This window comes from Medicago sativa, chromosome 1 (assembly GCF_051527215.1).
Source record: "Medicago sativa cultivar Bolivia chromosome 1, Bolivia_mono, whole genome shotgun sequence".
Lineage (NCBI taxonomy): Eukaryota > Viridiplantae > Streptophyta > Magnoliopsida > Fabales > Fabaceae > Medicago > Medicago sativa.
The window spans coordinates 32755082-32897730 of record NC_140749.1 but is presented as its reverse complement, the minus strand read 5'-3'; the positions used below and the strand labels follow the sequence as shown (position 1 = coordinate 32897730).

At 34.6% G+C, this 142649-nt stretch overlaps 6 protein-coding genes, 1 long non-coding RNA gene and 4 pseudogenes across 8 annotated transcripts; 4 read left to right on the top strand and 7 right to left on the bottom strand.

Moving 5' to 3' along the window:
* Positions 1-32960: 32960 nt before the first annotated feature.
* Positions 32961-39211, top strand: KAB1 (potassium channel beta subunit 1). The gene is made up of 4 exons (XM_085716224.1): positions 32961-33591; positions 36666-36809; positions 37368-37532; positions 38858-39211. The coding sequence occupies exons 1-4, from the start codon at positions 33028-33030 to the stop codon at positions 38969-38971; spliced, it is 987 nt and encodes a 328-aa protein (XP_085572350.1). The 5' UTR covers positions 32961-33027; the 3' UTR covers positions 38972-39211.
* A 2096-nt stretch (positions 39212-41307) lies between these two features.
* Positions 41308-47294, bottom strand: LOC146954416 (uncharacterized; annotated as a pseudogene).
* Positions 47295-56777: 9483 nt separating this feature from the next.
* On the top strand, positions 56778-62104 carry PKT4 (peroxisomal 3-ketoacyl-CoA thiolase 4). Its single transcript, XM_085716254.1, has 14 exons — positions 56778-56923; positions 57674-57750; positions 57896-57980; positions 58081-58207; positions 58290-58388; positions 58474-58541; positions 58677-58784; positions 58888-58965; positions 59048-59180; positions 59273-59369; positions 60791-60914; positions 60999-61107; positions 61538-61621; positions 61718-62104. Exons 1-14 carry the CDS (start codon positions 56831-56833, stop codon positions 61822-61824), a joined length of 1389 nt encoding a protein of 462 aa, XP_085572380.1. The 5' UTR covers positions 56778-56830; the 3' UTR covers positions 61825-62104.
* A 1210-nt stretch (positions 62105-63314) lies between these two features.
* Positions 63315-66446, bottom strand: LOC146954414 (transcription initiation factor TFIID subunit 11-like). Its single transcript, XM_085716246.1, has 4 exons — positions 66095-66446; positions 65892-65979; positions 63898-63997; positions 63315-63728 (listed from the first exon to the last, which is right to left on the bottom strand). Exons 1-4 carry the CDS (start codon positions 66388-66390, stop codon positions 63601-63603), a joined length of 612 nt encoding a protein of 203 aa, XP_085572372.1. The 5' UTR covers positions 66391-66446; the 3' UTR covers positions 63315-63600.
* A 3390-nt stretch (positions 66447-69836) lies between these two features.
* Positions 69837-71311, bottom strand: LOC146954413 (uncharacterized). The gene is made up of 5 exons (XR_015013209.1): positions 71232-71311; positions 70901-71163; positions 70666-70742; positions 70309-70574; positions 69837-70154 (listed from the first exon to the last, which is right to left on the bottom strand). It is a non-coding gene; the product is annotated as an uncharacterized LOC146954413 (long non-coding RNA).
* A 2419-nt stretch (positions 71312-73730) lies between these two features.
* On the bottom strand, positions 73731-78883 carry LOC146954412 (uncharacterized; annotated as a pseudogene).
* A 5360-nt stretch (positions 78884-84243) lies between these two features.
* LOC146954411 (receptor-like protein EIX2) lies at positions 84244-88356 on the top strand. The gene is made up of 3 exons (XM_085716216.1): positions 84244-85546; positions 86082-87967; positions 88121-88356. The coding sequence occupies exons 1-2, from the start codon at positions 84399-84401 to the stop codon at positions 87925-87927; spliced, it is 2994 nt and encodes a 997-aa protein (XP_085572342.1). The 5' UTR covers positions 84244-84398; the 3' UTR covers positions 87928-87967; positions 88121-88356.
* A 2014-nt stretch (positions 88357-90370) lies between these two features.
* On the bottom strand, positions 90371-98257 carry LOC146954410 (RING/U-box superfamily protein). Of its 2 annotated transcripts, none has more exons than XM_085716200.1 (9): positions 98060-98257; positions 95243-96168; positions 93460-94060; positions 93276-93359; positions 92564-92779; positions 92306-92403; positions 91243-91342; positions 90998-91096; positions 90371-90889 (listed from the first exon to the last, which is right to left on the bottom strand). In XM_085716200.1, exons 2-9 carry the CDS (start codon positions 96163-96165, stop codon positions 90827-90829), a joined length of 2184 nt encoding a protein of 727 aa, XP_085572326.1. In that variant the 5' UTR covers positions 96166-96168; positions 98060-98257; the 3' UTR covers positions 90371-90826. The 2 variants fall into 2 exon arrangements, with proteins under 2 accessions (XP_085572326.1, XP_085572333.1); XM_085716207.1 differs by having other exon boundaries at positions 93460-94057.
* Positions 98258-101540: 3283 nt separating this feature from the next.
* LOC146954409 (KOW domain-containing protein) lies at positions 101541-107001 on the bottom strand. Its single transcript, XM_085716231.1, has 6 exons — positions 106832-107001; positions 104218-104296; positions 104035-104130; positions 103503-103606; positions 103283-103419; positions 101541-101926 (listed from the first exon to the last, which is right to left on the bottom strand). Exons 2-6 carry the CDS (start codon positions 104275-104277, stop codon positions 101844-101846), a joined length of 480 nt encoding a protein of 159 aa, XP_085572357.1. The 5' UTR covers positions 104278-104296; positions 106832-107001; the 3' UTR covers positions 101541-101843.
* Positions 107002-110561: 3560 nt separating this feature from the next.
* LOC146954408 (uncharacterized) lies at positions 110562-127882 on the bottom strand (annotated as a pseudogene).
* Positions 127883-130408: 2526 nt separating this feature from the next.
* LOC146954407 (putative calcium-binding protein CML26 pseudogene) lies at positions 130409-130966 on the top strand (annotated as a pseudogene).
* Positions 130967-142649: the final 11683 nt, after the last annotated feature.

Here is a 142649-nt window from a genome sequence, read left to right as displayed (position 1 = left end):
TTTATACTCCAACTGCAACAGTGATCTCAAACATAGAGAACTAAATGGTTACTTTTGTGGATAAAACATCTGTTTTTGGTCTTAATTTTGATGGTGTAGAGGAAAAGACTAATGAAGATTTTGGATGGAGAAAATATGTTCATGACCATAAGTCTTTTCCTTCTGACGTTACCGTTAATTTTCCTCCATACCCTCAAAATTAAGACTAGAACCAGACACATTACTCCCCCTATCTCGTGACCGTCTTTCCACCCACATTTGACAACTCACCACTCTTCCTTTCATCAACATTTACTTCACCACTATGCTTAACCTTAAATTTACCATCCTCATCAAAATTTCCATCAATTTTAAAGATGGAATGTTTGATAATTGTTGTTATATACGTAATATATTACATATAAAAGATTCACAACCACCTGGGCTATGTTGTATTGATGCTCTAATGAAGAAATAGAATTATACTCATTTTCAAATGCAAAACTGGAATTCTCCTCATTCTCCTTTGAATATCTTCCTTCGGACCAATTCTCTTTCCTTTCATCAGACCAATTTTCATTCCTTCTCTCTGACCAGTTTTCATTTCTTCCTTCCGACCAATTGTCATTCATTCCTTTCAACAAATTCTCATTTGGATAAGAAGTATCGTTTACATTGTTTTGCCAAGATAAATTTTGATTTTCATCAACAACAATCAATTCCTTTAGTTTCATCTATATACCCGTCTCAATTTGTGTAGCTTCCTCATTATCAGTTGAATGGCTGTTAAATGGATGAAATCATTCATCTCACACAACACTCTTGTTGGAAATTGATTTTACACTTGAGTGGGAAGAACGATGATCCTCTATCTTTGATTCATGCCTCTTAAATGTTTTATCTTTTCAAGAAGGATCATGTCATTGAAGAGATTGGGATTCAATTGTCTGATTCATCATATTCTGTGGGAAAAACTTAGCACGACAATTGTCGTATTTTGTGGGACAGAAATAGTAGGGGTGTATTTCAAAGGTGTCAGTAAAGCCATCAATCGGTTTGTTTGTCCATGGTCGAACTCAACCCCTAAATGGTTATGAACATAATAGTTGTCAGCAACATAGTTTTAAAAACCAGACTGGTTGTTGACTAGATGAGGTCACTTGGTCATTGAGTCCATGGTTCAACCACTAGGTCAGTTGAACCGCATGACTGAATCAGATTAAACCGGATAACTTGGATTTATAACTCGGCCTTTATAAAAAAAAGTGTTCTTTAGATTACTCAATCACAAAAAATAAAAATAAAAGCCTAACAAAACCTACCAATTGTCAAAACTCATCAATATTTGCAGTTGTTCTTTAGTTAAATTTCTACCAAATGATGGACTTGGACTAGCAGAGTAATATTTATTCCCACTTGAAGAACCAAAATTTGTCTTCTTCCAATGCCTCATCCTAGCATAAGAAACAAAATAGTTAGTATTTCACTTGAAACTGGGTGGTGTTATATTGAGACCGAGAACTATCAACTCTTTGGTAAGTTGGTTGCAGCTGAAAATAGCGGCACAAAATTCAATCATCGTAAGAAGGACCATTGATGCTACGGAGGTTTGTGACAATGCAGTAACCCCTGTCATATTTCTTCTTTCTCTTCATTTATTCCTCTCATTAGAGAAGAAGGAGAATCTCAATTCTCCATTAGAGGATGTGGAGAATATCAGTTCTCCATTAGAGCATCAATACAACATAGCACAGGTGGTTGGAATGTTTGATAGTTGTTATATATGTAATATATCAACTTGTTTTACAAATAACTAACCACTCTCGTTGGAAACTGATTACATAATTGAGTGGGAAGAACCATGCTCCTCAATCTCTGGTTCTTTTTATAGAGGTCGAAATAAAAAGTTGAGTTATCCGATATAATCTGGTTCAGTCATGCAGTTCAACCAATGACCTAGTGGTTGAACCATCGACTCAGTATCCCAGTGACCTCACCAAGTCGATGACCGGTCCAGTTTTTAAAACTATCTTGCTGACAACTATTATGTTCATAATCGATTATGGTTTGAGCCCGACCATGGACAAACAAACTGATATATTACTTTACTTACACCTTTTGCGTACGCCCCTACTATTTATGTCCCACAAAATACGACAATTGTCCAAGCTAAGTTTGTCCCACATAATATGAATCTGACAACTGTATCCCTATCTTTTCTATGACGTGATCCTTCTTGTAAAGATAAAACAGTTGAGAGGCACGAATCAGAGATAGACGAGCATCGTTCTTCCCACTCAAGTATAAAATCAGTTTCCAACAAGAATGATTTGTTAGATGAATGATTTCAGCCATTGGATACCCATTCAACTGATAGGGAGGAAGTTACACATAATAAAAAGGGTGTGTAGATGACACTAAATGAATTGATTGTTGCTCGTGAAAATCGAAATCTATGTTGGCAAAACAATGTAAACGATACTTCTTATGCAAATTGGAATTGGTCGAAAGCAAAGAATATGAGAATTGGTCAGAATGAAGAAATGAGAATTGGGTTGAAGGAAGGAATGAGAATCAGTCCGATGGAAGGAATGAAAATTGGTCAAACGGAAAACATTCAGAGGAGAAGGAGGAGAATCCCAATTCTCCATTAGAGGAGGAGGAGAATTCTAGTTTTGTATTTTAGAAGGAGAAGAATACCAGTTTTCCATTAAAGCATCAATACAACATAGCTTAGGTGGTTGAGAATATTTGATAACTGTTGTTACATATGTAATATGTTAACTTTTCTTTTTTTACAAATAACAGTTATTACAAGTTAGTTATATCTAAAAAAGTTAATAAATTACATATATATCAACTGTTATCAAAGATCCCCAACCATCTGAGCTATGTTGTATTGATGCTCTAATGGAGAACTAAGTATTCTACTCTTTTTCAAATGCAAAACTGGAATTCACGTCCTCCTGTTTTGGAGAATTGGGATTCTCCTCCTTCTCTCCTCTGAGAGTCTTCCTTCGAACCAATTTTCTTTCCTTTCATCGGACCAATTCTCATTCCTTCCTTCAGACCAGTTCTCATTCCTTCCTTCCGACCAATTCTCATTTCTTCCTTCCGAGCAATTCTCATTTGCATAAGGAGTATCATTTACATTGTTTTGCCAAGATAGATTTTGATTTTCATCAGCAACAATCAATTCCTTTAGTTTTATATATACACCCTTCTGATTCTGTGTAGCTTCCTCAGAATAAGTTGAATGGGTATCCAATGGCTGAAATCATTCATCTAACAAATCGCTTTTGTTGGAAACTTATTTTATACTTGAGTGGGAAGATTGATGCTCCTATATCTATAATTCATACCTCTTAAATTTTTTATCTTTTCATGAAGGATCATGTCATAGAAGAGATCGGGATTCAATTGTCTGATTCATCATATTCTGTGGGAAAAACTTAGCACGAGAAATTGTTGTATTTTGTGGGACAGAAATAGTAGGGGTGTATTTCAAAGGTGTCAGTAAAGCTATCAATCGGTTTGTTTGTCCATGGTCGAGCTCAAACCCTAAATGGTTATGAAGATAATAGTTGTCAGCAACATATTTTAAAAATCAGAACGGTTTTCGACTCGATGAGGTCACTAGGTCATTGAGTCAATGGTTCATCCATTGGGTCATTAGTTGCACCGCATGACTGAATCAGATTAAACCGGATAACTCGGATTTATAACTCGGCCTCTATAAAGAAAAATGTGCACTTATGTTGAACCGAGTTGGATCATTAATCTGGATCACTCAATCACAATAAAATAAAAATAAAAAACTAATAAAACCTACCAATTATCAAAACTCATCAAAATTAGCAGTTGTTCTTTAGTCAAATTTCTACCAAATGATGGACTTGGACTAGCAGAGTAATATTGATTCCCACTTGAAGAACCAAAATTTGTCTTCTTCCAATGCATCATCCTAGCATAAGAAACAAAATAGTTAGTATTTCACTTGAAACTGGGTGGTCTTATATTGAGACCGAGAACTATCAACTCTTTGGTAAGTTGGTTGCAGCTGAAAATAGCGGCACAAAATTCAATCATCGTAAGAAGGACCATTGATGCTACGGAGGTTTGTGACAATGCAGTAACCCCTGTCATATTTCTTCTTTCTCTTCATTTATTCCTCTCATTAGAGGAGAAGGAGAATCTCAATTCTCCATTAGAGGATGTGGAGAATATCATTTCTCCATTAGAGCATCAATACAACATAGCACAGGTGGTTGGAATGTTTGATAGTTGTTATATATGTAATATATCAACTTGTTTTACAAATAACTAACCACTCTCGTTGGAAACTGATTACATAATTGAGTGGGAAGAACCATGCTCCTCAATCTCTGGTTCTTTTTTATAGAGGTCGAAATAAAAAGTTGAGTTATCCGATATAATCTGGTTGAGTCATGCAGTTCAACCAATGACCTAGTGGTTGAACCATCGACTCAGTATCCCAGTGACCTCACCAAGTCGATGACCGGTCCAGTTTTTAAAACTATCTCGCTGACAACTATTATGTTCATAATCGATTATGGTTTGAGCCCGACCATGGACAAACAAACTGATATATTACTTTACTTACACCTTTTGCGTACGCCCCTACTATTTATGTCCCACAAAATACGACAATTGTCCAAGCTAAGTTTGTCCCACATAATATGAATCTGACAACTGTATCCTTATCTTTTCTATGACATGATCCTTCTTGTAAAGATAAAACAGTTGAGAGGCATGAATCAGAGATAGAGGAGCATCGTTCTTCCCACTCAAGTATAAAATCAGTTTCCAACAAGAATGATTTGTTAGATGAATGATTTCAGCCATTGGATACCCATTCAACTGATAGGGAGGAAGTTACACATAATAAAAAGGGTGTGTAGATGACACTAAATGAATTGATTGTTTCTCGTGAAAATCAAAATCTATGTTGGCAAAACAATGTAAACGATACTTCTTATGCAAATTAGAATTGGTCGAAAGGAAAGAATATGAGAATTGGTCAGAATGAAGAAATGAGAATTGGGTTGAAGGAAGGAATGAGAATTAGTCCGATGGAAGGAATGAAAATTGGTCAAACGGAAAACATTCAGAGGAGAAGGAGGAGAATCCCAATTCTCCGTTAGAGGAGGGGAAGAATTCTAGTTTTGTATTTTAGAAGGAGAAGAATACCAGTTTTCCATTAGAGCATCAATACAACATAGCTTAGGTGGTTGAGAATATTTGATAACTGTTGTTACATATGTAATATGTTAACTTCTTTTTTTTTTTTTACAAATAACAGTTATTACAAGATAGTTATATGTAAAAAAGTTAATAAATTACATATATATCAACTGTTATCAAAGATTCTCAACCATCTGAGCTATGTTTTATTAATGCTCTAATGGAGAACTAAGTATTCTACTCTTTTTCAAATGCAAAACTGGAATTCACGTCCTCCTGTTTTGGAGAATTGGGATTCTCCTCCTTCTCTCCTCTGAGAGTCTTCCTTCGAACCAATTTTCTTTCCTTTCATCGGACCAATTCTCATTCCTTCCTTCAGACCAGTTCTCATTCCTTCCTTCCGACCAATTCTCATTTCTTCCTTCCGAGCAATTCTCATTTGCATAAGGAGTATCATTTACATTGTTTTGCCAAGATAGATTTTGATTTTCATCAGCAACAATCAATTCCTTTAGTTTTATATATACACCCTTCTGATTCTGTGTAGCTTCCTCAGAATAAGTTGAATGGGTATCCAATGGCTGAAATCATTCATCTAACAAATCGCTTTTGTTGGAAACTTATTTTATACTTGAGTGGGAAGATTGATGCTCCTATATCTATAATTCATACCTCTTAAATTTTTTATCTTTTCATGAAGGATCATGTCATAGAAGAGATCGGGATTCAATTGTCTGATTCATCATATTCTGTGGGAAAAACTTAGCACGAGAAATTGTTGTATTTTGTGGGACAGAAATAGTAGGGGTGTATTTCAAAGGTGTCAGTAAAGCTATCAATCGGTTTGTTTGTCCATGGTCGAGCTCAAACCCTAAATGGTTATGAAGATAATAGTTGTCAGCAACATATTTTAAAAATCAGAACGGTTTTCGACTCGATGAGGTCACTAGGTCATTGAGTCAATGGTTCATCCATTGGGTCATTAGTTGCACCGCATGACTGAATCAGATTAAACCGGATAACTCGGATTTATAACTCGGCCTCTATAAAGAAAAATGTGCACTTATGTTGAACCGAGTTGGATCATTAATCTGGATCACTCAATCACAATAAAATAAAAATAAAAAACTAATAAAACCTACCAATTATCAAAACTCATCAAAATTAGCAGTTGTTCTTTAGTCAAATTTCTACCAAATGATGGACTTGGACTAGCAGAGTAATATTGATTCCCACTTGAAGAACCAAAATTTGTCTTCTTCCAATGCATCATCCTAGCATAAGAAACAAAATAGTTAGTATTTCACTTGAAACTGGGTGGTCTTATATTGAGACCGAGAACTATCAACTCTTTGGTAAGTTGGTTGCAGCTGAAAATAGCGGCACAAAATTCAATCATCGTAAGAAGGACCATTGATGCTACGGAGGTTTGTGACAATGCAGTAACCCCTGTCATATTTCTTCTTTCTCTTCATTTATTCCTCTCATTAGAGGAGAAGGAGAATCTCAATTCTCCATTAGAGGATGTGGAGAATATCATTTCTCCATTAGAGCATCAATACAACATAGCACAGGTGGTTGGAATGTTTGATAGTTGTTATATATGTAATATATCAACTTGTTTTACAAATAACTAACCACTCTCGTTGGAAACTGATTACATAATTGAGTGGGAAGAACCATGCTCCTCAATCTCTGGTTCTTTTTTATAGAGGTCGAAATAAAAAGTTGAGTTATCCGATATAATCTGGTTGAGTCATGCAGTTCAACCAATGACCTAGTGGTTGAACCATCGACTCAGTATCCCAGTGACCTCACCAAGTCGATGACCGGTCCAGTTTTTAAAACTATCTCGCTGACAACTATTATGTTCATAATCGATTATGGTTTGAGCCCGACCATGGACAAACAAACTGATATATTACTTTACTTACACCTTTTGCGTACGCCCCTACTATTTATGTCCCACAAAATACGACAATTGTCCAAGCTAAGTTTGTCCCACATAATATGAATCTGACAACTGTATCCTTATCTTTTCTATGACATGATCCTTCTTGTAAAGATAAAACAGTTGAGAGGCATGAATCAGAGATAGAGGAGCATCGTTCTTCCCACTCAAGTATAAAATCAGTTTCCAACAAGAATGATTTGTTAGATGAATGATTTCAGCCATTGGATACCCATTCAACTGATAGGGAGGAAGTTACACATAATAAAAAGGGTGTGTAGATGACACTAAATGAATTGATTGTTTCTCGTGAAAATCAAAATCTATGTTGGCAAAACAATGTAAACGATACTTCTTATGCAAATTAGAATTGGTCGAAAGGAAAGAATATGAGAATTGGTCAGAATGAAGAAATGAGAATTGGGTTGAAGGAAGGAATGAGAATTAGTCCGATGGAAGGAATGAAAATTGGTCAAACGGAAAACATTCAGAGGAGAAGGAGGAGAATCCCAATTCTCCGTTAGAGGAGGGGAAGAATTCTAGTTTTGTATTTTAGAAGGAGAAGAATACCAGTTTTCCATTAGAGCATCAATACAACATAGCTTAGGTGGTTGAGAATATTTGATAACTGTTGTTACATATGTAATATGTTAACTTCTTTTTTTTTTTTTACAAATAACAGTTATTACAAGATAGTTATATGTAAAAAAGTTAATAAATTACATATATATCAACTGTTATCAAAGATTCTCAACCATCTGAGCTATGTTTTATTAATGCTCTAATGGAGAACTAAGTATTCTACTCTTTTTCAAATGCAAAACTGGAATTCACGTCCTCCTGTTTTGGAGAATTGGGATTCTCCTCCTTCTCTCCTCTGAGAGTCTTCCTTCGAACCAATTTTCTTTCCTTTCATCGGACCAATTCTCATTCCTTCCTTCAGACCAGTTCTCATTCCTTCCTTCCGACCAATTCTCATTTCTTCCTTCCGAGCAATTCTCATTTGCATAAGGAGTATCATTTACATTGTTTTGCCAAGATAGATTTTGATTTTCATCAGCAACAATCAATTCCTTTAGTTTTATATATACACCCTTCTGATTCTGTGTAGCTTCCTCAGAATAAGTTGAATGGGTATCCAATGGCTGAAATCATTCATCTAACAAATCGCTTTTGTTGGAAACTTATTTTATACTTGAGTGGGAAGATTGATGCTCCTATATCTATAATTCATACCTCTTAAATTTTTTATCTTTTCATGAAGGATCATGTCATAGAAGAGATCGGGATTCAATTGTCTGATTCATCATATTCTGTGGGAAAAACTTAGCACGAGAAATTGTTGTATTTTGTGGGACAGAAATAGTAGGGGTGTATTTCAAAGGTGTCAGTAAAGCTATCAATCGGTTTGTTTGTCCATGGTCGAGCTCAAACCCTAAATGGTTATGAAGATAATAGTTGTCAGCAACATATTTAAAAAATCAGAACGGTTTTCGACTCGATGAGGTCACTAGGTCATTGAGTCAATGGTTCATCCATTGGGTCATTAGTTGCACCGCATGACTGAATCAGATTAAACCGGATAACTCGGATTTATAACTCGGCCTCTATAAAGAAAAATGTGCACTTATGTTGAACCGAGTTGGATCATTAATCTGGATCACTCAATCACAATAAAATAAAAATAAAAAACTAATAAAACCTACCAATTATCAAAACTCATCAAAATTAGCAGTTGTTCTTTAGTCAAATTTCTACCAAATGATGGACTTGGACTAGCAGAGTAATATTGATTCCCACTTGAAGAACCAAAATTTGTCTTCTTCCAATGCATCATCCTAGCATAAGAAACAAAATAGTTAGTATTTCACTTGAAACTGGGTGGTCTTATATTGAGACCGAGAACTATCAACTCTTTGGTAAGTTGGTTGCAGCTGAAAATAGCGGCACAAAATTCAATCATCGTAAGAAGGACCATTGATGCTACGGAGGTTTGTGACAATGCAGTAACCCCTGTCATATTTCTTCTTTCTCTTCATTTATTCCTCTCATTAGAGGAGAAGGAGAATCTCAATTCTCCATTAGAGGATGTGGAGAATATCATTTCTCCATTAGAGCATCAATACAACATAGCACAGGTGGTTGGAATGTTTGATAGTTGTTATATATGTAATATATCAACTTGTTTTACAAATAACTAACCACTCTCGTTGGAAACTGATTACATAATTGAGTGGGAAGAACCATGCTCCTCAATCTCTGGTTCTTTTTTATAGAGGTCGAAATAAAAAGTTGAGTTATCCGATATAATCTGGTTGAGTCATGCAGTTCAACCAATGACCTAGTGGTTGAACCATCGACTCAGTATCCCAGTGACCTCACCAAGTCGATGACCGGTCCAGTTTTTAAAACTATCTCGCTGACAACTATTATGTTCATAATCGATTATGGTTTGAGCCCGACCATGGACAAACAAACTGATATATTACTTTACTTACACCTTTTGCGTACGCCCCTACTATTTATGTCCCACAAAATACGACAATTGTCCAAGCTAAGTTTGTCCCACATAATATGAATCTGACAACTGTATCCTTATCTTTTCTATGACGTGATCCTTCTTGTAAAGATAAAACAGTTGAGAGGCATGAATCAGAGATAGAGGAGCATCGTTCTTCCCACTCAAGTATAAAATCAGTTTCCAACAAGAATGATTTGTTAGATGAATGATTTCAGCCATTGGATACCCATTCAACTGATAGGGAGGAAGTTACACATAATAAAAAGGGTGTGTAGATGACACTAAATGAATTGATTGTTTCTCGTGAAAATCAAAATCTATGTTGGCAAAACAATGTAAACGATACTTCTTATGCAAATTAGAATTGGTCGAAAGGAAAGAATATGAGAATTGGTCAGAATGAAGAAATGAGAATTGGGTTGAAGGAAGGAATGAGAATTAGTCCGATGGAAGGAATGAAAATTGGTCAAACGGAAAACATTCAGAGGAGAAGGAGGAGAATCCCAATTCTCCGTTAGAGGAGGGGAAGAATTCTAGTTTTGTATTTTAGAAGGAGAAGAATACCAGTTTTCCATTAGAGCATCAATACAACATAGCTTAGGTGGTTGAGAATATTTGATAACTGTTGTTACATATGTAATATGTTAACTTCTTTTTTTTTTTTTTTACAAATAACAGTTATTACAAGATAGTTATATGTAAAAAAGTTAATAAATTACATATATATCAACTGTTATCAAAGATTCTCAACCATCTGAGCTATGTTTTATTAATGCTCTAATGGAGAACTAAGTATTCTACTCTTTTTCAAATGCAAAACTGGAATTCACGTCCTCCTGTTTTGGAGAATTGGGATTCTCCTCCTTCTCTCCTCTGAGAGTCTTCCTTCGAACCAATTTTCTTTCCTTTCATCGGACCAATTCTCATTCCTTCCTTCAGACCAGTTCTCATTCCTTCCTTCCGACCAATTCTCATTTCTTCCTTCCGAGCAATTCTCATTTGCATAAGGAGTATCATTTACATTGTTTTGCCAAGATAGATTTTGATTTTCATCAGCAACAATCAATTCCTTTAGTTTTATATATACACCCTTCTGATTCTGTGTAGCTTCCTCATAATAAGTTGAATGGGTATCCAATGGCTGAAATCATTCATCTAACAAATCGCTTTTGTTGGAAACTTATTTTATACTTGAGTGGGAAGATTGATGCTCCTATATCTATAATTCATACCTCTTAAATTTTTTATCTTTTCATGAAGGATCATGTCATAGAAGAGATCGGGATTCAATTGTCTGATTCATCATATTCTGTGGGAAAAACTTAGCACGAGAAATTGTTGTATTTTGTGGGACAGAAATAGTAGGGGTGTATTTCAAAGGTGTCAGTAAAGCTATCAATCGGTTTGTTTGTCCATGGTCGAGCTCAAACCCTAAATGGTTATGAAGATAATAGTTGTCAGCAACATATTTAAAAAATCAGAACGGTTTTCGACTCGATGAGGTCACTAGGTCATTGAGTCAATGGTTCATCCATTGGGTCATTAGTTGCACCGCATGACTGAATCAGATTAAACCGGATAACTCGGATTTATAACTCGGCCTCTATAAAGAAAAATGTGCACTTATGTTGAACCGAGTTGGATCATTAATCTGGATCACTCAATCACAATAAAATAAAAATAAAAAACTAATAAAACCTACCAATTATCAAAACTCATCAAAATTAGCAGTTGTTCTTTAGTCAAATTTCTACCAAATGATGGACTTGGACTAGCAGAGTAATATTGATTCCCACTTGAAGAACCAAAATTTGTCTTCTTCCAATGCATCATCCTAGCATAAGAAACAAAATAGTTAGTATTTCACTTGAAACTGGGTGGTCTTATATTGAGACCGAGAACTATCAACTCTTTGGTAAGTTGGTTGCAGCTGAAAATAGCGGCACAAAATTCAATCATCGTAAGAAGGACCATTGATGCTACGGAGGTTTGTGACAATGCAGTAACCCCTGTCATATTTCTTCTTTCTCTTCATTTATTCCTCTCATTAGAGGAGAAGGAGAATCTCAATTCTCCATTAGAGGATGTGGAGAATATCATTTCTCCATTAGAGCATCAATACAACATAGCACAGGTGGTTGGAATGTTTGATAGTTGTTATATATGTAATATATCAACTTGTTTTACAAATAACTAACCACTCTCGTTGGAAACTGATTACATAATTGAGTGGGAAGAACCATGCTCCTCAATCTCTGGTTCTTTTTTATAGAGGTCGAAATAAAAAGTTGAGTTATCCGATATAATCTGGTTGAGTCATGCAGTTCAACCAATGACCTAGTGGTTGAACCATCGACTCAGTATCCCAGTGACCTCACCAAGTCGATGACCGGTCCAGTTTTTAAAACTATCTCGCTGACAACTATTATGTTCATAATCGATTATGGTTTGAGCCCGACCATGGACAAACAAACTGATATATTACTTTACTTACACCTTTTGCGTACGCCCCTACTATTTATGTCCCACAAAATACGACAATTGTCCAAGCTAAGTTTGTCCCACATAATATGAATCTGACAACTGTATCCTTATCTTTTCTATGACGTGATCCTTCTTGTAAAGATAAAACAGTTGAGAGGCATGAATCAGAGATAGAGGAGCATCGTTCTTCCCACTCAAGTATAAAATCAGTTTCCAACAAGAATGATTTGTTAGATGAATGATTTCAGCCATTGGATACCCATTCAACTGATAGGGAGGAAGTTACACATAATAAAAAGGGTGTGTAGATGACACTAAATGAATTGATTGTTTCTCGTGAAAATCAAAATCTATGTTGGCAAAACAATGTAAACGATACTTCTTATGCAAATTAGAATTGGTCGAAAGGAAAGAATATGAGAATTGGTCAGAATGAAGAAATGAGAATTGGGTTGAAGGAAGGAATGAGAATTAGTCCGATGGAAGGAATGAAAATTGGTCAAACGGAAAACATTCAGAGGAGAAGGAGGAGAATCCCAATTCTCCGTTAGAGGAGGGGAAGAATTCTAGTTTTGTATTTTAGAAGGAGAAGAATACCAGTTTTCCATTAGAGCATCAATACAACATAGCTTAGGTGGTTGAGAATATTTGATAACTGTTGTTACATATGTAATATGTTAACTTCTTTTTTTTTTTTTTACAAATAACAGTTATTACAAGATAGTTATATGTAAAAAAGTTAATAAATTACATATATATCAACTGTTATCAAAGATTCTCAACCATCTGAGCTATGTTTTATTAATGCTCTAATGGAGAACTAAGTATTCTACTCTTTTTCAAATGCAAAACTGGAATTCACGTCCTCCTGTTTTGGAGAATTGGGATTCTCCTCCTTCTCTCCTCTGAGAGTCTTCCTTCGAACCAATTTTCTTTCCTTTCATCGGACCAATTCTCATTCCTTCCTTCAGACCAGTTCTCATTCCTTCCTTCCGACCAATTCTCATTTCTTCCTTCCGAGCAATTCTCATTTGCATAAGGAGTATCATTTACATTGTTTTGCCAAGATAGATTTTGATTTTCATCAGCAACAATCAATTCCTTTAGTTTTATATATACACCCTTCTGATTCTGTGTAGCTTCCTCAGAATAAGTTGAATGGGTATCCAATGGCTGAAATCATTCATCTAACAAATCGCTTTTGTTGGAAACTTATTTTATACTTGAGTGGGAAGATCGATGCTCCTATATCTATAATTCATACCTCTTAAATTTTTTATCTTTTCATGAAGGATCATGTCATAGAAGAGATCGGGATTCAATTGTCTGATTCATCATATTCTGTGGGAAAAACTTAGCACGAGAAATTGTTGTATTTTGTGGGACAGAAATAGTAGGGGTGTATTTCAAAGGTGTCAGTAAAGCTATCAATCGGTTTGTTTGTCCATGGTCGAGCTCAAACCCTAAATGGTTATGAAGATAATAGTTGTCAGCAACATATTTTAAAAATCAGAACGGTTTTCGACTCGATGAGGTCACTAGGTCATTGAGTCAATGGTTCATCCATTGGGTCATTAGTTGCACCGCATGACTGAATCAGATTAAACCGGATAACTCGGATTTATAACTCGGCCTCTATAAAGAAAAATGTGCACTTATGTTGAACCGAGTTGGATCATTAATCTGGATCACTCAATCACAATAAAATAAAAATAAAAAACTAATAAAACCTACCAATTATCAAAACTCATCAAAATTAGCAGTTGTTCTTTAGTCAAATTTCTACCAAATGATGGACTTGGACTAGCAGAGTAATATTGATTCCCACTTGAAGAACCAAAATTTGTCTTCTTCCAATGCATCATCCTAGCATAAGAAACAAAATAGTTAGTATTTCACTTGAAACTGGGTGGTCTTATATTGAGACCGAGAACTATCAACTCTTTGGTAAGTTGGTTGCAGCTGAAAATAGCGGCACAAAATTCAATCATCGTAAGAAGGACCATTGATGCTACGGAGGTTTGTGACAATGCAGTAACCCCTGTCATATTTCTTCTTTCTCTTCATTTATTCCTCTCATTAGAGGAGAAGGAGAATCTCAATTCTCCATTAGAGGATGTGGAGAATATCATTTCTCCATTAGAGCATCAATACAACATAGCACAGGTGGTTGGAATGTTTGATAGTTGTTATATATGTAATATATCAACTTGTTTTACAAATAACTAACCACTCTCGTTGGAAACTGATTACATAATTGAGTGGGAAGAACCATGCTCCTCAATCTCTGGTTCTTTTTTATAGAGGTCGAAATAAAAAGTTGAGTTATCCGATATAATCTGGTTGAGTCATGCAGTTCAACCAATGACCTAGTGGTTGAACCATCGACTCAGTATCCCAGTGACCTCACCAAGTCGATGACCGGTCCAGTTTTTAAAACTATCTCGCTGACAACTATTATGTTCATAATCGATTATGGTTTGAGCCCGACCATGGACAAACAAACTGATATATTACTTTACTTACACCTTTTGCGTACGCCCCTACTATTTATGTCCCACAAAATACGACAATTGTCCAAGCTAAGTTTGTCCCACATAATATGAATCTGACAACTGTATCCTTATCTTTTCTATGACGTGATCCTTCTTGTAAAGATAAAACAGTTGAGAGGCATGAATCAGAGATAGAGGAGCATCGTTCTTCCCACTCAAGTATAAAATCAGTTTCCAACAAGAATGATTTGTTAGATGAATGATTTCAGCCATTGGATACCCATTCAACTGATAGGGAGGAAGTTACACATAATAAAAAGGGTGTGTAGATGACACTAAATGAATTGATTGTTTCTCGTGAAAATCAAAATCTATGTTGGCAAAACAATGTAAACGATACTTCTTATGCAAATTAGAATTGGTCGAAAGGAAAGAATATGAGAATTGGTCAGAATGAAGAAATGAGAATTGGGTTGAAGGAAGGAATGAGAATTAGTCCGATGGAAGGAATGAAAATTGGTCAAACGGAAAACATTCAGAGGAGAAGGAGGAGAATCCCAATTCTCCGTTAGAGGAGGGGAAGAATTCTAGTTTTGTATTTTAGAAGGAGAAGAATACCAGTTTTCCATTAGAGCATCAATACAACATAGCTTAGGTGGTTGAGAATATTTGATAACTGTTGTTACATATGTAATATGTTAACTTCTTTTTTTTTTTTTTACAAATAACAGTTATTACAAGATAGTTATATGTAAAAAAGTTAATAAATTACATATATATCAACTGTTATCAAAGATTCTCAACCATCTGAGCTATGTTTTATTAATGCTCTAATGGAGAACTAAGTATTCTACTCTTTTTCAAATGCAAAACTGGAATTCACGTCCTCCTGTTTTGGAGAATTGGGATTCTCCTCCTTCTCTCCTCTGAGAGTCTTCCTTCGAACCAATTTTCTTTCCTTTCATCGGACCAATTCTCATTCCTTCCTTCAGACCAGTTCTCATTCCTTCCTTCCGACCAATTCTCATTTCTTCCTTCCGAGCAATTCTCATTTGCATAAGGAGTATCATTTACATTGTTTTGCCAAGATAGATTTTGATTTTCATCAGCAACAATCAATTCCTTTAGTTTTATATATACACCCTTCTGATTCTGTGTAGCTTCCTCAGAATAAGTTGAATGGGTATCCAATGGCTGAAATCATTCATCTAACAAATCGCTTTTGTTGGAAACTTATTTTATACTTGAGTGGGAAGATCGATGCTCCTATATCTATAATTCATACCTCTTAAATTTTTTATCTTTTCATGAAGGATCATGTCATAGAAGAGATCGGGATTCAATTGTCTGATTCATCATATTCTGTGGGAAAAACTTAGCACGAGAAATTGTTGTATTTTGTGGGACAGAAATAGTAGGGGTGTATTTCAAAGGTGTCAGTAAAGCTATCAATCGGTTTGTTTGTCCATGGTCGAGCTCAAACCCTAAATGGTTATGAAGATAATAGTTGTCAGCAACATATTTTAAAAATCAGAACGGTTTTCGACTCGATGAGGTCACTAGGTCATTGAGTCAATGGTTCATCCATTGGGTCATTAGTTGCACCGCATGACTGAATCAGATTAAACCGGATAACTCGGATTTATAACTCGGCCTCTATAAAGAAAAATGTGCACTTATGTTGAACCGAGTTGGATCATTAATCTGGATCACTCAATCACAATAAAATAAAAATAAAAAACTAATAAAACCTACCAATTATCAAAACTCATCAAAATTAGCAGTTGTTCTTTAGTCAAATTTCTACCAAATGATGGACTTGGACTAGCAGAGTAATATTGATTCCCACTTGAAGAACCAAAATTTGTCTTCTTCCAATGCATCATCCTAGCATAAGAAACAAAATAGTTAGTATTTCACTTGAAACTGGGTGGTCTTATATTGAGACCGAGAACTATCAACTCTTTGGTAAGTTGGTTGCAGCTGAAAATAGCGGCACAAAATTCAATCATCGTAAGAAGGACCATTGATGCTACGGAGGTTTGTGACAATGCAGTAACCCCTGTCATATTTCTTCTTTCTCTTCATTTATTCCTCTCATTAGAGGAGAAGGAGAATCTCAATTCTCCATTAGAGGATGTGGAGAATATCATTTCTCCATTAGAGCATCAATACAACATAGCACAGGTGGTTGGAATGTTTGATAGTTGTTATATATGTAATATATCAACTTGTTTTACAAATAACTAACCACTCTCGTTGGAAACTGATTACATAATTGAGTGGGAAGAACCATGCTCCTCAATCTCTGGTTCTTTTTTATAGAGGTCGAAATAAAAAGTTGAGTTATCCGATATAATCTGGTTGAGTCATGCAGTTCAACCAATGACCTAGTGGTTGAACCATCGACTCAGTATCCCAGTGACCTCACCAAGTCGATGACCGGTCCAGTTTTTAAAACTATCTCGCTGACAACTATTATGTTCATAATCGATTATGGTTTGAGCCCGACCATGGACAAACAAACTGATATATTACTTTACTTACACCTTTTGCGTACGCCCCTACTATTTATGTCCCACAAAATACGACAATTGTCCAAGCTAAGTTTGTCCCACATAATATGAATCTGACAACTGTATCCTTATCTTTTCTATGACGTGATCCTTCTTGTAAAGATAAAACAGTTGAGAGGCATGAATCAGAGATAGAGGAGCATCGTTCTTCCCACTCAAGTATAAAATCAGTTTCCAACAAGAATGATTTGTTAGATGAATGATTTCAGCCATTGGATACCCATTCAACTGATAGGGAGGAAGTTACACATAATAAAAAGGGTGTGTAGATGACACTAAATGAATTGATTGTTTCTCGTGAAAATCAAAATCTATGTTGGCAAAACAATGTAAACGATACTTCTTATGCAAATTAGAATTGGTCGAAAGGAAAGAATATGAGAATTGGTCAGAATGAAGAAATGAGAATTGGGTTGAAGGAAGGAATGAGAATTAGTCCGATGGAAGGAATGAAAATTGGTCAAACGGAAAACATTCAGAGGAGAAGGAGGAGAATCCCAATTCTCCGTTAGAGGAGGGGAAGAATTCTAGTTTTGTATTTTAGAAGGAGAAGAATACCAGTTTTCCATTAGAGCATCAATACAACATAGCTTAGGTGGTTGAGAATATTTGATAACTGTTGTTACATATGTAATATGTTAACTTCTTTTTTTTTTTTTTACAAATAACAGTTATTACAAGATAGTTATATGTAAAAAAGTTAATAAATTACATATATATCAACTGTTATCAAAGATTCTCAACCATCTGAGCTATGTTTTATTAATGCTCTAATGGAGAACTAAGTATTCTACTCTTTTTCAAATGCAAAACTGGAATTCACGTCCTCCTGTTTTGGAGAATTGGGATTCTCCTCCTTCTCTCCTCTGAGAGTCTTCCTTCGAACCAATTTTCTTTCCTTTCATCGGACCAATTCTCATTCCTTCCTTCAGACCAGTTCTCATTCCTTCCTTCCGACCAATTCTCATTTCTTCCTTCCGAGCAATTCTCATTTGCATAAGGAGTATCATTTACATTGTTTTGCCAAGATAGATTTTGATTTTCATCAGCAACAATCAATTCCTTTAGTTTTATATATACACCCTTCTGATTCTGTGTAGCTTCCTCAGAATAAGTTGAATGGGTATCCAATGGCTGAAATCATTCATCTAACAAATCGCTTTTGTTGGAAACTTATTTTATACTTGAGTGGGAAGATCGATGCTCCTATATCTATAATTCATACCTCTTAAATTTTTTATCTTTTCATGAAGGATCATGTCATAGAAGAGATCGGGATTCAATTGTCTGATTCATCATATTCTGTGGGAAAAACTTAGCACGAGAAATTGTTGTATTTTGTGGGACAGAAATAGTAGGGGTGTATTTCAAAGGTGTCAGTAAAGCTATCAATCGGTTTGTTTGTCCATGGTCGAGCTCAAACCCTAAATGGTTATGAAGATAATAGTTGTCAGCAACATATTTTAAAAATCAGAACGGTTTTCGACTCGATGAGGTCACTAGGTCATTGAGTCAATGGTTCATCCATTGGGTCATTAGTTGCACCGCATGACTGAATCAGATTAAACCGGATAACTCGGATTTATAACTCGGCCTCTATAAAGAAAAATGTGCACTTATGTTGAACCGAGTTGGATCATTAATCTGGATCACTCAATCACAATAAAATAAAAATAAAAAACTAATAAAACCTACCAATTATCAAAACTCATCAAAATTAGCAGTTGTTCTTTAGTCAAATTTCTACCAAATGATGGACTTGGACTAGCAGAGTAATATTGATTCCCACTTGAAGAACCAAAATTTGTCTTCTTCCAATGCATCATCCTAGCATAAGAAACAAAATAGTTAGTATTTCACTTGAAACTGGGTGGTCTTATATTGAGACCGAGAACTATCAACTCTTTGGTAAGTTGGTTGCAGCTGAAAATAGCGGCACAAAATTCAATCATCGTAAGAAGGACCATTGATGCTACGGAGGTTTGTGACAATGCAGTAACCCCTGTCATATTTCTTCTTTCTCTTCATTTATTCCTCTCATTAGAGGAGAAGGAGAATCTCAATTCTCCATTAGAGGATGTGGAGAATATCATTTCTCCATTAGAGCATCAATACAACATAGCACAGGTGGTTGGAATGTTTGATAGTTGTTATATATGTAATATATCAACTTGTTTTACAAATAACTAACCACTCTCGTTGGAAACTGATTACATAATTGAGTGGGAAGAACCATGCTCCTCAATCTCTGGTTCTTTTTTATAGAGGTCGAAATAAAAAGTTGAGTTATCCGATATAATCTGGTTGAGTCATGCAGTTCAACCAATGACCTAGTGGTTGAACCATCGACTCAGTATCCCAGTGACCTCACCAAGTCGATGACCGGTCCAGTTTTTAAAACTATCTCGCTGACAACTATTATGTTCATAATCGATTATGGTTTGAGCCCGACCATGGACAAACAAACTGATATATTACTTTACTTACACCTTTTGCGTACGCCCCTACTATTTATGTCCCACAAAATACGACAATTGTCCAAGCTAAGTTTGTCCCACATAATATGAATCTGACAACTGTATCCTTATCTTTTCTATGACGTGATCCTTCTTGTAAAGATAAAACAGTTGAGAGGCATGAATCAGAGATAGAGGAGCATCGTTCTTCCCACTCAAGTATAAAATCAGTTTCCAACAAGAATGATTTGTTAGATGAATGATTTCAGCCATTGGATACCCATTCAACTGATAGGGAGGAAGTTACACATAATAAAAAGGGTGTGTAGATGACACTAAATGAATTGATTGTTTCTCGTGAAAATCAAAATCTATGTTGGCAAAACAATGTAAACGATACTTCTTATGCAAATTAGAATTGGTCGAAAGGAAAGAATATGAGAATTGGTCAGAATGAAGAAATGAGAATTGGGTTGAAGGAAGGAATGAGAATTAGTCCGATGGAAGGAATGAAAATTGGTCAAACGGAAAACATTCAGAGGAGAAGGAGGAGAATCCCAATTCTCCGTTAGAGGAGGGGAAGAATTCTAGTTTTGTATTTTAGAAGGAGAAGAATACCAGTTTTCCATTAGAGCATCAATACAACATAGCTTAGGTGGTTGAGAATATTTGATAACTGTTGTTACATATGTAATATGTTAACTTCTTTTTTTTTTTTTTACAAATAACAGTTATTACAAGATAGTTATATGTAAAAAAGTTAATAAATTACATATATATCAACTGTTATCAAAGATTCTCAACCATCTGAGCTATGTTTTATTAATGCTCTAATGGAGAACTAAGTATTCTACTCTTTTTCAAATGCAAAACTGGAATTCACGTCCTCCTGTTTTGGAGAATTGGGATTCTCCTCCTTCTCTCCTCTGAGAGTCTTCCTTCGAACCAATTTTCTTTCCTTTCATCGGACCAATTCTCATTCCTTCCTTCAGACCAGTTCTCATTCCTTCCTTCCGACCAATTCTCATTTCTTCCTTCCGAGCAATTCTCATTTGCATAAGGAGTATCATTTACATTGTTTTGCCAAGATAGATTTTGATTTTCATCAGCAACAATCAATTCCTTTAGTTTTATATATACACCCTTCTGATTCTGTGTAGCTTCCTCAGAATAAGTTGAATGGGTATCCAATGGCTGAAATCATTCATCTAACAAATCGCTTTTGTTGGAAACTTATTTTATACTTGAGTGGGAAGATCGATGCTCCTATATCTATAATTCATACCTCTTAAATTTTTTATCTTTTCATGAAGGATCATGTCATAGAAGAGATCGGGATTCAATTGTCTGATTCATCATATTCTGTGGGAAAAACTTAGCACGAGAAATTGTTGTATTTTGTGGGACAGAAATAGTAGGGGTGTATTTCAAAGGTGTCAGTAAAGCTATCAATCGGTTTGTTTGTCCATGGTCGAGCTCAAACCCTAAATGGTTATGAAGATAATAGTTGTCAGCAACATATTTTAAAAATCAGAACGGTTTTCGACTCGATGAGGTCACTAGGTCATTGAGTCAATGGTTCATCCATTGGGTCATTAGTTGCACCGCATGACTGAATCAGATTAAACCGGATAACTCGGATTTATAACTCGGCCTCTATAAAGAAAAATGTGCACTTATGTTGAACCGAGTTGGATCATTAATCTGGATCACTCAATCACAATAAAATAAAAATAAAAAACTAATAAAACCTACCAATTATCAAAACTCATCAAAATTAGCAGTTGTTCTTTAGTCAAATTTCTACCAAATGATGGACTTGGACTAGCAGAGTAATATTGATTCCCACTTGAAGAACCAAAATTTGTCTTCTTCCAATGCATCATCCTAGCATAAGAAACAAAATAGTTAGTATTTCACTTGAAACTGGGTGGTCTTATATTGAGACCGAGAACTATCAACTCTTTGGTAAGTAGGTTGCAGCTGAAAATAGCGGCACAAAATTCAATCATCGTAAGAAGGACCATTGATGCTACGGAGGTTTGTGACAATGCAGTAACCCCTGTCATATTTCTTCTTTCTCTTCATTTATTCCTCTCATTAGAGGAGAAGGAGAATCTCAATTCTCCATTAGAGGATGTGGAGAATATCATTTCTCCATTAGAGCATCAATACAACATAGCACAGGTGGTTGGAATGTTTGATAGTTGTTATATATGTAATATATCAACTTGTTTTACAAATAACTAACCACTCTCGTTGGAAACTGATTACATAATTGAGTGGGAAGAACCATGCTCCTCAATCTCTGGTTCTTTTTTATAGAGGTCGAAATAAAAAGTTGAGTTATCCGATATAATCTGGTTGAGTCATGCAGTTCAACCAATGACCTAGTGGTTGAACCATCGACTCAGTATCCCAGTGACCTCACCAAGTCGATGACCGGTCCAGTTTTTAAAACTATCTCGCTGACAACTATTATGTTCATAATCGATTATGGTTTGAGCCCGACCATGGACAAACAAACTGATATATTACTTTACTTACACCTTTTGCGTACGCCCCTACTATTTATGTCCCACAAAATACGACAATTGTCCAAGCTAAGTTTGTCCCACATAATATGAATCTGACAACTGTATCCTTATCTTTTCTATGACGTGATCCTTCTTGTAAAGATAAAACAGTTGAGAGGCATGAATCAGAGATAGAGGAGCATCGTTCTTCCCACTCAAGTATAAAATCAGTTTCCAACAAGAATGATTTGTTAGATGAATGATTTCAGCCATTGGATACCCATTCAACTGATAGGGAGGAAGTTACACATAATAAAAAGGGTGTGTAGATGACACTAAATGAATTGATTGTTTCTCGTGAAAATCAAAATCTATGTTGGCAAAACAATGTAAACGATACTTCTTATGCAAATTAAAATTGGTCGAAAGGAAAGAATATGAGAATTGGTCAGAATGAAGAAATGAGAATTGGGTTGAAGGAAGGAATGAGAATTAGTCCGATGGAAGGAATGAAAATTGGTCAAACGGAAAACATTCAGAGGAGAAGGAGGAGAATCCCAATTCTCCGTTAGAGGAGGGGAAGAATTCTAGTTTTGTATTTTAGAAGGAGAAGAATACCAGTTTTCCATTAGAGCATGAATACAACATAGCTTAGGTGGTTGAGAATATTTGATAACTGTTGTTACATATGTAATATGTTAACTTCTTTTTTTTTTTTTACAAATAACAGTTATTACAAGATAGTTATATGTAAAAAAGTTAATAAATTACATATATATCAACTGTTATCAAAGATTCTCAACCATCTGAGCTATGTTTTATTAATGCTCTAATGGAGAACTAAGTATTCTACTCTTTTTCAAATGCAAAACTGGAATTCACGTCCTCCTGTTTTGGAGAATTGGGATTCTCCTCCTTCTCTCCTCTGAGAGTCTTCCTTCGAACCAATTTTCTTTCCTTTCATCGGACCAATTCTCATTCCTTCCTTCAGACCAGTTCTCATTCCTTCCTTCCGACCAATTCTCATTTCTTCCTTCCGAGCAATTCTCATTTGCATAAGGAGTATCATTTACATTGTTTTGCCAAGATAGATTTTGATTTTCATCAGCAACAATCAATTCCTTTAGTTTTATATATACACCCTTCTGATTCTGTGTAGCTTCCTCAGAATAAGTTGAATGGGTATCCAATGGCTGAAATCATTCATCTAACAAATCGCTTTTGTTGGAAACTTATTTTATACTTGAGTGGGAAGATCGATGCTCCTATATCTATAATTCATACCTCTTAAATTTTTTATCTTTTCATGAAGGATCATGTCATAGAAGAGATCGGGATTCAATTGTCTGATTCATCATATTCTGTGGGAAAAACTTAGCACGAGAAATTGTTGTATTTTGTGGGACAGAAATAGTAGGGGTGTATTTCAAAGGTGTCAGTAAAGCTATCAATCGGTTTGTTTGTCCATGGTCGAGCTCAAACCCTAAATGGTTATGAAGATAATAGTTGTCAGCAACATATTTTAAAAATCAGAACGGTTTTCGACTCGATGAGGTCACTAGGTCATTGAGTCAATGGTTCATCCATTGGGTCATTAGTTGCACCGCATGACTGAATCAGATTAAACCGGATAACTCGGATTTATAACTCGGCCTCTATAAAGAAAAATGTGCACTTATGTTGAACCGAGTTGGATCATTAATCTGGATCACTCAATCACAATAAAATAAAAATAAAAAACTAATAAAACCTACCAATTATCAAAACTCATCAAAATTAGCAGTTGTTCTTTAGTCAAATTTCTACCAAATGATGGACTTGGACTAGCAGAGTAATATTGATTCCCACTTGAAGAACCAAAATTTGTCTTCTTCCAATGCATCATCCTAGCATAAGAAACAAAATAGTTAGTATTTCACTTGAAACTGGGTGGTCTTATATTGAGACCGAGAACTATCAACTCTTTGGTAAGTTGGTTGCAGCTGAAAATAGCGGCACAAAATTCAATCATCGTAAGAAGGACCATTGATGCTACGGAGGTTTGTGACAATGCAGTAACCCCTGTCATATTTCTTCTTTCTCTTCATTTATTCCTCTCATTAGAGGAGAAGGAGAATCTCAATTCTCCATTAGAGGATGTGGAGAATATCATTTCTCCATTAGAGCATCAATACAACATAGCACAGGTGGTTGGAATGTTTGATAGTTGTTATATATGTAATATATCAACTTGTTTTACAAATAACTAACCACTCTCGTTGGAAACTGATTACATAATTGAGTGGGAAGAACCATGCTCCTCAATCTCTGGTTCTTTTTTATAGAGGTCGAAATAAAAAGTTGAGTTATCCGATATAATCTGGTTGAGTCATGCAGTTCAACCAATGACCTAGTGGTTGAACCATCGACTCAGTATCCCAGTGACCTCACCAAGTCGATGACCGGTCCAGTTTTTAAAACTATCTCGCTGACAACTATTATGTTCATAATCGATTATGGTTTGAGCCCGACCATGGACAAACAAACCGATATATTACTTTACTTACACCTTTTGCGTACGCCCCTACTATTTATGTCGTCCAAGCTAAGTTTGTCCCACATAATATGAATCTGACAACTGTATCCTTATCTTTTCTATGACGTGATCCTTCTTGTAAAGATAAAACAGTTGAGAGGCATGAATCAGAGATAGAGGAGCATCGTTCTTCCCACTCAAGTATAAAATCAGTTTCCAACAAGAATGATTTGTTAGATGAATGATTTCAGCCATTGGATACCCATTCAACTGATAGGGAGGAAGTTACACATAATAAAAAGGGTGTGTAGATGACACTAAATGAATTGATTGTTTCTCGTGAAAATCAAAATCTATGTTGGCAAAACAATGTAAACGATACTTCTTATGCAAATTAGAATTGGTCGAAAGGAAAGAATATGAGAATTGGTCAGAATGAAGAAATGAGAATTGGATTGAAGGAAGGAATGAGAATTAGTCTGATGGAAGGAACGAAAATTGGTCAAACGGAAAACATTCAGAGGAGAAGGAGGAGAATCCCAATTCTCCATTAGAGGAGGAGAAGAATTCTAGTTTTGTATTTTAGAAGGAGAAGAATACCAGTTTTCCATTAGAGCATCAATACAACATAGCTCAGGTGGTTGAGAATATTTGATAACTGTTGTGACATATGTAATATGTTAACTTCTACTTCTTTTACAAATAACAGTTATTACAAGTTAGTTATATGTAAAAAAGTTAATAAATTACATATATATCAACTGTTATTAAAGATTCCCAACCATCTGAGCTATGTTGTATTGATGCTCTAATGAAGAACTAAGTATTCTACTCTTTTTCAAATGCAAAACTGGAATTCTTGTCCTCCTGTTTTGGAGAATTGGGATTCTCCTCCTTCTTTCCTCTGAGAGTCTTCCTTCGGACCAATTGTCTTTCCTTTCATCGGACCAATTCTCATTCCTTCCTTCAGACCAGTTCTCATTCCTTCCTTCCGATCAATTCTCATTTGCATAAGAAGTATCATTTACATTGTTTTGCCAAGATAGATTTTGATTTTCATCAGCAACAATCAATTACTTTAGTTTTATGTATACACCCTTCTGATTCTGTGTAGCTTCCTCATTATCAGTTGAATGGGTATCTAATGGCTGAAATCATTCATCTAACAAATCACTTTTGTTGGAAACTTATTTTATACTTGAGTGGGAAGATCGATGCTCCTATATCTATGATTCATACCTCTTAAATGTTTTATCTTTTCAAGAAGGATCATGCCATAGAATAGATCGGAATTCAATTGTCTGATTCATCATATTCTGTGGGAAAAACGTAGCACGGGCAATTGTTGTATTTTGTGGGACAGAAATAGTAGGGGTGTATTTCAAAGGTGTCTGTAAAGCTATCAATCGGTTTGTTTGTCTATGGTTGAGCTCAAACCCTAAATGGTTATGGACATAATAGTTGTCAGCAACATAGTTTTAAAAACCAGATCGGTTGTCGACTCGATGAGGTCACTTGGTCATTGAGTCAATGGTTCATCCATTGGGTCATTAGTTGAACTGCATGACTGAATCAGATTAACCCGGATAACTCAGATTTATAACTGGACCTCTCTAAAGAAAAATGTGCACTTATGTTGAACCGAGTTGGATCAGATTAATCTAGATCACTCAATCACAAAAAATAAAAATAAAAAACTAATAAAACCTACCAATTGTCGAAACTCATCAAAATTTGCAATTGTTCTTTAGCCAAATTTCTACCAAATGACGGACTTGGACTAGCAGAGTAATATTGATTCCCACTTGAAGAACCAAAATTTGTCTTCTTCCAATGCCTCATCCTAGCATAAGAAACAAAATAGTTAGTATTTCACTTGAAACTAGGTGGTCTTATATTGAGACCGAGAACTCTACTATCAAATAGTGTTTAACAAATCAACTCTTTGGTAAGTTGGTTGCATCTGAAAATAGCGGCATAAAATTCAATCATCGTAGGAAGGACCGTTGATGCTACAGAGGTTTGTGACAATGCAGTAACCCCTGTAATATTTCTTCTTTCTCTTCATTTATTCCTCTCCTTAGAGGAGAAGGAGAATCTCAATTCTCCATTAGAGGATGTGGAGAATACCAGTTCTCCATTAGAGCATCAATACAACATAGCACAGGTGGTTGGAACATTTGATAGTTGTTGTTATATATGTAATCTATCAACTTGTTTTACAAATAACTAATCATTCTCGTTGGAAACTAATTACATAATTGAGTGGGAAGAACCATGCTACTCAATCTCTGGTTCTTTTTTATAGAGGTCGAAATAAAAAGTTGAGTTATCCGATATAATCTGGTTCAGTCATGCAATTCAACCAATGACCTAGTGGTTGAACCATCGACTGAGTATCCCAGTGACCTCACCAAGTCGATGATCGGTCCAGTTTTTAAAACTATCTTGCTAAAAACTATTATGTTCATAATCGATTGTAGTTTGAGCCCTACCATGGACAAACAAACCGATATATTACTTTACTGACACCTTTTGCGTACGCCCCTACTGATTATGTCCCACAAAATACGACAATTGTCCAAGCTAAGTTTGTCCCACATAATATGAATCTGACAACTGTATCCCTATCTTTTCTATGACGTGATTCTTCTTGAAAAGATAAAACAATTGAGAGGCATGAATCAGAGATAGAGGATCATCGTTCTTCCTACTCAAGTATGAAATCAGTTTCCAACAAGAATGATTTGTTAGATGAATGATTTCAACCATTGGATACCCATTCAACTGATAGGGAGGAAGTTACACATAATAAAAAGGGTGTGTATATAACAATAAATGAATTGATTGTTGCTCGTGAAAATCAAAATCTATCTTGGCAAAACAATGTAAACGATACTTCTTATGCAAATGAGAATTGGTCGAAAGGAAAGAATATGAGAATTGGTCAGAATGAAGAAATGAGAATTGGATTGAAGGAAGGAATGAGAATTAGTCTGATGGAAGGAACGAAAATTGGTCAAACGGAAAACATTCAGAGGAGAAGGAGGAGAATCCCAATTCTCCATTAGAGGAGGAGAAGAATTCTAGTTTTGTATTTTAGAAGGAGAAGAATACCAGTTTTCCATTAGAGCATCAATACAACATAGCTCAGGTGGTTGAGAATATTTGATAACTGTTGTGACATATGTAATATGTTAACTTCTACTTCTTTTACAAATAACAGTTATTACAAGTTAGTTATATGTAAAAAAAGTTAATAAATTACATATATATATCAACTGTTATTAAAGATTCCCAACCATCTGAGCTATGTTGTATTGATGCTCTAATGAAGAACTAAGTATTCTACTCTTTTTCAAATGCAAAACTGGAATTCTTGTCCTCCTGTTTTGGAGAATTGGGATTCTCCTCCTTCTCTCCTCTGAGAGTCTTCCTTCGGACCAATTGTCTTTCCTTTCATCGGACCAATTCTCATTCCTTCCTTCAGACCAGTTCTCATTCCTTCCTTCAGACCAATTCTCATTTCTTCCTTCCGATCAATTCTCATTTGCATAAGAAGTATCATTTACATTGTTTTGCCAAGATAGATTTTGATTTTCATCAGCAACAATCAATTACTTTAGTTTTATGTATACACCCTTCTGATTCTGTGTAGCTTCCTCATTATCAGTTGAATGGGTATCCAATGGCTGAAATCATTCATCTAACAAATCACTTTCTTTGGAAACTTATTTTATACTTGAGTGGGAAGATCAATGCTCCTATATCTATGATTCATACCTCTTAAATGTTTTATCTTTTCAAGAAGGATCATGCCATAGAATAGATCGGAATTCAATTGTCTGATTCATCATATTCTGTGGGAAAAACGTAGCACGGGCAATTGTTGTATTTTGTGGGACAGAAATAATAGGGGTGTATTTCAAAGGTGTCTTCAATGTTCATTTAAGACTTATCAACGATTGAAGTACAAAACATTAGAAATATTCCTTTAAGAATATCATCCAAGATGTTATACATACTGCACTTCATTGATGTTTCACTATTATGATTTAATTACATTAAATTAAAGTCTTACAAATCAGCCTAAGTGAAACAAAAGAACATTCTGAAGTTCAGAAAGTTCGTTTCCAACACATGCTTTAATCTGACAGACAAGTACAGTTGGTGAAAAGCAAAAATAAAATAAAAAAAACTAACTCAAGTTTCATTCAATTAGAATTATACACATATGGGAGTCGGTACAGTAAAAGACCAGCAAAATCCCCTAAAGCATGAGCATTGATGACAGACCATCTTACGTTATTCTTAGCATGTTTTTTAGTCAATTTCAGTAGGTTTTACAAGCAGAAAAAGGAGTATTAGAAAAATTGCTTATGAGTTTATAATTCTATTCGTCTTGAAACATAGAAATTTTAGGATGTTTTGTTGTAAATTCACTAAGAAATCATGCATATCGACAAAGCAAGACATCTGAAGATTTTTGAAGACCTTGGGAAGATGAAGAATGAAGATTCAAGAGGCCTCAGAAGAAGTTACAGAGGAAGGAGTTTTGTTCCCATGTTCCAAGACATCTTACATAAAGGCAAACACCCGAAAAGGCAAAAAAACAGACGATTTCAGCACAGATGACACTCACATGCGTCCAGATGGGGGCGCTAGGCGCCCATGAATTTACAATGGGGTGCATGGCACATGAAAGCAGGTGCATGGAGAATGTTCTATCACTCACATGCGCCTGGCGCCTGTTCCTTGCGGCCCAAGGCCTTGTTTTGAGCTTTTTGGTGAAAACAGGTCGCGTTTTTATCCCAAGTTCAGGTGGAAAATCTCCCTATAAATACCGCATTCCTCATTCACAATTTCTCATTCAAAACGAACAGGTTCTAGAAGAAGGCATGCACTAGGAGCTTCAAGGGAGGAGTCTCTCTCCTCACTTCAGGTTTTTCTAGGGTATGTTTTATTTCTTTTGTAATTTGTTTTTGGTTACCATAGGTAACTAAATATTTTTAGGCTAGGGTTCTAAGATGAACCTCTATTTTGTTTTTAGGATAATTATTTAATTTAAAGTCTTTTATTCAATTATTTTTTGTTCGCTATTTATTTTTATTGTAGTGCGTAAGATTTGTCTCCTCTGAAGCATCATCCTGATTTAGGCTCTTAGGTAGTGACAAAGCCTAATATTTATATTCATATCTTGATATATATATATATATATATATATATATATATATATATATATAACTGTCTAACCGGGAAGTAATTAGTTAATAAGTAGCGAAACAAACCGAAAGCGAGCGTACCCTGATAGTAAGTACTTAGAGAGGTGACATACCTAATATTGATGAACATATGCTGAAATCAGGTAGTAACTAGTTAGTAATTAAGGAAACAAGTGACTTCACGACTTAAATCAGACCAGTAACTCCATTCTCCTTGCACCTTGATAAGGTAGACGCTGATAGGGCTATCTGTTTGTAGAGCTACCGAGCGGGAGAGTGTTTTATGTACTTGACAAATTAATTAGGTTATCATGTCCCGACGAACTCATCAGTTAGATAGTCTACTTAAAATAATTGAACTTGACTTGTCTGTTAATTAATTCCAACAAATGAATAAAGGGGATTCAAAGAATCCTAAGCGCCACTAACACTCTGCAATCAAACATGTAACTTTGCCCTCTTGCAAACAGATTAAATTGCAAAACTCTAAGCCCTTATCTCTTTATTTTATTTTGTTCCCAAATAAGTAACGTGAATTGGATACGATACTCTACTTATAACTTTATTACTTGGTAAACAATTTGGTACACTTGCCTAATTCGACCATCAAGCATGAAGTGACAGTTCCATTTTCCTCTCTCATGCACAAGTTCCAAGACAAATCTGAAAAAGGCATGGGTCCAAGAACTTTCAAAAGTTTATACGAAGAACAAAAGTCATGGACAAAACCCATAAATTCATTTGACATTCATATGATTTAATTCGTTCATGTGCTTAATGCTTTTTCAATTGAGGATCTGTACGGGTAATCTTGAAAATTGATCTGTAGAGAATTAGTAGGACTGACAACCCGAATTTACTTTGTTCATGGCAGCTCTAATTGCTTATTTCTCATTTATATTTAGTGAACTTAAGTATGAAACATCATAATTTCTAAATCTTCCTTCTGGTAACGACGTAATTATAACTAGGTTATCTTCTCGAACATGTCGTTGTTAGGGTTAATAAAGATTTCTAAATTTAGTTTCTTAGATCATGAGTAGACACCACCTAGTTGATTGTTTTTCGAGTTAATTCCAACAAAGACGGAGCGGGGATTCAAGGATTCCCTAATCACGGTTAATAATCTGAATCGCAAACCTAATCTCGCATTGGGCAGGGCAATTAAACCCTACAACTTTATTCAATTCTCTTTACTTTCAATCTTTGAAATAAGTTTTACTAATAGCTAAGTTGAACGGCAATCCCTGTGGAGAACGATAAACTTACTACTTTATTACTCTTACGATTTGGTGCACTTGCCAATTTCATCCATCGGTGGAAATGCGCGCCGGTTGAACTTTTGGGCTCATTTTCTAGATCTTTTTAGGACTAGATTGTCAGGTTGGAAGAGTATATTTTTTTTTTATCTTTGGGAGGTCGTTTGATTCCCGTGACGTCTGTCATGTCCTCTCTCTCGGTCTACTTTCTTTCCTTCTTCAAGGCTCCCACATGTATAATCTCCTCTATTGAATCTTTTTTTTGGGGCGGGGGGGTATGAGGAAAATCTCTTGGGTTGATTGGAATTCAATTTGTTTGGATAAGGAGTTTGGGAGTTTTGGGGTTAGACGGATGATGGAATTTAATTTTGCTTTGTTAGGGAAATGATGTTGCAGGATGTTAGTAGACAGGGAAGATTTCTGGTATAGAGTGTTGTTAGCAAGGTAAGGGGGAGGGAGGGATATTGAAGGAGAGTGATAGGGATGGTTCTGATTGGTGGAAGGAGACAGTGAAGGTTAGAGATGGGGTCAGTCTAGAAGTTGGAAGTTGGTGTCAAAATAATATTCGAAGGGAGGTAAGGAATAGGGTTATCTACATTTTTTTACAGGTCATTGGTTAGGTAGGTTGACGTGTAGGGATAGTTTAGGAGGTTTTTAATTTAACCTTAAATCGTTCGATTTCAATGGCATATATGTTTTGTTTGGGGTGAGATAATGGTGGTGAGGCGTGGAAGTAGAGGAGAAGGTTGCTTGCCTGGGAGGAAGAGTTTGTGGATGAGTGTCGAGTGTTACTTGTGGATATTTCTATGCAGGGTGATTTATCAGATAAGTGAATTTGGAGGCTGGATCCGGTTGGTGGATATTATGTTCGTGGTGTGTATCATCATTTGACATCTGCCGAAGATACTACTAGTCCTATTGTTTTTGTTTTTCTTTGGTATAAAGCGGTTCCTTTGAAGGTATCTTTATTGGCTTTACGTCTTTTTAGTAACTGGTCTCCAACAAAAGATAATCTAAAGGTTGCGGTCAATTTGAATTGGTTTACCAATTATTTTTTGGTTGTGAATTTTCTGCTTTGTTGTAGATTTTATTTCAGCAGTGGATCAGTTTTGAGTTTGTAACTCCCTCTCAAGTTTTGGATCATTTCATTTAGTTTGGTCACACAATTGATTTTTCTAAAGTGTGACGCTCATTTTTGCATTTAGTATGGTTTTCTGCTACTATACTAAGGTCATATGGAAAGAGAGAAATAACATGATTTTTAATAAGAAGTATGAAACAATTAATCAACTTCTTGATAGCATTAAGTGCCTTTCCTATTGGTGGTTGAAGCTCGATACTATTTGTTTAGACGTGAGTTATCTCAATTGGTGGTGTGTAATCCGTTATTAGGTTTGACCCTTTCTCAATAGTTCCTTTATTATGACTTTTCAATTTCAATTTTTAAATTATTTTGTAAAACTTCAATGGTTTACTTTAGCACATTAAGTAAATCACTTATTGAATTGGTTAGTAATATATTTCATTTTAATTTCTTACAAAAATTAAAGTTAATAAGATGGTTATAGATAATTAAAATGCAATAAATAAAGTGTTATATAGGCAAAGGGCAACTACATCACGGAATCGGATTCCTTTCCTATTATTTCCTTCTGACACGTGAAAATCTTTATTATTTTCCATTTTGTATATATTCCTTTATTTATAAAGTACACACATCTAGTAGCTTTAATTAATTACTTCTAGATCCATCAAGTACACACACAAACGTTGTAATCCTCACCAAAAACACAAACAAACTCAACACTCTCATAACTCTTTCATCCTCTCATCACCCACTTCATCAAGATGCAATACAACAACTTAGGCCGTTCAGGTCTAAAAGTCAGCCAACTCTCCTACGGAGCATGGGTAAGTTTTGGCAACCAGCTCGACGTCAAAGAAGCAAAATCCCTTCTCCAATGCTGCCGCGACCACGGCGTAAACTTCTTTGACAACGCAGAAGTCTACGCCAACGGTCGCGCAGAGGAGATCATGGGACAAGCAATCAAAAGCCTTGACTGGAAACGCTCAGACATCGTTGTTTCGACAAAGATCTTCTGGGGAGGACAGGGTCCGAATGATAAGGGGCTGTCAAGGAAGCATATTGTGGAAGGGACGAAAGCGTCGTTGAAGAGGCTGGGGATGGAGTATGTGGATGTTGTGTATTGTCATAGGCCGGATGTTTGTACGCCGATTGAGGAGACTGTAAGAGCAATGAATTTTGTTATTGATCAAGGTTGGGCTTTTTATTGGGGGACTAGTGAGTGGTCTAGTCAGCAGATTACTGAAGCTTGGGCTGTTGCTAATAGGTTGGATTTGGTTGGACCGGTTGTTGAACAGCCTGAGTATAACCTCTTGAACAGGCACAAGGTAAATTCAAACCATTTTTGTTGAGATTTGTTGAATATATATGTTGAATTTGTTTATTATGACCATAATAATGTTGGATTTAGGACCTGTTTGGATTGGCTTGTTTCTGAGGTTATGTAAATAAACTAATTATTCATTAGTTTGTCAATACAGATAGTTGATGAAAAAAACAGCTTATGAAGATGCAGTTTTCGTTAGTGAGATCATAAGAATTAAAATAAAAACTTATTTATTTGGTTGACTTATTTGAGCTTATCTACTATGAAAATTACCAAAGCCACTTTTTCCCTTATGGATGATAAATTGGTACTTAGTTTTGCAGCATCTTCCATTGTAGGATGTCCTTCCTATTAACACTGCCAGCCAACTTGAAACTATGATGCCCATATTTGATATGTTGTGTACTGTTGGTGTTAATTTTGTTTATATCATTGATTTGTGTTAGGGTAAAATTGAATCTGTGATGCTCAGATTCTGTGTACGGTTAGTGTTAATTTGATGGCGGCCACCTCAAACTTTTTTCTCTAGCTCTGCTCTGCCACTGGTTTTCACAAGTTTTTTTTTGGAATATTTTACTACTTTCTCCAATATATATATGGTTCTGTTTGGATAAACTATTTTTACAACAAAAGAATTTTTTTATAGCATATACAAAAACAGTTTAACCTCTATTTAACCTTTTTATATAAAAATAGCTTATGTAAGCTTATGCATAAACACTTATCATGATAAGTGCTTGTGCTATAAGCTGCATACAAGTTTATAAAAAAACATAATTTAGTTTGCTTGTTTTTTGTTGATAAATTTAATCTTCTTGTTTTAGTTTAGTGGTTGGTATGTAATGTATTTTTTACTCCCTCCGGTCCTTAATATAAGAAGAAAAACCAAAAAACATCAAAACCAATGCAATTATTTATTAGTGTAACTTTTTGAATATTTTTACAAATATACCCTCATAAAAAATTATGAAGCATTAAATACACCTACTAATATTAAAAACACAAACAATAAATAAAGGGTAGAAAAGTCTTTTAAACAATAACTACTAGTTAAAACTTGTGATATTTTCTTATAATTTGGACCAAATTTTTTTTTGAAAATTTTCTTATATATATGACCGGAGGGAGTACTTTTTGTTGGAAATTGGGTATCCTCCACATGCAAGTCAACTGCAGAGTCTAATCCCTCGAGTCAATGTACGACTAAAATGTTTGGCAAACTCCCCAACAATTTTAACATGTTATATTGTATGTTCGAGTTTGAGACATGAGACTTTGGGTTCGAACTTGAGACTTTGATTCTATTGACATGTTTAGTGGTTAGTGTGCAATGTATATGACTATTGGTGTGCAATGTATAAGCGTGGAGATTAGATTTCGGCTAGAAGAGTTTAGCGGTTGGTGTGCTGTATATGACTATTGTAAACCTTTACACTATTGATAAAAAAAAGTTTTCCAAATTTAAATTGCTGATGTATGTTTTAAAAAAAATTAAATTTAAAAAGGAACGATTGTTAAGGGTAAAATTGTATAGGAAAAAGTTCAATCAAAGTTGTTAGTTCTTTTGGTTACATCTTATATGTACGAAGTTTCCACCGCCGTTTAGTGTTGATTAATCTTTATCAGAGAACCTGTTGGGCACACATGGTGGGTTCTCCCCTTGTTGAGGGATGACTCAAAATTTGGTGTTTGGAAAATGTTGGAATCGTGACACAATTTTGGTATCGTGGCACGATTTTCAAGGCCGTGAATGGGTGTGTTCTGGAAGCCAAATTGTGACACGATTTGGGAAAACGTGACACGATTTGTGGATAAGATTTGTGTATTTTGGGTCGTACGCAAGGAATCGTGACACGATTTTGGCAACCGTGACACGATTTTGCCCGAATCTGAACACTATACAAGCATTTTTTGACCCATTTGTTGGGTAAGCTTGGTGAATCTCATGGAAACCAAAGGAGGGAACTTTTAGGGTTTTAGATACTAAAGGTTGAGGGTCTTTGGGTGAGGTTCAAAGCTTCAAGATGTGAATCTTGGAGAACCAAAAGAGGGGGTTCTTGGGAAAAGGGTTGGTGCCTTTTGGGGAAGATTCATGGGGTTGGGAAACACATGAGTGGAGAGTCTTTTGTGAGCAACTTGGGTGAGTCTTGGGAAACCAAAAGAGAAGATTCTTAGTGAAATCAAAGGCTAAGGGTTGGTTCTCTTGGGGGTTAGATTCTAGAGTTGGGAAACAATTGTAAACACCTTGGGAGAGTGAAAATTCATTAGTGTCTTGTTCATTGGTGAGATTGGGAAAATGGGTAGAAATTAGGGTTGTTCTTTGTGAGCTTGTTGAAGCTAATTTCTTGTAACCCATTTGTATCTCTTTGTAAGAACTCATTGATAGTGGATTGGAGAGATCAATCTCTCCCCCAGAGTAGGTCAAGTTGGACCGAACTGGGTGAACATTTCTTGGTGTTGTTATCTTTTCTTTACTCTCTTTATCTTGTTTATTCTTTAGTTGGATTGTGGTTTTGCTATGAACTTGGTTTCTAGATTAGATCTAGATTGTTGTTATTGCTTGTGGTTAATTTGGTTGTTGGTTGCCATTGATACTTGCTCCACGAATCTAAATTTCATTGATGTGAAGTTTGGAATTGACCGAATTCACAACACCCCTCCCAACCGATATTTTTGCATACGCAAGCGTTAGAGAACTAACCCCTGATCACTTGCTTAAGGGATCCCTTACCGCTTGGATAAATCCATTGTTGGTGGTGCAAAGTGCTAGCTACTTTTTAGTTTCCACTATATGATGGTATGGATAATGTTGCGATATCTTATATTTTCCTTTTTGTTTTAACCCTCTGACTATGATGGAAAAGAAGCCGATAATTTGGAGTTCGGCTGGAGGTAAGTAAAGTTTGGCCAATGATTGTTTCAGCCAAAATTTATCCTTCACTAAATCTCATTATCCGGTTGAGCCAATTGGTTACTGTATGCTTATATGATATGATTGATATAAATGTATGTGTCATTTCATTTTAATTGGATATTTGTGTTGATTTGATTTGAGTGTGTAAATGTGTGTTGCAGGTTGAGTCTGAGTATCTTCCCCTGTATTCTAGTTATGGAATTGGTCTCACCACTTGGAGTCCACTTGCGTCTGGAGTCCTTACTGGAAAATACAAGAAAGGAGTTATTCCCCCAGACAGCCGTTTTGCTTTGGAAAATTACAAGGTAATAAAAAATTTAAGGCCTTTTGTAGTTTTCTTTTTAAATAAACTTCCGTGTCTTTCTTCACTGTTTCTTATGATGGCGTTTTGTAATTTAAAATGAATTGTGTCACCAAATTTAAATGTAGTTTATGAGAGCATGATAGAAGATGGAATGATTTGGGTTTATGAAGAGTTAGGTCAATTTCGGTCTTTTTTGACGACTAGAACAATGAATAAATTCAAAGAGATGAATAACATAGAAACTATTTTGGATCGTCAACTAGGATAGAGATCATAATATGTGAGGGGTACTAATTAGCGTTTATCGAGTTGGTGAACAATTTGAGTTTTGTTTTTTAGTATGAACAAATTCGAAGTGTTGAAGATGAATACATGAACTAATTTAGCCGAAAATTTACACATATCAGCACCGTAACTGTAATGATTGATTGCCTTCTAAATTGACATATAGGTTCTGGCACCATTGTTGTATGATGGATAGAAATGGAATTGTTTTGGCCTCTTTTGTTTAGATTACTGAGCTATTATTTCTTTTCTCACTTTTCCTTGTGCGTTGTAGAATCTTGCATCTCGATCACTAGTTGATGATGTGCTCAAAAAGGTTGATGGTCTGAAGCCAATAGCTGATGAACTGGGTGTGCCATTAGCACAACTCTCAATTGCATGGTGTGCTGCTAATCCTAATGTTTCGTCAGTTATCTGTGGCGCTACAAAAGAGTCTCAGGTTAGTTTTCACATTATCAAGAAATTTTTTACAAGGACATCATTTAGGTATTGAAAGCAATCTGTGTGTCTATTTTTTACATCATACATTCTTGATACTATATGCATTTAGCAAGAAATACCTGTAGCAGCTGGAGAATGTTAAGTTAATTATCTCTAGCATTAGCATGAGATAACTCGAACTTTCTGTTACATGTGGCATTAATATAGAAACTACTATTCACATATTACCAAGTGTGCAGTATTTGGAAATGTTCATTGTTTTCCTTATGGCATGAAAACTTGTCAAATAGAAGTGAATCCTGAGAATTAGGGGCCTTTTTGGTTTTTGTTTCCATTTTCTGGTTTCATTGTTTCTTGTATAAATCTTTGACAACAAGAAATAAAATGAAAACAAAGTGACGTTTTCGTTATTAAAGGTACGAACAAGAAATTAAAACAAAGAATGGAAACAAAAATTAGACAAACTCTGTATAAGGGTACTGACCGCTTGTAGAATGTGAGGCAAAATACTGATATGTAGTATTGTAGTCATTGGAACAGTACAATCGAAACTTACAACCAATTATGGATGGAGACCCATTTAAGGAATTTAACAAATATTAAAAAGATTGAAAATTGCAGCAAAATAGAAGACAAAGGACATGCACTTGAGTGCTAAAGAGAGAAAGGGATTGAACCAGTAATTCCTACTTTCATCCTTATATCACATACTTTCTGTTACCTTTCTTCTCTACCATATTCTTCCGTGGTTCTTGAGTTCATGGATTGAAAGTAACCTGTTCCAGTCTGCCACTTGATTCTGTTAGGCCACTTGGTTCAATCATTCAAAGAAGCATTGTCAATAGCTAAACAGTCGTCCAATTGAAGGGATTGAACCAATATATGTTGGTTTAGGTGGCAAGTCTGAATTTTCCTTAAGTCTCGAGTTTGAAGTCAAGTTTTGTTAATAAAAAGTTAATCCCCGGGAGAGTTTTTCCCCCTTATATTGGTTATTCGATTCAGCTCAGATTATGCCAAGGTTAGACCAAAGAATACAGAAAGAAAAAAAAGCTCAGATATACATGTCCATATATATGTAACTTTTATCTTAATTTGTGGAATAACTTGCCTGCAAGAATGCACTTTACCATTATAATTTTGCCCCCTTATTTGTATGTGTGTGTGTGTGTGTGTGTGTGTGTGTGTGTGTTATGTTGTCCTATGCTTAAATCTAGGAGAACCTGAAAGCAATTGATGTCATTCTTAATTTGAAGCATAACTCTTTTGCAAGAGTGGAACTTTTCATTCTAAATGATCTTATCTTTTCTGTTTTGCTTTGTTTAGATTCATGAGAATATGAAGGCTATTGAAGTCATTAAACTACTAACTCCTGCTGTGATGGAGAAGATTGAGGCTGTTGTTCAAAGCAAACCAAAGCGCGCTGATTCGTACAGATGAATTTAAGGTTTCTCATATGCTACACAACATATATGTGCATTCACTGGGAGGTTTCACGACCCCGTTTGTTGGGAGTGCAACTTTATGTTAAAGTTAATTGTTGTTATTGATGCAGTTTCCTCCTTTTATTAAGTATATTCCAAATGTGTTTTAGGAGCATTGTACTCCAAGGATTTAAGACTGGGATTTGGGTTTACATTATATACTCCTAGATTAATATATGCTTATGGTTTTTGGATAGTTCTTTCTTTTAAAATATCAGGGTATTGTTTGGATTTTGATATAGTCCAATTGTTTCGTTTCACTTGATCCATGAAGTTATTACCGTGAACAAGACGTGATTAAGTGTCTGCTTGAATTGACTTATTGGAATTTATATACTGATATAAGTTTTGTTAGACTGTTTGAGAGAACTTTTAAAACCAACTTATGACATTTTTCATATGCTTTTTATATACTGATATAAGTTTTGTTAGACTGTTTGAGAGAACTTTTAAAACCAACTTATGACATTTTTCATATGCTTTTTCCAGCTTATTTTCATAAGTTCTTCAAGATTGCTTTTGAAAATAACTTGTAGCATATACTAAAAAGTTAACTTTATTTTAGTGGTGTTAGAAATAACTTAAACCCACTTGGGTGACTTTATTTTATCACTTAATATAACAATAGTTTTTGTAATCTTATGCATAAGTCCTTATCATGATAAGCATTTGTGATTTAACTTGCAAATAAGTTAGTTTATCCAAATATGACATTAATTGCATGTGTGATCTCTTGTGTTTATTTTAAGTTTCAAGTTGCGCTCTTACATTTTAAAAGTTTTAAGTTGATCTAAAATGTTATCCATGTTGGAATAAGTGAGTTTCTTCTGTCACTTGCCCTTTTGAACGTGGCACATGGCCAACCGATTGTAAATGTGGATACCTCTTTGGATAATTAAATAAAAACAATACTTAATAAACAAACTTGGCAAACTTATATATTTGTTATCATCTTTAATCACATTAATCACCATCTTTCATCTTCATAAAATTGCAGCAACAGCCCAACAACCTCCCATAAAAGAACAGCAACATAACAACTTGTCATCCTTCTTTTTAACCCTTATCTTCTACATTTCACCAACCCAACAACTTCATCTTTCTTCAATATTTCTTCCCTCTCTCTTATCATCGTTTTTACCTTTTTCATTATCAGTATCATAAAAAAAATAAATGGAGGAGGGATGAATTTCTGGGATATTTGGATGAAGGTGGGATGAGTTATTTGGATGAATTTTTGGGTTACAAATTGGAACCTTGTTTTACAAATTTTCTAAAAACAAATTGAAAATTGTTGTTCACAAATATTATAAGGCTGAAACACACGTATAAAAGACGAAAATGTCTCTCGGCAGTTAACTGCCGCCGGTTGCGTTGAAATCAATTATGCAGACAGTGGGTTCTGTATAATTCTACCAAGCCATTTTTCGGCCAGTTTTTACCTGTAATTAAACCAGAGCATTTCCAAAGGCAATATAACTCATACAACATTTAAACTCAGGCATAAACAAAAAAAAATACATTATCTTTAACAATTGTCCATAATTAAATCAAACCGACATTTGGTTCAAAGTACACGAAAGTTTGAAATTCATCAAAACGTTACATAGTGTCCATAATTAAACAACACATTACATAACGTTAAATTAAATCTCTACTACATTCTAAGCAGTTGCATATGGAACGAACATACATATATAATATATTATCATCCACCATATTCCGAAACATAAATCCGACGTCGCTATCGTCTCGAATAAGCCAAGACATATAGCTTGCCGTTTTTATGCGTATTCATCTTTATCTTCTCCTAGGTCTATGCATGGCATCTGACCAAATAAGTGACGTGTATATTGATTTTCACCAAGATGCTCAAAATATGTGTTAAGTTGTGCCTTCAAATAATCAAGAGAGTCGGTCGACGTTATCATAACCTTAACTGTCTTTTTAAAAGCGGAGTACCTAACACGGCCTTCAATTTTTGCAACCTCAGACGTGTTTCACTTCACAAAAGTTTTATGAAATAAAATCATACATTAGGATGTAATTAAACAAAACGTAATAATCAATAAAATGTATACAAAATGCGTAAACATAAATGCGTAAACATTAAGAAGGAAGAAATAATTATGCACTAGTTTCACCACATAAAAGTCATATTATCATATATTTATATAAATTACATAATGTTAGCTATATATTGGCCACAAAAAATTGGCGTTACAATTTCGACCCCAAAATATACGTCAGTGTAATTTCTACTAAAAAAAAGGACTAACACCGACAAAAAAATCACTCATTAAAGACCAAGTGATTGGGGAAGATCAAGTGAAATAGAATCTTCCTCATCTTCCGCAATAACTTCAAATTGTTGATTTGCTTTTTCGGGAGTGTCCAACATAATAGGCGTCGCTTTGTTTGTCTCCTTTTATGGTTGCGGCGGTTTGTTTCCACTTTCAATAATCATGAGCTTTCGAAACAAATCATGTTAATCCAAATACTCATCTTCCCAAGTCACCGCATCTTGATTCTTGTGATTGTGCCACTCCGTAGATGATGGAGGTAGTGGACAACCATCCTTCAAAAAAATAAGCACGAAATGATTCGGAATTACCCCAAGGCACATGATGGGAGTTTTTTCCTTAGCCGGAGGTGGTGGCCCTCTTAGTGGCAAAAAAGATTCCGATTTTCCAATTTCAAGATTTGTCAACACGACCACACACCTTTTGTAATAATTAGCAACAATGTGTCCCATGTCCGGAAAAGTCAACCACTTATCAACATGTGCAATACCACTCATATTTGTGGGAGGATGTAAGCCATATAAAATGTAGTTATAACGATCCTCACCCACATATACTTCCACATAATCATCTCTATCATCTTTCAACTCTTGAATAAGATGTCTACGAATCATGATATGACTTTCTTCGATCAATCCCATGAACTCAGCTATATCCCAAAATCCACAATGTCCATCGCTTATAACATCCACCACTTTTTCAATAAATGGAACCATGAATCGTGACATATAATCAATATACCTCATAACTGGAATAGACGTTGGAACCGGAATAGGCTTAGGCTTTGGATACCAAGTAGGTGGTGGAAGTGGGGAAAGTGATGTTTTACCAAGACGAGCACCTCTTTTTCTAGAAAATGATGAAGTTGTTGGTGACGGTGACGGTTGACTATCCGGATTTTGGGAATCAACAACCTCCCACGAAGAAGGGATTCAACTAGTCGATGTAATTTTTCCTCTAGACCACGCAATGTCCACTTTTTTCTTGGCTCCCTTGGTTGGTACATTTCGTGGTGGTGGAGACATCATGGTGGTTGCACAATGTTCCCCTACAACGTGACTCTTCCAAAACAATATTGTCCAAAGCATATCTAGGCACATGACCACCTAACCCAAAGTACAAAGTGACATCTTTGAATCTATGTTCCAATACGGTAACGCTATGACCAAATGATGTTTGTATCGCAGTGAACTGAAGCACCAACATGTCATGTATTTTCTCCCAACAAGTACCCAAATTTCCCACACTATTGTCCAAATATTTCTTTACTAAAGCATGAGCCGATTCTACATTGTTGGTGGTTCTGCAACCAAGATGCAACACATGGTCTGCCAATGCTCTCACTATTTTCCCCTTCACTTCATTCAAGGTGGTCATGGCATACTTTAGGAAAAGTGGGAAATCACTACAAACATCTTGGAACTCCACTAATGCATTTGCATATAACTCTTGAGTGGGCGATTCAACAATAACTTTCCATGCCCTCATTATCTTCTTGACAACATCGCCATGTTTCACCTCTTTCCCATCCTTTTTTCCCAAAGGATATCTACAATCCAAGATGCACCTTTGTTTAACATTTGCTTGCACATGAAAGTAACAATTCATGGCATAACTTTCGGGGAAAACATTTTCGACCACATTCATCAAAGACATATCCATGTCAATCACAATCACATTAGGCATATTCATCTTTGACGTAAGAAGTTTACGCGTCATTTTTAAAACCCAAACAAAGTTTTCCTCTTTCTCATGTGTCACAAATCCAAAGCCAACCAAATGTGTCAAATCAGTCGAGGTGACTCCAACTATCTCAAACATTGGCATCTTGTACATGTTGGTTTTGTAGGTGGAGTCCATAACTAAAACCTTGGAAAATTGTTAAACAACTTAACGAATGTTGGATGAGCCCAAAAGATATCTTCAATAGTAGTACTTTCACTTTGTGTTCTTGAGAAATAAGTATAGTTGTGCTCCTCCAACTTCGAGATTAGATATTGCAACGACGTCTTGTCACCTTTATTTGCCTTCCATATTTGTTGGCGTTCATTGTATACTTGCTTGATATTTATTTTTCATGCAATGTGGTCTTTTGTTCTTCAAATTTATCAAAATATTTCTTGGAAGCATCTTGCTCTTGGTTAAGTCACGTACAATCTTTTGGTCATTCTCCTTTAATCTACCGGCAAGAATGTTTCCTTCTAAAGTCGGCTCCATCACATGGTTGTGAACTCCATTAAGAATGTTCAATCCCCATTCCTTTGTTTTCCTACTAAGATATCCAATAACCATGGACAAGCACGCACATTTTCTTGAGCCCGTTGACTCATGCTTCAGTTTTTTTTTCGGCACTTTGTGAGCTCCACTCCTTTCACACACTTGTCGCAAGATTGGATTGATCAAGCTTGATCTTTGTATAACAATTGTAAATCCCGCCTTGTTTGCTTGACGACGTGCCCAATTAAGTAAGTCATCCCTATCTTTCCATTTCATGTCGTCGAAAAAAAACTTAGCCGTGTCAACTTCGTTCGCATGAAGTGGGAGGACACCGAAGTCAACATATTTAGAAGTTTGAACATGGACGGAAGCTCCATCAAAGTTTGGTTTGGCTTCAACCTTAGGCGGTTTGACATCTCCGAATTTTTCGACAAAATTTGGTTTTGTCTCTCCCAGATCATCTTCCGCGTTGTCAGCCATTACTATAACTAAACAACATAAAACTATGTATTAACAACTAACTAATGCATAAACATCTATTTCATAATAAATTAAAACAAATAAAACAAAAAAAAATACTTTTTTTTTGGAAAAAGAGGTAGTAGCTACGGAATTTTTAAAAAACTGCCCAGATTTCCTCGGCAGTTAACTGCCGAAATTACTTCGGTAGTTAACTGCCGATGTCCCCATAATTCGGCAGTTTACTGTCGAAGTTCCCATTACAGTGTTTTCATGTAAACTGACGTTCAAAACCACAAAAACAGCAAAAAATAAACCGAATAAAATGCACAATACCTTTTTTTTACGTCAAAAGTGTGTTGATACCTCCTATGCTTGATGCTTCAATGATTTTGGAGCAAGATTTGGTGAAAAAATTATTGGATTTGGGGGTTTAGATGGAAGAGGAAAGAAAGGTGATGATGAAATAATGTGTAGGGGGAGCAGGTGACTGTTTCATCTGATGAAACATTTTCTCGATAGTTAACTGTCGAGGAATTTAAAAACCGGCTGCACTTAACTGCCGAAGAAACTTCAGCAGTTAAGTGCCAAGGAATAGTTAAACCGGCGGCAATTAACTGCCGAGGGGTATTTGCGTCTTTTATATGTGTGTTTCAGCCTTATAACTTGTCCGAACAACAATTTTCAAATAAATTTGGGTTTGGGGTTATTCAAACCTATTGTTCTTGAGAGTCAATTTTTGGGTTCTAATCAATTTTTGGGTTTTGAATTGGTATCTTGTTATTCAAACCCATAAATCAAAGTGAAAAACAAAGAGAAAATATGAGTGTATTTTGTAGAAATAAATATGTGTTTGGGGTTTTTTCAACAAAAAAAAAACTGTGTTTGGGGTTATTCAAACCGATTATTCTTCAGAGTAAATTCCTAGGTTAAAAATTAAAATTTATATTGTTGATGTTGAAGATTGAAAACCCTAAGAGGCCATGATAATGAGAGGGAAGATGGACCAGATATTGGTGATGGTGGTAAATGTGTTGGAGGAAAGGTTGATGGATGAGTACAAGGAGGAGATGATGAAGGTCCTCTAAGATGATTGGAAAATGTTGATGCTGAAGATGAAGATTAAGAATAAGGGAGTGATGAATATTAAAAAAAAATTCATTTTTTAAACTGATTAGGTGGCATTTTTAAAAATTTATTTATCAAGTTTATGTTCACTTGTGAAGTCCGTTAACCATGTGTCAAATTCAAACGGGCAAATGACGGAATAACTAACTTATTTTAATGTGAGTATCGTTGTGGACCAACATAAAAACTTTTAAAACATAAGGAACCGATTTAAAACCTAAATTAAATATAAGGACCAAACATGCAATTATACATAATTATTTCAAGTGCTTGAAAAATGAATGAGGCATATTTTTATTTCACTGCTGGCTTATAATTGAAAGGTTACGTTTCTTTGGCTAAGGATCCTTAATAGCTATCATGTGTTGTTTTATAGTGCATTTAGGGTATGTTTGCGAGTTGAATTTTGGAAGGTTTATGAGGAGAATATCTTGGAGGGATTAATCATTTAAAAGTTTAAATTTTAAATTTTTTGAAAGAACTAATATGTTATTCTTTCATTTTTTTTGTAAATATCAAATCATTAAATATATGTCAAAATATAAAGTTGATCCTTCCAAATTATGTCCCTCCAAAAAACAGATCGTAAACACCCCCTAGGTTTTGTCTTGAAGTTGAAATGGAATGACTGGAGTTAAAAGGAAGAATAAGGGAGAGTAAATCCCAATTGCAATAAGTTTTTTTTCTTTCTCATGGGACCAAAACCACCTAATATGGAGGATTTATCAACAAAAATCATGTCAATATGTGCCCCTAATTAAGGATTTAACAAGTATAGTAAATATTTATTGTGAATACATAATTTTTAAAATGTTGATAAATAAATTGACATAATTTTTAATACGTAAATTTTTATCTTTGGTATACTATCATGTGCATGTTAGCATCTCCCTAAACTCACTACCAAAAAAAAAAATCTACCTAAACAAAATACATTAAAACATATTTGGAGTAAAACTTTCACATATGTTAATATATATTTCTTTGAAAATTACCCCTAATTAAGAGAAACTAAAATCAATATTTGGTGTATTTATTTTTCTGTCACCCTCTTTAAAAACACACTTGCAAATAAGTTAGAAGATTTTCCTTTACTTCCCTTTGCCCTAGCTTCCAAAGCCCACCTCTTCCTTTCTCTCATTAATATTGTGACTACTTATGGGGTTTTAATTATAATTATTTTCAAATATATGACATTACCAGTAAGAAGAAAACAATGTTCATTTCAAACTTTTACATGTCTAGCAAGGATAGATAGTATGAAAGAAATACATATATTGTTGAAAGGGCGCCAAACATAAAATAAAAAATAATAATAATAAGTAAACACCGTAATGATATATTATCATAAATTAAATCCAAAATAAAATTACTCAACACTGAATAGTGATGATATATTCTTAATATCTAGATGAATACCTTGTACCAAAAAAAAAATTAGATGAATACCCTAAAATTAAAAACAATAATATAGCAAACCCTAAAATTAAAAACAATAATATAGCAAACGCTCCTACATAGGCTAGTACTTAATTATATAAATTAATCTGTCACAACTAGTAACATTTTAAACCATGCAATAAAACCCAATTTGAAGTTCCTGAAGAACGCACAAAGCTAAGAGGGTCACAAACTACCTTTAGATCTTGATGAAAATAGAGCATACCATTAAACTTGATCGAAGTCGACAACACAACGCGAAAGTTAACAGCTCCATGAGAGTAACCAGCAACAATCTCAGATGGCACATGATTATCCACGTATTTGTTGAAATGGACACTATGGGTGACCTTGTTATTGATTCCTTGGGAAAAAGGTTCTATAACACCGGTGGCGAGAAGGTCTTTGGGATGATCATCGCTATAATCAATACCAACAGAAATGGCGTTGTAACTAATGCCATGCAAGAAATTGGTATTTGAAATGATAAGTGTAATGTTCATCTCAGCAGTGAGCATAGAACCATTAAAATTGAATGACTCGAGGGAAGCCGAATCAACTTCAAACTTCGGTGCAAAATGGAACAAACTCAAGAGTAATACAATGATGATGGATGTGATCACGGTGGTGAAAACGCAGAATCGAATTGGACTTGTTATCGTGCAGTTGCATTCTCTATCACCAGTTCTACTATCTGGTACCGTGCCAAGGAAAAACAAAATAAAAGATACAAGACATGTGAGAGGTAATAAGTAAAAAGGAAAATGTGAACATGCTAATTAAACTTACACAATTAAAGCTAAAATTAATGTAATACTAAGTTAATCTGTTGATGTTAATTTTTTTTGTTATTCAAAGGTGAACAATACATGTTTTTCAAAATTATTTTTTTGGCTAGAAGATGCTTACAACACTTCATTCATGTCAATATGATTGATATTTGATGCATGTTGATAATTAAACGAACGTATTAAAGCTAGGTATTAAATGGGTGAAGTAAATCATTTTCACGTCTTCAATTAACCTCTACATGACATCACCCCTATGAAAATAATCAATAATTATTTTAGAGAGCAAAGCCTACATTCACCGCTAAAAAACAAAAATTAGTGAGGGAAATTTAGTGAGGGAAAACATGAAATCCCTCTCTAATTTCGTCACTAAATTTTGCGGTCAAGGAAACTTGTGAGAAATTTTATTTTTTTTCATTTATAAATTTCCCTCTTTAATTTTGTTTTTCTAGTGATTTTCTAATTGCAATTCATGAAACCAATTGAGAGATACAACAAACCCAACGACTCCCCTCGACATCAACCTTCAAAACTATTGTAAAATTGCAAATTTTTATTTATTTATTAATGACCACACTGTAAATAAGTGACAACAAAAATAGCATTATCCCTCAAAAAAAAAAAAATATAGCATTATATGCAGAGGTTGATCTCATTTTTTTGGAATATTTTTCACTTGTCTATACTATATACTTGAACCTCATGTAAACAACTAAAATGTTGCTTCTTGAATGTCGCCAAATTATTTATTCAACAGAAAATAAAATCAAACATCAATAATTTAGAGTTGATAAGACGCATATATAAAAACAAAACAAAATTCAATAGAATCATGTTATGAAAATAAAATCATTAGCTGTTAACAATTTTCGCCAAGGACAACAGTCCACTTAGGGTTTTCATCCATAAAACCCTAGTTCCTCTCCTATGTAAATTAATGTATGTAAATTAATGTATGACGTAAGTTCAGGTTACAGACGGCCCATAATTATAACGATAGACCTTATTATCTAAGATATGTTGATTTATCATAGAGAGAATAGAAATACCTGAATTCATGGCTAGTGATCGCAAAATAGTAACTTAGAAACGCAAAGCAAAGAGGGAGAAACAAATAACGAATGATGAACCCTACTTGTTTTTTTTAGAGACTGTGACAATTGATGACTGTGTGTTAAATGAGACCAATATATTATATGGGAAATGCTAACCGGTGCCCCAGGGCACTGGTTAAGGATATTAAAAAGGAAATTATATAGTAGTTAATGCATTGAAATTGTGTAATTAATTTATAATAAAGTCAAAAACAGTTTCCTTTTATGATAATAATTCCCTTTTATGGTATGCTTAATTAGTGCCCTGGGGGCACCGGTTAGCAGGACCCATATTATATTCATATGAGATGATTAGAATTGGTAATATAATGAATGCATAATTAAGATTGTTAATTACGATAATAATTAATTAATCCTAAATTGATTCTGAATTGAGTGAGATCGACTATAGAAGAGGTATAATGTGCATAAGACCATAGTCTATTTGTAGAGTTTTTATTTTACAAGAGTCTATCTGAATCTATTTGTAGAGTTTTTTTTTTTTTTTGAAAGGAGTCTATTTGCAGAGTTGTCACTGATATCATCCTTTATTTGGCCAATATTAATTAAATACTTAATTATCCCTTAAACAAGCGCAATTAATATTTAATTTAATCTTTTTTTGGTAACAATATTTAATTGAATTTGATCACACACAATCGCAACTACTAATACCCCTAAAAACCATAACTACTAATTGATAAATTGATTAATAAATATGTTATTTAATTGTAAACTATATTTAAGATTATTGATAAACAATCAATGACAATATCCGTAATATCTATATATACTCCTATTGATTTGTTTTCCTTTTTAAGTTGGATTAACACATAGCCTCCCCCATATCGACATCAAGTAGAGGGGTAGTCCAAGCAGTTCTTGCTATCACAAAATTTCCTTCGGCATCACGAATACAAGCTCCAAATCCAACTTTGTTAAGGGTAGTGGAAAAGGATGCGTCGACATTACACTTGAACCTCCCTGGACCACGTGTGTTTCTGTTGGTGTTCCGATTCCTCACTTCTTGAGCATTCTTCCAACTGCTCAAAAAATTCCCGGCGCGTTCACCTATTTGTTGAGCCGTTTCCGTGACGTTATTTCAAACTTTGTTATTTCTATGTTTCCATAAACTCCATAGAATAACCGCAAATAGCTGTTGTTGGGGAATATCAAGATGCTTGAGCAAATTAAAAATCATATCAACGCAGGAAGATGCATTGAAGTGGGTAAAAGAGCTAAACATGGTGCATATGGATTTTGAAACAGACTCAAAAGTTGTGGCTAATAGCATATATGGCATGGAGGGTGTCTCTGATTTCATGGCAATAATCAATGATTGTAGACACTTGTTGAGTACCGATTTAGTGAACTCTGATGTGAAGTTCGTTAGGAGACAAGTCAATGGCGTTGCTCATAGTTTAGCTAAGGAAGCACTACACGACACTAGTCTCCACATTCATCTTAACATTCCACATTGTATTTCTACTTTGATCAATAATGAAAAGCTATAAGCTTCTTTCAGTCAAAAAAAAAGTTGGATTAACACGTGTATAATTGGAACACCCAAAAAAAATGTGTAGAATTGATTGGGACTTTTTTTTTTCACGTTAAAAGACAATTTCATTAATGAAAGTCTGACAATAAATCAAATGCCGACTGCAGAAATACAAGGCGGAGTTTCTTCGACCCATATGCAATCTAAATTCTTAAGAGCATATTTAGCTAAATAATGAGCAGCTTGGTTGGCTTCACGCCTAACATGCAAAAAATTTAAACTACGAAAACTATCCTTAAAACTAATACAATCTCGAATAATAGAGCCAACATAGTTGGGATATTGTTGCTGAGCATTCAACGCTAAAACCACATTAGAAGCATCTGATTCTGCTATAAGATTCATAAAAGACATGTCTTTTGCAAATTCCAAACCCTTCCGCATAGCTAAAGATTATGCGACCTCTGAATCTGGTAATGAAAAGACTTGCCAGGAACTAGCACCAACGACAACACCTTCATTATCTCTCACCACAACACCAATACACCACTTATCACCCTCTATTGGCCTTGCTGCATCAATGGGACTTTATTTTATTTTATTGCGTACTTGTCGGTTCTTAATTAATGGGATGAAAATATACAGATTTATCAACAAAAAAAATTGCAGATCAGAAATAATTTTTTTTCATGAACTTACGATATTTTCTTAAAAAAAAATATGCAAGAGGATTCCTTAAAAAATAAAAAATAACACTAGGGGAGAGTCATCAAATTACTCCTTTCGTTTCACATTACTTGTTGTATTTTGACAATGAATATCATTGACATAGCTTTGAACATAGTTTTTGACTAATTTGTAGATACTAAATATATTTTTTTGTCAAGTAGCTTAGTGGTAAGAATTCACATTTTTCAAGATGAATAAGTGGGGTGTCCGGGGTTCGAACCCCGACCCCTGCATATAATAAGTGTTGGGGGGGGGGGGGGGGAGTAGGAAATTGGTTTGAAGAAAATATTAGGCGGGTGGTAGGAGATGGGAGGGACACATTGTTTTGGTATGATAAGTGGATTGGGCATATTCCGTTGAGACTGCGGTTTCCTCGCCTGTTTGAATTGGCGGTGGATAAAGAGAGGAGGGTTGTGGATATGTGGAGGCTCGGTTGGGGGATAGAGGGAGGGGCGTGGGATTGGAGACGCCGTCTGTTAGCGTGGGAGGAGGAGACTGTGAGGGAGTGTTCTATGTTATTACATAACTTTGTTTTGCAAGATAATGTTCATGACACCTAGCGGTGGCTGCTAGATCCGATAAATGGCTACACGGTTCTCGGATTTTATCAGTTCATTACTAGTACAGGTGATTTGGTGGACATAAGTTAGGTGGTTGATGTTTGGCATTAGAACGTTTCTTCTAAAGTTTCTTTGTTGGAGTGGCATATGTTTAATAGACTCCCTACTAAAGACAACTTAGTGCATCGTGGCATTCTTCATGCGAATGACTCGGCTTGTGGTGAAGGGTGTGACTCAATCGAAAATGTGGTACATCTTTTTCTTCAATGCAAATTCTCAAGCGAGCTTTGGTCTCATGTTTTTAATTGGTTAGGTATCTTTTTTGTGTCCGCTGGTGAGCTCCGACAAAATTTTACTCACTTTACTAAGATGGTGGGAATGCCATTATTCTCACATTTATCCTCCAGGATTATATGGTTTGTAACTGTTTGGGTGATTTGGAAGGAGAGGAACAACCGGATATTTCAACACACGGTGTCCACTCCCTTTACTCTCATTGAAAAAGTAAAGCTCAATTCATTCTTATGGTTGAAATCGAAAAAAGCGGTCCTTGCTTATACTTACCAGGACCAGTGGCGACACCCCATTCTTTGTATGAGTGTTCTTTTGTAATTTTTTGGTGTTGCTATTGGCGGGTGCTGTAATTGTGGCACCTTGACTCTGTAAATATTGTTGGGGCAGCCTCCTTTGCACACCTTGTACGGGTGGTTTCCCCTTTTGGTTTGCAGTATATCTCATTTTCATTTGTTAAAAAAATAAATAATAATAATGCATGTCTCTGCCAACTGAGCTATGCTCACGGGGACTATAAATACAAATATTAAAATATAAGATTTTGTTCAATTTGTTTCAATGAATATTTTTTTCAAAATAACAATTTTTTATTATTTTTTCTCTAGATAATTATATAATTAGTAGTCAAAGTTGTGTCTTGTCATGTGTAAAATAGTAGATTACGAAATATATTGTAAAATGGAAGGAGTATAACTAAGAGAGCCAAATACTACATAGTTATCCTCTTGTTCTTCTTTCGAAGAGGTTTATGTTGATTCATTAAGATTCAAAGAGTCTTTCCTTACATCACTACTAAGATCATCTGATTCTTAAAATTGAACAGCTTAAATTTTCAAATAAAATACATTTCAAGTTTGTATGGTAATTTACTTGCTTTTCAAGTTTGGTTATTATAATTAGGAGTGTTCGAGGTGTGGTTTGGTTTGGTTTTGAAGTTAAAAGTCATTAAAACTGCAAGATAAAAAAAACATGCAATTTGGTGTGGTTCGGTTGACTTTTAAAATAAAAACCGAAGCAAACCAAACCAAACTAATGTGGTTTGTATTGGTTCGGTTGTTGCGGTTTTTTGCAAGACAATACAAATTTTTGTTTTAAAAACAACTTTTTTTTTGAACAAGTCAAAATGGAATATAATAGATCAAAATGAGCGGTTCATCTCGCACAAGGCGTGCAAAAGAGAACCACCCCAAAGTTTGTACAAAGTCAGATCAGTGATGTCTCATGAATTAGCACCACGAAGTAAAACAAGTTACAACAAAAGTCTCATACAAGATAAAGGATGATGCCACCAGTCATGATAGCTGAATGAAAAGGTAGTGAGGCTCGTCTTTAACCATTGGAAAGATAACATTTTTATCTTGTTCGTCAATTGTTGAAGAAGCAACTTATTTTCAACAACTTATTTTCAATGATGTTTCAAATTTGATCCAACATTACAATTTTATTTTCAACCTCCTATTAACATAGACCAAAATTAAAAACATGGACCAAAAAACAATTCTCTTCAGTAAGAAATGCAAAAGTCTAAGATTTTATCATTCTCTAAAAGTTCACATTGAGTTTCTATTCATGATATATCTAACATATATGCAAAAATGCAAGTATAATTAAAGTAGCACGTAAATACAATTTTAAAATCAAAAACAAAGAAAAAACTTAACAAGAGGAACAATATATCTTAGTAAAAAAAAGAGAAAAAAATGTCATTTTTCTCATTGAAGTTCTAGAAGTACTAGGTTTGTGACCTAAGTTTAATTAGTGTTTCTCTTATGTTGCAGTTTAGTTTGGTTTGGTTCGGATGCTAAAATAAAAAACGCAAACTAAACTGAACTATGCGGTTGAGTAAAAATATGATCCTGATTCCCAATGCATCCGGACCAAATGCAGATTTTGCATATTTTGGTTTGGAATGGTTCAATTTACGACTTTTTTGATTGAATTCGTTCGATTTTGAACACTCCTAATTATAATCACTTCTTTTTGTTCGGCCTCGAAAGCCGCTCATAACATAGTTTAAAATTTGAGCTATAAAGCTCGAACGAATCATATAAGGATCCAAGTGTTGGCTAAATTAGAGCTGAATTCACTTCCCTCTACATTGTTTTGTTTTAAATATGTGAGGGGAACCAAAAAGTCTATATAACTCTCATCATCAACTCCATGCAAATATGATTTGCAAGATTTTTGTGGGGTATGAGTGATTTGTGGCAATTTGTTGACATGAAAAAATATCTCTTCAACAATTGAACTTGATGATCAATCTAAAAGTCAGGTTAGATCCTTGTTCTTAGTTTTTAGGTTTAAAGATCTTTGACAAGTTTCTGAACTTCTTTTATCTTTTCCACTTTCCCAAACCCATAATATTGTAAGTAATTAACTTCATTATAACAACAAAACCCGACAAAAAACGACATTGATGGACCATTAAGCCGGCAAACTCTCATTCCCATCCACTCTAACTGCACTTCAGAATGGACAAGGTTACCACCACCACCTGCCTCCGGTTTTCCTCCCCTTCCAGGGGTGGCCCTGAGGGTGGGCTTGAGGGGCGGCAGCCCAGGGTAACATATTTTTAGGGACACCAAAATTATTATTTGTACTTAGTAGTTAGTATTATATAGATATATTTCTTTTTAATTTCCTTTGATTAATTCTATTGAGAATATATTTTTTAAATAACTTTGATTATAAAAGAATATTTTACAACAAAAAATGCAAGAAAAAATATTGAAATAATTAAAAGGACACAATTTATTGTTTCGCCCAGGGTACCAAAATACTTAGGGTCGGCCCTGTCCCCTTCCTTCCACCCTTGACACCAAATTAAACATATTCATCTTGTCTTCTTTATACTTAATCCCGAAAGCCTTTCTAACTCTTCAAACATCCTCTACAACCACTTTAGAGTTAGCATACAAGATCGTCCAAGTTTTCCAATCATCATTAAAAGTAGAGGCATATGTATCTCTTGATAAAGAAACATTTTTACCATGTAATAATGATGAATCTGACCCCTTGGAAGTTGATCTCTAATGCTTGATAGTTGATAATATTCCATTTCCGATAAAAAAATGTAAAAATTAGTCAATAAAATAAAATAATAACAATTTGTAATTGGTCATAATTCCATTTTATCTAATTTTATTGTTGGACGGACCCAATTGAGGGCCAACTCCAATTTCCATAAAAAAAAAACAGCAAATAAATACTTTTATGCTAAAAGCGTGGAAAAAATTGTTTTTTCTAAAAAGTAATTATGGTCTTTTTTGTGAAAACAAAATTATTTTTATAGAAAATTAAATTAATTTTACAACAATCTCCAAATCGGAGATGATAACCTTATTTTTTTTGGAAGGAAATAACCTTATTTTTTGGCTTCTACTATTCAATTGTCTTCCAACAAAAGACAACTTGCTCAAAATAGGGGCGATTCCAGCTATTTATCAATCTTGTGTGGGAGTGTATGGTAGTTTAAATGACGTGGTTCATCTAATTTTTCATTGCTACTATTTTTCGTCAATTTTTTATTACAGTTTAAGATTTGTTAGGCTTTGTCATGGTCATTCTCTATCCTATTTCTGATCACTTAGTTCGATGAATTGAGAGACATCTCTAAATATAAACGGGGCGTTATTCAATTAATTTGTTTTTCCACGATTTGGGTGGAAAGAAAAAATTCAAGAATCTTCAAGGATAAAAATAATATCATCCACCACTCGGTTGACAAAATTATGAGGCAATCTTTTGGATGACCAAAAGCAAAACACATCAATTTAATTTTAACTATCACTTGTGGTGGTTAAATCCTACTTTATGCTTTGATTGTTTTCTTTTCTGGTGCTTTTTTCCACAATCTCATGTAAGAATACATTTCTTTTTGTTTTTCTTTAGCACTCCTTGCGCAGAGAAAGTAAAGTTGCTTGATATGTAAATTTCATTTTAATTTCTTAAGAAAAATACATTTAAAAATAATTTATTTGAGAAATTTTTCTTTTGAGGGAAAAAAAAGCCAGGAAAATATCTTCTAACACAGTAGGACGAAACTATAATTCTCATTCCCATTATAAACGTCTGTTTTATCCTTTTTTTCGATAATCTCAATTGTGAAACGTCACTCTCCAACTTTGACCCATACCATATTATCTCCTTGCCTAAATATAAATATATCATTCAATATTGGTCCCTTCAAAAAAATCATTCAATATTGTTTGAGAGAGTTGTCACAATTTATTTAATAAGAAATAACTGGGAGAAGGAAAATATGGTACGTGTTGAATGGAGACTTGGGACATTTTTTTAAGGAAGAATATGACATGTCTTGTTGGGGTTCCACTTTGGTGCCATTAATGGCACCAATGGCACCATCCAATTCCATCTCCACCACACACACACATCCTCACGCGGACCCACACACATCAACGGTCAGGATCTCTGCTATGACACCAATGACACCATTTCTAAGTCACTAAAGTATTTCCCGTCTTGTTGTTGTTTTTGGTGTATAATTGAGAGAATCGAACCTGAGATCTAAAGAAGGAGCACACTCCCAGATCTCAAGCCAATACTACTAATCCAACCCAAGTGGATTTAGTTTTAATTTTAAATCATGTTTTAAAATTTTTAAAAACCATTCTTTCAGTTTCTGCCTAAGTAAATGTCATTATTTCATCTATAAAAAATCCCATTATTTTTTTTCTGATCATGATTGTTTTTCATTGTTTGTTACAAATACAAAAAATTCATTGTCGTTTATTTGCTGTGCAATAATCTATTAAGCACACAGGATAAATTTTGTATTTTCAATCGAGTTTCTTTTACCCACAAAAAGAGTTTTTTTTTGTGGTGGCCGGGATTTGAACCCAGACCTTGCATATTTTACACATTGTCCTTACCAACTGAGTTAAGCTTACGAGGACCACAAAAAAAGTTTCTAATCACTCGTTTAAAGTTTTTTAACTGGTTTCTATATTCTAACACTTTAAAAACATTCTTATTTTGTAAAAAAAAAAAACATTCTTATTCACGTTTGGGTTGAATTTAATTATTTTTAAAAGGATTGGATTGAATTTAATTGTTTTGAATATATATCCTATTTTGTCCTCTTAACAAAAAACAAAAATAAAAATTTTCTTTTCATATACTTTATCCAAAACAAAATAAAAAATTAAATTATTTTCCGATTACTTCGTGAAACAGCAATAATAAATATAGTAGAAAATAAATACAAAGTAATGTAAGAAACAATCTTCATTCTGAACTTTTCTTCTTCACAATTCATTTCGATTCGATTTTCACTCTCAACATGGACAAAGCGATTAACAGACAAAAAGTTTTGCTTCAACATCTCAATCCTTCTTCTTTTTCATCCAATGATTCATCTTCCACATCTCTCAATGTTTGTTTCTTTCTTCATCTTTTTTTGTTTGGAATTCTCAATTTTGCTTTGATTTTATCGCTTTTTAATTGTTTCTTTTGTGATATTTGATGACCCTTTTGGATTTTATGTGTGTTTCTGTTTTCTTGATTGGTTTTTAGCTTGGAATTTTGTTAAAGTTTTGATCTTGAATCTGTTTGGATATTCATATTGATGGAATCACCAAAAAGTATATGTTCATATTCATGTGGATTCTATTGTGGATAATCACTTTATGAGTTAAAATCACTTAATATATATCGTCTCGATCATTGGAAATAGAAGCTCATGTTTATGTCTGATGAATTTGATGGTGAATTGATTGGTGTTGGTTTGATAAAAATAAGGAAAACATATATGATTTGAGTTTTGAGGCATTCATATTTGTTTATCCTTGTCTTTTTGAACTGGTACCGAGGAGAATCACGAGCTTCTACTTTCGAGGAGAATCATGACCTGATTTGTGTTGGTTCTGTAAAAGTATATGAATTGGTACAAAGTAGAATATAGTTTAATATTCATTGGAATATGAATTTTCAGGAGAGGGAATATTCTCTCTGACCCTTCTGCTACACATAATTTCCTTAATTGATTATTAAGCAATAGTGATAATATTTGTTTATGTGTGTGTATATGTAGATGTATGTATGTACATAAGAGTATTTGTATATGTGTGTATGTTAATACTTTGACATAAACTTGTTATGGTGGACTTATATTTGTATTTCGCAGGCTTCAGCATGTTTGGCGGGAGACAGTGCTGCTTATCACAGGACAGCTGCATTTGGGGACGATGTGGTGATTGTAGCGTGAGTTCAGCTATTACTCATATTGAATTTTTCATATCAAACATGTGTTTTGTTTGATAATTGATATAGAAGATTCGTGAACAAGCTTATTTGAACTTATCTTATGATATAAGTACTTATTGAATTACTTGTCATGTGCTTGCAGTGCATATCGGACTGCTCTTTGCAAAGCTAAACGTGGTGGTTTCAAAGACACTCACCCTGATGATATCCTAGCTCCTGTTTTGAAGGTTTTATTTATAATTTCTGATTCCTTTACTACTTTAGTTCACGTTCTGTTCTATCAATGTGCATCATTTACATGAACGTGATGTTGAGGTTTCATTGTAGGCTGTAATAGAGAAAACCAACTTGAACCCAAGTGAAGTTGGAGATATTGTTGTCGGTTCTGTATTGGGAGCTGGATCTCAAAGAGCTAGTGAATGTCGTATGGCTGCATTTTATGCTGGTTTTCCTGGTATGTCTAGATAATTTGTGCAACTAAATCTGATCGATGATTCTGGTTAGTTGTTTACATGTTTTTTTTTTTTTCCATCCAGAGACTGTGCCGGTTAGGACAGTTAATAGACAATGTTCATCTGGGCTACAAGCTGTTGCCGATGTAGCTGCTGCTATAAGGGCTGGATTTTATGACATTGGTAAAGGATGCATCAAATTGTTTTGTACTTGTGATTGCAAGATCTTTTTTGTATATTGTTTTACCTTTAACTATTTTTTGTTTAGGTATTGGTGCCGGTTTGGAATCCATGACAACTAATCCAATGGCATGGGATGGATCAGTGAATCCTAGAGTAATTTTCCGTTTTTCCTAACTTTATCTCCTTTGCCAGATTAATTAATTCGTCTAGGTTTTTTACTTTTGGTTTCTTAAAATAATACCTCTAGAGGGCTTCAAGGTCGTGATATTTCTTACTTTGTCGTGACAGGTGAAAATGTTTGAACAAGCCCAAAACTGCCTTCTTCCAATGGGGATTACCTCTGAAAATGTTGCCAATCGCTTTGGAGTTTCAAGGAAAGAGCAAGATGAAGCTGCAGTAAGTTGAATATTTTTTTTAATGCAACAATATCATTTCTCTGTTATTTATATTCTAACTTGAACAAACCATAACTAAATCTTGCTGATAATATTGTTGATAGGTTGAGTCTCACAGGCGAGCGGCTGCTGCTACTGCTGCTGGTAGATTTAAAGATGAAATCATTCCAGTTTCCACCAAAGTATTTACCATTTTGCACTATAAAGGGTATATTGTATTTTCCTTTCCGGTATTAGGTTCTAATTTAGACTTCTTGTCAATAGATTGTGGACCCAAAAACTGGCGAGGAGAAATCTGTCACCATTTCCGTTGATGATGGAATTCGACCCAACGCATCATTATCTGACCTAGGAAAGCTTAAAGCTGTGTTCAAGAAAGACGGAACCACCACTGCTGGTATAAGATCATAAAAATGTGATTCATTTCCTCAAATTATTTCTAATTATTATAACATTATTTAATCATTTGATTTTATATCTGTGTTTTAGGTAATTCTAGCCAGGTGAGTGATGGTGCTGGAGCTGTTCTGCTGATGAAAAGAAGTATTGCAATGCAAAAGGGGCTACCCATTCTTGGTGTATTCAGGTACTTCATTTATAAACTGATTTCAAATTGGCGCAGTTTGTTCTATAAATAAGGAAGGCCCAGTGGATTGCCCTGCTCTTTAACATAATGATATAAATTAGAATGTGTATTTAACATGAAATATGTGATAATTTTTGGACAAGTATCAAATCAATGGTGATTTGTCAGAATATTGTACTTTCTCTTGTTTTGGCCAAAAAACATGAATGTGTACTTCATTAAATTAACTTTCCTATATCTGTTTCCTTCTTATGTTGAATTTAAGTGATTGTCAAGTTTAACCAGCTAAGTGCCGATTTTATTTCTTACTTCTCTGGAAACTTCTGACGCAAGTATTCATCTTCAGGACATGATCAATTAAGCACAATAGCACATATAACCCAATCCAAAATGTATTATAAAATTGTGTGGACAAATTCCTGTTTTCTGCAATATGTTGCAGTACCCTTTTCTCACAGGATTTGATACCCTTGCATTGTATTGATTGTGGTGGTGCGTAAAATATATCAGTATTGAGAATTATTTAAAAAGGTAAAAAAGAAAGAGGCTTGAATACTTAAACTGTGTGTGATTTAAGAAATTGAAATGAAAAAATATAGAAAATTAGATGAATTTTTAGTTGTTTGGCAGGATAGATGATATAACATGCACTCCTTCCTGTTTTTCATCCATCAGGGAGAAAACCTTTTATTGGTGGCTTTGACACCCACTTTTCTGTTCCACATACTTTCCGGTTGTTACAAATGGTGGACAAAAAACATCAAGTGTTATTTCCTTCATATACTTCCTTTCCACGCCTTTTCCAGTATACCAAACGAAGTGTTAATGTGATATTGACTAGTGTCTAATTATCTAAAAAGACTACTAACAACTTATCGAACAAACTCATCACGCTTATCTTCTAGGAAATGGAACTTCATACCATTTTCTCTTGTTTAGCTGTGAAGAGGAAAAAAGGTGGAAGGAAAACAGTTGGGATGTGTGGCTCACACCAAAGTTTTTTTTCTTTCCATAAAATTGATTTTGAGAAGACAATTCAACTCTTTCACTTTTACTCATCTATTGATATTTCATCGTGTGTTAAGTTTCACTTGATTTTCTTATTTTTACCAAAGTGAAAAAGACATCACATCAGTTTTTCATTTTTTCTTTCCACATTTACATCAAATCAAATAAGCAAGGAGAGGAGACGATTTTACCTCTCTCTGGCTCTATTTTCTTTCCACTTAAAGTCCAAAGTTTCAAACAATATGTAAAATTCACCTCTTTTCTTTTCTCCATTTTATTTCCTACCATTACTCCCTGCATTCAAACAATTCTTGTTGAATCTTATTCCATTCTAAAAATCATCTCATTGCAGAATTGGTATGAAAAATTCTTAATTATAATCTGACAAACATTATTTGTTGGTTGTAATGTAGGAGTTTCGTCGCAGTTGGTGTTGATCCTGCCATCATGGGTGTTGGCCCAGCTGCTGCAATTCCAGTTGCTGTGAAGGCTGCAGGTCTAGAGCTTGATGACATCGATCTTTTTGAAATAAATGAGGTATTTAAATAATGTCCTTATCTTACCATCCTTTTTTCTCACCATTTGTTTATGTATTAACTTCAATGATTTGCATATATTCAGGCTTTTGCTTCTCAGTTCGTATATTGCCGTAACAAGCTAGGACTTGATTCACAAAAGATCAATGTTAACGGAGGTGCAATGGCAATTGGGCATCCTTTGGGAGCAACAGGTATATACCACAAGTCAACAACTTGTATTTTCACATTCCATGAGCTACAGCATCATTGCTGATTTTTTAAACTTTAAACTTGATATATACTTGTATCCTTTTTGTTTTGAAAGTTACCAATGTGTTTGCGAGATAGATCTCACCTGTGCAACAGACACATGACACTGACATTGACACGTACCACATGTCATGTTGGTGTCCAGACACACCTTCAAACGGAAGTGTTGGTGCTACGTTAGATCTCACCTATAGCTAAAATAACCTAATAGATTCATGTATTTTTCAAACATAACTGTAATGTGCCTTGGTACATGGAGCTATGAAATGTGAGAAATCAGAAGGGAACTAAAATATCATAAACTAGGTAACAAATAATAACTGGTACCACATACATATATGCATTTCAATTTGTTTTATTTTTGGGATGTAGGTGCTCGATGTGTAGCAACTCTATTGCATGAAATGAAGCGACGTGGCAAGGACTGCCGATATGGAGTAATATCCATGTGCATTGGTACACTCACTTTCTCACTCTCTGCGTATATGTGTATTGGTGTGTGTGGTTTTGAACACCATATAGTTAATATTGTTTATTGTAAATTGTGAGCAGGTACTGGAATGGGGGCAGCTGCAGTTTTTGAGAGAGGTGATTCTGTTGATGAGCTTTGCAATGCCCGCAAAGGGGACAACCTTTTCTTATCCAAGGATGCTCGCTAGAATTAGTTACTTGGCACTCTTCAATTTGGTTACTATTATCAATTAAGAAATTAGAATAAAAGCTCTGTTCTGTGATAGTGAAAATGTCAATCACTGGTCAATAATAATTCTATAATTTCTATTCTAGTAGATGTGCAATTAGTTGGAGTTATTTTTGTGTAGACCTTACCAGCAGAGTCTGTGTCTGGTAAAGTTTATTGTATGAAAGAACAGGCTAATGCAATAGCATATTTTTATTATACCATGTGTTTCGTTAATACGGAATGTTGTTTCTGGATAATGTGATCACTTCATTTACCCTTTTACATTCTGAACTTGAACATGGATTGATCATTCTTTGTTTAGAAAAGCATAGGCAGTAATATTGAAAGAAATAAACCTATTGCTGAATTCTACAAATTATATGTAAACCAAAAATGTATATATTACATGTAAGCATCATTTCAATAGCAATAGCTTAGTCAGAGTTAGATGTTTGTTGTCTTGTGTTAATAAAGCATATCATTGCTTGCGGCCATCGCATTGTCGAGTTCAGAGGTCATGGTGTCTGGGTGGTATTCTGTTTGTGTTTAGTTACAATAGTGACATGAAGGCAAGTATATTTATGGTTGCCATTTTGCAAGGGTTGTGCATATTTTATCATATTTCTTGTTGAACATTGTAACATCTTTCATAACCAAAGTATGCCTTATTTGCCTTGTCAAAAAGAAAAGGATGTGCACATGAAATTTTAATTTTATTTTAGTTATTTAGTATATTTTTTTCCAAAAGATAATAACGTTTGTTTTAAAAACGTTGATATGTAAAGTAAAGGTAGATTGGTCCCAACTCTGGTAAGAATTTAGCTTATATTATACAAGAATGTCGATATAAAGACTTGTTTGATATGCAAATACCTTTGAGATGTGAGATCGTGACCAAGGAGATAGCAAGCGCGAGGATGAACAATTGTGTTTTAAAAACCGAAACCGTTTTTTTTTTTTTATTGTTTGTTTCTCACTACCAAAAAAAAGAAACAAACAATGAACTATCTAAACTAAAATGCTGAGGTTTTTTGTGCGTCGCCACCCACAAGTTGATTCAAATCAACTTCTCACCCTTTTGTTGAGTTCTCTTTATAACATTAACCATTGTTTATTTATGTTGTTATATAAGAGCATACTTCATACGAATATTCATTTTCTCATATGTCGGGGCAAGACAATGTACAAAATGAGTAAGTTGAGAAGAAGATTGTGATGAGCACAAACATAGTTAAAAAATTAGTGCAATTATTCAACTTGCATATGTAACCAAATTGTATCCATTTAGAAGCGCAGGACTTGGCATTTCCAGTTAATTCATATATATAATCCATAAACTGATTAGTATCCATCTAACTATTTTAGAAGCAAATATTCAGACGAATTACTCCCTTTTATGTACTATGCATAAATAAGAATACATTCCTTTTAACCCTTGCACAATGATTTATTCTAAAACACCAAACATGCTTGTAAGAACTTGTTACTAGTTGATGATGACAAGTAGTGATTATAATACACAATAAAAGCATTAACTAATGATATTTTACACAACTAAAAAGAAAAAATGTTGCTCAAGTCTATTACACATTTTATTGTGTAGTAATGGGGAAACTTTCCCATTTTACTACCAACATTGATTCACTCATTCCTGTTGATTGGAAGAGCTGGACATTTGGATTAAATACTTTTCCTGTCTGCATGCCACTGTTGCAAGCCAATCATATGATCCCTAAAGTCCATATTTGGTCCATTACCGAAAGAGCCTAGAGGTTGTTCTCTTAAAGATTTTTCCTTCAAGCTTTAGTCGTCTATGAGCTTCTCTCAGATGACAGGGCCGAATTGGTCCAGTTTCCTTCCTCTCTTTCATAATTGTTCTAGCTGCAAGGATAGAGTACCTTTGATTAATGGAAACAGTACAGTGTAATTTTTTTACCTTAGAAACATGATATGCGAAGGAGCGTTCACTATGTTATATACCTTCACATTTTTCTAATTCTAATTATATTAAACGGAAGCATGTGATGCTTGTAAAGGAAAACTAATCTACCTGTTTCCACAACTTCACCCACGAACACTTTTGCAATCCCTGATACTGCAATCGTAATTGGAATCGAGATTTTCTGGGTCCCAGTGATGCTTGCTAATAACTGCTTACAGGAAACCAATAGAGAAGAGACAACTTATGAGTAATCATATTTTACTGTAATATAAACTACTAGTGCAAATTGGAATGCAAAAATGGTAATCTGCAATTCCATGTAGAAGTACATGAGTTCAAAAGCAGCATTGATGCACAGCCTAACATGACAGAAACCATTCTTAAATAATAATACAAGGTGAAAACGTAGATCAGGACAAAAACTAGGGGACCCTAACCTACAAAAAGCAGTTCATGTCTACAAAAGAAACTGTAAACTGTATTAGTCTCTCTTACAGGACCATATTCTGTTATTCCAAAACCAGAGGATCCAAGCCAATTGTAGTTGTTTATAAATAATCTGAACTCAACAGTTTAAAAATTTTGCATTCAACAATTGTACATGTCTATGGTTGTATAGTTTGATCATTTAACAGTCTTGATATTAGAATTAACTTTTCCCTAATCAGTTTGGGATAAAAGAAAACAGAATGCCAAAGCTCAATTAATGTTGAAGGACACACTATCAACCTAACCTAGCATCAAAAAAATAAAAAGCTAAAACATGAAATTAGCTAATGCTTTGTTTGTTTGATATTTTGGGAAGAATTTAGAATGGTCACTGACTCATTCACTGTCCAATTACCCATAGAAAAAGCAGAAAACACGGACCCAACACTTCCATGGTGAACATCTCACGTTAGTTTGAAGTGTGTAATATTAACTATTGACGAACAAATCAATAGTTGATATTACAGACCCATCATAACAAAACACGAGTTTATTTAAATAACAACCGTTGGTTTTATTTGTCTAAAAAAAAAAAAAACGTTGTTTTTATCACTTTACTATCTACTCACTATAGAGAGCTAAATTCAAAACAACTAGGCCTTAAAAGACATCTGTTAATTCCTTTAGGGCGTGTTTGGATTGAGGGTTTAGGAGGGGAAGGGAGGGGAGGGTTTACTTTTCATTTTTAAATTACGGACACTATGAAATGTTTTTTAAAAAGTTAACATATTAACATGATAAACGATCATATAATACTTTAATCACACTTAATTTATTTTAGAAAAACATGTTATATAGTCCGTAATTTAAAAATGAAAAGTAAGCCCTCCCCTCCCTTCCCCTCCTAAACCCTCAATCCAAACACACTTAGTTTCCTCTAAGAACGATTCAAACCCCAAATCCTGTTCATTCAAAACTCAACCTCTTTAATTAACAACTCAAAATACACAATGAAACATCATCAATCCACTCAACAGCCATAACTAATCCTGATCTTTTAACTCTAATTCTTCCACTGCCCTATATCCATAAGTTAACACTATGAAGCACTGACACGTAATAACAACAACAAACAACAACCAAACCTAATCTCACTAAGTGGGATCAGCTACATTGATCAAACAACACCATAATGCTCTATCATATACCATATTTCGATCTAACTCATCAATCTCAAGATCTTTTTAAATAGTTTCTCTTATAGTTTTTTGACTACTCTCCATCCGATTTACTCTTCTTAGTTCTTACTACAGAATCTATAAGTCATCCCGCGACATGCCCAAACCACCTAAGCCTAGTGTCCACCGTCTTTTCTACTATAGGTTCTATCTCATCTCTCTCTAATATTGTCATTTCTAATGTTATCCCGTCTAGTCTTACCACACATTCAACACAACATCCTCATACAAAAAATTAAGAAAACAAAAGTATGTGTCAGTGTTATGTCTTGTCGATGTCTCCCACCAACAATCAACAAATGTCAAAACACCAAACACACTTTCAATCAAAAGTGCCAGTGCAACATAATAGTTAACATACCATTAACATATACACAAGATCAAAATTAAAAACATTGTTACATGTAAAATTGAAGAAAAAATAAATAAAATTACCCGCTTCATATTAGCTTTCTGGAATCCAGCTCTACGAAATGACTCATATCTACTCATTTGTTCTTCAGTAAATTGTGACAAAATAGCCCTAAAAATCAACAAAAAAAAAAAAAAAAAGAATAATACAAAAAATGAAAAATTAGGGTTTCAATAAGATATTCAAAATGAAAAAACATAGAGAAAAGAAGAAAGTAAGTACTAACTGCATCTTAGCCATTTTATGAGGGTCACCAGCAGTAGGAAACTTAGCAAGTTCAACATCCATGTTATCTTCTTCTTCATCATCTTCTTCATCTTTATGCTTGGTGATTGTGTTATTGGAGTTTGGGGTTTTGATGTGATTGTGGTCTTCTTCATGAGTGAGAGTGGATTGTGGAAGAGATGAATTGGTTGAATTAGGGTTTTCTGTGGATGCATCTGGGTCTGGTTCGGTTTCGATTGGGGATTCTGGTGGTGATTCTTCGAATGCTGCTTCGAATGGATCCTTTGATTGCTTCATTCTCTTCGAACAAACACCAAAACTGATTGAGTATACTGTAGAAGTGGAAGTTGTGTTTTAGTGAAATTCTACTTTTCAAACATTGATTTATAAACTCAATATTTTTTTATTTTTTTTTATAATTTATCTATATTTATTATTTTGGCTTAATTGCATTTTTAATCGAAAAATAATCATCTTCATCTTTAAAAACTTATCACAACGACGAAATAGATAAATTATCGAAATTGTGTAGTAGTCCCTGAATGTGCATTTATGTTATCAATTTAGTCTCTGACGTTAAAAACTTCTGTTAAATGATGAGGTGGCGTGCAAGACTTATCACAAGGACTAAGGTGAAAGTAGAAAATGGTCAATTTAATCACTGAACCGAAAATCAATATCCCTAAATTGAATCTTAGATCCCCAAATCCTTAAATCTCTAAATCTCATCTAATTTCGTCTTTGTTCAAAATCAATTTCCTTTTTTTTGTTGTTGTTAACCAGTGGAAATTTGTGGTAAGAAAGGAACATAGTAAACTTCAAACTTTTTGTGTTGTCACTGGAGTTTAGTTTATATGGTATGGACTACTATAATTAATAGTCTGTCTTATGTCAAATGGCTCCAAACTTTGTTTTAACTAAACAACCATAACTTATTTTCTACTAAAACACATTTATCAAACATGCATGTAGAAACATAATGAGCTTCACTGCACTTACACTATAGAATGAGGGAAATATTATACTTTTTGGAATTGAGGAGTAAAATATGGTGATTTCTTATAAACATTAGAATTCAGTACAATCTAGATAATTAACAACAAAAAAAAATTGATTTTGAACAAAAGAGGGAATTAGATGAGATATAGAGCTTTAGGAATTTGGGGATTCAATTTGGGGATATTAGTTTTCGATTCAGAGACCAAAGTGATCATTTTCTATTTTCCTTTTAGTATCTGTGACACCTCATGCACGCCACTTCGTCGGTTAGAAGGTTTTAATGTCAGAGACTAAACTGATAACGGAAATGCGCATTCAAGGAATACTTTGTATTGAATCCTAAGTTTGGGTTTGGAGCTCCAAACAATGTTTATGGAAGGAATTGTGCTTGATGACTATGAGGTTGAGCACAATGGGGAGTGAACAACGGTGGGACCATTGTTGAGTGAACTTGAGACTGCTCAATATACCAATACAAGTTGATAGTATTAATAAAGTGTATATTTGAAAAAGTGACAAAGAGAGTAATTGCATTTTTATTTGGATAAGTAATCATTTTCGTTTTGAATGTTTAACGAATATATCCAACAATTGTAAGATATCCGCTGACATTACAACAAATTTGTAATCATAAGATAAAGCATAAGTTAATTGAAATCATAGATAACATAAATTATAACAAAACTTGAGCCTCCAACCCACTTGACATTCTTGTGATACATACTTAACATCTTAAAATAATTCCCAAACTAAGTTGGTACGTTTTGGAAGAAGCAGAGTGTAATGAAAGGTATTGATCAGTGTCTTGTTTTATAATACGTTGCAACATGATACTCTCACTCTTAGCTGTCTGTTGACGCTTCTCAATGAATCTCACAGTTTTGAGCAAACCTTCGTAGTGAAAATTGTTCCGGACTAACCCAAGGCCCAATCCGATTAAGCTCGGGTCCGACCCGAGTCCACTAAGTTGGCGACACGATATGATGACACGCCCTAAAACCTACTGGATTACAGTACAGGCCGAGATTTCCTCACCATTGGTCCGAGAGCTCCTCACCACCCCGAGGGTTACTCATGTCCGTACCCCAGGCATAGATGGCTGGAGAAGTGAGGGGTTCAAGAAAGAGAGTGTTGGAGCGCGTGCAGTGCAGGTGCACCATCCCCCTTCCGGTGGAGAAGAACCTGCGACAGACGACTCAACGGAACCATGCTCACGGCGGACTGAACAAAGCTCGATCCTCCAACACAACGGATTTCATCCAACCAACCATCTTCTTAGGTCCAACCGGATAAAAAATAAATGAATCTGCCACTGTTAGATTATGTTAAACAAATAAATCCTACTTCTACTTCTAAATAAATAAAAACGTGAACATTCATATAATTGTAAGCCGATTTATGGTAGGTATGACAGTCTATATCATATTCTGTATGAGAATGTGGTCAGTTAAACTTTTCATATCTAAAGCATGTGATTACTTGTGGAGGAAAAACTATAAGCAAATATCACAAGGTATTATAGCAAACAAGTTGAAACACCAGCAATGTCAAACAATAAGCAAAAGTACATAAATAGAATGACATCCTTAAATATGAACATCCCTTTTATTCAATGAACTTCTAGTCTTTGATTCATAGCCAATTTATTTATTACTCTTTACATTGAAATCATACATATAACCTTTTGTTTAGTTCATAATTATCATCTCTCATTTGGGCTCAGCTCAATAGTTCATTTTAGATCTGGCAATTCCTAGGCCACACCTCACACATAGTATACTATTCTGAATCATCCAGAATATTGAATTGGTCATATAACCGATTTTTAATTTTCAGCAATGATCATATCTGATTTTATTCAAGGCCTTACATAGATAGAACTATATAACATGGTAAACTGATAGAGATTACAATGCACCTAAAATATTGAAATCCTTTCCGTTGCTTCCTTCTGGTTCCTCTCACAGTCTCACTCAGAATTTAACGTGATACTAATATTTCTTGCTAGAAGTTAAATCCTGCAGATTTCGAAATCTCTACCGAATTGGGATGCTGCAATCTGCAGTTAACTCAAAGCATTGCAATATTAGATGACTCGTAAGATTAAGCAAATAACAGACTTTTGCCCAGCTGGAACATATAATACCAGCTGAGTAATTCATATAAATGTCGTCCACAAGTCCTAGCTCAACTGGTATAAAATGCCGAAATTCTTAGGCCGGACGCCGTGACCGGGGTTCAAACCCCCGTCCATCCATTGATGTGTGAGTTTCAATGGTTTTTTGTCATTTTATCTATCTAATAACATACATAAATACATGAAATTCTTTTTCAACTAGACCAAAAGGTACTAACAACACATTGAGAATGGGCATATTTGTATGATAGGAACTGGAACTTGCTATCATCTGCTTAAATTGTAGTTGGACCATTTCTATCATGGAGTCTTGAATTTACTAGTAGAATGAAGCTTCAGTATAAAAGAGCAGGCAAATACAAAAATAAAATAGAAAAATGTCGAGAAAAGAAAATCTGCAAATCCACTCTCCGGCAGCTATACATCAAGGATTTTTTAGCGCTTCCTCCTAACCAACTTCTAAATGCACAAGCCTATTCGTGTCCCCTTTCTTCGTCTCATCATTCTGTAGTAAACGTTATATCAGAGAATTTCTTTTCCCCAATCAGCGAAACAATCACAAGTACCACAAACATTGAAAATATAAATGGAACAAAATATTATAAGGTAGATGAACATGTATCCATAAAACACCAAATGCCGGTACAAATCACATAATACACATCAAGCATAAGCAACATGGTACTTAGACCCAATAAATCTTACTTGTTGAGGAGCACCCCGCCCCGCCTCAAAACTGTTTGCATGAACACCAGTAGCATATGGTTTTGAATGTGCCTTTTTGGGTGGTGAGTACGGTTCTCCAATCAGCTCACCTTTGTCCAGTTTAACATCTAGGTCAGGTTTAATTTTGGGTAGTGGGACGGGTTGACCGATCAGCCTACATTTGTCGAGTATGACATCTAGTTCAGAGATGATAATAACCCTGTTTAAATACAAATAAATCAGAAAACCGAATGGTAAGCCATCATCACGGGTAAACAAACAATTTCCTTTTGTGAAATAAACCATCAACATTCCAGAAATCTCACTCCTTAGCTAAAATAAATTCACACACAGATAGACCAAAACAAACTCACTTGTGGTTTCGAATTACCACTCACGGTGAAGCAAGTGAGTTCAACAACGGAGCCTTCCTGTAGCTTTGCGAAAGGACCAATTCTTCCAAATTCATTGGGAGTGTTGCAATATTACAATTCAAACCATCAGACAAAAAAAGCTGGTGGGTATTCACATCGATAACTTGCAGCACCGTCGGCTTAATTAAACTCTTCATCACAAGAGAATTTGTCACTGCAGATTCTTGCTATTGCCCCTCGAGTCGGATTCACAGGCATTTTTGTCTCTGCAGATAGAGAGCGAAAATTTCAACTTAAAACTTGAGGAACCGGAATAAATATAGGATGGGAAGGTAAGTAAAACACACTAAATCTTACCGACAGAAGTCACAGGTTCTTCGATCGGATCACATTTGTCCTGTACAACTTCAAGGTCATTGATAATAATAATCCACCTGTTTAAAAAAGAAAAAGACAATCAAATGGGACATTCATCAAGTTTGTTTGTACATACAGATATAAAATGCAGAAACATCAATCTTAACATAGTTGAAGACTAATACTAATAATTTCATCTTTTATTTCATTAACAGATACACAAAACAAAACTCACTTGTCCACAGAGTAATCAGTTAGTGAGTCTAACAACCGAACCCATATGCAGACTTCGGAGATTGAAGTCGTCCAGTTAGAGCAATCCAAGTCTATAGTGCGAACCATCAGACAAGTAAAGATGGGTGTCACTGTTCACTATCACTTTAACTTGAATAACTTGCAACTCCAGCATAAACTCTTCATCACGAGAGAAATAATTGCTGAACATCCTCACTATCGCCCCTTTCGTCAATGTCAGATTCACTGTTGTTTGTTCTCCCTCTGTAGGTAGAGAGAGAAAATTTGAACTTAAAACTTGAGGAATGGAAATAAAACACAATAAATCTTACAGTCAGAAAGAGCAGTTTCGGGTAGCAGGATGGGGTTTCCAATCACATCACATTGGCCCATCACATCAAGGGCAGAGAACCTGTTTATAATTTTTAAAAAATAAAATAATCCGACAATCAAATAAGCATTTCAACTAGTTTCAACTAGTTTATTTGTTCATAGATATCAAATGCAGAAACATCAACCTTAAAACAGTTGAAGACTAGTAAAACAAATAACAAACTCACTTGGTTTTTATAAATACATCCACTTCGAATTTAGTGAGTCTAACAACTAAGCCTTTCTGCAACTTTCCGATATAGGACAACTCATGCAAATTAAAGCGGAGCAATCCAGCATGAAAATGCATACCATCAGACAGACAAACATGGTTGTTTGTCAACTTGTAAACATGCAGCACTGGCATAAAATCCTCTTCATAAGTATTAATATAGAATTTGTTGCCACAAAGTCTTGCTATCGCACCTTGCATCAGAGTCATAGCCATTGTCATTGCTTTTTGAAGGAACGCCAACGATCAAACAAATCATATAAAGCCTTATATGTAGCAGCAGGGAGCATCTCAACCTTAATCCTATAAAGAATAACATGTAAGTCTTCATATGTCCGACTATCTTGCAACCCCTCATCCACCATGGTCATGACAATCATGATGATTTGTAGTGAATCCGGAGTTTCCCTAGCATGCTTCTGCTCAATAACTACCTCCTGATTCTCTGACCTAGGGGGTTATCCCTTGATCGGGGGCAGTATCTTCGGATGAGATAATCGATAGAACCAGAACATGTATACCTGCACATGCTGTCACGGATCCTTCACCGTTGGACCCCAATCATCCTCACGTATGACATGCACAAGAAATCCAGGAAAGCCTGAACTACCTGGACTACACTAGCAAAGCAACAAGTACAAATGACAGATGCCTGAGAATGTCCTACAGATGCACGTACTGCCTCTTCATCCCCTACAGCAAGTGCGATATACCTTTCCTCAACCGCACATAATCCATTTTGAGTACAAACATTTCTCCTTGAAGGGTATGGTTTCCGAATGATCATTGTAGGGGCTGAATATGACGTCCTCCACATCTAGAAGATCAAATATCAATCGGCGTGGGTGTGATTTTGAATGGACCCTCCAAGGATCGAAGCGCGCAATGTGTGGCATGTCGGTGGCATAACCTGGCTGGTCAGTAAATTGAAACATGCCTATATGAAATGCTCCATTGTCCAAGCTTGAAAAAAAACGAACACAATTATAAGGATAAATTACAATCGCAAATATAAAATCAGAAACCCAATTACAAAAAGTTGCATGCGGTATGGTAATGTATCACCCCGACGAACTTATCTGGTATTTGGTAGCCTCAGACAGATAATGATAAAGATAAATCAATGTCATCCCACCCCATTACCACTCATGAACCGTGGCAAGGTCCTTTAAGCCTTCAAGGAATAACAACTCTTCTATATTTTTCTTACTCTTGTCGGTGAATAATGTGAATTCAACCAAATAGAGTCATATGCATAGTCACATAATTCGCGGTTTGTGCTAGTACGGTGTACGGGTACGGGTACGGGTTCGCGGTACGTTACATGAGAAGAATTCGGTACGTACACGGGTATATAGCTTTGGTACACTTCGGTTCATAGTACTAATAATACCTAAATAAATATAGTGAGCTATAAAAAAAATAAGAAAGGTATTTTCTTTACTAGACTTTTTAAACAATTTTTTTTTTTTATAGATTTGATAAAAAAGAAAAAGTAGTTTAGTTAAAAAAGAAAAGAGTTTACTTCTTAAGGAAATCACTAGGTCATACTTAATATATTATTTTCTGCAGAGTTAGCAATTCACATTCTTTGGGGGAAAATGCATCAAAGTCCAATATAAAAAATGGGAAAATTGTTTTTTTTTACAACAAAAACTTCATAAAAACACAAGTAAAATACTAAAATGCCCCAACAACCGCTGGCTTATAACTAGAAAACCGGCGGTAGTTAACTACCGCTGGGTTTTTTAGTTATTTACTTGTGTTTCTGGGAACTATTGGATGTCAGAAAAGAAAGACTCAAAAAATGGTCCAACAAGAGAAAAGCCCAATTTCCACAGTAACCCTAATTTTATCATCTTCCTCATCTGCTCAAACACGAAATGGCCGCTATGACAGTATCATACCCAATTTCTTCTACCTAGTTTCTCACTCTCCACTCTTTGTTCGTGTTCTTCTCACTAAGTCCTCAAATCACAGTTCTCCCATTCACTCTCACGCTGTTCGTTTTTGCCGGTACTCATGGTTCGTCCGTTTTCGTAAATTCCACGTGAATTCATGCGTACCCAATACGCTGAAGTACCCGAATTCGGTACTCGCGAATTGGTACGCGGTTCTTTTCCTTTTGCACGAATTATGTTACTTTGGTCATATGGTTATCTCTATCCTCCTCCCTCCGAGCTGTATTTTCCAAATTAGTTGCCTTAGTGAGGTGCTCCTAAAATATCTATTTCAACCATGCAAAAGCAATATAACCACAAAACATTTTCTTGCACTCCTCGACCGCATAGTCTTCGTCAACACCAAGAACCTCAACCATGAGTTCAGCACCTTGATCTTGGAAGATCTTATCCATATGAGTCATCATCTTCCCATGGATTGAGATGTGTGAAAGACATGAAACATCATTCAACGTGATGATCATCTCCACAATTGGCATATGGAAGTTGTTGGTCTCCTCATCCAATCTCTCAGCTAAATTCGTGCACATAGCATGACTCACATTCTTGAACCCTGTTGCAAGCAGTGGGGCAATACTTGAAGCATGCAGTGGACCCCAAATCCAATTCAGATGCACCGTTGGGCATGTAATCTCCTTTAAAGTTATCTTCTTGTCATACCTGATGCATCAGGCCACCAGCAAAACCAATGAGTGTTGGTGAGTCAGGGTGGTATGGTGATGGGTGCACTGGTGGTGGTGATGGAGCCCCATGCTACTCGTTGTCAGTCTGAACTTCATACTGTTGTTGCTCAGGCCTCATACTACTGCACATGCTCCTGTGTAGGGTCTACCACCTGTGAGAGATGTGTTTGTATATAGTACTAGGTTTCCCTGTTTTATGTGTATTAGTTTTTTTGGTTTTCCTTTTTCCTAGAACAACATGTTTTCAACAACTGGGGTCTTCAATTTAGTAAATTGAAACAATTTTTGGAATGTTTAATAGAAAAAAATAAAAATTGAGTGCAATTTACTAAATTATTCATTATTTTGAATTGGATTGAATGAAGACAAGTTGATTTTTTTGTCCAAATGAAAATGTGCACACTTGCTAACTTAGATATGTTTTTAGGTTGTTCTAAGTTTGCGACCACACACATGTTTAGCACATGACTCAGTAGTCCATCTTTTAATCTCAACCTTTGTTTTTAATCTGATGGCTACAAGTTATTCCTACCATTCTCACCTATACATATCATTCTCATGTGATATGGCCCTTGTGTGAGTGTGTGTGTGTGTGTGTGTGTGTGTGTGTGTGTAGGGTCTCTATAACTTACTCCCCATCCATGTATATGAAGGACTAAGTTAGCAAACATATTCCACTATGTGATTGGTTTTCAGATTCATCAATGATCGCAAGATGATACAATGGTAGCATGATTAAAACACTCACTTCAATTTTAAAATACACATGACACTTTTAACTATTGACGATTATTCATACTCCACTACCAACACTATTGGTCATCTACATATTTGTAATCCCTTACAACGTTACTCTTTTAATGTAACTATGCTACAATAACGTTGGCGTGACACTTTTGATGTTGATCTGACAGGTTCAAATAAGCAAATTATTTTTTAAAAAATTAAAAACCCAAATAAATTCATCCTTGTTTTATACTCATATCTTCATTATCATGTTCATCATCTTCATACAGAAAACCCAAAAAAAAATGATAAAATACTGAAATTAAAGAGGGATCACTACATCATAAACGAAGGATGAATTTACGAGATTTAGTAACACTAGAAAAATGTAACTAAGTACAAATAAAATGTTACTTTTTAGATCTAGTAACATTTGATAAATGTTAAGTAAGGCATGTGTTACTAAATGATTTTAGTAACACTTAAGAGCAACACTAGTAACATTTAAAAACTGCTACCTGTTTAGTAGTTAATTTCTAGCAAACAATTTTAGGTGCAATTGTAGCTAATTATGTTGCATTGATGTTACTAAATAGTGAATTCTAGTGCAGATCAATCAGTAAAACACTAAGAAATGTCATTTCAAAGATTCTAACAAGCTAAAATTGATTGATAATGAAACTAACAAATACATTGTATATTAGTGGAAATATAAAGGCTTAATTGCACTTTCGGCCCCCTATCTTTTCAAAAGTTGCGGTTACGGCCCCTAACTAATTTGAATACAAAACAGCCCCCTAAGTATTGATTCTTTGGCAGTTTTGGCCCCCTGGTCCATATTTGACCTGATCTTTGATGACGTGGCACCCAAACCCCTTATGTTTGGTGCCACGTGGATATTTGTTTATTTATTTATTTTTAAATTCATGAAGGCATTTTTAAATTGGAAGAAATTAAAAAAAAATAGAGAATTAGTTAGGGGGCCGCTAGCTATTGAGGATGGTATTCCCAAAACCAATCACCCACCAACCCAAAAACTCATACATCTGACCCAGATCAGCAGCGTTGCCATCCCATCCATCACATAAACTTAAACAATGTTTCTTTCTTTCTTTCTTTCTATGTTTTATGTTGTTTTTATGTTTTAAGTTTATGTGTGCTTTGTGAAGTGTGTGAAGGTGGTGAATTGAGATAGATCTTGTGGTGTGTTTTTTGAAGAAGAGAAGAAGATGAGGAAACTAACTAAACTACTTTTTATGATGGAAATGGAAAGGGAAAGAAGGTGATAGTGAAAGAGAGGTTCTTTGTGTTCTATGGAGTGGATTATGTTATGGTTGTTTATTGCTTTGAGAGTGAGGGAGTGAGTGAGAGAGAGCTTTATTGGTTTGATTAAACTACTTTCAACCCTTTCATTCGCTTTTGTACCCACAGATACAGCATGCTTGGCCAATTCACCAGGAAGAACAAGTCTGAGCAAGTATCGAAGATGTCATTGATGAAACTTTTTTTTTTTTGAATGGCAAAGTGTATATATATATATATATATATATATATATATATATATATATATTAATAAAAGGAAAAAACTCCAAATGTTACAATATTACACCGAAAAGATCTAAGAAGCACCCAAAAACCCCTAAAAAAAGATGCCAGCACCCTCAAAAGAAGGCTCCAATAACACCTGCATGTAACAGAGAAAAATAACCTGAAGGCCACCCCGGGAAGGACGGGGAGATACAACCACCCCCAACCCGATGCAACCCCAGGAAACCTAACCACCACACTACTCTACTGATTCATACACAGGACGGGCTGCACCTCCCACTCATAGAGGGAGCAGGAACTCGCAGGACACTTTTCCCTAAACCACTTCCAAGCCAGGAGCTTAACTCTATCAACCAGCAGGTTATCAAGGATTAAGCCACCAGCAAAGATACGATCATTCCGGGAAGACCAGATGGTCCAAATAACAACATGCCAAACAAGAAGCAACCTAACCTCACTCTCTTCCCCCCACCTAAACCTGTGAAAGCCTGGAACTGCTGTGCCAACCCCATTGGCATCATAAACTCCCAACCCAACCACTTAGACACCTGATACCAAACTGGAAAAGAAGAAGGGCACGAAAGGAAAAGATGAACAACAGGCTCAGACGACCTATCACAAAAAACACACCCCACCCCATCCAGAGGAAGCGTCACACCCCGCCTAATAAGATTGCTCCGAGTAGGGATCCTATCGAGGAGAAGCTGCCACGAGAAGACAATCACTTTGGAAGGTGCCCAAGACTTCCAAACCCTAGAAGCCGCCTGTAGGACGACCCCATCAGGACACCCTGGATCTGGCAGACCCTTTAGAAGAAAGGAGTAGGCTGACTTGACCGAAAACTGGCAATCAGAACTATGAATCCAAGACCAAACATCTTTCCTAACAACCCGCGTACCTCTAGAGGCTACCACGAGGAGATCCGTTAGCAGATCTAACTCCCAAACAAAAAGAGGTGTTCTCCAGGTAAGATCCCAAACCCAATCAGTCCCGTCCCAGTGACCAAGATCCCCACCTTCCCATCCACCTGGAGGGATAATTGAAAGAGGCGTCTGAACCTAACACTAAGAATAAAGCTGCCACACCACGGATAATGCCAAAATTGGGTATTAAGGCCATCACCAACCACCCTCACCACACTATCTGAAAACCAATCCCCAGCCTCTTCCTTATCAGAACCCAAAAGGGATATAACCGACCACCAAGGTGAAGCACCACGTAAGCCGGAAGGTTTGCCACCAAGATGGGGTGAGGGGTAGCAAACATCATAACGGGCTATCAGAATATCACGCCACAAACCACCTTCTTCAAGGAGAAAACGCCACCGCCATTTAGCCAAAAGGGCTAGGTTAACTTGACGAAGATCTCTCACCCCAACCCTCCCTCGTGCTTGGGCTTACATATAAGCGCCCAAGAAACCCAAGGTATACTCCTACTTCGTCTGACCCCACCCCACAGGAAATCCCTCTGGATACGGACAATCTTTTTCCAGACTTTAACCGGCATCTTCATAACAGACATATAAAAGATGGGGATAGCATTAAGGACATAATTAAGAAGAACAACTCTACCACCAAGGCTCGCATACTTATATCCCCAAGAGCCGAGCCTACTGGTAAGGAGCTGAAGGAGAGGTTTCCAGGTTCTATCAAGACGCGGATTAACACCTACAGGTAACCCGAGATACGTGAAGGGGACACTACCGATCCTACTATATAGGAATCTTTCAGCCAAACCGAGGAACTCATCCCCCACATTCACCTCCATCACGGAGCTTTTAGAGAAATTTACCTTAAGACCCAACACAAGTTCAAAGCACCGGAGAATGGTTTTCAGGGACCATAAATTTTGCACGGTAGCTTCCCCCAAGAATAATGTATCATCCGCATACTGAAAATGGGAGACAAAAAGACCAGAATTCCCCACCTTAAAACCATGATAGAGGCCACACGCTTCAGCCGACCGAACCAAACTACTAAGGCCCTCCACCACCAGCAAAAAGAGGAATGGTGCAAGAGGATCACCCTGCTTCAGACCTCTCTGGATATTGACCTCCGTGGGACACCCATTGACTAGCACCGAAAGATTACCACAGCAAACACAGGCACGGATCCACCTACACCACTTGTCAGTGAAACCAACTCTCCGCATCATATAGTCAAGAAAACTCCAGCTGACGGAGTCATAAGCTTTTTCAAAATCAACTTTGAAAATAAGGCATTCTTTCCTCTTCTTCCTAGCGAAATCAATGATCTCATTCACCGCATGAAACTGTTCATGATTCCCATGGCCTTGCTTGAGATACCAATGTCTGGGTGAACTTGTTTCAGAACCTTGAAGATATAGATCTTGTATGTCACCTCAGGTTCAGCAGCTCTCTTCCTCTCTTCTTCCTCCGATTCATTGCTCTTCACCATTTTAACACCGTGATTAACCACTCTTCGCCGTTTCAACCGATTCATTCTTACGCTATTAGATTTGGAAAATTGGATTTTTTTTTTAAATAAATGTTTGATTTGATTTGAACTGATTGTAGGTTGAAGGATTGGATGAAATTTTGAATCCAAAGAAGATAAAGAGAAAGAGATTCATGGTGTTGCACTACAACAGTGTTCATAATGTTTTTTATTTTAAATTTTTCTTTGTTTTAATTAATTTCTGGGTTTGATGAATTGCTGGGTTTTTTCATGCGAAGGAGAAGAATGATTGATGAAGAAAGAAGGGTTTGGAGAGAAGGAAAAATTGCTGGGTTTTTTCTCACGTGCCCCATTCTTCCATTTTTTTCTCCGCCTGCTTTTTCTTTTTCCTTTTTTTTTTTAATTTCTTCCATTTTTTTTTAATTTCCTCCCAATTTAAAAAGCCTGCAAGATTTATAAAATATATATATATATATATATATATATATATATATATATATATATATATCCACGTGGCACCAAACATAAGGGGTTTGGGTGCCACGTCATCAAAGATCAGGTCAAATATGGACCAGGGGGCCAAAACTGACAAAGATTCAATATTTAAGGGACCGTTTGGTATTTAAATTAGTTAGGGGGCTGTAACCGCAACTTTTGGAAAGTTAGGGGGCCAAAAGTGCAATTAAGCCAAATATAAAATGAGTAGTTGCCACCCTAATTTAAGCAAAGCAAACAAGTTTAATTCAAATATAAATACAACAATCAGAAACGTGAAACATGACAATCACTCAAATCACTATGCTTATTAACTGATATATAAATATATAATGCAGTTAAAATCAAAACCTGATCAGCCTGCAGCATGAACTTAACACATTCACTATTAACATAAGGGTCAGCAAGATCCATACACCTTGCTTCAATATTCAAAAACTATCCTTTACTGGGCAGAAATATTTTATCTTATTTCTATTAACATAAATTGATAAATTATATTGCTTAATGGAATTTAAGATTCTGAAATGAGTTAAACAGCATGATAGAAATTAGAAACTGCAAATCAAAAAGGGATTTTGAGCGCAAAGGCATCACAGAAACACGGCAATAATTTATGTGACAATGAACGTTCGCTCACTATGATTTACATTGTGCACAAATTATGTGTCACAAATATTCTAACAGTTAATCAGTCAAACGATCGTTAAGAGTGATTTAATCTGTAATGGTATTCGCTTAACTAATAATTTGAAGCTTTGTAATATAACGAAAGGACCCGGAAAAAAAAATTTAACTAATCCAATAACTAGCAGAATGGTGCTCATAAGTCTTAACAATTTTTGTCTCCTTACTTTATCATGCTATTGAAAATATACTCCCTTTCTAAAATCAATTATTTTTGTCTTTTAATATTACATTTATTGCAATTTTCATCTCAACGCATTTTTTGTCCTAAAATTAATGTTCTTTTATCCTAAAAGTGGTGATTTTTTACCTTAAAAATGGTATTTTCTGTTCATATTCAAAATTGATTAAAAAATCACTCATTTTTGGGCCAATATCATCCCATTGGAATCAAAATTGCAATATATGACTTTGTTTCCTGGATCTTTAGTAGGTCTTTGACTCTGTAATCTTTGTTCAGTGGTGTTCTTTGTACTCCTTGTGCATGGAGCTTCATTGTTGATTTATATATATAATCCATTTCGATTTCTCCAAAAAAAAAATTGCAATATATGTTTGATATTTGAGGACTAAAAAGTTGGATTTAAAAAAGTGTGACTATTATGTTGTGAGCCTGATAAAAATTGGCAAACAAAAATGCAATTTCCTTGCTAAAGTAATTATGTTTTGAAGTCATTTTTTCTCTGCTATTTCCATGGAAAAAAATTAAATTTTTGGTTTTAAAAAAATATTGGGATCATTTTCCCAGTTATTTCCTTTGCAATTGCATTCTTGTTCTTGCTTTGAATAGTCGTTATATCTTGTTGGACCCACTTCATTCCCGTTTTCCATCAATTTGGAAATTATGGATTTAGTTGTAGTTGTGACAATTCAAATAATGTATTTTGATTTTGGCTACGCGTAGCAGCCACAATTGCAAGATTTCCAACCCCTTTTTCCACAGTAACGTGACAAATTAAGAATTGAGATTTTGTATATTTTGAAAAAATCTTTTCTTTGATTTTTTTTTTGAAATAAAATATTGTCTTTGATTGTTTATATAATTTGAGCATTAAATTTATGTGTAATGATATTTGAACAATCAAAAGTTGACAACTTTCGAATTCCTTTTTTTTTTTTGGGACAAAGGAGACAAAGATAGTAAGAAAAGTATGAAATAGTTGTTCCAAGTCAACTTTTGTTATCATTTTCCGTGCTATTTCCTTTGCAATTGCATTCTTGTTCTTGCTTCGAATAGTCGGTATTTCTGGATTAATATTTTCAAACGGTCAAAGAGTCACATCGGTTGAGAGAGGACTTGAATAAGTGTTTATAAGTGAAGGATTGCCTCATCTCACAAATTGCTTTTGTGATATTGAATTAGGTCCAAGTGATTTTCTCACCTTTACACGTTTTGAAGTGTTTCTTGTTGGACCCACTTCATTTCCATTTTTCTTTAATTCGGAAATTATGTATTTGGCTGTAGTTGTGCACCATTCAATAAAGTATTCTGCCTTATCTCCTTCAAAATAAAACAAAAAAGTATTCTAATTTTGGCTGCACGTAGCTGCGTCAACTGTAATATTTCCAAACCCCTTTTTCCACAATCATCAACGACCAAGTCAAAAATGGACCAGGGGGCCAAAACTGACAAAAATTCAATACTTAAGGGGCCGTTTGGTATTTAAATTAGTTAGGGGGCTGTAACCGCAACTTTTGGAAAGTTAGGGGGCCAAAAGTGCAATTAAGCCAAATATAAATTGAGTAGTTGCCACCCTAATTTAAGCAAAGCAAACAAGTTTAATTCAAATATAAATACAACAATCAGAAACGTGAAACAAGACAATCACTCAAATCACTATGCTTATTAACTGATATATAAATATATAATGCAGTTAAAAACAAAACCTGATCAGCCTGCAGCATGAACTTAACACATTCACTATTAACATAAGGGTCAGCAAGATCCATACACCTTGCTTCAATATTCAAAAACTATCCTTTACTGTGCAGAAATATTTTATCTTATTTCTATTAACATAAATTGATAAATTATATTGCTTAATGGAATTTAAGATTCTGAAATGAGTTAAACAGCATGATAGAAATTAGAAACTGCAAGGCAACAATGCAAAATTAATCAAAAAGGGATTTTGAGCGCAAAGGCATCACAGAAACACGGCAATAACTTATGTGACAATGAATGTTCGCTCACGATGATATACATTCTGCACAAATTATGTGTCACAGATATTCTAACAGTTAATCAGCCAAACGATAGTTAAGAGTGATTTAATCTGTAATGGTATTCGCTTAACTAATAATTTGAATCTTCGTAATATAACGAAAGGACCCGAAAAAAAAAAAATTAACAAATCCAATAACAAGCAGAATGGTGCTCATAAGTCTTAACAATTTTTGTCTTTCGATATTACATTTATTGCAATTTTCGTCTCAACGCATTTTTTGTCCTAAAATTAATATTATTTTATCCTAAAAGTGGTGATTTTTTACCTTAAAAATGGTATCTTCTGTTCATATTCAAAATTGAGTAAAAAAATCACTCATTTTTGGGCCAATCTCATCCCGTGGGATCAAAATTGCAATATATGTTTGATATTTGAGGACTAAAAGTTGGATTTAAAAAAGTGTGACTATATATGCTGTGGGCCTGATAGAAATTGGCGAACAAAAATGCAATTTCCTTGATAAAGTAATTATGTTTTGAAGTCATTTTTTCTCTGCTATTTCCTTGGAAAAAAATTAAATTTTTGGTTTTAAAAAAATATTGGGATCATTTTCCCAGTTATTTCCTTTGCAATTGCATTCTTGTTCTTGCTTTGAATAGTCGTTATATTTGTGTTAATATTTTCAAAGTTACACATTTTTAAGTCTCTTGTTGGACCCACTTCATTTCCGTTTTCCATGTGTTAGGTGAGGGTTCATGTAAGAATAGTTGTGATTGTGACAATTCAAATAATGTATTTTGATTTTGGCTACGGGTAGCAGCCACAATTGCAAGATTTCCAACCCCTTTTTCCATAGTAACGTGACAAATTAAGAATTGAGATTTTGTATATTTTGAAAAAATCTTTTCTCTGATATTTTTTTCTGAAATAAAATATTGTCTTTGATTGTTTATATAATTTGAGCATTAAATTTATGTGTAATGATATTTGAACAATCAAAAGTTAACAACTTTTGAAGCAACATTTTTTCCTTCTTTTTTTCGGACAAAGACAATAAAGAGAGAGAGGGAGACAAAGATAGTAAGAGCATCTCCAATGGGGGGTGCTTACTTAACAAGGACCACTCCCCGTTAAGGACCCTCCATTGGAGGAAGAAAAAATGAGTCCCCGTTAAGGAACGGACAACTATATAAGGACCCTCTCTCTCCTGGGTAACTAACGGGTCCCACGTTTAAAAAAGTAATAAAATGTGTACTACTTGGTCCCACTTGCATAAAGGAGTAATAAAATGTGTACTACATGGTCCCACTTGTAAAAAGGAGTAATAGATAAATTATTTTTGTTTAATGATATAAAAATAGTAGGACATACTTAAGTATTTTTTATTGGAGTCCTTATTAGTGTATTACCATTGGAGTCATTGAGTCCTTAATAGCTACTTTTATTAAAAAATTATAAATAAGTGATGTGTCACGTGGGGTCCATTTAAGGAGTCCTTGTTAGGGAACTACCATTGTGGATGCTCTAAGAAAAGTATGAAATAGTTGTTCCAAGTCAACTTTTGGTATCATTTTCCGTGCTATTTCCTTTGCAATTGCATTGTTGTTCTTGCTTCGAATAGTCGGTATTTCTGGGTTAATATTTTCAAACCATCAAAGAATCATATCGGTTGAGAGAGGACTTGAATAAGTGTTTATAAGTGAAGGATTGCCTCATCTCACAAATTGCTTTTGTGATATTGAATTAGGTCCAAGTGATTTTCTCACCTTACACGTTTTGAAGTGTTTCATGTTGGACCCACTTCATTTCCATTTTTCTTTAATTTGGAAATTATGTATTTGGCTGTAGTTGTGCACCATTCAATAAAGTATTCTGCCTTATCTCCTTCAAAACATTCAATAAAGTATTCTGCCTTATCTCCTTCAAAACAAAACAAAAAAGTATTCTGATTTTGGCTGCACGTAGCTGCGTCAACTGTAAGATTTCCAAACCCCTTTTTCCACAGTAATGTAAGCAAATTATTTAATATATATATATGTAAAGGGTGTTGTTTCGTTCCATATCAAGAATCTGAGCATTAAATTAATAGAGGATAAAAATTAGCCTACATAAGTTCAAAAAAAAAAAAAAAAAATTAGCCTACAGTTTTGTATCTTGAGTGTATACTATTACCCATTAGAAAAACTCAGTTGTATTTTGTTGATGAAATCATGATTAGAAACTATATTCTTATATTACACGCATTGTTGGTGTTATCCTCCATTGTTGGGATCAACTCCTCAACGGAAAATAGAGACACGGAGTGCAAAGAGAAGGAGAGACATGCTCTCCTCACGTTTAAACAAGGCCTCCAAAATGAGTATGGCATGTTGTCTACATGGAACAACGGTTCAAATACCGATTGTTGCAAATGGAATGGAGTTCGATGCAACAACCAAACTGGTTATGTTCAAAGCCTTGATCTGCATGGTTCGTATACACGCTATTTGGTTGGTGAAATCAATCCTTCAATAACTGAGTTGCAACATCTAGAATATTTAGACCTCAGTTATTTACATACTAGAGGTCAAGTCCCAAAATTTTTTGGATCCTTCAGCAACTTACGATACCTTGACCTCTCATATGGCCTTTATAATGGGATGATTCCTTCCCAACTTGGAAATCTCTCACAATTGAAACACCTTGATCTCAAAGGCAATAATCTTATTGGAGATATTCCTTTCCAACTCGGGAATCTCGCACAACTGCAGCACCTTGATCTCAGTGGTAATGATCTAACTGGAGTAATCCCTTCCCAACTCGGAAATCTTTCGCTGTTGCATTCTCTTGTACTGAGTTACAATTCTAATCTTAGAATCAACAACCAAAGTGAAGTAAATGTCCAATGGCTATCAAATCTTTCTTCTTTGAGGATTCTTGACTTGAGTGAAGTTCAAAGTCTCAACGATTCTTCTCATCGTACCTTGCAATTCCTACTCAAGCTTCCAAGCCTTAAAGAGTTGCACCTAAGTAAATGTGGCCTTTCTGATGCTGATATCCTTCCGTTATCTAATTCCCAATTGAACTTTTCCACGTCTCTTGATGTTCTTGATCTTGATGAGAATCAGTTGACCTCATCGATGATATTCCATTGGGTGCTTAACTACAGCTCCAATCTCCAAGAACTCTCCCTTTCTTTTAACTTGTTGAGATGTGCCATTCCTGATGATTTTGGAAACATAATGCATTCACTTGTAAATCTCTATCTCTATGACAATAGTCTAGAAGGAAAGATCCCTAAATCTATTGGGAATATATGCACCTTGCAGGAGTTTGAAGCAGACCGTAATCAATTGAGTGGAGAGATGTCAGATTTTATCTTCCATAATTAGAGCCGTCAATATCATGGGGCCTTGAAGTTTTGGCCCCAGCCCACATAGTAAGGGGGCTTGAAAATTCACAAAACAAAAAGGCCCACATTGATGCAAGCCCACAAATAAAAAAATCAAAAAGCCCCCAAGCCCCAAAATTTCTATAAACATTTTTTTTTTAAAAAAAGTTACCCCAAAAAAAAATATTTTTACCCTAGAAAAAAATTTACCGAATTTTTTTACCCCAAAAAAAGTTTACCGTAAAAAAAAAATTTTACCCCAGAAAAAAATTTACCGGATTTTTTTTACCCCAAAAAAAAGTTTTGTACCGTAAAAAAAAAATATTTACCCCAGAGAAAAAAATTTACCGGAATTTTTTTACCCAAAAAAAATTAATGTGGGCTTTTTTTAGGCCCACAAATAAGTTGATTTTATAGTGGGCTTGGCCCCAAATAATTTTGTTCAATTAGGGGCTTTAATTTAGTGGGCTTGGTGGGGGCTTTTTCAAGTGGGCTTTGAAATTTGGGGCTCAATTGACAGCTCTATCCATAATAACTACTCCCGCTGCAGTGGAAATGTGTCCTCGTTACAGCTACTAAACTTGGGGAGTAATCATATTTATGGCATGATACCTGACCTATCAACCCTCTCATCTTTGAGATGGTTGATACTTGATGACAATAAATTAATAGGAGAAATACCCACGAGCATCGGATCTCTTATGAAGTTAGAGTATCTGAGCTTGGGTATAAACTCTTTTAATGGTGTCATCTATGAATCCCATTTCACTAACCTTTCGAAATTGGAAGACCTAGACTTGGGTCACAACTCGTTGACTATGAAGGTTAGTGATGATTGGGTTCCTCCTTTTCAATTAGGAACATTGGATCTATCATACTGTAATCTGAATTCTAGATCTATTAATTGGCTTCAAACACAAAATTACATATTTTATATTTCCCTTTCAAATGTCGCTAAATTGAATCCACTACCTCAGTGGTTTTGGGTCAAATTGCAAACACTAATATTCATGGACATTTCAAATAGCAATCTCACTGGAAGGATTCCTAATTTGGAACTCAATCTTACCGGCTATCCTGAAATATACTTGAGTTCGAATCAACTTGAAGGTTCCATTCCTTCTTTTTTATCGCAAGCAGTAGAATTGCATCTCTCCAATAATAAATTTTCAGATTTAGCCTCCTTTCTATGCAACAAAAGTAAACCTTACATTTTGGGAGGGTTGGATTTGTCAAATAATCAATTAAGGGGTGAGTTGCCTGATTGTTGGAATGATTTAGCATCATTACACTATGTTGACCTAAGCAATAACAAGTTGTCAGGAAAGATTCCCTTCTCAATGGGTGCCCTTGTTAACATGGAGGCTTTGATTTTAAGAAATAATAGTTTGAGTGGACAACTTACTTCCTCATTGAAGAAATGCTCGGACAAGCTGGCTTTGTTGGACCTTGGAGAAAATAAGTTTCATGGTCCATTACCTTCATGGATTGGAGACAATTTACACCAATTAGTAATCTTAAGTCTTCGATTCAATAATTTAAATGGAAGTATACCTTCAAATCTCTGTTATTTGAGAAAACTTCAAGTATTGGATCTGTCACTAAATAACTTATCAGGAGGAATACCAACTTGTGTAATGAATTTTACTGCAATGACTCAAGACACCGTGAACTCAACTTCATCGAAGAATCATGGGTATATAATCCGTGCGGCTACTTCATCTTGGGAAATATATTATGATTTCAACTCGTTCCTGACGTGGAAAGGTGTAGACCAACCTTACAAAGATGCTGATATGTTTTTAAAAAGCATTGATCTCTCAAGCAACCATCTTACAGGGGACATACCAGCTGAAATTGAGTACTTGTTTGGCTTGGTTTCCTTAAATTTGTCAAGGAACAATCTCAGTGGGGAAATCATTTCAAACATAGGAAACTTCAAATCTCTCGAATTTCTTGATCTGTCAAGAAATCATCTGTCAGGCAGAATTCCTTCCAGTCTAGCTCACATTGATCGTCTCTCTATGTTGGATTTGTCACACAATCAGCTCTATGGAAAAATTCCAATTGGAACGCAGATTCAGTCATTTAATGCTTCCAGTTTCGAAGAAAATTTTGATCTTTGTGGAGAACCACTTGATAGAGTATGTCCTGGAGAAGATCCCGCAAATCCTAGAGTGCCAACAACAAATGCAGGAGATGAGAACTCAGTATTTTTAGAAACATTATACATGAGCATGGGGCTTGGGTTCTTCACTGGTTTCGTTGGCTTGGTAGGCTCAATATTGTTACTACCGTCTTGGAGAGACACTTACTCCAGATTCTTGAACACTTTGATATTGAAAGTCATCACGTGGTGGAAGCAGTGAATCTACCTGGTCCAGTTTCTATAAAGTGGATGAATAATTGGTAGGTCTCATGTTCTTTCTTACTTTTGTATGGTTTAGCTGTTTATGTTTTTTCAAGGCTATTTTTACTTGCCCTCATATGTAGTTTATTCCATTGAAATTGAACTGCTTTGATGTTGTTTCCATGTACTAAAATTCGCTTTTATTTTTGCAGGATTTGCTATTCACTGTATGTGGTAATTGCATCTTTTTCTGTTATAGAATAATGTAGATTGGTAAGCTGTGTGGAGTTCATACCCTTAATTGACTTTTTGGTTATGGGTAGGAAAACATGAATAAATGTCATTTGGTTAAAACTTTAGTGTGCGATTGTGTTTTGTTAAACTTTAATGTAATACCTTTAATAAGAGATTAATATATAAGAGCTATCAGTGGCTTGTATTTACTTTATTAGTATAACAATTTTTTGTAGGTCTTATAATTTGAGAGAAAAGTGAAATGGAAATAATACTGATAATGAGGAATTGTTATATCAAGTAGTATATTAAGGTTTCAAACAAACAAACACTGGAGTTCAGATAATGATACATATTCACTCTTGTTTTTTCCATCCATTCAATCAATAGTTTTGGTTTTTTTTTCAGAAACAGTTTTTCAAAATGAGAATATGAGATATTCTTTCTCACTAAAATAAAAAGACTTAAATCAACCACAGTAAAGGAACAGATCACAGAAGGAATAATACAAATGAATGGTAAAGACTTGAATATATAGAAATAAGTCATCCTTCAATGTAAAGGAAAAACAGCAGGAATTAGCAGCATCTTCTGTTGTTGTTTTTTGTTGGAACTTTACCCCCCACACACAAACACACACTCACACACACGTTTTGGCTTCTTTACAGTCTGTGTCTGATCATCGGCGCTGATGGTGCATAGGGGGGTCAGCTGTTTTTTATTGTGTTACTCAATTCGATTTTAACCAAATCGTTCATTTGTCGAAGGTGGTGTCAACTACAAATTCATGGATCTTTAGACTTCCCTTTTCGCTCGAGTGCATGGTGCCAGATAGGAATCTTTGGTCCTCCATTTTCGCCTAACTGCTCCCTTCATTTTTTGAGGGGTTGTTTCATCTAGGAGTCCTCTGCTCTCCACTATGTTTTGGCACGTAATGTCTGTTGGGGATTTTGGACTTTCCATTTTCACCCGAGCTCAAAGTGTTGGCTAGGAAATTTTGAATTTCTATTTTTCTCAGGCACGAGGTGACAGCTAGGAATATCTTTGGTCCTTTGTTTATGCCTAAATGTTCCCCTTTTTTAGGGGTGGTTTCAGCCAGGAATCTTATGTTCTCCGATTTGCTTAGGCACTTAATGTATGTTGGGGATTTTTTCAGTTTAGCTCGAGCACATAGTGCCGGCTAGGAAACTTAACTTTCCTTTTTCGCTCGAGCATGAGGTGCCGGCTAGGAATCTCCCATTTTTTTCTCGGGAAAAGGGTACCGAATAGGGATCTTAGACTTTTCATTTTTGCTCAGAAAATAGGTGCCGATTAGAAAAATTGAGCTCTTTCATTTGTCTTGTCGTACACAAAAAAATGATAACGCTTAATTTTGGAGAAATCGCCTCATTTTATTGATGTTTATGAATGGTAGATATTTACCTTGAGTGTGATACAAAATCACACTTATATAGCTGGGGACCTTATAATCGTCTCCTAGAAACACGGCGCAGACGCCGAAAGTAGTTAGGGATCAGCTCAATGGTTCATATTGTATGTGGAGCGTCGCTGTGGTGAGGCATTCTACTCAATCCATAACAATTTGCATGGGTCCCGCCATATATTCTGACAACCAGTGCTTCTCTCTTTTTAGTTAAAGTTTCATATGGATCCTACAAAATATATGGGTGCTATATAAATTTGTTCAAATGCATGTGTTGACACAAGAATTACTCTAAATTAGAAAGCGGATAATTACCACACTTAATAAGCATATTTGAATTTGATTGAATACACGTAAATATATTTCAATATATATTATCCTGTTGCCTCTACGTTTTCTCAACATTATTTCAACCACAAGTTCTCTTGTAGATTTGAATTAAATCATATAGTTTTTAAACAAAATTGACAATTTTAGTAAAATTCTATCCTGGGCGCTAAATAAATAAATTGGATGGAGAGATGTTACCCGCACGAAAATTTGAAGCAACTTAACCATGTTATGTTTTTGGAAAGTTCATTTTTGGAACCAATATTTGAGAGCAAAAATTATTTCGTTAATTTCATTTTACAAGGGGGAAATGCTATTAAGTTCAATCGATCAACATTTTCCCTTACTTTGAAGGGTTTTTACCCATCCAAATGCCAATTATTGGGTGCATAAAACTTTGCATTTGACATTGCATCACTAAGATCATGTGAGCAAACAGTTGAACACATTCAGAAGAACGAAAAAAGACATGCTCTTGCAATCGCAAAATGATACATCTTTAACATTACTACATGCAAATCCAGATTATGTGTTTTGCATCAAGTTGTAATACATCTGACTTTGAAATAATACAGCCTTGGATTTGACACCGAATCGAAGGCTCTATTACAACCAGCAGCAGGACTTCAATTCAGAATAGTTAGCCTAAAATACAATCCCAGAACTAACCATAGATCAAAAGACAACAACAGTTGATCAGCACCAAAATGGTTATCAACTTGCAGATTTTCTATGCCTTTCTATTCACTTTTTGATATCTACGGCAAAAAATAGTACGCCATGAAAAGGAAGTGTGTACTTGTAATACAATTTCAACTTCCAAGCAAAAACAAACTGTTCATGCTTTTCTTTATACCTTGAATGATAAAACGAGACAGCTGAGATAACAGACCCCAGCATGATAAATTGACTATTTGAATCTCAAGCATGATCAGGTGATAGATGACTTGCACACCGGGCACGAACTTTTCCTACCAAGCCAAGGATCAATACACTGCCATAATGGAGGTTAATACACATTAGCATTCTGACAATTTTTACAAATAAAAAATACAAATAAAAAAAAAAAAAAAAAAAAAACAGATCGTTTGAGTAGTCTCACATCTTTGTGAAATTTATGCAAACAAGGAAGGTGGCGAATAATGTCTCCCTTGACAGGGGTCTCAAGACATACGGCACAATCCTCTGTGTAGTTGTCAGTCTGGCAAATGAACAACATTAATTAGTGTTGAACCCTATAACATTTATTTTCTTCATCCGCTGGTTCTCTGTCCCAAAACCATAAAACTGACAACAGAAGAAGAAAGGTTCTAAAACGAGTAGAGGGGGAGTCAGCCGATGAATTACCTGGACAGTGGACTGTGGCAACCTATTGATCAGATTGGTAGATGCACCAGTATGCTGGTGATTATGATCATCAAGAGCCAATAACATTTCATAATCATCTCTGCATGACAACACGAGGAAGGCATGAAATTCTAATGTTATATTTTTAAAGAACAGAATAAAGCCAGACAAAGTTTCTGTATACAATTGTGAAGCTACCGTACATAAGAACCTTGTAAGAAAATCCAGATATCAAGAAAAAAAAATACATGCCAAACTGGGTCTCCACTTTGGGCCCCTTCCACATCCAAAAGACTTCTGATATTTACAAGTGCAATACTACTTTGTATGAAAATGGAGGGACGGCTTCTATTGCCTCCCCTCAAAATTGAAGGAATGAAAAGTAAGAAGTAAGATTATAATAAACTTGTAACCATTTTGATAGAGGGTAGTGTAAGGAAATAATAAACCAATCCAAAATGTTACCAGGGAAACATCTGCCTGGTTGATTCATCTATCATTTTACTACCTATAGCAGAAAGGTGATAATTTGGATCTCAGCCTAAATGAAAATATACTTGTTTCTAAGTTGTCACAAAACATCATATATACAGTTTTCCATCGACATACAATTAGAAATTTTTGAAGTTATTGGATTTTAGATAAAAGGAGGAGAGAAATAATGAATTTGAATATAATAATGGTGTAATAAAATAGATAATGGCTCAATACAAAATACAAAGCACTAACCGCTATTTATAAAGATACAAGACTCCTAATCAATTAGAGAAACAAATCATGATAACAACTAAATGAGACGAAAACTAATCTTCAGATATATCTAAGATAAGAAACTAACACAATCAGATAATTAAAGACGAGCTATAATAATATTAAGATATTATGAGATATTTCATATATTGTAAAAGAAACAAAAAATGATGATTCAAAATGTATATCTTAAATGAGAGTGAAATACTCCTATCCACCAATAACAAGAGTTAAGACCACCTTGTTAATGATGCAAAATCTGTTGGTTGTCATTCTACACAAGAATATGGAGCATGATTCACAAAAAACTTACTCATTGAAATCACGATGAGCATTAAGGATGTCATCAGGCATTCCCAGATCATTAAAATCCCCTACCGCATTCTCTAATGCTTCCAATATATCAAGTCTCTGCACAAGAGAGATAGATGCCATTGGTAACTTAAAACTATTCTGATGTACACAACAATCAAAGTGTATCTTAAGAGAGAATAATTTCTACGTTGACATTTAATAATTTCTACGTTGACATTTAAAATAAGATGGGCAAAATGAAAGGGTAAGAAAATACCATGTCTAGGTCCATCTCTAGAGGAAACCGAGGGAGTCTTGCTCTTCCTCTTCCTCTTCCTCTAGATGATATGGTAGGTCTTGACGATCGAGTTGTCATGCGCCTCAACTGTGTCGTTCTATTAGAATGAGGAACTTGAGGCACAGTTCTCCTCCTATTTGAAGGATTTTGATTAGGTCGTGAACGGGGCTGTCTATTTTCCCCCGGAATCCGTGTCTGCATAAATAAATATAGATTGTTCATTATTTAACACATTAAACACCTCTGGAGGAATAAAGACCCATTACCCACTCAGCAATCAGTTATCAATTCTCCACATTTGGCCACACTTTGATGGATTAAGGGGCATATTAAAGGTTAAAGATTTGGTTAACGGAAGCAGGATACTTACATATGATGGTTAACAGAAGTATTTACTTCATACAAATTTCTCTCAGAGAAATATAAAGTTAAGCAAAAAAAATAATAATATAGATACATAGATACCAGGTTAAGCAATATATAGCTTTCAAGTTCCATGGCACTCCCTCCTTTAAATTCCACATTTGATATTTAGAAAAGACTAAATCATGATAAACAGAACTAAAGGCAAGGGTCATTTTACTAACACAATAGTTGGTATTACCCATAAAATAAAAAAATTGCTTATATAGAAAGGAGATCTCTGATTTATGTATATAAATCAGAGAAAAAGAGAGAGAGACTTAGTTACAGGATGAGATATCTGATGATTATAAGTAGACGTGTGCAAAAGATCCCCTGCATCGTGCGGCTCCCGTGCTAAATGTTCGTCAATCTGCCACAAATCAACATATAACAAGTTATTGTAAATAAATACACACTTTAAGTCTTAAAAGACAACTTACATAAAAATTGAGCAAAAGAAGATAACTGACCCAACTGCCTTCAAAATAATCATCATTATATAGTTGTTCTTGGAGTTCACGTGCCAATCTCTCATCTGCTTCTAATTGCATTGCCCGAGCAACCGAAATATTGTTGTCATTGTCATGTAAACCTTCATTAAGTTCGTTGTTGAAACTTGGTATGGATAACAACGCAGCTAATTCAGGATCCACGTCACAGCTTCTGGATGAACTTGATGATTCCCCAGATGAATTGACGAATACAGTTTTAGAATTATGAGATGCTACATTAGGATTTCTAGAAGATGATTCACGTTTCCTTGGCCGTTTAGTCGCTGAGTCAGCAGTAGTACTAGGTCCAGTTGACTGACCTACCTGTGGAATAATCAGTGAAGCTGGAACATCCTTGCCATTTTGACTGCTCCCAGTATCACTTCTGTCCAGTCTGTTCATATTTTGTCTGTGAGTAAATCTTTCAACATAACTTCTCCTTGAATGATGCCCATTCACATCATGCAAGTGTTGATCATTATGTGTAGTTCTCCAACCACCTTGTCTCTCCCAGTTTTCATATCCATTTCTTGGTATATTACTGCTACCACTGGCCTCTTCATGATTGACCACAGGGCTGCTAAAGAAGCATCAAATTTAATTGTCTTTAATCTCAGGATAAGTAGTCAAAAGAAATGAGAAATGGACTGATTTAAACAAAGGAAACCAAAGAGAAACCTGATATATATGTCTAAACGTCATGTCAATTAAACAGCATTATTACTTCAAAAATCCAGCCCACACCACCACCATCCCCCACCCACCAAAAAAATTAAACTAAGTTTTCCAAATCATACAGGATAACTGCCAGTATTCATGCTTCGAACAAAATAGTTGATAAACTGTAAAGCAAGATTGCAACACAACACCACAGGGTCGGCATCATATATCAAAATCAAAATATCTATATCAAACAAAGCTATTATCCTTCCTCTTATACAAATGTAACGGGAGATCTTTCTTCAGCTTGACAAGCTAGCTATTTTTCTAGGTCACGTCTAACCAGAAGTTGGAGTTGTAGCCAGTGCTAGAGGTCATCGATTCAAGTAAAAGAATCAATCTTTTACAAATTCGAGTTAGGTAACGCTATTTACAGAAGATCGCCCCTATCCTAGACCCCTCCACGGTAGGCTGCAGGAGCTATGAAGCACCAGATTGTGTCTTTTCTCCTAATTCTGATTACGTGAGCTTTTAAGAAAGACTTTAACAAGTTCCAACAAGTCGGTCCATGTTAAAGATTATGAGGTCAAATAGTCAAGACAACATCCATGGTAATTTCATCATAAAATTGACCTCTAAATATGAACCACTCAGGCAAATTTTAGTTTAAGTAAAGAAAGAAATAATCTTATTTCATTTTCAGGTGTGACTTCGAAAGTTGAAATCACATCAATTTATCTAAAAAATCTCCTTCTCTCCATTGTGGAGGGCACATTTCAACAGTGACTAGCTAAAAATACATAGATTTCATAAATGATGCAGGCAACAAATAGACCCAAAAAAATAAATAATGAAACACACCCAATTTAAAAAAAAATAAAAAATGCAAACTTGATAGTTGTCTTTCCAATTTGTTAGATTCAATGCATTATTATGTTCTCTAGGACGCTGTATCATTTATGCCATTTACTATTTCATTTATGAATTTATTTACAGATCATTCATATAATGTATAAACGCATGCTGAGAAATCTTGCCTAACTCTTGATGCAAGGCAGCAAGATTTCCACTAAGAAACACTTAAATCTGAAATACAGATTACCTGCTATCAATGTGAATAGTTCCATGTGATGAAGGATGAATAAGTACTCCCTTTCCTTTCAATCTACCACCAGGTCTCTCTTCAGCAACAATATCATCAATACTAATTGGAGACATTGTATTGCTAGAAACTGAATGCCCAGCACAGATCTGTTCAACATTATTGGTTTGAAAGATGCTCTGTTCAGCTGATTGTTTTGCCCTTGTTGCAATATTTTGTGGTGATATGCACCCATTTCGTACCAATCTCCTGTTCCCTCTACCTCTTGGAGCAGTGGAAAGATGAGGAGACAAAGAAACTTGCTTTTCAGCTTTCGGCTGAGATTGAGAATCATTAGACAGAGAAACACTCTTGCCACGGTCCATAAAAGTATTAGAACCTGGAAGTGTTGTGTTATCTAGTTTACACTTTCCAGTGACAGCATTTCTAGATGTATTAGATGAATTAGTGATTAAGGGTAGCGAAGAATTTCCAATACTTGCTTTCAATTCTTTCTTGTCTTCATTTGTGTTATCTCTTGATCCACGGTGTGAGAAAGCTGGTTTTGGTTGTTGGAATTGCCCATTCTCTCCAGTCAAATCGAAAACAGAAATATGTCCATGGTGAGACGACTTAGAAGGAATCTTCGAGCTTACAGTTTTCCCTTTCTCCATCATTTCAGCTTTACTAGAGCGTGATGTTCCAAGTCCAGAAACTTTCTCAGTTTGGGCTCTCCTAAATATGGAGGCATTCTGAGAGGGAGAAGGTTTATCCGGGGATAATATTACATAGTTGTTGCGTTTACTTATTTCATTAGGAACATGAAAGGCCCTACCCCTCTTCTCCGGATTACCTACACATTTTCGATCATTGTTTCCTGCATTTGATCTATCTGGGGTATCAGGAACGTCGATAATATGATCAATTTCCATATCTTCTGCCATATCCTGTTTTTCATTATATGTAATGTAACTATCAAGAAAATACCATAAAACATAAAGTAATGATAATTATGATTGACAGCAACTGATGTGTATTAAAATGATTGCCACGAACATAACAAAATCCACAAATGTACAGGAAACAAACACTTGACTCCACAAAATTAAACAGAAAAATGATTGCCAGTAATATAACATAAAATATCATGTGGGTATATGACTCATAACCAAGACGATTTAGGATATTCAAAAAGACAGTGAAGAATAAGAATACAACAAAGACACTAGTGTTGCAAAACAATCCAATCCAATGCCTCAACATATCTTCATCAGAAACCCCTTAGGGCCATGCACATTACACTATATGGTAGCCAAATTCTTAATCTTCTACAAACGAAGTTGCTTATATAAAGAATCCTTAAAAATGGATTCCCACACCTCTAACCATACATGCCAAAGTGTAAAAACATTGCGCATTTGACTTTTTTACTTTTAATGAAACTATACCAAACTGAACTCTCCAAGCATCTTGAGCACACCCAACATTCTCCAAGAAAACCAAACTAAGTGCTCTATAATGACATAGCAGCAGAACAATGTAAAAAAGGATGAGGAACGGATTTAGATCTTACATCAAGAACAAAACAGACATTTCAGGGGTACTGTATCTTAATTTCCTTATATATCACCCAAAATAAAATTAACAGGCCTAATCTAAGCTTACAATCTGATGCACCCATCAAAGTTAAGCTACACAACTTTGACTCTGACTTCAATAAACCACTATCTAAAGACGTTAAGCATATAGAAATCCCATCATCATCTATTCTAGTGAAAGAACTAATGTTTCCAGTCCAGTGTTATCAATTGCGGATCATGAAAAATAGCGGTTTGTTCAAATTCCTCTACGCAACACTGCTATAGCGCCGCTATTTCACAATATTTTGTACCAAATAGAGTATTGCGGAACACTAGTGGTTTGTTTGAATTCCACTATGCAGTAGCGCTATAGTGCCACTATTGCTGCCATTTAACAGCACTGTTCCAGTCACACACTCAAATGCAATATACAAAGCAGATATTTCAATCAAATAGGAACGAAAACTACATCATGCTGTGATTGCAGACCACATAGGCCAATGTTGACCCTTGTCAGCTCACAACAGCCTTAACGTAACGTCGTAACCGTAACTGCAAATTAAAACCCTAATTCCATCTATCAATAAAATATTAGGGTTCAGGGATGACAAATCAAAACCTAAAAAAATTAACCTTTTGAAAGCCACGACACAATCAACACTCCGCACAATGGCTTGAGTGGCAGATAACAGATTGCAATGTTGCAGATCAAATTTAATATGCAAAAATAGCTTATGAAAATAAACTAGTTCAAGGATAAATTCAAAATTGAAGCAAAGTCCAATTTTTTCATCAAAGTTCAATTTTTTAATCAAGAAAAATGAAATCCCATATAGGATTATTTCAATAATCACTGAATGATTACTTCAATAATCAGAAAGGATGGGATAAAAAAATCATAGATAAAAAAAAATAAAAAATAAAAAGTTTAAAACTGAAAAAACAAATTGCTTCACTGCACAACAGATTTGACAAGCCACAACCTTATCACAAAATCATAAAAATAAATTAAAAATTAAAATTCAGATGAAAAATTTGAAAGCAGGCAGAATCAATCCAAAGATAAAAATTAGATTTTTATTAAAATATACAAAAAAAAAACTGATAATCCTAATGATAATAACAGAGAAAGTTAAAATCAAATAACAGAATCGAAATGTTGATAAGCAGAAAGAAATTATGATGATGAAAAATCGAAATAAAAAATAACCGTTGGTACGATGAAGAAAAAAGAATTGAAATTTGAAAAAAAGAATACCTGAATAGTAGCGAGATTGGAAAGTGAGAAATTGAGATACGGACTTAAGAGAGGGATGAGAATTTATGAGTGCGGTTAATGTTCTCGATCTGTTCTGATGAAATAATTCGGGTCGGGTCGGGTATGCGATGGGGAGAGAGCCAAGAAGAATAAGAAGAAGATAACACGACAGCATAACAGTGTACGGGCGGCGAAATCAAATGGAAACACGATACTGTACGATTCTATTTGCAATTTTTTTGTCAAAAATAAAATAAAATATTTTTAATTTTGAGTAAATTTCTCTTTTGACAAATTGACTTTTTTTTTTTGTCTTAGATGAAGTGGTAATCCACTGAAAATAAACTTACAAACACTGTGAGGTCCTGGGTTCGAACCCGGGTCACGACGTACAGCCTTGCAATTTCGGCATTTTTATTTAAATAAATTTTTAAAAGCTCAAGAGTTTGGTGGAAATTGTGAATAAAATTTGGTTTCATATTTGAATTAATTTTAAAATAAATTAATATAAAAATATTTGAGGAGGGATAAATACTTAACTAAATTTTATCAGTATCATTGTATTTATTTATTTAAATTGTATTATTTAAAATGCATGTCTTTGATTTGTTAAAAAAACAGGGGACATAACTTTTTTTCTAATTGTTTGATGGTACTTGTTGACAAAACACACAACTTTTGTACTTGTTGTTCATGGTACAAAGTAAAAAACAATCCCAAAGTACAATATTGTCTTAGAGAAATGATATTTTGACAACCACTTTTTGACAACTTTTAGACAACTTTCTCTCTCATACTCACATGATGTTGTTATCCTCTCTCTTCCTTTTTCTCTCTCCATTATTTTTGACCAATAAGAAGTGAGAAAAATAAGGTTGTCAACAAAGTTGTCATCAAATGGATATCAAAATATCATTACTCATTGTCTTATATTGTTATGTATTATTTCATCAAGTACTTGTTATTTTGTGAATCAAAAGCACCCTTAAAATGTTACATACTAATTTTTATTTTATTTAATTCTTAAATATTATAATTCATATGTATATACTATTTGGTGATAAAATTTGCAGCAAATTCAAAATATACATTTTAAAATGATTCCAAGAACTAACATTAAGTCAAACCAAAAAAAACTAAAATTTAACATAGTTAACGTTATTTTAGTCGATCATTAAATTTTCTTTTAAAAAATGACACGAAACCGCAAGTGTACGGTTCTTATCGAGTAGTAAAAATATCGTTTCTCAAAGAGTTCTTGTAATTACCGATTTCTTTCTTAGTTATGATTAGCTGAAATGATTAAAGTTTAGAAGTTCAACAGATTTTTGGTTTAAATTCAGATTATAAAAGAGTCTAGGGATTATTGATTCGTCATAATAACAAATCGCTAACAATTCAAGCTTATGTTGTCATCTTATTTTAGATTCGTTTTCTAAAGACAATTTTCTCAAATGTAATTTATGTTTCCTTTCGGAATCCACAAATGTATTTCAATGGAAACCAATCATATTTTCATGGTTGATTGCTATTGAAATCCTTTAAGAATAAAACTTTAAAGTCTCAAGGTTTACAAAATTATCCTCATGTTTTGCAAACCTTGTCTAATCTCATTTGTTCTAATATCAATCTTCATTTTTCGATCCATCGATTGATATTTGAAATATGGTTTTAAAAGCAATGAGATTAGATTAGAAAACAAATTAAAATAGGACAATGTTTTAGACTTGGCTTGAATATGATTTAGTCATTAGACTTATCCAACAATTCCAAGACATAAAGGTGATATGAGGTGGATCGTTGAATAGGAGGGCTTTGTGGGGGACTTGGGATTGCAAATTCCTAACTATTTACCTCAGATTAGTCAAATTTTAAGGACAAAATTCCTTTAAGCAGGGGAGAGTGTAACACCCCAAGATTTTAATATTTTCATTTTAACCATTTTGAGTCGATTGTGCTAGTTTTTGGATGTTTGAATGCTTAGATACCAACATAGATAAGTGTAGGTCATAATATGTTTTTATAACCAATGATTTTTTGGATATAAAATCGATTATGTGAACAAATCGATAAATCCATCTCCAGAAATAATGTTATATCAGGTTGTACCAGAGGGTCCTATTTTTTCTTCAAAAATCAACTTATGACTGGCAATAAATTGATTTTAGCACTTTCTGTTTTAAAAATATAAAACACAACATATTAAGTAATCTGAGTTCGAATACAAATTCAAAATCTTATCTATTGGAGATAAGAAACCTAATCTATTTAAAGGACCTTAGTTCAAATTTTTGTTCATCTGAACTCTTAGCCAAAAATGAGTTTAAAATCCTAAGTCTGTTAAGCATTCAAAAAGCCATTAAAAAAAAAATCTAAATCGTTTCCAATTCCTTTTTTTGGTACAAATCGTTTCCAATTCCTTTATTGTTCTAGATAACTTAATTCAAGGAGCAATAATATAGTTCATTTTGTCATCGATCTGAATTATCTTTTAATCGATAAATTTGAATCCTTGATTATGTTTTTATAATATTAAAATATAGTCAAAGATTCAAATTTACTAATTAAAAGATAATTATAGATTGAATCTTGGTAAAATTGGAAAATGAGTTGAATAATCGATTTTCAGTGTATTAGAAATAGGTTAATGGTATTAAAATGGAGAAAATCCTTAGGTAATGATTTGGACAGTAAGTTGTAGGTTAATGATGATATTTGGTGACTAATTATATGATTATAATGGATTAGGTTGTTTGAGTTGTGAAAAATCGATCTATAGGGTTCTAAAAATGGATTTACGGAAGTAAAAGTCATATGATTAACTAAGTGTAATAAAACTATAATAAAAGAAAAACATTAGATGTTAAAACCATTTTAAAATGCATATATGAGTAATTTTTTTTTTTTTTGAAATAATATATATGAGTAATATGAAGAACATATGTTATTCTTTCAAAAAAAAAAATATATAGTTGGTTTAGATAAAATCAATTTCTAAGATTAAATAAAAAAACACAACTTCATTAATTGATTATTTCATTTTTCAGTTTTTCTAAAACCGACTCCCCAAATGATGATTTTTACCAACTTCATGCAACCAGGCGTTTGATGATATTAGTTGAAAGTTTCCAACTAATAGAAATCATACAGATTGACCGGTATCCCCCACAAAAAATACAAGCTAATTCAAATCAGCCATTTGTGTATATTTGACCCTTTAGACATTGTTTGAATGAAATGAGGTGAGTTTGCAACAATCAGTTTGTCTTTGCCTTGGTGATTTCGACAAACCCACAATGATATCAAACATGCTCGAAATAGAATTGCATAAGTTGGAAGTCGAGTTTGCCTCTTATCAGATATCCTACACATCCTCGGGGGATTAGAGCTATGATATGACTACCGACTGTAGAGAACCTTAGATCGATTCCCGGACACAGAAAATCAGTAGAGCCGTAAAAAAGTTGTTAGAAAGAAAAAGCACAATCAAACGAGTTTATCTTACTCATTTTAATAATTACAAGTCCAAAGAGAAATGACAATAACTAACACCAGGAAGCTGGAATCAACTGATTAAAGGCAAAAACATAAATTCTTGCTAGCTACTAGTGATGTCTATATATTAAGTAAAAGAACAAGTGATTGGTAACTCCCATAAATCTGAAAACGATTTATTTAACCGAATATGATGCAACAAATCATGATGCAGGTTCATACCACACCGTGCTCATTGAGATAGCAAATATCTAATTGGATAAGGCACCTAATATATCTATCTCCTTGCTTAAAGTTCAGGCATACCCCTTCCTGTTTTAGAATCGTAAGTTTTCTCCATCACAATTTCCATCGGAGTGTCTTTGGGACCAGCTGCAAAAGACGAACAAACAGCATAAGTATAAGAGACTGAGGTTTTGAAAAATGTTTAATGCATCTTTCAGAACTAACAATGCATAGATTTGCCACTAATTTTATATATTCATTTTAAGTTTTGCACATTTAAAAGTTAAAACAGAAGAAAGAATAGCCAAAGAGATTGAGTTCACATCAATCACCTCTGCATTGAACCTAGAATTTGACTCAATTCATTTCACAAAACTTAAATTCATCAATCCAAATTACTTAAGTCAATACAATACAATGTTAAACAAGAAAGCGCAATACTTCACATGTTGGAAGCTTCAGCGAATTAGTAACTGCATTATACAAATTTGTACCGTTGAAGTTGTGAGTTTTTAGATAAATAAAGGTGGGAGAGAAAATAATTAGGACCTCAAATATTATTGATAATCACTTGAGACCAACTTGGTACAGAAAACTCAATACTAATCAAGAACAAATTGATAAATAACAAATCACAGGGATACTACACTCAATCCAAAATCAAGAACAAATCATGATAATAACAAATAATATAAAATCTGATCCTAAGAGACATTCAAAGATACTCTAAATTAATACAAGCAAGGTTTGTGAAACAATGGAAAGGCACTTCATGAATCTTACAGCTTTTATGAACAACACTTCAACTTTTGTAGTCCTTTTGATAAACATCGTCAAAAGTAGTTATCATGAAAAAACATTAAAAGAATCTTGCTAATCATGTGCTATTCAAACGATTAGGTCTCATACAACTTACAAGTTAAAACTAGTTTCTACATCACAATTTTTTTTAGAACATCTCTCAGTCAACATCTTCATGAACATCTATAAGCTTATAAGGACTTTTCACGAAATGAAAAACCATAAAATTATTTTAATCGAGTCTTATAAGCCAGAACTAATCCAAGCTAGGCCTTAATTTACTTCCACCCAACTTTTTCAGAGGCTTTCTTTTATGTTGTGCTAACTAACAAAAATTATGCATTCCAACAAAAGGAGTAACATTAGATGATGTCTATAATGTAAGGCAGCTCGTCGTATTCAATGACAAGCATTACGACAAGCATATGGTTAACTGTGTATGTCTATTTAGCCTTTAAAAAAAACTATGTATGTCAACAAACACCAGGCAGAAAAGAGCAAAGTTACATCATTAGAATTAAATGAGATGAATAAACTATCACTATAGTTTCTCTCTCTACTTTATATATGCCACATTATTGGCTTGTTGCACACACCTGTCACATGTCAATCCTACCACAGTTCATTTTCAGTTTCTCACTTTCAAAGTTTTCTCAAGAACAACTTTAACAAGAAATAAAGGTAAGATTTTCAGATACTTACCGACAGAAGGTCTTGGTGTAGTTCTTATCTTTAAGATCTCGGGACGAGGGATAATGGACCCTGATGCTCCTATCCCCCTGGACACTCTGACTTTGGTACCATCTTCAAGATACTTGGTTCCAACCTTGCAAGGCTTCCTGCATAAGCAACAATTACCTTGATATAAGTTATTATCTATCCACAGCCTCTAAAGATTCAATTTGTGAACAAATGTACATACCCTGTGACTGGATCAAGAACTTGCACATTTGAGGCATGGATTGGGGCTTCAACAGTAAAGATTCCACCTTCATGGCCTTGTCCTTGCTTGATATGCTTCTTTACCTGTAAAGAGGAAGTCAAAGGCATTAGTGTGGGGATTACACAATCATATTCTCAATGTGACCATTAATTCAGATTCTGACGCAAGACAGACACATTATTACTGGAACTAGAAACGAGTATTTCCAATCATAGAACACAGAAAAAAGCAGTTTGTTCAAATTTCACTATGTTAAAGTGCTATAGATCTATCACTACTTTGTAATAAATCGTATGTCGCGAAACAATAACAGTTTATTAAACTTCCGTTAGGCTAGCACTATATCGCTACTATAGCCACTATTTGACAACCGTGGTTCAGTGCAGCCATTAATTAAGATTATGATGCAGAACATTGTTAATGGAATTGGAAACACAGTTATCGAAGATTAATCGATTAATTAAAATACAAGGAGCAAGTTATGACGATGAGTTAGATGTTAATAACTGACCAGATTTTTGCCTTCAACAATGACACGATTCTGAGAGCGAACAACACGTTTAATTACTCCAGTTTCACCCTTATCTTTTCCCCTTATTATCATAACCTGTTACAAATGAATGAATACATAATTCATGTATGAGAGGAGGAAAAAGTATAGACAAATTATATATTGAGCATTGGGTTGGCTTACATTGTCCCCTCTGAGAACTTTCCAATGCCTAATGAGCTTCTCAGCTGCTTTCCAACCCATTTCAGGATAGCGCTACTCTCTAAATTCACATCAATTGAATATAAATTAATCAGAAATTGACACACAAAAAATCAGAAGAAAGAAAAAAAAGACAGGAGGCAAGAAAAGACTAGAGAATAAACATGCAAGAAACTAGAGAATTGAATTCTTTTGTGGACACAAGGACTATCTAGTATAAGTTTTCATTCTTCCCAGACCAAGATTTCTCAACCCCTCAAAAACAAAATTGATTCCAATCAAATTTTGTCAATTAAGCATCAATAACCCCACACTAATACAACACTAACATGTACTTTATTATGCCATGTTTTTGGTTTTCCTAATAAGTGATTTTATTGAACCTTCAATTTTCTCAGGTTCCAAATCAATAAACTGAGAGAGACTGGAATTGGACATGTGATAGAACACATTCATAAAGGAACGAAGGAAAATCATAGAAACTCTTACGCTAACACTTCATTGGATGAAGTTCATGTAGGTCTCACCATGTTATGTGAGATCAATTTCCAAAGTGGTGGACATACATAAAAATTATCCAAAGAGTGTTGGAAAGAGGGGTTTAGAGTGACTGTTGCTAGCACTCATGGAAACAATAATTGGGACATACGGAGATGTTTGATTTAAGTGGATATTGTTATTCACAATGTGATTTGTTATGTTATTCATGCACTTCTCTTGTAAAAATTATAGCGTTTTCTGTTTATTAGAGAAATGGATTCAGCTAGCAATTGAGTTATAATCCACAACTTGTTACTCAGATAGTTACTTGCTCCTATTAATAAGCTTGTATCTGTTCAGTTTTGCATCTTTGAATCATAACGATACCTTCGAGTATTCCTCATCATCAAGTTCTCAAGCTTTCTTTCTCTTCCCTCATCATCTTATTCACATTGTTTAGCTTGGAGAAAGATTTACAGACATGTGGTTTAAAATACACTACTCTGTGAAGTTTTCTGTCTGTTACATTATGCATATTCATTCTCAAATCAAGTACCAAGAGCCCAAGACAGACGCAGTGCAGCACCGTTAAAGAGTAAAGACTAATGTTACGTGATTATACAAGCTTATAATTGACTTATAGTTGGCTTACTTATTCTCACATCAGGTACCAAGAATCAAGATTACCTCATTTATATATTTTATTATTCTATTAATTCATTTTTATTTCGAACTTCAATGAAATAGTGAACTTGTATTGATTTATGATACTATCTAGCTACCTCATCATGTATGTAAAACACACTTCACAAGATGTATGCCTAACTAAAGAAGCTCGTTATGTAGCTTCCCAGTTCCCATCTAGAATTCAAATTCCACCAAACTAAATTATGTAATCAATAAGCCAGGCAAGAGCATCACATAAAATCTAACCATAAATTATATACACCACTCAACTAGAGTACATGTTAGTGTTGTATTAGTGTGGGATTTAATCTAAGCATATCATGTAATCAACCAAACTCTAATGGTAGCTCTACAAAAACACCTGAACTGCTTAAACAAAAAACCCAAAGGCAACAAAAATAGACACCAAAACACACCCTTGTCAAGAAACAGAAGAGCCCCGCCTCCAAACTCTAATTCAAGCACATCACACATTATGAGATTGTTTGGGGAGAACTTATAAAAACAACTTATAACGTGTTCATAAACTGTTTTCACCTTATGTTCAAAAATTCTCCAAGATAGCTTATGAAAACTGCTTGTAGCTTATACTAGAAAATTCGACTTTATTTTATCTCGTGTAATATAAATAGCATATTCATACAAACTTTTATGATAAGCACCTATTCATACCGAGCTTATACAATAAGCGTTTATTCATATGAGCTCATATAAATAAAGCCCCTGTCTGGATTGGCTTTCTTTAGCTTATCTAAAGGCATAAGTTTTGTGAGACTATTTGGAAGAACTTTCGAAAACATCCTATGACATTCTTCATAAGTTGTTTTAAGCTTATTTTCATAAATTCTCCAAGATAGCTTATAGAAATAACTTTTCGCTTGTATGAAAATAGTTTAACTTCATTTTAAGGCATATACTATGAAGCAACTTCATTTTAAGGCATATATTATGAAGCACAGACACTTCTCGGATTAGGCGTGTTCGACACCGACACTTGTAATTACACTGTATGTGACTTTTTCAAATTATTAGCTGTGTCGGTGTCCGTGTCCGTATCCGTGCTTCATAGGGCATACATATATCTTATACATATAAGCTCCTACGAATAAGCTATTTCTACTACACCAGATAAGATAAGGTCAATGAATACACACTACAACACGTTTACGTCTTCTGAAAACTAAGTTGTTTATCCAAACAGAACTTATAACTTGTTTCAGTATTTCTGTCAAACACTTGATGTGCAACAAGTAAACAACACAACAACTCATCATAACAAAATCTGCTCACAAACTATAAACCCTGTAAGAAATACATACAATTGCTGCGACGCATTGTGGCGGCCGTAAATCGCGATGGAATCGCGTTGCCGCGCGTGAAACAGGAGAGGAGAAGGAAAATGCAGAAATGAAATTAAAAATGAAAAAACCTGAACGGAGTTCTTTCTCAGCGTTTCTGTGGCGGCTGACAACCAACTCCTCCGGCAGGTTGAGTTCCAATCTAATGTCCGTCTCTGGGTTTTGTAACTGTTGTTATAGGGCTTTCGTTTCGATTTTTATTTTATTTTTTTGAAGGAGCCTTTGTTTCGATTTATCATCTACTCATAAAGTAATAATTAGTAATTTTTTCAGAGAAATTCTTATGTAAATTTTTGTCCAAGGCATCGTTTTTACACCCATCCAATTAAAATTAAACATCTCATTAAAGTAATAAAAAGAATTAATATTAGAATTTTTTCTCATTATTTTTAATATTTTTCTCTCCTTTTTCCACTTTCTTTAACCGACAAGAACCACCCATCACAATTTATGTTTTCATTTCCTTAATTAAAATCACATTTTTTTTAAGTTAATAATATGTGTCATATTTTTAATGGTTGGGTGTAAGAATAATGTGTTAGGTAAGAGTTCATGCAAGAATATCTCTTTTTTTTATGGATGGTATATACAATTGTTTTTTTTCTTCGAAAATGTTAACTGGTGCCCCGAGCTGATTAAGGAAAAAAATATATTGAAATTTGTATAGTCAACTTCTAAAAAGTTTAAAAAGTTCTTTAAAAAAAAGTTTAAAAAGTTATATTTTTAAATTAATTTTTTTTTCTTCTTAACCAGTGTTCCTGATTGACATGACCCTTGTTTAATTTTTTTTTTTTTTAATTCATATGGGTTGATCCCCGTGGCAATGGATGTACGTGAGAGTTTTTTCCTGTAGAAATTTGAGGAGGTTCAATTTAGATGTACTAATTTAGTTTCTTAAAAAAATTGTTTTTTTGGATCAAAATATACATTTTATTTATTTATTTAAGCAGTTTATCTTTTCGTCGAAACTAAAAAATTAATGGTTTGATGATATAAAATTAAGGGCAAACCGTAGTTGTGGTCGTTAATTCAAACACCAACAATATAAAATTTGAGAACATTTTTTGACAACTTTTGAAACAACCTCTCTTATACTCACATGTGTTTTTATTCTCTCTCTTATTCTTTCTCTCTCCATTGTTTTTGTGCAATCACAAGAGGAGAAAAGTGATTGTCACCCAAGTTGTCTAATATTAGTTGTACAAATATCACTCCTCATAAAATTTAGGGCACTTCGAAGACTAGTCTCTGACTCAAGAGAAAACAAAAAAAACCTGACTCTGATTTTGGTCCTTAACCTTAATTTTAAACGTTAATTATATTTAAAAAAAAAATTGCTAGTAAACCTTGTTAGAAGATGACAAAACTGACTAGAGTCTTTTGATGCTGATGTGACTTTTAGAGTCTGAGTTTTTCAGAAGTCTCACTTCTTCAAAGTACATGTCTTCAGAGTCTGATTCCTTCATATGCTTGTATCCTTCAAAATCTGGTTCAAAACTTTAGCTTCTCTTCAAAATTCAAATGTCTCTTAAGTGTGCTCAAAATCTTATTCTTTCACAATCAAAACTTGATTTAATACTATGAATTTAATTCTATGATCCTGCATACTTGACACACACATTAACATATTAAATTGTTCTTTTATACTTTGTTATCATCAAAACTTTAGGCACATTGTACAAAATTCACTTTGGTTCGACAAATTTTGTTCGTGTGATAATATTGAATGTCTTTTACAAAGTAACTTCCAGGTAAAATGTTTGAGTGGCTGGTACAAAAGATTGATTTTCATCATCTCATAGATGATTGTTTGGTTGAGGGTGAGAAATAAATATATTTTAGACTATTTTTCTCTTCACCGTGGTTTTGTCCAACTGAGTTTTCTTAAAAATGTTTTTAATGAGGCATATTCTTTCTTTCACTGAGATTTCTTTTTCCTATTAAGTTTTTTTTTTCTTAGTAAGGTTTTAATACGGGATATCCTTGCTGGATATACAAGGGGGAATGTTATGAATGATAAAGTTGGTGAATTTCCATTCTTCATTTTTCACATTATTTTTTTGATTACATCATCTTCTACATTTTTATAACTCTCATTAGTGAATGAATTGTTAATGGTCTTTAATTGTGTAATCATTCACTTACTTGTTTGTATCCTGTAAATATGACTCATGTTTGATGTAAATATACACTCGTGAAGTAATACAATACAAACAAAATTATACAATTTGTCTTTTAACTTAATTTTAGGTAACATTTTCAATTTTTATCTTTGTCTTCCCAATTTTATCCTCTATGTTATAACCAGGTAACACTTTCGTTCTTGATCTTTTTTCTTTTTCCGATTTAGTCATTTATGTTACATATCTTTTTTCTTTTCCTGATTTAGTCCTTTATGTTACAAAATGTCAACACTGTTATCCTTTTTATAGGATTTTTCAATGAAATTCGGGCTTCTATGTTTGTATGATGAAGATTTGAGTTTGTTTATGAGTCCAGTGAATTTGTTATATGTTTTTTTTATTTAGTTTCGATAAAAAAGATAACAATATTGACATTTTAAAACATAAAAGACTAAATCGAGAAAAAAAAAAGACGAAAACTGTTACCTAACTATACTATCATGTTCTCTCTTTATCCCTTTCTCTCTATTCTTCTATACTTCACAATGTTTTGCAATACTTTGATTAATTTCATAACAATTCCTTATTTTTCTTGATTTGATTTTGAGCGTGTTTAAACTTAAAGGATGCGGCCAAATTTTAATGTCCATCTATATAAGAACAATTCATTGTTTTACTAAAAAAAAAAAAAGAATTATTCATTAGTTAAATAACGTAAAGACTGCAGGGCTTATTGACTCAACCAGACACATACTTGTCGAGAGAGACAACGAAAATGAGTTCTAGTTCCTCCAAACACCTGGAGCTGTTAAGCAGACTCAACTCACATTCCACAAATAACAACATTGTCACCTTAATATGCAATTCATTAAGAACCAAACAAAATTGGGACACTATCACACACAAATCCACTTTTGATATTTTTGAAGTTATTCTTAGCACTTGGTGTTGTTAAAATTTATGTTTAGATATCTATGCATTTTTAATATCTCGTTCTAAAGAACACTCAAATAAACTTGTTAGACCACAACATAGATCAGAATCATATTGATCTCTTTAATTCAATGAAGTTTGTTCTCATTAAAACATCAACTTAAGCAGGATTTTGTGATTTTCCTCAACACTTTTCTTTATACTTTTTTTAGTGTAGGTTAAACCTAAAAACAACCATACCTAATACTCTACTGGAGTAGTTAGAACTCACAACTGAGGATAAAGTTTCTCCCTTAGTGTTAATCAGTTGAAGCAAATGGAATCGCAATTGAGGAAATTCAGCTGACCTTGGCTAATTCAACTTCCGAAAAAAGAGACAATTTATGATAAAATCAGGTCTTTGAACCAACGATTCATCTTGTTGGCTGAATAATTGGTGACTGTTATGTGTGATTATCCTAGAACATCTCAAATTAACCAAAATTAATCTCATCTTTAGATTCTTTTGTCCAAATCTCATATACAGTACGTGCTTGGGTGGGGTTAGGGGGGGGGGGGGGGGGGGGGGGGGGGGGGGTTGAATAGTGTTTAGCGAAAGAGTAGTTAAAAAATCATATGACTTTTGGATTCGTGCATAATAAACGATAACAAAAATTAAAGACAACTAGTTCCCCTACCCGTGCTAACGCACGGACATTTATAGCCTTGATTATAAAAAGTATAGTACCAAGCCCAGTATCATATAGTAAGAAATCAAAATACAGTATATTATGACAAATCCAAAAAATTTAAAATGACGGTTCAAGGTTGGTGGAATTATGAATTGGTTCCTTGCATGTAGAAGCTTATACATTATGAAACACCTCCTTGTATACGACATTGGTTGTGTTATCAATGCAATCTCCATTTTCGTCAGTTATGAGTATTTTCAAACCTTTCCTTGATGTTACCCTAGAGACTGCGACATATAATTGGTCGTGAGAGAATACAGATTGCGGTAGGTATACGCCAACTTGTTTTATTGATTGACCTTGACTTTTGTTAATGGTCATTGCGAAACAAACAGTAATAGGAAATTGCCTACGTTGGAACTTGAATGGAATTCTAGTGTCTGAAGGTTGCAATGATAGTCTAGGCACATACACCTTGTCCCCAATGTTGCTTCCTGAAATCACCCTTCCTTCTAGTATATATCTTCCCATTCTTGTAATTATTAAGTGTGTTCCATTGCATAAGCCAGCATTTATGTCCAAATTCCTCAACAGCATAACAGGAACTCCTACCTTTAATGCGATCTTGTGGTTAGGTAGACCTGATGCATTAATTTTGTTCAAAAATTTTGGTGTGTGAACATCATCAAGCCTGTTAGCAACAGTACTACTGGGGCAAGGTGAATCACAACTCAAATATGCCCTTTCTTCACCGGGTATCAAAGACATAACATAATTGTTAATTTCTTCGACAATCAAATTCTTTGGCGTCAAAATATATCATTCATATTATGCAAAATAGAAGGGTAAATGCATTCTACAATAGATGCAACATGATCACCTGAACTATGGATAAGCAGGTCGTCGGGGATATGTACATTAATTCCATCATCACATACATCTCCAACAACACCATCACCAATGCCCAATACCCATTCTCCAAATTCTTTTAATTCATCGACATCAGCACTTGAACAACTGTGCAAAAGTCTCATATTGGTAGTTAGAGTTAAAACCTCACAATGACGCCAGAGACGTGATGAATTGATGCTTGCGTTTATTATGTCTTGTCTGGTTCCTTTAGGAACCACTGGAAGAATTTTTCGAAAGTCACCACCTAGAACGACAACCTTGCCTCCGAACGGAATGTCCATCCTCCCATTATTAATCTATTTGAATACATCCCGAAAACTACGATCAACAGCTTCAAAACAATGTTTGTGCATCATTGGTGCTTCGACCCATATTATGAGTTTTGCGCGCAATATCAATTGCCTCAATGGGATTAATGGTTCAATGCTGCAAGTTGAACATTCGTCAACAATGAATGGTATATGGAACCTGGAATGGGCAGTTCTCCCACCCGGAATAAGAAGCATTGCTATACCACTTGATGCTACTGTTAGAACAATTTGTCCTTTGGATCTCAATGCAGATGACATAGCTCTCCAAATAAAAGTTTTTCCTGTACCACCGTACCCATATAAAAAAAATAAACCCTGTTTGTTTGCATCAACTCTGGCCATTATAGTGTCGTAAATACTTTTTTGTTCAGTAGTCATCATTGACATCAACCGATCATGCTCCTTTTTCAATGAATCTTTGTTGTATCTCAATTCATCATAAATCAATCTATTAAGGCCAGCACTATTTATAGCCACATCAGTTCTTGGCATAGAGGGATAGTGTTCCTTGAAATTTTTTCCATGGGACTGTAGTAGCCTTTCAATTTCTGCAAGGGCATAGCTTTTTATTTGTTCTTCGTCTAGTTGTATGGAAAAACAAAGTGTTTCACAAACAAATCACTTGTCATGTCATCAAAAAAACCTGGCATACAATGCAAATCATAATTGTTTGGAATAAATTTTCATTTGCATAAATAATCGTATTCATTATATAAACAACATCAAAAATTAAGTAAACATCATATATGTCCATATTGTGGAAGTGTGCCGTGATGTGCTATAAACAATGCAATTCTTATATCATGGTATATCAGTGGCTATGAAGTGAGGATACAATCTTTATCATGCCATCGTTTCATTCTAAGCAAGAAGCATAAGATAATACAATCATCGATAGCAGAAAAAATGTATACCTGGAAAACGGAAGATGCGTCTTTGGCGATACACTATATCATCACTTAATTCTGCCATGTCTTAGACCATACTACCTCTGGCCGTGCAAATTGATTTGTAACCAGCAACATAACAAATAACTTTCTCATAAAATTAGTGGTTCCCTAAAAGGATGTCTGGTTAATGGCATCAATAAACTCCTTGTCATCTTCCAACAAACCCAAAGCGAAGCAAGCCTCCTTAAATGAGTCGTACTTGATGTCTTTGACTGTTTTAATTTCATCATAAGAAGTTGGGCACTTTACATAATTCAATAAGGTGTGCAAGTAACATTTCTCCCCAGACCCTGGTGGTACAAAGTGAATCTTTCCAACTGATGTACCTCTTTGTCTTGGTGACCATCTATGTTGGGACGCCTTCCAAGTAAATTTCAGTGGGAATTCCCCATAAGTGAGATCTTTTGCATTGGCATATACCTTGTTTGCCTCCATCCATGCCAAAAATTTTGTGTCACGAATATGTGGTTTATTTTGAACATCCTCTAAGTCGTCATCATCTTCAAACATAATAGGCTCTTTCCCTTCTAAATGAAAACTCAATCGCTCTACGGAAGGATATCTGTAATTGATATCAAAAGAAAAAAATTCTCCAAACAGCTTCACATGTAGACAAATAGCGACAATCATAATACATTTTAATTTCATCGCAAGACTCGACACCAGACCCATAGAAGGAAGCAGTCACTCGGTCGTGACCCTTGTTAACGTACTTGAACAAATATTTGATAGAACGTTATTGATTGCACCATTCAACATTAATATGTGCATTAAACTTCAGCATCAATTGTGGGTTGTATGGGACAACATATCTATTATCAGCAAATGAATCACCTTTTTGAATAGTTACACCATTGTCCCTTCTTCGGTAAACAGGGTAACCGTCAGCATCAATAACGGTGTTGTCGACATATCTTTTCGGAAAATACTTCGTACACTTCCCATTTATCGTACACGGTGAATTAATATTTTCATCACCACACGGTCCATGTATTGTAAGGGATGAGACAATATTGTAGAGCTCGGGATTTTTTTCTTTGTCAGGTATTTCAGCATATATTATCTTGTCAATATTACTTGGATGAACAACTCGAAAATCGGGATGGAGGAACACCAGAATATGAGCATGAGGAAGTCCTCGTTTTTGAAATTCAATCATATAAATAACTGCATGATATTAAAATAACAATGGATTAGACCTAATAATGACTTACACAAAACGGTAAATCTAATATGGTGATTCATAAAAGCAAGTTTTTTTTAACCTGCTTTGACTTTGCCGAATATCTTTCCATTTCGTATCTCTTGAATCAAATGATTAAGTTTAATTTTAAAAATTCTGCTCACCAAGTCAGGCCTATCTGCTGGTTTCAAATTGTGTTTCTTCAAGTTTGCAACCATCTCCGGTCATTTGTGATTGCATGTAAATGTAATAAAAAGATCAGGATAACCAACCCAAGAACATATCGCCATTGCATCTTGATAATTCTGAATCATGTAGCGTGCACCACCGACAAACCATGCGGGTAACACAACCTTTTTCCCCATCGAACTTGGATTGTTCTCGCCTCTAAGCACTGCATCATATAATCCCTTGTACATATCAGCTCTAACATCTTTTTGGTGATCACGGTACCATTTTAACCGCCAAGACTCGATCATGCTAAATCCATCGCAACAAAACTATTGTAACAACTTTCTGGAATACAATAATGCTCCTTGATCATCGACCCTCTGTTGCAATTTGTACGCAAACCACTCTTTCATTGATACTGTTATACCCTAATTTTGGACCTAAAAATACTAACTCAATTTTTCCTTTTCTTGCATTTCAAGTCATTTGAACTGTCTCTGATCAATTACATCTTTCTCTGCATTTTATTTCAATGCTACTTGTAAAATTCACATAAAAGGGTATTTTAGTCATTACCTATGTTAAAATTTCTTTCAATCTTTGAAAAATTGTTTGAGTCTCTTCAATTGGTTAGAATAAGTCTTTGTTTCAATCCCATGTCAAAATCCATTTTAAAAAAAAAAATTGCATTTGGAGTCATTTTGAGTCAGTTTTGCCCCTAGGGGCATTTTAGTCTTTTCATGTGACAAAACTCTGTTTAAACTCTTAAAATTGTCTCTGAGTCTTTTAAATTTGTTTGAATAAGGTCTTGCTTTAATTTCCTGTTAAAAATCCATTTTAAAATTGCATCTGAGTCATTTTTAGTCGTTTTAGCCCTAGGGGCATTTTGGTCATTTCACACGAAATTTCGGCAGAGAGAGGTTACTTTAAAGTACCTCATTTGGGCCATTGGTTCGTTTTAGTCCGTTTTGTCAATTTTAATCGTTTCACTTTACGTCTAGTCAAATTTACCAATTTTTAATTCAATTTTATTTTAATTTTCCTTCTTTTTCCTAAAGGTCCTCAAATTTCCAAAATTTGCATTCAAGTCCTTTTCCTAGTTTTAAATTTTACTTTTAAGACCTTTCTTTGTTTATTTCGAATTTTAAGTCATTTTTTGCTTTAGGTCCTTATTGAGTCAATTGCAGTCCAGTCCTTTAATTTCAATAAATTGCAAATTGGTCCTTAACATTTTGTTTGCAGGAAAACCCTTTAAGTCCTGGAAATTGCAGAATGGTCCAAAGTTATTTACAGACTCATGGTCACGTGGCAGGCCCTCATTGGCCTACAGATACGCATGGTAGCCTATATAAGGGGCCAAGTCATCAATGCACAGCACAGAATCACCATTCCAGAAAGGACACATCATCAAAACTCTAACAGATTTTCTCTCTCTCTTCAGAAACCCTCGCCACCGTAACCAACATCCCCACCACCACAAAAACCACCGTAACAGAATTTCAACCACGGTAATAAACACCAAATCACACCAATTCCTCACAAAATTCGAATCAAAACCATCACAAGTTCACCAATTCATTGCCAAATACACAAAAATCAACACAAGTTTCCAAGAATCAAAATCAAAAGCTTGCAATTCATCAAAATATTTTCGGATTCAACAAACTCTCAGTGATTACGTTGCGTAATCATCATCATTGAGCTTGTTCCCTGCAATTCAAGCATGAATTTGTCACTGGAGTGACGAATCATACGATCACAGAGATTTGAGAGAGAGAAGAAGAGAAATTGAAGCAAAATCAAAACAGTTCGAAGAAGAAGAAGATCAAAACACCGATTTATTTTCGGTTTCGAAGCTTACCAGAAGAAGCAGAAGCTTGCTCAAGGATCTTTCGTTCGAATCTCCAAACAAATCCAGGTATACTCAAAAAACCTTCTCGTTTTTGCTCATAATCATCATCGAAGGTTTGAAATCAAAGATAAACGGTGAATCGAAGAAAGATTTTGAAAAAGATTCGAAGAAGTTCGGACGAAACCCTAGAAATATAAATCGTCCAAGATTCACCGTTTATTTCATAAATTTAGGTTCAAATCCATAATCAGTGAAGAAAGTAGTTCGAATTAGGGTTTTGTTTCAAGAAATTTCGAAAAGAAAGTTGAAACCCTAGAAAACCGTAAAGATCCAAAATCAAACCTGTGCAAAACATGTAGATCGAAACGTTTTGAACGTTCTTCTTCAAAGAACATGTAGATCGAAACGTTTCGAACTCTTTTTCTTCAAAAATGTCAAGATCGAACGGTTTGAACAACTTTCTTCAGAAAATAGTAAGATCGAAGTGCTTCGTGTTTGTTCTATGTTGATTTGTGGATTGATTCATAGTTTACGGTTTGAAAATCATGTTTGATGTGTGAAAATCATGAGGAACGAGTGAAAATGATGAGAGAAGACGAGAGAAGATGAGGGAGTCTGAAGAGAAGAGAGAGAAAACTAGGGTTGGGAATGATCTTGAACCGGTCCCCCTTGTTTTATATTGGAGTGAACCGAATTGGTTCATTCGAACCGGTCTGGTTCACTCCTGGACCATCTGTGTACGCCGTTTGATCTAGGGTTTAGAATCCTGGATCAATCCAACGTCCCTGATACGTTTGGATGATCCAGGATCCACTTTCCTTTGGGCCTGGACCTGTCCCTTTGCAGATTTTCGTTTTTCTCCAGTTTTTTGCTATTTCCACATTCTTTCTTTGATAATTGCACCCCTGTCATGACTAATTTGTCTTATAAAATTCCATGAAATATACATATGTTTTCTTGATAATTTTGTGATGTTTTTGTGTTACTTGTTTACTAAAAACTTTGATGAAAAATATTGTGACAATTTCATGCATTATTACTTGAATTTCATATTAAAAAGTCTTTGAAAATTGCATGACTTGATTCCTTGTCTTGATGGATGGTTATAATTCAAGGTGTATGATCTTGTGGAATTGTGTTACTGCTTGAATGTTGTGTTTGTGTTGAAAATGTGCATATGTTGTTTACTTGCTTGCTTTGCAAGTAATGTTGGTGAATAAATAGTGTAAATAGGTCTAAATTCAATTTAAAATGTAAGGCTTACTATAACTCTTAGATTCTCATTTTAAACCCTGGATTTCATGTCTTGAAAATATGTTGAACCATGAGAGTTATAAGTCATAGTTAAGCCTTGCCTTGGTGAAGAATTTTAGGTCTATTATACGTTACTTTTGCTTATTTTATATCCATTTTTTCCCTTTTTGTTATGATAGCTTTACTTACCTATATCTCTATTCTTTTATGCCTTATATTACTAACCATTTCATCTATTGGTTTCATACATAAGCATCCTATCTCCATCCCACTTCTTACCATTTAAATCCATGCAACACTTAGTGTGTAATAATTAGATATCTTGTAATTTTTCCCCAATGATTTTAAATTCTTGCAAGACCATAGAATGTATCTAGGCCAATGATGTAAGGGACAATGGACTCTAATAATGTACACCGACACAAGCACCGACACATGCACACACATCACTTTAGGTATATAGCTAGAATATGCATGTTTAGATGTATGTTTAGGATTGTATGTTTAGATGAATGATTAGGCTTTATACTTAAAAAAATCAATTTTCCAAAAAATATGAACAACTTCACTCAAATCATTTTCTTAATAAACCTTGGGATCAAAATCCCATTGAATTTTCCTTTTCTTTTTCTTAATCAAAATCTTAATGAATCTTAATAATACTTAGACCATATCTTGCAAATAACTAATTTCAACCTCACAATTTCACAACCTTATGCCCCTGAGGCCTCTCTCTTATTCTTCAAAATACAATTTTCAAACTTAAAATCAACCAACAAAAACAAAAAACATTTTTGGAAGAGAACTACGGTGGATTTGATCCCTTAAACGGGTACGTAGGCAAGGAACAAAATTCCTTCAATTCAAATAAAACAAAAATTCAAACACTTCCTTCTCCCTCCAATTCTTCACTTAGAAAACCTTTAGGCTTAATATCACTTTCAAAATAGCATTTAAAAATAAAGCGCGTGCGTAGAAATTAAAGACGGTTCCTATAGGATACTATAGTCGTTATGGGTGCCTAACACCTTCCCGTAGCGAAAACAACTCCCGGACCTCGATTCTCAAGGGTTTTGCTTACTTTTTCCCTTCCCAAGAAAAAATAAGATATCACCGGTTAAAAAGGTTCAAACGTAATCAATGTTTGACACCCGAAAACCAAGATAAAACAGATACAAATTTTTTTTATGGGATTCTTTGTTTCTTTTTCCGAAAATCGAATACCTAGTCGAAAACCATCTTCACCGCGAGAGAATATTAATGGATATTGTAGTGGTAGGTATGATGTCTCAAAAACGGATATACGTTTGAGCTGACCTGATACACACTCAACAACGATGTCCCTTTCGAAATCCGCTGTATCATAATCACCTACAACCAACGCTGCTACCTCTGATGCAGTTGGTGCATTATAACGCCGATCATCGTATCCCCTTTTGCCCAATAAGCGTAGCTTTATAGTTGGAGTTTCTGACTGAAGTAATTTATCTCGCACCAACCTATATGACTTAACAAATGAATTTGCGCCATCAAGCATATGCCTTAACTCGTCAACAATACTTGACCTCAAAGAATTTCTATCGTCGTCCATTCTACATCAAAATAACCATAATATTTAGTGCCAAGATGACACTGATAATCAATTATAATATTCTATCAAACATTTCCACTATCACAGTATGTGTTAGCAATATTCATATTATACTACTATCATGACATGTATTGTCTCAAGGTATGTTTCAGGATATTGCAATAAGAACTATATTATGATATTAAATTAAAACGACCAATAATTTAGTAACTAAGTTAAGCAAAACATGTACTCATATTCGTTGAAATGAGAAAATTACCTCATGGCTGCCATCCGATTGTGAGTCTGGTTATCAGTATCATATATATACAATTGTGCAAACTTAGGTTGATCCCCTGGTTTAGGCAGCAAACTATCGATTTGGTGGTAATTTTCTCCATTCATTGTAAAAATTGGTGGCGCCCTGCCATTGTTTTTGGTCTTATCGATCTTTGCACCAATTGAAGTGAAGGCGAACATGCTGTTAAATGATCTAATGTTATCCAAAAAATATTTTCTCTTTCTACCATTTTTAAAATACAACTCATGTCGGGATTGAGGTAGGCGGGAGAATGGTGCAATCTCTATCCTTCCTTGCATGGAGCACATAGAAAATTTTGGTGTTGACGTGCGCTTATTTTTATTTGCTCTCTCTTCATGCCACATTAATGCGTTGCAATCCTTACAAACATACCGCGGTTCCCCAACATCGAAATATTCTGAATAATCAAGGGAGACATGCGTAACATTAATAATTTGAGAGTGTCTCATCCAATCAATTAAAAAAACAATATTAATAAGTTCGACATAATCGGTAAGCAATTTTGAAAATTTACCAACTGTATCAGATTCAACCAATAATTTTGTTCTCTTGCGTCTTGTCCTTTTTTTTAGATGACATGCTGTTTTCCATCACCTCCGTGCCTTCTGTGGCAAGCAAATGATCATATTAACATAAAAAAGAGAAAACTATTCACTCAAGAGAAATGCACGAACAAAATATATTCTTTTAACCTACCATAATCATTATCAGGAACATCATACTGCTCGCTATTTTGTGCGCAATTAAACCAATCATGAGGGGGTTCAATTTCATCGACATCTGATTCATCCGACAGTGTTTCACTATTGCTCATATCAACGTCATCTCCTAAAGAAAAAGAATGACAAATTCACAAAATTTAACGAAACAGGGAGACAATATTTTTGAAAAACAGGACATTAAAGGTATTATATATTTTGTCATTATAAGTCTATACTTCAGTACAATAATTCAGTACATGTGAGCACCTTCATTATCATAAGTGTATTGATTGGAAATTGCCGGTGTGACGTCCTCTGGGCATATGTTTTGAATTCTGAGACCACTACCTTGATTTCCCACATGCCTTAGATTGTATTTTCCAAGAGCAACTGGTTTGAGGCCTGCTTTATCTGACGACAAAGTTCTATTGTCTCTATGTGTTGATGGAGTGTCAACTACATTAAAGAACACTGATTAAGGATTGCGACACAACTTGTCACTTTTATAGTAACAAAAACTACTATGCTACCTTCATGTTATTTAAAATTATGAATCAAAATTACATACCGTTGGTTTTGCGCCTTTTAGTAGATTCCATTTCTGATCAACAATGATAAAAAGCATAGCCTGAGCTTATTATGACATTAGTAACTGTGTTTCACCCCCTATAAGTCACCTTTCCTGTTTCCTGAATATCTGAAAGGATAATGCAAGAAATTAAGTGATTAGGATAACCAATATATCAGTGAATTGCAAAAGCACAACACAATTGAATGTATGCATTGATTGTTCCACCAATTGGGATAGTGGATTGCACCAACTAAATATGAATAACTGCAGTTTTTAATGCTCCAACTCAACAGGTTCATTTGATGGTAGTTGAAAGTTGAACAGTCCCACCATGTATACCAATTCAATGCCATGGTTTTGATAAAATAGAAAATATAGATAAGAGGTGGGTTTATCTTCTTATTGTCGTTTTTCCAGAACTTGGAGGTCCCAAAAGCAACGTTATTCTGAAGGAGAAAAAAAGCAAATTGAAATAAGTTATATTTGTTCCAAATACATAGAGAAATCAATGAATGGAACAGTAAATCTATTGATACCTTGAAGGCTTTATTATTCCACTAATATCCTTGCGAATATTTAGATGTTGATTTCTACTTGGAAGTACATGAAGGGATTTCAATAGACTCTTCAAAGTTAATTAAAATGTAAAAAAAGAAACCAAAATGTTTAGTTAGAATCCCCTTCAATATAAAAAATCACATAGTACGTTAGTATTATTTTTTAAAGTTAGTAGTTTACCTCTACTATAGAGTTTTTTTTTTCTGTTTATTGTTTGTTGTTTGATAACAATAATGTAGTTGAATAGAGTTCTCATTAACCATACTGTTACAAAATAAAGGACTTATTTTTGGTCGAGATTCAAGAATGCCGCAACTTAGAGTACTTACTATTATACAATCCAATATATTTTGCTTCTTATAATCAAGTCTAGGAGTTAGTAGATGATATTAAGGTGTTGGCATGGCGTTGGTGTTTGAGCCATTTGAGTTCGCCGGCTTTTTTGTTCTATGAATCGCGGTGGAACCCAAAAGAGTGCCTTTTGCGGTAGGGGGAAGTTTTTTGCAACTTCAGGTTGAGGCTGGGGTAAGCGACGTCTGCTGTTTCTATTTTCCGGTGCTGCCATTTGTATATTTCAGCCTCAATTGTGTTCAGTTGCGGCTTCTGCTGTTTCTGTTTCTGCAATCTATGGTGATGTTTCTGTTTTTTGCTTCCTCCATGCGGTCTGTTTGCTATCAGAAGGCTTTTTTTATTTTGTTTTTTAGGCGGATTATAGGGGTTTGGCTTTGGGGTTTTTCGGTATATCGGTGCCTTTTGTAATTTCCTTTTTGTGCCCGCGAGCTTTAGTTGTGCATCTTGCACACTCTCGCTGTTAATAATGGACAAATTTTTTTGTTTGAATCCGAACCTGCCCATATCACTTGCATATTATGTGGTTCTGCTTTTAATAAAATTCATACATTGTGTTTCCCTAAAATCATTATATATATATATATATATATATATATATATATATATATATATATATATATATATATATGGGATAGGATCAAATGACACCATGGTGTCAAACTAAATTTGACACCAAATCTTAACCATCTATTTAAATTCAATCTAAGGCTAGAAATTATTTGGTGTATGTGCTCTCTATTTCCTTTTTTGAAGAAGTCAAACAAATCGTTTGCATTCATTACCATATCATTTCTTTCTTTTTTCTTTTAAACATATTGTTTTTTATTGTTTTACGATAATGAGAAATTAATCAACCCTTAGTATCAACTTAAGAAAATGGGATGCAACGAAACTTAAGGATTTCCATCCTCTCAATTCATTTAGAAAAGAGTTCGATTAAAAACTCAGAAATTCTGTGGGACAAAGTAAATCACCTTTAATTTGAAATTCCAATGTTAGCAATTTAATTTTATTTCAATCTTGTTTCAACTCCTTAAAGTGCGTACAATTCAAAAGACTTTGTGTTCCAGCGAAGCGTTTCCGACATTTAGCAACCATTCAAATACTTAGTTTTTGTTCTTCATCGTCATTGAGATATTGATGCAGAGACAAGTTGAGAGAAAGAAATAGGAATGTAAATATGTAATAAATGAAAAAGATTTATTTTGCTTCTCCAAAAAAGGAAATAGAGAGCATGTATAAATAAAAGAAATCTGAAATCTAACAGCGCTGCAAACTCCACAATACCACTTAATTCATGTATCAAATGGTCATATACATTGAAAAATAACACATGAAAATAGGAGAGCATCAAAACTCTGTGCCATCCAAAAGTTCTCACAAAATATTGTACATTTCCTGCAAAATATTTCACTTTTGAAGAATACATTTGCAGACCAAGGAATGAGTAACTATACTATCAATAATAAATAGGTTGCTAAAAGGATATGGATGGGCCAATTAAAATGAAAACGTGAACCCCAACCACTCATTCCTTGTTTCAAATACACCAAACAATGTTTAGTAAAAAATCAGATCTTAAAATGAAAAACATTCACTCCATTTTGATGAAGGGAAAGAATATGAATTAAAATTAACTAATCATTTTCTCAAAATAATATGCACATTTTTTAGTAATAGCAACAAAGAAAAGGCATCAATATTTGGACAGCCTGATTTGTCTGTCAACTCCTATTACTTAGTGGATAAAAGAAATTCTCATCAGCTGACGATATTATAGAATGCAGCGAAGATCATTTTGCATCATTTAACGTAATCAAACTTCCATAAAGAGAGCATATGGTTACGAAAAGGCTTCATATTAAAATCTGGCAACATGACTTAAAAGATGGCACCATTATTTGGATCGTTGCAAACTTTGCTTATTATTAAACGGTAGAAAATTGAGTAGATAATTTATTTCCGAAACATACAACGCAAATCACCACATGTCACTTTGAAATCCAAAACAAAAGCATCAAACCTTATTACAAAACTCAGCCATATAAAGATATGAGGTCTAAATGTGCAAAGTTTCAAAGCAGATCAACAAATGGAGCACAGAAAATGACTAAGCCAGCCATAAATTTTTATCCTAACTTCTCTTTCTTGATCTTAACAGATTTTGTCTTCCTAGAGTTTGTAGAGAGGTCTCCTTTTTCATGACTGGGCAAAGGTGTTTCAACGTCCTCGGATGATCTTTTATTCTTCAACTTGCTACACGGAGTGTTGTTGACCTCTGTCTGCGAGGTATCACCATTGGTAGAATCTCCAGCTTCAAGATGTTGTTTCTGGGTGAACACATTGAATTGGTGTTAAATTAACGAAATTAAAATACCCAATTACACATGATCATTAATGCAACAGAACATACCTCAAGTGGGGTAAATGGGCCAAAATCCTGAACAGTTTCCGGTAACCTGTCCTCTACAACAACCTCTTCTGCGCAAGACTAAACAATTGCGGAGTATTTAATTAATTGGACAATCATGACAAATTAATCAATTACTGATAATATAAGACACGAAGATGCCTCTACCTTAGCATTGTGTAAAACCTTGAAACGACCAATTAGATCAGCATCATCAGAAGTTCTTTTAACAGAATAGTTACGCCAACCGTGCAATAAGTTACCATCCGTTATTTCCACCTTAAACAGCATCTCCTTTCCAATAAAAACGTTCAGATCCGACGGATAATCACCTTGGTTGTTGTCCTTGCGAGATAAAAATGATGCAGCATTAATATAAAATATGCATAACTCTTGAATTATAGTGCAAACACATTATGAGAAATGCACAAACCTGATTCTGAATTTCAATGAGATCTTGCACACTCCTACCAACATAGTTTTGAACATTGCGATCGAAAAGAATGAAGCTCGTCGACCCAATGGGGTCAATCAAATGAACATGGCCTTTGTACCTGGTCATTGAAGTTGCATATCATTTATATGTAAACAATCACAATTCAAAAGTATGCTAACATACAATTTTCTGCAAAAAGGAAGATACCTTGGCACCGCATTCCTACTTTGCTTGCATCTAGAACAGAACATACGACCAACAACAATTGTAACTCTTCCTGCGCATTTGGTGCATGCTCATAATACCAATTGTTTTCAGACTCAATATCACAGACGGTTCCCAAGACAACTCCACTACATTTCTACATTTTTAAGACAATAACTATAATTCAATTAACATGTTTATAAACTTTACAAAGACATCATAATAATAAACAGTGACTCTATATACCTCCTACGACTCAATCAAATCTTCAATTGTCATCATTTTTGTTTGCATAAGGTCATCTGCCAATGGCACCGAAAGGGAACCTGACGCTTGACTAATGCCTTGTGTCATTTGGGTCTCAAGTCCCTCAATTCTGGTGAAATACAAATCAAATCAAGCCACCAGTTTGGAAATCTTTAATAACTGCACAAACAAAAATTCAAAATAGTCACCTCTTTCTGTACTCAACAATGTCCGGCAAAGAATTGTCAAGCAAAATCTTTTACCATGGAATGCGTTACAGACTCCCATTATATCATAATACTTTTTCAACTTTGCCAATTGAATAACAACAACTGGCGACATAATTTGATCCTCTGTTTAAAGGAAGTCATTCATTGTCACTGCGTATGCACCCCATAGCGAAAGATGCACTCGGTTGCCGCTGTCAAAGGCTAATAAACGAATTGCAATGAATCAACGCATTCATAAGTCCAAAATAATCAGCATGAATCACGACTTACCCTTCGTCCTCCAAAGTCAGATCAATTAGCTTGCTGGTCCTCCCATTCACCTCTTTGTCCTTCATTTCATCTTTCTCAACAATATGTCTTATAACAGCTGCAATAAAAATGAATATCCCTAATTACAAAAAACATATACATGACAATTATCGCATTTTTCAAAACAGTATTACTCTTTTTACCAATGTATTGCCCTTCATTATTAGATTGCACAATTACTGCGAAGTTTGCGAAGTCAAAATGGTAATTAGGGATAGCATCATCATCCAATCTTTTCCAAGAAGTATTGTGCAACAAATTAAGTTTATATCTATGACGGGTGGTCTGGAATTTTGGGTCATTGCGCGTAACTAAAACATTTTTCACTTCATAGGTACAACCCTCTGTCACCAGCCCCTTCACTTTAGGTATCAAACTTTTCTTGGCTTTTGCCTGAATCTTCCCATTCTGTGAACGTATATTGGAAATGCATCAACAGAAAAATCTTGAAAACACTTTTGAATCCAAAAAGGGAACTTTTAAATCTCAGAAATTTACAATTTTGATCATACCTTGTCATCCAATAGCAACATGTGAACAAAACATTCTTCATCAACATTGTGGAGGTCTGGAACGGACCAAAGGCGCAAAACACGAACCTTGAGATTCAACTTAATCTTGCCTGCAACTATTGCTGAAACAGGTGTGTATATGGGTGCCATATCCTCGTTGGGATTTTTTTCTTAAGTCCAGATGTTTCAAAAGATTAAGATGCAAAGCTTCTACTATTGAATATTTATAGGAAACACAGAGAATTATGGAATCCCTTAAATTACCAAACGACATTAATTCGGCACTATTTTATAATGTTCCACATTCATCGGTTATGGGAAAATGAACAAAAGTGGAAAACTTTCCATATAATCCATAAATTCTGATAAACAAATGGATCCACATATCATATCATGCTATATAAATTAATTATTGGGGAAATGGGAAGGAAAAAATGCTTGCACTTCTAAATAGTGACCGTTTCAGACCACCTTTATTTTCCAAATGCAAGAGCCTTGCTGATGTCATCATGGAATGCATTTAATTATGTAAGGTTTAAAGTCGCTAATAAAAAAAAAGCGTATCAAATCATCAATGGTATTATGAGTTTGGTGACACAATATGCTTAGATGGGTGCATTTAAATTTCCATACTAATCAAAAAATAAAAATTAAAATGTTATTTCCATATCATTTGGATTCACTAAAATTTACACACTATATCTCATCACCTAACTCTTGATAGCCATGCGTTACATTCTTTGCATATATACGTAACATACCGACTTTTAATTGGCATGGCAAGCAATAAATTTATTGGATTATGAAACATACTTTTTTTACAAATATTAAATAATATTACTCATCAAACTTTCACTCACAAAGGAGGTATTAATCATTCATTTAATTGGTATGGCAAGTCTTAATATTAATACCCACCAAATTAAAACAATGTATTTTTGCTTTGAACTTTATCTGCATAATGATTTGTCTTGCATGTGGCTGCTGGAAATCCAATTGGTGTATCATCCTATTGTTTTGTTTCATAAAAAAGTGGAGTTCAAGATTTCCAATTGACCACGCGCAGAATAATTAAACACAAATCGTTGATGCAAATAGATACCCACAAATGATTGTCACAAACACAGTCTTATTAAATTTAAACGGCATCCCAAAAATTCAAAGATACTAAACGGCGACAAACATAGCCTTATCAAAAAACATAACGAAAACGGCAAGCAACAACCACCATCCAACACTTGTGCACACAACAATCCAAAATATCCTTTGCTACTGACGGATCCAAGTAATGAAGAGAGTAAAATTCATCCCCACGGCTGGAGCCCCAACCACCACACGAGCACCTTCCTTAATTCTCCGAGCCTTAACCATCCGATCCCACCCTCCACCAATCTTGAAGTTTGGATGAGGAGTCATTGAAAACTGGAGAGTGCAATCCCAAAGGTTTCCATTATCATCCACCAACCCAATAGCAGTAGTTTCTCTGTTCAAAGCCATATGAGCAAAACCAAATTCCACCAGTTCCTGTCAGGAAAAAGAGGGTGCAATTTTTATTAGGCAATTACACACAAATGGGATAAAAAAACACGCAAATGCAATAAACCATACCAAACACCCAGACGCAACATCCTCATAACCAAGTTTCTTCTCATAGGTAAGCTAAAAGTTATACTCATCATGCAAAATAGGTCGGGGAACAAACAGTCAACAACAACCGGAACAGCACTGCGCTCAACCTTGAATTCCATTGGTGGCGTAAATGTTGGGTAACGAACCCTTTTACCAAACCTATTCTTTACTCGAATATCAAACCTTCCATTCCCCCATCCAGACAATTGTAATCCAAGCACCAAGATGTAACTTGTAAAAATCACGCATAGCGCGCCAGCCCCTAGTCAGATAAATCCCCTGATTGTTCCTCTCCACCAGGACCTCGAATTGATTGTTGTTTGGATCCACCAGAGTTGCATATTGCTGTATCTGGTCTCCAAAATCATCCGAAAACATCATAGGAAGCATTATTGCACCCTAAGCAAAACAATGCCATAACTTAGATGGACACAAAAACATAAAAAAAACCTTAATATCAGGAGAATAAGCAACGAATAAATAAACAAACAACCCACATAATCAACGTCCATCTCAACCATATAGGTGCGGTATTTCAAACGAAGGTTATTTATCCTAATCTCCATATCAGTAGTTGGATTGGGATACAATGGTGCTGTAAACATAAAAAAAAAATCAGATCATTATTTGGATCACTGCAATAATAAAAAAAAAAGTAGAAATCATGAATAAAAAAGTTTTAGACTTTGGAGAACCACCTATCAACATTTGATATGAAAGCATAGCTTGGATGTTATGTTGATACACCATGAACCCGCAACAGCAACGGATGAAGGAGCATCAGAAACTCTGAATGGATGAATATATAGCAGGCTGACAACTCCTGAACTTCTGCATCCAACTCTTGGAAAACGACCATTCATTGAATTGAAAATTGGGATACCAATGTATATGATTGTTTGCATTCATCAAATAGAGGCGTTTTGAAGCTGAATCAGCTGTTGTGAATTGTGGTTGCATTAAATATGGGACAAAATATAGTGGACCAATAACACCAAAGAGTCCTTGGCGCCAATAGTTGTAGAATTAGGGTTGACAATTTTTCTTAACATTGTTATTAGTATTAGAAATAAGTTGGATGAATATAACACTAAGTTTCACAATGGATTGAGAAGTTCAAATATGGAATAATAATTAATACAATCAATTATCAATATTCAACAAGCACAATATACAAAACCAGACAAACTCAAACCAAACCTAATTGGAATAAAACAAACTAACTCTAAGGAACACAAAGTATATGAATTAATGATTAGAACCCTAATTGAAGTTCAATTGTGATCAATTTGAATTCAAAAGGATCTTAATTCAATGAAATAAGATTATGTCAAGTTTTAAAAAGAATCACAATTAAATCAACTAGTAACAATCATTGAACTTCATATACATCAATTAATACAAAATTAAAGAGGAAAGAGAAGAGAATAACACCAGAATTTTATAGTAGTTTCCTCTTTTGTCCTCGCTTTGGGGTATGTCTACTCTTCGTGATCGAATACTTTTCCATCAAGGACTTCCACTTTCGTTGAAATTTGATTACAATTGTTGTGATTACAATGAATTTCCTCAATTACCCTAATCTTTAATCCTAAGCAATCACATCCTTCAATCTTCAAGTAACCCTTGAAAATGGTGATTCTCCAAGTCTTTGAATCCTCAAAGTTCCATGCAATCCTTGAAGTTCTTCACCTCGAACTCTTCTTTGCTATGTTCAGAGCTTGGATCCCCTTGAACTTGATAAGATTATAAAGAATCCTCAATCCCTGATGGTGGAAATAAACCACTTTATTCTCTTTAGACCCTTGATTTCCAATCAAGTTCCTTGAATGAAACCAATATACAATCCATATAGCACTCTAGCAATCTATGACTCAAAGACCACAAAGATTCCTAGAAAAAGTGTTTAATTTGAAGAACTAGTGGAAAGAGAGGTTTGAAGACTCAAGAGAGATAGTTGTAATTGACTTAGTGGTTTGGGAGTTGCGAGGATATATCTATATATAGAAATGAGTGGCAAATGCAAAATTCTAGCAAAAAACAACGCAGTGATTCAAATCACCAAAAGTCTGGACATAGCTTGAATCGAACAAAGTAACCCAGATGAAGGTTGATACGATTCAAAAGATTGTGATTCAAATCAACATACCAAAAAACAGCACCATAAGAAAACAATGATACGATTAAAGAAATCATGAATCGAATCAAAATGCTTGACACACAAGAAACAAGGGCAAAGAGAATGATTGATACAAATCAAAAAAATTTGAATTGAATCAAACATCTAGAAAAAAGTTTTGCCACTAAAAAAGGAAGATTTCTACACATATATGAACATGTTTGACATCCAAGAACCATATGACACAATGAGGCAATAAGTGTTAGGTGCTTTAACATGTTCTAGGCTATAACTAACATTAGATAAGTATCATCAAATAACCTAGCTAATTAAACATCATCAAAATAAAAATCTAATGTAATAAGCAAGTATATAACGACATATAATATATATATTCACAAGCAATAAAACCACCAAGATCTTTCACATATGTTTCTTCATTTTATTCCACTATCATTCCTATAGATGAAAATCAAATAAACGGTATTGAAATAGTTCTAAAAACTTAATATAAGAACTAAATAGAAAGTAAAACTATCGTTAAAAAGTAGGTAGTTAATTTAAGATATCAGCCCTATGCGGAGTGGCTAATTGTGGAATCATTTGTATGTGACAAGACTGAGTCGGACGTCAAGGTGATAAACCTAGTACGAGCGTCAATGAAAGATATTATGAATTACTTTACAAAATTGTACTTAATAAATGGTCTGAGAAAGATAAATAAAAATATTATAAAATGAGAGAGTAATAAATAGTTAATGGTATAATAAAAAAAATAACATTAATGTTTTTTTTGTATTGTAAAATGACTTATAATTTGTGACTAATTTTTTTTAAAGCGACTTATAATTTGAGATGGAGGGTGTACAATTTAGCCTAAAAATTTGAATTTTCATAAAATAGAATGAAATTTACTTTTATATAAATAGAATGAAATTTACTTTTTCATAAAATAGTTAATGAAATTTGAATTTAGCCTACGAAAGAGTTCCTTCCCACATCCTAGCCCTAACTAGCGTTGCACAAGAAAACGCGTGAAACTTAAACGCACAGTCTATATAAATCACCTCGTGGAGGAAAAAGAAACAAAATTGCAAACCCTAATTAGCGTGTCGTGTAGTGTTGCAAAACCTTGTTTTCCTCTCTAGGCTCACTGAAAAAGCAACTAGGCCATGGACGACGAGGTTCGCAACATCTTCAACAAGTTCGACAAGAACGGTGATGGAAGGATCTCTGTCTCGGAGTTGGAAGAAATGCTTTCGACTTTTGGCTCCAAAACGTCATCTGAAGAATTGAAAAGGATGATGGAACCTATTGATCAGAACGGTGACGGTTACATTGATCTCAAAGAATTAACTGATTTCCATTGCAATAATGCTGCTGCCGGAACAGACGACGAACTTCGCTATGCTTTCGACCTATACGACCTCGACAAAGACGGTTTCATCTCTCCCGAAGAGCTGCACATTGTTCTTAATAAACTTGGTGAGAAGTGCTCTCTGAGTGACTGCCAGAGAATGATAAGCAACGCCGATGCAGACGGTGATGGAAAAGTTAACTTTGAGGCGTTCAAAAAGATGATGGCTCTTTGATGTTGTTAGGGTTTAGTGATTAGTGATGAAGAAGATATAACTACTAACTAGTTATGTTAATATCTTCTTTTTATGATATTTTCTCTTCAAACTCTTCTGGTGTTTAGTTATTTGTTCTCTTCTAGTGCTCCGTTTAAAAAAATGTTTTATCTTAATTGTTGATCGTTCCAACCCTTCTGAAAAAAAAAAAAATGTCATGTTCACGAAGCCTGTCAAAGTGCAAAGGAAAAAAATTCTATCTGAATTAATGAATGGAATCAATATATTAACTGTGTTTACTGGTTGTGGTGCCTGGTTTGTTGCTAGGGAGGCTTGTGTTTTTTCTTTTTGGGGATATAGGTTTATTTCAGTAGTGCCCCTTTCCTTTGGCTGTGTATGTTTGTTTTGCTACTTGTGCCCATTGTTCACTTCTTGTGATGATGAAGTCTAATAAAATTATGTTTTTTTTTTTTTTTTTTTTTTAAAAAAAAAGAAGTCATATTTCCATATTCTCTCTTTCAAAGTGCAAAAATGGTATTTTCAAAGTGCAAAAATGGTATTCATATATATGATTGCCTCTAAATTTAGGATGACAGTTATCCTTTAAACACCATGGTACTAAGTAAAGCAATAGGAGGGTTGTTGCTTTGATTAGTATTTGCATCATTGGATGAAGCGGTGAGGAACAAATAATGATCAGGATTGAGAGTTATAGTGGTAGTTTCTATTAATAATGATTTTTAAATAAAAATCTGTGAGAAAAAGGAGTTTAACATGCCTTTGTAAATTTTAGTTTACCACTAGATATTTGATCCGTGCTCCGCACATGCTTATTATAAAGGGATTGACATACGAATAAGGATATAACCAACGGGATATGAATGAAATTGATGCGATGATTTTTTAGTATTAAATAAGTGTAAAAAAAAAGGCAAGAGGATAAAAATGAAATTGGTGCGATGCATTTTTTTAGATGAAATTTGTTAGGGTAAATTATTGCTAACCTAATACAGCAAATGAGCGGGAAAATATTCGGTTAAACTGCTGCAGACCTAACAAAATTAATAAATAAAGATATAGTCAACATGATAAGAATGAAATTGGTGCGATGCATTTTTTTAGTATTAAACTAGATTGATAATCCGTGCACCGCACGGGTCTTATAAGCTGAACTAAAAATAATAAGTTTGAATCCTTTTTTTAGGGAGTTGAAACATAGAAAGAGAATTATAAGTTCAAATATTAATATGTTCCATATTAATTGTAAAAGTGTTTAATGTGCATAAAAAAAAAATGGTCTCCATACGGCTTAATAAGAGATTCACAAATTGAGTATGGTGTTCTGAGACATAAAAAGAAAGTAAACTAAAATACAACATGTCATTTCCTCCTCTAGTATTAATTCTTTTGCCGTTAATCATCTCCATTCATCATAAAAAGTCTAGGGAATCATCACCCTTTTAGTGAGATGCTTTGATGTCCATGGATATCATGACTCCATGAGTGCTTAAGAATCCCCAATGGCAATATGATCTTTAACTCTTGTATCTTTGAGTTGAAAATTGTAAACAAAGTTAATAGGAAGGCAAAAATACTCCACAACAAAAAACCAAAATAAAATAAATAAGATCAAAAACAACAAATTCACAATAGAAGCATGAATATTGTTTGAGAAATTGAAGCCTTTATTTTAGTTACAAACCAAACCAAGTAACAATCTAAACATATTAGTTTCTTATCTAGGATTGCAAACACATCCAATGAGTTGAAGTAATTGTTAAACTATTATGATTGAATTACAAAAGTCCACATTGAAGAAATTATTACTATAAAGAATATAAAGCATTATGATGAAAAATTAACTAACAACCTTCTTAAAAATGGCTAAAGTTGAAACTGAAATAACCAAACAACTAAAATAATCAGGAAACTTTTCCAACATACACATCAAGAGGCATAGAACAATATCTTCAAATTTCTTGATAGGAGACAGAAGAAATTACCTTAAATTCATACTGGTGGAGTATTCACAGGGGGTAATGCGGAATATGTGCGATCCCCCTCGAATGGAAAAAATCCATCAACAATAAAAGCTTTGCAAGAAGCAAAATCTATTAGAGATATAATGAACGCTCATCTTAAGATGAAAGACTACTTTTCCATGAGCCTTGTTAATATAGTCATAAATCTAAAGCCAAAATGTAGAGTATCATCCGAGGACTACAAAAAAAGTAGCATAAATCCAAATTTATTCCCTCAAAGAAAACAACAGATTAGTATATATGCTAATTAGAGTTGCAAAAAAGTAAAAATGGAATTTGATAATATGGAAATTCAAAAAATATCAACAACCTCAAATTATATAAACCAACCAATTTTCTTAAAACAGATTGGCATGTGATAGATCAATGCCCAAAATAACTTGAATATTGAATGAAAAATATGCATCAATCAATTCACGTAAGGATCATTTTATTTTTGAAATAGCCAAATTTATTGAAAGCAAGCCTATGCAAGACGCACACGGTTGCCAAGAGACAAAGAAAACATACAAAGGTTACGTATGTATGCGGACAAACCTTAAAACCCAAAAAACACTCCCAATTAAAAACACAATTACAGCTACCAAAAGACCACCATAACTGGACCATTGCTGGCCGTATGTGAGCAGACAGCAGTAAAACCTCTCATTGACAACAGGGAGACAACTAAGTTGTGCTTCTATAACAGCCAGCTAAGCAGCTCCACCACCAACACAGCTAGGAAAACCACCAGGACAGCAGAAACAACCGATAAACACGCCAAAAACCGCAACAGCTACAACCCTTTAACTCGTTAAGGCCGCAATTACAGAATTACAATATTCTCCCAGTCCTTATATTCATGTATGAAATCATGTAAAAATGTTTCAATTAATAAAGAAAATGAATTACCTAAACTACATCAACCTCAAAGGGAGAACTGTCCCCAACCAGTTTGACATATGATTGAACAATGCCCAAAATAACTTAAATTCGAATGAAACATGTTACTAAAATTTCAATAGCAAGATAATTTGTCATCTGCATCGCACTGTTGGATCAAGAAATCCTTATTATTCCATTTGAAATTAAAAGATCCAGAACACAATATAGTAATCAAAGCTTAACAAATCCATCAACTCTAAATTAAAATTGCAAATAAAAAACAACAAAGGCCATGTCTCATAACAACAAAACCTGGAAGCAATATATAAGAATATGTCTCTATCTTTCCTTGCAAAGATAAATACAATATATTAAAATGTAGTTGACACTATGATTTCAATTTTATTATAGTCAAATGGCACACGATAAATACATGAAATAATTGATAGATAGAACAACTCTACTTACCCAATGGCTTTGAGTTAAAGGGTATCGACACCTTTATAAATAGCAACAAATCAATACTCTTTTTTCCTTTACTTTGCAAAACTGATACATATCAAATCCAAGTTAAAGCTTTTTTTCTCCTTTATCTCATTCCTCTGGCTTTCATTCATATTCATCATCATAAACAACATCATCTATCAATAGACTACTTTCATATTAAGTTGCAGTGGTTCAGCAAATATGTTATTCACTACATTAATTGTTAGCAAGCAATTAACATATTGGTGTTTATAAAAAAAGAAATACCATGTGTGGTTCTAGTAAACCATGATTATAAAGTATCAATCATTTTATTTTATTAACATCATTCCTACCAACTAATGAATCTGTTAAAATACACGATAGTAAAATCTGATACTCGTTTGTTACCTCTACAACCTTCTTCCATTGTCGTCCTGAGCCAAACTTGTTCTTAGGAGAATTCGAATTGAAACCAGCAAATGGAGACGATTTGAAGATATGGATTTGATGCTTGATTCTATTCTATTCTCACTCTGTTCAATCTCGCGATTCTTTGTGGCAATTTCCTGATCCATGTTCCCTGCAACATTCAAAATATAACAATCAAAATCAATAGATTTAATTTGCGGTAATCAATATTTAATATAAGAGATGATAGCAAATATTTTTTTGAAGAAGCTAAATAGCCCACCCAAATTGGCACCGGAGAGAATCGAACCTGAGACCTTCCAAAGGAGCACACTCCCAAGACCCAAGCTAATACCACCAGGCCAACCCAAGTGGGTTTGATGATAGCAAATTAAATAACAACACGATTAATAAACTCATCAAACTACAAATAACCAAAAACCAAATTAAACAAATGATCTTACAATTACCTTGATTTGGAAAGAAACCTAAAAATCTATTGAAAACTATTTTGAACAGCAAATGAATTGAAAGAGAAGAAAGATAAAATGAAATTTCAATTTGTAGTTAACCTTTTTGTCACAAAGAACAGGAGAAGTTAAAAATCCCTTTGATTTCTATTCCCAATCAAACAGTCACATTCACAGAGAACAATATCCATATTTGCTTCCTCTGACTCAACGCTTGAAAAATTTGATCAACCAACTCAATCTCACGGGTCAACAAATCAATTAAGAAAATTGCATCAATGTATAATTAAAATAGCAGAGCAAATTTGTTGAGACACATTGCATACCTTAATTATCATCTTTCATCTCTTTCTCGGCCATGTCTCGCGATGTGGGTGGTGCGCGGCCAAGCTGCCAATTGTGTGACTGGCATTGAGATAAACTTCATCTCCTCCGTGCAACGCACAAATTGGAAGAACCACACGGTATTTACGCCTTATGAAGTGAAAGGCTTTGTAAATCTTTAGTCTTTGGAAAAGTGACCTTAGTTTTAGGAGGCTTTGATATCACAACTCCACAAGACCTACAAAAACTATACAGTCCCAATCAAGATAAATGATTCAATTAATCTTGGATTTCACTCACACATATTGACCATGGAAACAAACAAAAAGCCAACAGGAAGCAGCAAATAAGGCATGTGTTAACAACATGAAATCTCATTATTCAATTATTTATTTTTCCTAATTATAGACTAATTAGTTTGTTTATTCAATTGCATGAAATTCATAATTCAGAACAACTTGATCTAACTTATGACAATGTGTGATCATGAATCAATAATCCAGATTAGGTTTTACTTAAATCTAACAGCAGTAACTTAATTATAATTGAAAATTCTCAACAAAAACAAAAATATACTCCATGTAGTAGCAGAAACCGATTTCTTTCAAAAAGTTATCGGTATATCAAAGTTAACATAAATCCAAAACACAATTAATAATAATAAGAAAAAAAACAAAAATCAAACTACTTCAATTAGAAGCAAAAAAAAAAAAAATCGATTCGAATCTACTTACCATTGTATTCCTCCTTTTCAATACAATCCAACGGCTATCAAAATCCTCATTAGAAGATCTAAACAAAAAAAAAAAAAACGCAAATCAGAGATCCATCACAACCAAAAATAAATTATGAATAATGAGATAAATCGTAATTACCGCATCGTCAGCTTCATCGGTGTTTTATCTTGGTTTTCGGGTGTCAAACATTGATTACGTTTGAACCTTTTAAACCGGTGATATCTTATTTTTTCTTGGGAAGGGAAAAAGTAAGCAAAACCCTTGAGAATCGAGGTCCGGGAGTTGTTTTCGCTACGGGAAGGTGTTAGGCACCCATAACGACTATAGTATCCTATAGGAACCGTCTTTAATTTCTACGCGCACGCTTTATTTTTAAATGCTACTTGAAAATGTTATTTAAACCTAAAAGGATTCTAAGTGAAGAATTGGAGGGAGAAGAATGTTTTTGGATTTTTATTTTAGTTGAATTGAAGGAATTTTGATTCCTTGCCTACGTACCCGATTAAGGGATCAAATCCACCGTAGTTCTCTTCCAAAAAATGTTTTTGTTTTTGTTGGTTGATTTTAAGTTTGAAAATTGGAATTTGAAGAATAGAAAGAGGCCTCAAGGGCATGAGATTGGGAAATTGTGAGGTTGAATTAGTCATTTGCAAAATGTGGTCCAAGTTTGATTATTTTCATTGAAATTTGATTAAGAAAATGAAAAAGAAAATACAATGGGATTTTGGATCCCAAGGTTTATTTGGAAAATGGTTTGAGTGAAATTTGTTCATATTTTTTTGGAAAGATTTTTCTAAGTTTAAAGCCTAAACATACAACTAAACATACAATCCTAAACATACATCTAAACATGCATATTCTAGCTATATACCTAAAGTGGTGTGTGTGCATGTGTCGGTGCTTGTGTCGGTGTACATCATTAGAGTCCATTGTCCTTATTACATCATACCCTAGATACATTCTATGGCCTCTTTGCCAAGAAAATTAAAAGTGCATAAAGGAAAAATATTACAAAACTCCTAAGTGTTTACATTCTAACTTTGGTACAAATTAAATTGCAAGAAAGAAATAGAGATGAATATGGGATGAAACGGAGATGCTTATGAAATAATGAAACATGAAATGAAAGGAGTTAGTAGCACATGACAATATCAAAGGAAATAAAGCAAGAGAAACACTAGAACATAAAGGATAGAAAATGAGTGCAAACATGGCTAAAATTTGTTCATAGAATGCAAGAACCATATGACCTATAATTCTCACATTCCAATACATTTTTAAAGGTTTAGAATCAAGTCTTGGAATGGGAATTAAGGCAACATGATTTACTTGGCATTTTAAAACAAACTTCAAGCATATTTGCATTATTTATTTACACAAGTAACTTGTATCCTAAGCAATTAACCAAGATTCACAATTATGCAACAATATCAAACACAAACAGTGGCTAAAACTCCCTCAAATCAAGTGGCATAGGTCACAAATGTTCATCAAGCAATTGGGATTGAAATCAAGCAAATTTTCACTCATTTTTGGCACAAAATATCTCAAAATTAGTAGGAAAATTAGCCACATTATGTCCACCAATTTTTAATATGCAAAATTACCACAAGAACACCACAAAATTATCAAGAAATGTGTATGAAAATTTTTAGAATTTTTCACAAGATTTTTGGACTCAAACTACATATAAACTTCACAATTTTTTAACAAAAAAGGTAAACATTTTACAAGAAAATACTACATACTTTTCAATCAAGATTTTAAAACATAATCAATCATCACAAAAATGTCAAAAAAACAATCAAGAACACATAGAAAACTTTTTAGGAATTTTTAAAGGATTTTTGGGCTAAAAAATGCAAGAAAACCACTAATTTCAACAAGAATAGAAAGAAAAAATGCTTCTAATATTCTTTTCAAGCTTTGGCACAAAAAATGTCACAAAAATGTTAGAAAAAATGTCAAGAACACATAGGGAAAGATTTAGAAATTTTTGTGAAGAAATTTGGACAGGTAAGGGTACAAATAGCAATTTTTACAGCAAGAATGCAGAAACAGGGGGGTGGATATAACAATCAGGCATGGCAGTTGGTTACTGGGCCTTAAGAGGCCACTGGAGCGGGTTGGGTTGTGGATCCGGTTCGCCCCTCCCCTATAAAACCTGTTGAACCGGTTTGAGAGCCATTTTTCACTTGGCTTTCTCTTTCTAAACTTCAACAACCTCTCATCTCTCTCTAAAAATAATCTGGAAAAAGGGAAGGGAAGGGGATGAACATTCATCCCTTCCGGTGAGCATATGAACTCCGACGCGGATTCCGGTGACGGTTTCCGGTGTCGGAGAATTTTTTCCCTCCGATCATGAATTTTCTTGCAGATTTCCAAACCTCTATTGCTCCTCTTTCCATATTCGAAATTATTTTTGCATAAAACCTCATAAATTACGCTAAATCTAAAGGACAAACTCACGAACAAAAGGAAGAGTGGAGAAAGAACCGTCATACCTCAATGTCGCCTTCTTCTTCAATTCGATTTCAGTCCTATTAATCTGCAAGGAGGTTGATGCGGCTGGCTCGTTTCTTCGTGGATTTAAATCTGGTACCGTTCCCCTTTGTTCTTGCCTTTTTCGATCTGCTTCTTATTCCTTCGATTCTGCTTTAGCTTCTTGCTGCACCGTACATCAATTCGAGGTCTGTGCTTGCGCTGCCATGAAATGAGTTCTGATCGGTGTAGATTGAAGGTTGGTTACAGTTCTGAAGATTGATTTGAATTCGTGAGGATGAAGATGAATTTTGACAGTGAAAGGTGTTTATGGATCAGTTGAAGATTTCTGGAAATTTTTAGTTGTTGTTGATGATGAATATGACGATGGTTGAAGGGAAGAAGGAGGTGGTAGTTGCGGTGGCTTAGAGGCGGTTAGGGTGGTCGGAGTTTGTTAACGGTGGGGGAAAGAATTGGTTACGGCGAGAAAGAGAAAAAGAGAAAGAAATTTTCTCTGATTTTTTTTTTATGATATTTTTGTGATATTTTTTGGGAAAAAAGTGGTAATGATTGGTTCCGTTGACTTGGCTTGTGATGATTGAATTTATAGTGACAAGTGTAAGTGCTGGACGAATCAGGAGCTGCCATGTGGACTAGGACCCTTAACAAACTTTTGGACTAAATTGCAAATGACTAAAAATAAAGGACTAAAACGCAAAAGTGACAAAAAAGGACTTAAAAGTAATTAATAATAAAATTGGTAAAAAAATGTAATTTGGAAATAAACGTAAAGTGAAACGATTAAAATTGACAAAACGGATTAAAATGAATCAGCAATTTTATGTGAAATGACCAAAATGCCCCTGGAGGCTTAAAACGACTAAAAATGACTCAGATGAAATTTTAAACTGGATTTTTAACAGGAAATTAAAGCAAGAGTTTACAGACAAAATTGAAAGACTCAGAGACAAATTTTTAGAATTTAAACAGGGCTTTAACACATGAAAAGACTAAAATGCCCCTAGGGGCAAATCTGACTCAAAATGACTTCAAATGCAATTTTTGAAATGGATTTTGACATAAAATTGAAATGAAGACTTATTCAAACTATTTGAAAGTACTCAAACAAATTTTTAAAGATTGAAAGAGATTTTATCATGGGAAATGACTAAAATGCCCTTTTGCAAATAACATTGAAATAAAATGCAGAGAAAGATGTAATTGATCAGAGACAGTTCAACTGACTTAGAATGCAAAAAAAGAAGAATTGATCAAGTATTTTTAGGTCCAAAATTAGGGTATAACAGCTGCCCCTATTTAAGTTTCTTTGTCCGGAGAGTCAAGAGACGAAGTCTTAGAGTTGACGGGACGAAGATACTTAAATATTAACATTTGCACTGCTTTTGGACATAAAAATACGCTTTCAGATTTTCAAAGACATGAATGCCATGCAACATTTTGATTATGAATGCAAGACAAACGACTGGGGCCTATGGAACCTGTCATGTCACTAGGGATCCAGGTGGACGTTGACAGGGTAGACAAACCAGGGTATAGAAAGTAAGGCACAAGTTGTTCTTTGGGTCGAACTAGCCGCTTGGCCAAGGAATACAAAACAAGAGATAGGTTCAAGCTATTCTTGGGATCGAACTTGGCGCTTGACCGGAAACATAGACATATAGGTAGATACAAGCGGTTCTTTGGATCGAACTCGGCACTTGGTTGAAGATACAAACAGATAGACAGACACAAACTGTTCTTTTGGATCGAACTGGCCGTTTGGCTGGAGACATAGACAAAAGGGTTGATACAAGCTGCTCTTTGGATCGAACTTGCTTGTTGGATTATCACCACGTCGTGTGGGAAGGTGCAAACTGTTCTTTTTGATCGAACTTGCCGTTTGACCGATAACAAAGCATAAGCTGGGTACAAACTGTTCTTCAGATCGAACTTGTCGTTTGTCCGGAGGTATAGGCATATAAGCAGGTACAAGTGGTTCTTTTTTTGGATCGAACCTGGCACTTGACCAGTAACAAGATACAAATTGAAAGTCTGGTTTAACAAGATACCAATTGAGGGTAACTTGTCATTGACTTGATTTGAAAATAGACATGACCATTTTTGTTGGCCCAAGAGTAAATTGAGAGTGGATTGACATTGATTTGAATTGAAAGTTGACATTGGAAGTTGAGATTGTAAGTTGAAATTGAGCAGAGACATAGACATTGATTGAGAGTTTGAAATTGAAAGAGTCATTGGATTGGAATTGAATTGAAAGTTGAAATTGACATTGACATTGGATATTGGAATTGAATTGAAAATTGACATTGACATTGGATATTGGAATTGAATTGAAAATTGACATTGACATTGGATATTGGAATTGGAATTGACATTGCTTCGAATTTGACAGTTGACATGATTTGGAATTGAGATTGGAAAGTTGAGATTGCATCGAATTTGACAGTTGAAATTGAATTGAATTTGACAGTTTGGAATTGGAATTGTGATTGAAATTGAATTTGACAGTTGACAGTTGGATATGCAACATGTATGTATGGTATAGCAAGATTATTGGATGTATGAGCACATAAAATGCATGATTATGCATGTATGAATGCTTGAAATGCATGATTGATTGGCAGTTTGACAAGGAAGTTTCACAGAGATAGACAAAACATTGGAAGATTGGGCACGTAGTGGCTCGTGCTGAAACATATTTACAGGGGGAAAACCTCTTTGGAGAGACCGTCGTTGAGAGACGCATCAAAACCATGGCTGAGGGCAATAAAACTTGTAAAGGAAAGGATCCTTGGAAAGTTCTTGGATACAGGTCGCCGTTGCTAGGCGTGTCAGTGCTGGGTAATCATTGGATGTTCGCATCTGTGGTCAATGCTTTTTCAATATTCTTTTCATTTTTCATTTTCAAACCCCATTTTTGCCTGAACCGCCCTTTCGGGTTTTCGATTCACCGGGGAATAAGATTCTTTTCATTGCCCCATTTTTGCCTGAATTGCCTTCATAGGTTGTCAATCAGCGGGGTGCTCATTTTTGCCTAAGCCGCCCTTTCGGGTTTTCAACCTAGCGAGCTTTTCATTTGCATGTTTTCATTTTTCATTTTCATTCTGTTTTTTCATTCTTGCCATTGACCACAGATCATCCTGGGGAGTAACCTGCTTGTAACATGTATTGAAATAGACATTGAAATTCATTCATTCATGCATGTTTCATTGAAATGTACCCTGTTGCTCAGGTTTGCTTTCAAAATAGACAGAAAAAGATTTTCAGTTTTCAAAAGATGTTTGTTTCAGACATTGACATTATCAAATGGAAAGAAAATATTTTGTATATAGCATTGGAAGTAGAAAGAAAAGTAGAGTTTCAAACAATAGCACAGGTTCAAATTGATGTAGAAGAGTGAAAATCAGCCAAAAGCATGACTTCACGGATTTACAAAGCTTGGAAAATGGTAATTTTATTGGTTGGTGATACATTGAACACGATGACCGCTACATTTCATAGAAATTTTGAATTCACAAGTACGGAAGCTTCTGATGAAGACGATCATTGACAGTTGCAGATGCCCCAAGGGGTGATGGTGATTTGCGAGATATAGTTACTTGTCTCTTTTTTTGTCAACCTCATTTTTGCATGAACCGCCCTTTCGGGTTTTCGGCTCATCGAGGCGCTCATTCTTGCCTGAGTTGCGTACAATCTCAACGAGCTTTTTCATATTCTCTTTTTTTTGTCCCTAACTTTTGCCTGGATCGCCCTTTCGGGTTTTCGACCCACCGGGAAGCGCATTTTTGCCTAGGCCGCCCTTTCGGGTTTTCGACCTACCACGCTGTTCTTTTCTTTCTAGACAAAGTATTTCTTGACTATATCGGCATTAACAGGATTTGGAAGCTCAACACCATCCATGTGTGTAAGAATCAAAGCACCACCAGAGAAGGCCTTCTTGACAACATAAGGACCTTCGTAGTTAGGTGTCCACTT

What these genes read in the sequence shown, in the direction of transcription:
- LOC146954414 (XM_085716246.1), bottom strand. Translation starts at nt 66,390, where the DNA reads ATGAAGCAATCAAAGGATCCATTCGAAGCAGCATTCGAAGAATCACCA. An exon ending in AGAAAGCTAATATGAAGCGG is followed by an intron (nt 63,998 to 65,891) that starts GTAATTTTATTT and finishes TCCTGTAAGCAG; the next exon opens with TTATTAGCAAGCATCACTGG. An exon ending in GGGTGAAGTTGTGGAAACAG is followed by an intron (nt 63,729 to 63,897) that starts GTAGATTAGTTT and finishes CTATCCTTGCAG; the next exon opens with CTAGAACAATTATGAAAGAG.
- PKT4 (XM_085716254.1), top strand. Translation starts at nt 56,831, where the DNA reads ATGGACAAAGCGATTAACAGACAAAAAGTTTTGCTTCAACATCTCAAT. An exon ending in TCCTAGCTCCTGTTTTGAAG is followed by an intron (nt 57,981 to 58,080) that starts GTTTTATTTATA and finishes GTTTCATTGTAG; the next exon opens with GCTGTAATAGAGAAAACCAA. An exon ending in AGACGGAACCACCACTGCTG is followed by an intron (nt 59,181 to 59,272) that starts GTATAAGATCAT and finishes TCTGTGTTTTAG; the next exon opens with GTAATTCTAGCCAGGTGAGT.
- KAB1 (XM_085716224.1), top strand. Translation starts at nt 33,028, where the DNA reads ATGCAATACAACAACTTAGGCCGTTCAGGTCTAAAAGTCAGCCAACTC. An exon ending in TTGCTTTGGAAAATTACAAG is followed by an intron (nt 36,810 to 37,367) that starts GTAATAAAAAAT and finishes TGTGCGTTGTAG; the next exon opens with AATCTTGCATCTCGATCACT. An exon ending in GCGCTACAAAAGAGTCTCAG is followed by an intron (nt 37,533 to 38,857) that starts GTTAGTTTTCAC and finishes TGCTTTGTTTAG; the next exon opens with ATTCATGAGAATATGAAGGC.
- LOC146954409 (XM_085716231.1), bottom strand. Translation starts at nt 104,277, where the DNA reads ATGGGTTGGAAAGCAGCTGAGAAGCTCATTAGGCATTGGAAAGTTCTC. An exon ending in TTGTTGAAGGCAAAAATCTG is followed by an intron (nt 103,607 to 104,034) that starts GTCAGTTATTAA and finishes TCCTCTTTACAG; the next exon opens with GTAAAGAAGCATATCAAGCA. An exon ending in GTTCTTGATCCAGTCACAGG is followed by an intron (nt 103,420 to 103,502) that starts GTATGTACATTT and finishes TTGCTTATGCAG; the next exon opens with GAAGCCTTGCAAGGTTGGAA.
- LOC146954410 (XM_085716200.1), bottom strand. Translation starts at nt 96,165, where the DNA reads ATGGCAGAAGATATGGAAATTGATCATATTATCGACGTTCCTGATACC. An exon ending in GCTCATCGTGATTTCAATGA is followed by an intron (nt 91,343 to 92,305) that starts GTAAGTTTTTTG and finishes GTTGTCATGCAG; the next exon opens with AGATGATTATGAAATGTTAT. An exon ending in TGCCACAGTCCACTGTCCAG is followed by an intron (nt 91,097 to 91,242) that starts GTAATTCATCGG and finishes TTCATTTGCCAG; the next exon opens with ACTGACAACTACACAGAGGA.
- LOC146954411 (XM_085716216.1), top strand. Translation starts at nt 84,399, where the DNA reads ATGATTAGAAACTATATTCTTATATTACACGCATTGTTGGTGTTATCC. An exon ending in GGAGAGATGTCAGATTTTAT is followed by an intron (nt 85,547 to 86,081) that starts CTTCCATAATTA and finishes AATTGACAGCTC; the next exon opens with TATCCATAATAACTACTCCC.